The sequence below is a fragment of the Perognathus longimembris genome, chromosome 10 (assembly GCF_023159225.1).
Source record: "Perognathus longimembris pacificus isolate PPM17 chromosome 10, ASM2315922v1, whole genome shotgun sequence".
Classification (NCBI taxonomy): Eukaryota; Metazoa; Chordata; class Mammalia; order Rodentia; family Heteromyidae; genus Perognathus; species Perognathus longimembris.
This window is the reverse complement of record NC_063170.1, coordinates 152,476-274,371: the sequence shown is the minus strand read 5'-3', so window position 1 is coordinate 274,371 and position 121,896 is coordinate 152,476. Positions and strand designations below refer to the sequence as shown.

Genomic DNA, 121,896 nt, shown 5'->3' with positions numbered 1-121,896 from the left:
AAAAAAAAAAAGTCTCACCCTACTTTCCTGCCCTGGTTAGCTGTGAACCACAATCCTCAGATCTTGGCCTTCTGAGTAGCTAGGATTACAGGCATGAGCCACCGGCCAGGACCTACTTTTAAGACTCGGTTTGGCTTATCTCCAGAGAGAAGTATGGTTATGTGTAGTTTTGTGAAGCTTCTAGGTTTAGATTGCTTATTTCTATTAAAGTGAGAGATGTCCTTCGCATCCTAGAGGCAGGCTGAGAGAGGCACCATCGAGGTCACACTGGCAAGACCAACAGTGGGGGCCAGGAACCCTGTACAGAGTGTCATCTCTACACTGCACACCCCGAAATGCCAGAGTCAACAACACACAGCACGCAGCTAGATCCCAGAAGCTCAGCAGCCCTCAGCTGTCGCGAGATCACGTCTGGCGACTCCCAGGGCTTTTTTGACGCCACGGGGAGCGGACCGGAAGTTCCGGAGAACCGCAGCGCGCAGACGCGACACGCCAGCCTCACTCAGAGCGCCCTAAGTGCGCAGGCGCGCCGGCCGGTCTCCTTTGCTCTGTTTCCAGACGGCAAGCCGTAGGGCCTTATGTCGCGCCGGGCCCTCCGGAGACTGAGGGGGGAACAGCGTGGTCAAGAGCCCCTTGGACCCGACGCCCTGCACTTTGTACTTCGCGATGACGATGACGCGGAAGAAGGAGGATCAAAACGGGGACTGGGTGAAGGACGCCCCGCGGGCACGGAAAAGGAAGGCGTTCAAGTCAACAACCGGTTCGAGCTGGTGAGAAGCTGGGCGGCGTGGGGGAGGGGGCCAGCGGGGCGGGGCATGACGTCATGGTACGGTGTGGGCGTCGAGCCGAGTTGGGGCTGCTGCGCGGAGGGCGGGGTCATGACATCATGCGACGGGCGGGGGCGAAGGAACTGCTGCAGCAGGGGGCGGGGCCAGGCTTGCTCGGGGCGCGCCTGGGGCGGGGGCGGGGCTCCGCGGCCTGGGCGTTGGGTTTAGAGTGGGGAGGGGCCGGCCGTGTGGCCCCTTGGCGCGCGCAGGGGGGGCTTGGTATCCCGGGGCGAGTGGTGCCGTCTGAGGCCCGGCGCCGTGGCTGGGGAGGGGGGGAGAGCTAAGGAGCTTAGTGGTGGGTCTGAGCCTCGCTGGAAACTGGGGGTTAAGGTGTGAGCCTATGCCCAGAGGACTGCCAAGGAGGGGCAGGGGCCGTAGAATCTGGGGCGGGGCTGAGGGTGAGCGGGGTGGTGTGGAGAGGCGGGGTCGGACCATGGAGGGGTGAAATTAAATTGGGTTTGGGCAGTGGGTGGGCAGGGCTTCATTTTGGGGAGACGTCTTGATTCCAGGGTTAAGCATCGTATAAGCAAAACACTTTCAGGACCTTTACAAACATTTTATCTCTCAACATTCTCCCCTACCCCCCATCTTAGAACATCTCATCTGCAGTGCCTGTAACAAAATAACACAGTAAATAGGAAACACCTTCAGTCCCATGATGTTTTTCCTTAGCACTAGCCTCCATCTATGTAGTGTATGAACATGAAGCCTGGGGCCGGGAATATGACCTAGTGGTAGAGTGCTCGCCTCCTATACGTGAAGCCCTGGGTTCGATTCCTCAGCACCACATCAACAGAAAACGGCCAGAAGTGGCGCTGTGGCTCAAGTAGCAGAGCAAAAAGAAGCCAGGGACAGTCCTCAGGCCCTGAGTCCAAGCCCCATGACTGGCCAAAAACAAGAAAACACAAGATCCAAGGGCTGGGAATATGGCCTAGTGGCAAGAGTGCTTGACTCGTATACGTGAAGCCCTGGGTTCGATTCCCCGGCACCACATATATAGAAAACGGCCAGAAGTGGCGCTATTAGCGGCTCAAGTGGCAGAGTGCTAGCCTTGAGCAAAAAGAAGCCAGGGACAGTGCTCAGGCCCTGAGTCCAAGCCCCATGACTGGCCAAAAACAAGAAAACACAAGATCCAAGGGCTGGGAATATGGCCTAGTGGCAAGAGTGCTTGACTCGTATACGTGAAGCCCTGGGTTCGATTCCCCGGCACCACATATATAGAAAACGGCCAGAAGTGGCGCTATTAGCGGCTCAAGTGGCAGAGTGCTAGCCTTGAGCAAAAAGAAGCCAGGGACAGTGCTCAGGCACTGAGTCCAAACCCCGGGACTGGCCAAAAAAAAAAAAGCTTTCCAGAAGGGTTTCTCCTGAAAGTTGACTTGAGGATAACCAAGCATAATACTACACATATGCCATTAAGATAATTTTCTTTTTCTTTCTTTTCTTTTTTTTTTGTGTTTTGAACTTGTGCCGATCACAGCCTGTGTTGACATAATTTCTCAACAATCTTCAGTGGCATCACACTTGTCCAGTCTGTCCTGACAGTTATCCCATCTTTTTCTTTATAATCTGGTTTGCTCTGCTCAAGCTTCCTGACCTCCCTTTGCCAAACAAACTCCCTTTGTTCAGATATGAACACAAACCCCACTCCCTTACTTTCCACGAACTTTCTTTAAATGTTACCCTTCTTATTGTCTAATTAAAATTGTGGTCACCCACTGTTCACATTCCTTTTATTCCAGTTTTCCCCGTTCCTAGCAGTTACCACCAAACATACTTTACAAGTTACTTGTTTGTTCTCTTTATTTTTGAATTGTTTATCTCCCATTGCTAGAATATAATCTTCCTGTTACTTACCCATATATCCCCATCACCTAGAGCAGTGTTCTGGCAAGCAGCTGTCAAAGTAACATAGGTTTGTTTGCTGGGTGTTGGTGGTTCATGCCTGTACTACTACTCTGTAGCTACTCTGGAGGTTGAGATCTCAGAATCATGGTTTGAAGCCAGCCTGGACAGGAAAGTGTATGAGACTCTTTTCTTAAAAAAACAAAACAAAACAAAACAAAAAAAACCCCTGAAAGTAGAGCTATGGTTCAAGTGGTAGAGCTGCTAGCCTTGAGCGCAAAAGCTTAGAGACAGCACCAGGCCCTGAGTTCAAGCCCCAGGACTGGCACCAAATAAAAAGTAACATAGGTTTGAATCCTGACTTTCACTCTGTAGGTGAGAGAACTTGGTTGGACATGGTATTTAACTTAAGCTTTGGGGCTGTTATTGTTTATTTCATGAGGTTGTAATGGGGGTAAAATTAATTCATGGATGTAGATGTTAGCACATTCTGGGCACATGGTCAACACCCAGCCAAGTAGATACTGTGTGACCTTGAAACCAAAGGGTTTCACACAAACTCCTCAGACCTTGTTAATCTTTTTTTTTTTTTTTCCCACTCCTGGGGCTTAAACTCAGGGCCTGAGCACTGTCCCTGGCTTCTTTTTTGCTCAGCTCTTCCAGCTTTTCTGTGTATATGGTGCTGAGGAAACCAACCCAGGGCTTTGTGTATGCTAGGCAAGCACTCTACCAGTAAGCCACATTCCCCGCCCCTATTTATTTATTTTGTGGTGGTATTGTGCCAAGTCGCAAGACCACCACCAAGAAGACCACCGAGACACAGACATTTCGAAATGCAATAGCAAGGCAAGACTTTATTCAAGCGGGGCCGCCCGGGCCTTGTCCTACCCACCGACACAGCAGCCCCGAGCTATGATTACACATAGCTATGATTACACGAGCTATGATTACACAGGGCTTATAAAGGCAAAAAACAAAGTTACAACAATCAGGTGTTCAAGCAAACAAGATTAGGACACAGGTACAAATCTGATTGGCTCAGGGTCCAAGGCATTCTAGGGGTGGTCAGAGTTAAGCATTCCCAGCGGTTAGAGTTCTAGACCAACTGGGCCCTAATGGGCTTGTCCTGGGTCTGCTCACAGGGCCTGCTTATCTCAGGTTCACGTGGTAAAGTGGGGTTCACGTGGTAAAGTGGGACCTGACTTCAAAGTCTGGCACTTCATTTCCCCCTTTTTCTTTTTGGTACCTTGGGAGCCAATCATAGCTCCATTCTGCCCATTTCAATGGCTTGCATGTCTAGGGGATGATATAGAGGTAAGGCATGGGCCAGTAGGGCCCAAAGTAGTATCTGAAAATAACTCTGGTCCCTCGGTTTTAAAGGGGGGCTGATGGGTGAGGATCGTCCATCTTCTGTAATTTCTTCAGGCTGACTCAGGGGCGTTGACTTTACCTAGCCAGGAACCTATAACCTTAGTCTACTTTACCAAGGGACTGCAGGATTACTGCAAACTGAAAATTAACTTTCAGCTATACAGACTTACCATTAGCTGTATAGTGTTAAGTATCCAAATGTAAGCAACAAAATAATACATCAACTTCTCAGCTGTGCTCTAAGGGTTGGGTGGCTATACCCGTATACCTGAGTAAGCCCAAAACTACCTAAAATAAGGGGGTCACCTCACTTTGGAGTGAGCTGCCAAAATAACATCAACACTAGCCAGGGTAGCAAGGAAAGAAGGCAAAAAGAAAATTATAACAATATTCAGTCTAACTTTCTTTTCTTGAGGTGAAGGCGAAGCGGCTGAGTTGGGTGCTTAGAGACCTCCCATGTTCCACCACGGTAGTCTTCATCCAGAGCAAAGGGGTCACCTGGCCTGGCGTGGAAGCAATGAACCCAAGTGGCGATGCCGTCTAGGGTCCCTTCCACCGTGGTTCTAAGGATTTGGGGTTATGCCTTCGGACGAACACCCAGTCCTCTGGTCTGAACAAATGGGTAGGGACAGAAGCAGAATCATATAATGCCTTAAGTTGGGGTCACATATTCTTGTGCACGAGCTACTTCAGTATTTCTGTTTGAATTCAGGGCCTCTCACTTCTAGGTAAGCACTGTATCATTTGAGCCCTACTTTTCTCTCCTTGGGCTGGTCATTTCAAGATAGGGTCTTACTTTAAGCTCAGGCTAGTCTGGACTTGGATCCTCCTAGACTTTTCTCCCTGTGCTGGCTTTGAACTGCAATCCTCAGATCTCAGCCTCCTGAGTAGCTAGGATTACAGGTGTGAGCTACAGTGCTTGGCTTAAATTTTTTTAATTAAGGTTTTTACTATCATACATTAATTGCACAAGTAGAATTACTTTGTGACATTTCTGTATATGCAAACAATGTACCCTATCAGTCTCATTCCCTCTGTCTCTCTTCCTTTTTCACCATAAATTACTTTTTTTTTTTTGCCAGTCCTGGGGCTTGGACTCAGGGCCTGAGCACTGTCCCTGGCTTCTTTTTGCTCAAGGCTAGCACTCTGCTACTTGAGCCACAGCGCCACTTCTGGCCGTTTTCTGTATATGTGGTGCTGGGGAATGGAACCCAGGGCTTCATGTATACGAGGCAAGCACTCTTGTCACTAGGCCATATTCCCAGCCCCATAAATTTCTTTTTGAAAAAGAAGAAAAAAGAAATCCTGTAATCCTAGCATGTGGGAGGCTGAAGCAGGAGGCTTAAATTCAAGGTCAGCTTAGGCTACATTGTAACACCTTATCATTGTTGTTGTTAGTTGTGGAGCTTAAACCCAAGGCTAGCACTCTACCTCTTGAGCAACAGCACCACTATCCATTTTCTGGTCTCATTGACTTTCCTGCCCAGGCTGGCTTTGAATCATAATCCTCAGATCTCAACCCCCTGAGTAGCTAGGATTATAGACATAAGCCACAGTCTCTGGCTATAATACCTTACCTTTTTTTTTTTTTTTTTTTGCCAGTCCTGGACCTTTGACTCAGGACCTGAGCACTGCCCCTGGCTTCTTTTTTTTTTTTCTTTTTTTTTTTTCTTTTGCTCGAGGCTATCACTCTACCTCTTGAGCCACAGCGCCACTTCTGGCCATTTTCTATATATGTGGTGCTGGGTAATCAAACCCATGGCTTCAGGTATTTGAGGCAAGCACTCTTGCCACTAGGCCATATTCCCAGCCCACTATAATACCTTATCTTAAGGGGAAAAAAAAGATTAATTTTGTTTAAATTAAAAAATAATAGGGTTGAGAATGTGGCTTAGCAGTAGAGTGCTTGCCTAGAATGCATGAAGCCCTGGGTTTGATTCCTCAGCACCACATAAACAGAAAAATCTGGAAGTGGCACTGTGGCTCAAGAGGTAGAGTGCTAGGTTTTAGCAAAAAGAAGCCAGGGACAGTGCTCAGGCCCTGAGTCCAAGCCCCAGGACTTGGGGCGGGGGGAGTATATTTTGGGCATTCTAATAGAAGTAATGAAGAAGAAAAAAATAAGAAATTCCTTGTTGCCATGTTATATTCTATGTGAAGTGATGGTTGAGTATAAACTGCTAAACCAGAAAAGCTTATTGTAAACCCTAGAGTAACCACTATAACTGAGAAATAGGGCCGGGCATTAATGGCTACTCAGGAGGCTGAGATCTGAGGATCTGGGTTCAGAGCCAGCCCAGGCAGGAAAATCTATGAGACTCTTATCTCCACTAGAAAACGAGAAGTGGTACTATGGCTCAAAGTAGTAGAGTGCTATCCTTGAGCAAAAGAGATCAGGGACAGCTCCCTGGGAGCTCAAGACCCACAACTGACAAAAAAAGAACGAGGCCTAAGTCAGGGGAGTGTGGCTTCGTGGTGCAACTTGTCCCTACCAAGCACAGGCTCTGGGTTCAATCCTTAGCACTGTATATACACAAAACAAACCACCATGCTGGGCACCCCAATGGTTCCTGTCTATAATTCTACCTATTTTAGAAGACTGAGATCTGAGGACCAAGGTTTGAATACAGCCCAGAAGAAAAGTCCAGGAGACTCATTTCCAATTCATCAGCAAAAACCTAAAAGTGGGGGCTGGGAATATGGCCTACTGGTAAAGTGCTCGCCTCATATACATTAAGCCCTGGGTTCAATTCCTCAGCACCACATATATAGAAAAAAGCAGGAAGTGGAGCTGTGGTTCAAGAGGTAGAGTACTAGCCTTGAGCGGGAAGAAGCCAGGGACAGTGCTCAGTCCCCGAGTCCATGCCCCAGGACTGGCAAAAAAAAAAAAAACAACTAAAAGTGTGGCTCAAGTAGTAGAGTACCAGCTTTTATTGAAAAAGGCAAGCAAGTGGTTTGAGTTCAAGCTCCAGCATTAGCACATACACATACAAAAACTACAGGACTGAGGATTGTGTGGATTGTGTGCAAATAGTACACTGGTTATTTTTTTTTGGCCAGTCCTGGGCCTTGGACTCAGGGCCTGAGCACTGTCCCTGGCTTCTTCCCGCTCAAGGCTAGCACTCTACCACTTGAGCCACAGCGCCGCTTCTGGCCGTTTTCTGTATATGTGGTGCTGGGGAATCGAACCTAGGGCCTCGTGTATCCGAGGCAGGCACTCTTGCCACTAGGCTATATCCCCAGCCCTAGTACACTGTTTTATATGTATAAAATCCTCAGGTTTTGGTATCTGTAATAGGTTTCTTAGAACCACTCCTTCCCCTGTAGAAGTGAAGAACCACTGTTTTTAAATTTATTTACTTTGGCTGTACTGGAGTCTGTACTTAGGGCTTTGTTCTTGCTGCATTGGCACTCTGTCACTGGAGCCACACCTCCAGCCCAGCCATTACTAGTATTTTTGAAGATGATATCTTGCAAAGGAACAGAGCTGTGATCCTCCAGGTCTCAGCTAGGAGTAGCCAGGATTACTGGTGTGAGCCATCCATGCTCAGCACCACTGTTACATTTTCTTTTTTTTTTTTTTTTGCCTGTCCTGGGGCTTGAACTCAGGGCCTGAGCACTGTTGCTGGCTTCTTTTTGTTCAAGGTTAGTATTCCTACCTTTTGAGCCACAGTGCCATTCCTGGCTTTTTCTGTTTATGTAGTGCTAAGGAATCGAACCCAGGGCTTCATGCATGCTAGGCAAACACTCTACTGCTAAGCCACATTCCCAGCCCTCTCTGAGCTTCTTTTGACCAAGGCTAGCACTCTACCACTTGAGCCACAGTGCTACTTCTAGCCTTTTCTATTTATGTGGTACTGAGGAATCAAACCCAGGCTTCATGCATGCTAGGCAAGCACTCGTCCACTAAGCCACCTTCCCAGTCCCACTGTTACTTTTATTACCAGAAAATGTTTATAGGTATGTTTATAGGTATACTCTTTCCCTTCAGCTCTTCTGCTGCAGTTCTGCTGTCTGAGCTGAGGCTTAAATTAAGCAGAAAGTCAGAAGAGAGAACTGCACTCCCCAGCTTTGTTTTTGAAAGTTTGTATTTGGCTGATTCTCACTAATTGGAAATAAATGGTAATTTGAGGGCTTTTTGTTGATGTTGTCTTTTAAGACCAATGTCATACACCACACAGATTTCCTGACTGAGCCTAAAGTTGTTTGGCTGGAATTGTGTTGCTACTGCATAGGGTGAGATAGTCCTCCCTCCCACCACCTTGCCCTGACCCCTCTGAGTCCTCCTCTCCTTTTTTTTTTTTTTGGTCAGTCCTGGGCCTTGGACTCAGGGCCTGAGCACCGTCCCTGGCTTCTTCCTGCCCAAGGCTAGCCCTCTGCCACCTGAGCCACAGCGCCCCTTCTAGCTATTTTCCATATATATGTGGTGCTGGGGAATCGAACTGAGAGCTTCATGTGCAGGAGGCAAGCACTCTTGCCACTAGGCTATATTCCCAGCCCCCTCCTCTCCTTTTTTGACTGTCTCAGCATCACCATGTGCACCCTAACTGTACTGACAGCCTATTTTCTTCCTGTCTGTTTTCCAGATAAACATTGAGGATCTTGAGGATGACTCTGGAGTGACTGAGGAGAGGTCTGACTGTGCACTGGCAGGAGACAAAGGGCAGGCTCAGCATGGAAACCCAGAGACAAAGAGCAAGAGCAACGGACACCAGGCCAAGGCTGCAACCCCAGAACAGGTGATAGGGCGTGTGGTAATGAGAAGCTCAGAGTACACTGAAGGGAGGGCTCGAAGGTACCAACCTTGTACTTAGGCTGTCAGTTTCTTGGCAGCTCACTTTTCTTAGTTCACTTATGTTTATTACTGGTTGCTGGAAATTCTCATGAGACCCTTCATGAGATGTCCACTGAAATTCTTAAATCCAGTTGTGTCCTTGTGGGAGGAGTGTTTGTTCCAGCAAGTGAGGCCTGGGGTCTCAGGGAAGAAGTTGTCCAGGAGCAGGTGTGGGGGAGCTCCAAGGCAAGGGTCCCTGTGAGGCCCTGTCTTCAGGGTTGTTGAAGTGTGGGAGGAGTGGTTGGCAAAGTAGAGTGAAAGCTGTAGGAAAGGTATGAACCCTACTGAGCCATCTTGACTGTCAGATCATGGGGAATTCTGAAGCAGGTGCAGAGGGATGGAGCCAAAGAGAGGTTACCACAGTGTGGTTGGGGAGGACCATAGGAGGCATAAAAGTAAGTTGAAGGTTCTTGCTAGCTAAGGAAGGGGGCATGGTGACTGCTTCTCATGATTTAAGATTTTTACTTCCCTTTTGATGGATTGAAATGTCTCCTTTTATTAGTCTAATGCAAGTGGCAAACTCCGAAAGAAGAAAAAGAAGCAGAAAAACAAGAAAAATTGCCCAGGAGGATCCTCGGTATGTATCAGATCTGGTTTAGTTAGTCCACTTAAGCCTTTTCTTTTCTCTTCTTGCTGGATCCCTCAAGCTGGTGCTAGAAAACATTTGTTTTTATTTGATAGTTTGGTTCCTTCTCAGTGGCAATAAAGAAGCAAAGGGTCAGGCAAAGAAAAGGAAATGAGCCAGGTGCCAGTGGCTCATGCTTGTAATCCTAGCTACTCTGGAGGCTGACATCGGAGGATCATAGTTCAAAGCCAGCTGGGGCAGGAAAGTCAATGAGACTCTTACCTCCAATTAATCAGAAAAGGCTGGATGTAGCTGTGGTTCAAGTGGTAGAGTAGTAAGTAGCCTTGAGCAAAAAGGAGCTCAGGGACAGCACCCAAGCCCAGGGTTCGAGCTCCAGGACCGACAAAAAGGGAAAAGTAAAATGTACTTGTTTTGCTACCTTTTTTTTTTTTTTTGGCCTGGGCTTGGACTCAAGGCCTGAGCACTGTCCCTGGCTTCTTTTTGCTCAAGGCTAGTACTCTGCCACTTGAGCCATAGCACCACTTCTGGCCGTTTTCTATATATGTGGTGCTGGGGAATTGAACCCATGGCTTCATGTATATGAGGCATTCTTGCCACTAGGCCACATTCCCAGCCCTGGACTTTTTTTTTTTTAATATGGTATTGAGTTGAACCCAGGGCTTCATGCATGCTAGGCAAGTACTCTACCACTAAGCCACATTCCCAGCCCTGCCTTTTCCTCTTGATGGTTACAGCCTGCTCTTGATTCCATGTTTGAACAGACATTAAAAACTGTGTTTTGCCAGTACCTATAGTTCACACCTTTAATTCTAGCTACTTGCCAGGCTGAGATCTGAGATCAAGATTCAGAGCCAATCTGGACAGAAAAGTCTGTGGGCTGTCGTCTTTTCTCCCTCCCCCTCCCCCTCCCCCTTGTCATCTTTTCTCTCTCCCCCTCCCCCTCCAATCCTGGGGCTTAAACTCTTTTGGCCTGGGCACTGTCTCTGACCTCTATTTTTCCCAAGGCTAGCGCTCTACCACTAGAGCCACAGCGCCACTTCCGGCTTTTTTCTATATATGTGGTACTGAGGAATTGAACCCAGGGCTTCATGTATACAAGGTGAGCACTTTTTCCACCAGCCATATTCCCAGCCCCAAATGTTGCAATTTGGAGCCAGCTGAGACAGATAATTTTTAGAGACTCTTGTATTCTAAGTCTGGACACTGTGCCTAAGCTCCTTTTGCTCAAGGGTGCCTACCACTTTACCACTTCAGCTACGACAGCACTTCTGGCTTTTTCAGTGATTAATTGGAGACACTAGTCTCATAGACTTTCTTGCCTGGCTGGCTTTGAACTGCGATACTCAGATCTCAGCCTTATGAAGTAGCTAGGATTACAGGCATGAGCCACCGGTGCCCAGCTACATTGTGTGGTTTTTGGCCATATGAGTCGTGTGTCAGTTGTATTAAAGGTGGTAGGGCTTTGTAACTGGTGTCCCCCTTCTGCTAAGACTCCAAATTCCTCCTTTTAAGTGGTGGCTTCTCTGTTCTCCTGACTGGATCAAACAAACAAACAAACAACCTTTTAGTTAAGGAATTGCCATTTAACAAAGCTATTATGAATACAATCAGTGTCACCCTTTTCAACATTCTCACCAAAAACAAAAAAGATTAAGCCATGCACTGGTGGCTCACACCTATAATCCTAGCTACTCAGGAGGCTGAGATCTGAGGATTGCTGTTCAAGGCTGTTCAAAAGCTAGCTTGGGCAGGAAAGTCCATGAGACTTCTCTCGAATTAAGCACCAGAAAAAAAAAACAAAAACAGAAGTGGCATTGTGGCTCAAGTGGTAGAGCATTAACCTTGAGTGGAAGAGCTCAGGGACAGTGTCCAGGCCCAGAGTTCAAGCCCCATGACACCCCCCCAAAAATAAAAAGGAGTTAGTAGTTACTTGTGACTTGGCGCTTTCTTTTCTGATTAATAGTTAGAACAGCAAATACTAGTGTGCTTGCTTGAGCTGCTGTTTATCTTAATCAAAATGACTAGATGATAGGACTTAAGAATTTTTTTTTTGCCCGTCCTGGGGCTTGAACTCAGGGCCTAGGCTTCTTTTTGTTCAAGGTTAGCACTCTACCACTTTAGCCATGGCGCCACTTGCAACTTTTTCTGTTTATGTGGTACTGAGGAATTGAACCCAGGGCTTCATGTATGCAAGGCAAGCAAGCACTCTACCACTAAGCCACATTCCCAGCCCTACATGTTATTTTTTAAAAGTGGAAACTTCATCATACAAAAGAAAATAAAAGGTCAAAGGGGTTATTAAGGGTTGGGAATATGACCTACTGGTAGAGTGCTTGCCTTGTATACATGAAGCCCTGGATTCAATTCCTCAGCACCACATATATAGAAAAGGCCAGAAATGGCGCTGTGGCTCAAGTGGTAAAGTGCTAACCTTGAGCAAAAAGAAGCCAGGGACAGTGCTCAGGCCCTGAATTCAAGCTCCAGGACTGGCAAAAAAAAAAAAAAAAGTGGGGGAGGGGTTATTAACAGATTGTTCTGGATTTTTAGGAAAATGGACTGGAAGATATTGATCGCATCTTGGAGAGAATTGAGGACAACAGTGAATTCACCTGCCCTGGCCCCCCTCCTCTGAGCTCTCGAAAGCACGTGCTATATGTGGAGCACAGGTACAGACCTTCCACCCTATGGGATTAAAAGGAAGAAGAAAGTTTATTGTCTCTAAAGGTGTCTTTATTTTAAAAGTTTACTGTCTTCATTTGGTCAGGTGTGAGCTGAGTGCTGGTGGCTCACACCTATAGTCCTAGCAACTGAGGAAGCTGAGAGCTGAGGATCACAGTTCAAAGCCAGCCCAGGCAGGAAAGTCTATGACTATTAACTCTTTTTTTTTTGTAATTTATTTATTAATTAAACAAAAATTTTTTGACAAGGAGTTGTGCAAAAAGGGTACAGTTACATAGTAGGGCAGTGTGTACATTTCTTGTGATGACTATTAACTCTTAACCATCAAAAAGTCAGAAGTAGGCTGTGGCTCAAGTGGTACAGCACTAGCCTTGAGCAGAAACACTCAGCAATAGCACCGAGGCCCTGTGTTCAAAACCTAGGACTGGGGCTGGGAATATGGCCTAGTGGCAAGAGTGCTTGCTTCCTACACATGAAGCTCTTGGTTCAATTCCCCAGCACCACATATATGGAAAACGGCCAGAAGGGGTGCTGTGGCTCGGGTGGCAGAGTGCTAGCCTTGAGTGGGAAGAAGCCAGGGATGGTGCTCAGGCCTTGAGTCCAAGGCCCAGGACTGGCCAAAAAAAAACAAAAAAAAAACCTAGGACTGGCACAAAAAGAATTAAAAAAAAAAGTAAGGTCTGAGGAGTTTGTATGAAACCATAGGTTCTATCTCCAGTACTAGGGGGGAAATAATAAAATTCCTTGAAAAATATGATTGTAAGAATTTATCATTAGGGGAGGGGGGAGGGAAAAACGAGGTAGGAGGAGTTGGGTAAGAAATGTACTTGCCTTACATATGAAACTGTAACCCCTCTGTACTTCACTTTGACAATAAAGAAGAAAAAAAAAGAATTTATCATTAAACTTTTAGGAAATAATCTTCAGAAGAAAAAAGAAAAATATCCATATTTTAGAGATTTTAAGATTTACATTTCTCTGGCCCTGTTTGAATCTGGGGCCTCAGGCTTGCTAGGTGGGTAATCTGCCACTTTAGCCATATGTCCAGCTTTTCATTTTTTTTTTTTTTGCCTTATTTTCCAGATGAGGACTTACACTTTTTTCCTTGGGCCAGCCTGGATCCTAATCCTTCATAGGACCCTTATGCCTCCCTTGTACTGGACAGGTGTGACCAACCACACCTTTTTTGTGTGTGCTGGTCCTGGGACTTGAACTCAGGCATAGTGCCTAGGCCCTGAAAGCTTCTTTTGCTCAAGGCTAGTACTCTGCCACTTCTAGCCACATTCCCACTTCCAGTTTTTGAGTGGTTGATTAATTGGAGATAAGAGTCTGTAGGGGACTTTTCTACCTGATCTGGCTTCCAACCGAAATCCTCAGATCTCAGCCTCCTGAGTAACTAGGAATATAGGCGTGAGCTACCAGCACTAGCTCTGTCTTGTCTTTTATTTATTTTTATCTGTCCTGGGGCTTGAGCTCAGGTCCTGGGTGCTGTTCCTGAGCTGCTCTACCACTTGAGCCACAACTTTACTTCTGGCTTTTAGGGAATTGGTTAGAGATAACAGTGCCCTGCCCCTGTGATTCCCAGATCTCAGCCTTCTGAGTAGTTATGATTACAGGTATGAAACAACAGCACCTGGCCTGTCTCAATTGTTGAAATGGGTGTCTTACTAAGTTGTTGCCCAGTCTAGCCTCAAACTATAATCTTTCTTGATCTCTGCCCTGGGAAACTGGAATTATAAGTGTAAACCATTGTGCCTGGCCCCATAGATTGGTTTTCTATTTTGGTACCAGGACTTAAACTCAGGAAGTTGAGCTCTCTTTTCCCTCACACTGATACTCTTCCACTTTTAGCCTTTTCCTGGCTAATTGGAGATAAAAGAGTCTTTCAGATTTAACTGTTTTGGCTGGCTCTAAACTAGGATCCTCAGATCTCAGCCTCCTAATCTAGGATTTTAGGTGTGAGCCCCCTAGGCACCCAGCTTTAGTTGTTTCTTTGTTTTTATTTATGCCAGTCCTGAGGCTATCTTTGAGCTTTTTTGCTCAAGGCTAATACTCTACTATAGCCACAGCTCTACTTCTGCTTTTTGGTAGTTAAGCCGGATCCTTAGATCTCAGCCTCCTGAGTAGCTAAGATTACAGGCTTGAAGTACCAGTGCTTGGCTTGGTTTTTGTTTCAGTTGCTTTCTTTAGTTAAGATTTTTTATTAGCATACATTAGTTGTGCTAAGAGGGTTTTGTCGTGACATTCATACAATGTTCCTTATTTACCTCATCCCTCTGTCACTGTCCTTTATCCCTCCCTTATGTTTTTGAAATGAAGAAAAGTACTATGTTACCCTTGGGTGGTTATCCATCTCTTGGTCTTGTAGATACTAAATGAAACCTGGTTCTTACTGTATTGGTTATTACTAGCTTTTATGTACCACTACCAAGGCTTGACCTCAGGGCCTTGACTTTTGCTTAGCTTTCTTGCTCATAGATGAGATGACACTCTACCAATGAGCTACACTCCATTCAACATTTTGCTGGTTAATTGGAGATCAGTCTCAAGGTTTTTTTTTCTGCTTAAACTGGCTTCAAATTATGAGTCATGAACCACTGATGGCCTGTTTAATTTTTTTTTTTTTTTTTTTGGCCAGTCCTGGGCCTTGGACTCAAGGCCTGAGCACCATCCCTGGCTTCTTCCTGCTCAAGGCTAGCACTCTGCCACCTGAGCCACAGCGTCCCTTCTGGCCGTTTTCCATATATGTGGTGCTGGGGAATCGAACCAAGAGCTTCATGTGTAGGAGGCAAGCACTCTTGCCACTAGGCCATATTCCCAGCCCAAATTTTTTTAATTTTTTGCTAATCCTGGGGCTTGAACTCAGGGCCTGGGCACTGTCCCTGAGATTCTTTTGCTCAAGGATAACACTCTACCACTTGAGCCACACCACCACTTCCAGTTTTTTCTGAGTAGGTTATTGGAGCTAAGAGTATCATGGACTTTCCTGCCCAGCCTCCTGAGTAGCTAGGATTGCAGGCATGAGCCAGCCCTACCTGGATTATTATTAGTATTTTATTACTATTGAGGAAGTCAGGATCTTACTGTATTGAAACAAAAACAAAGCTCTGGGCATGATATGGCTTCAGTGGTAGAGTACCTGCCTAGCAAGCATTGAGGCCTTGTATTCAAGCATCAGTTCTGCCTTCCCAAAAAGAAACATGTCGCTTAGAGTTTTTCGGGATAGTATATTCTAGTTTCAGGTGTTCAGGCTGCCCTGACATCCTCATAGACACATGCCATGTGAAAGAGACCTGCTTTCAAGTGTCTTCATCCAACATGCTGACTGCTTCATCCGTTTTGTGTCCTTCAGTGTCCATAATAACCAGGTCCCACTACAGGCAGGGCAATGATGTTTTGAAAAGGCTTAGAAGTTGCCTTTCAAGCAAGTTACTAGATTTAGATTCTTACATGGCTTCCCCAAAATTCCAGAATCACTATAGAAAAACACAATTTAATTTTTCTTTCTAAAAATTTCAATTCTCTAGACACTTGAATCCAGACACAGAACTGAAAAGGTATTTTGGTGCTCGAGCAGTCCTGGGGGAACAAAGGTAAGGTCCGTGCTAATCTATGCTTTAAGCTGTTTTATTCCTTTTCAGATTCTAGGGAGAGGGAATATTGAAGGGTTGAAAATCACTGTGGGGAAGTATATAAGGCTAATAGTGTACAAGTGAAGTCCCCAGGTCTGAAATGAGCACAGGAAATAGTCGGTTGATTCCCTCAGTGTGGCTGAGCTCTATCCCTCACTCTGCCTTCTTTAGTATGCACATTCTCATTTCATTTATTTCTTTGGTACTAGGGTTTGAACTCAGGGTCTCACACTTGCTAGGCAGGCATTCTTTCACTTGAACCAAACCTTCTGCCTCATAATTTTTGAAGTCTTTTTAAGTTTTGAGCTTCTAGTCCCTGAAATCTTAGGTTCATTTTTGCTTCTGAGTCAGCTACAAAATCAACACAAGGTTTAGAGGTTCTAATAGGGCTTGTCTGTGTAGATTTAATGTTTTAATTGTTATAAAGGTGATGTACAGAGAATTGAGTAGTTGAGAAATGTGCTGCCAGGATAGCTGCTGTGATGAGCAATGTCCAGAAACCCTCATCCCTACAGAAAGAAAGCACAAAGGTCTACTTTTGAGACTTTCTGTAGGATGCATGTGTTCTGCTCCCTCTCTGTCCGTCAAAATGATGAGAAAGCTTTTTTCTCTCTTTTGGGTAGAGGCCAGGGTTTTAGTGTAGCCCAGGCTGGCCTCAGATTTATAATCTTTCTTCCTTGGCCTTCTGAATGCTGGGATTACAGGTATGCACTAACACTCCTCACTACCTTAGTCCTTTTTAGTAAACTTTTTTTTTTTTTTGCCAGTCCTGGGCCTTGGACTCAGCGCCTGAGCACTGTCCCTGGCTTCTTTTTGCTCAAGGCTAGCACTCTGCCACTTGAGCCACAGCGCCACTTCTGGCTTTTTCTGCATATGTGGTGCTGAGGAATCGAACCCAGGGCTCACGTATACAAGGCAAGCACTCTACCACTAGGCCACATTCCCAGCCCAGTAAACTTTTTTTTTTTAATTGTAAAACTAAATACCTCTTGCTGAAAAATTGAAACAACTTAAAAATGCCTCTCTAAGCCAGGCACTCATGGCTCATGCCTATAATCCTAGCTACTCAGGGGCCTGAGATCTGAGGATTGTGGTTTGAAGCCAACTGGGGTGGAAAAGTTCCCATGAGACTCTTACTTCCAATTAACCACTCAAAAACCGGAAGTGGTACTGTGGCTCAAGTGGTAGAGCACTAGCATTCTGAATCTCTCCTTGCCCAAAACCAGCCATGGATCATTGGCTGCACCTTCCCCTGGCACATGGTAACACTTGTTTTTTGTTTTGGCCAGTCCTGGGCCTTGGACTCAGGGCCTGAGCACCATCCCTGGCTTTTTCCCACTCAAGGCTAGCACTCTGCCACCTGAGCCACAGCGCCCCTTCTGGCCGTTTTCCATATATGTGGTGCTGGGGAATGGAACCGAGAGCTTTCAGGAGGCAAGCACTCTTGCCACTAGGCCATATTCCCAGTCCCCATGGTAACACTTGTATTGATCAGTAACAAGACTGGTTCTGTATATCACATTTCAAATGTTACTGTCTTATAAGGATTCATTTTGGTATAACAATTAAAGTAGGAGAAATGGAAAAGAGAAACAATTCCTGTTCTCCACACAGGAAATGGGACTTAAGGACTCCTCCAGGTGTTACTTTGTATGCCAGAATGTACAGGGTTATTTACTTACTCCAGATACAAAGTTGTGTCTGGCTGATGCCTGCAATTTTCTTGCATCTACACATTTTATAAAATTGCTCAAGGTGTTCTCATTTCCTTTTAACTTGCATATGACTGAATTACCCTCCAAAGAAGCTGTGCAGCTTAGACTCAGTGCTCCATCCAGTCATTTTTATCCTTCATCCACAGTAGAAAAGTACATGTTAAACTCTGTTATAACATATAGACAAGTCTTTCTCTTTTAACCATAAATAGAAGGGCTGGGGATATGGCCTAGTGGCAAGAGTGCTTGCTTTGTATACATGAGGCCCTGGGTTCGATTCCCCAGCACCACATATACAGAAAATGGCCAGAAGTGGCGCTGTGGCTCAAGTGGCAGAGTGCTAGCCTTGAGCAAGAAGAAGCCAGGGACAGTGCTCAGACCCTGAGTCCAAGCCCCAGGACTGGCCAAAAAAAAATACATCATGTTATTGGGCTGGGGATATGGCCTAGTGGCGAGAGAGCTTGCCTCGTATACATGAGGCCCTGGGTTCGATTCCCCAGCACCACATATACAGAAAACAGCCAGAAGTGGCACTGTGGCTCAGGTGGCAGAGTGCTAGCAAAAGGAAGCCAGGGACAGTGCTCAGGCCCTGAGTCCAAGGCCCAGGACTGGCCAAAATAAAAACAAAAAAAACCCACCATAAATAGATAGATAGACAGACAGTTTTTGTTACTGTTTTTATGCTGGCCCTGGACTTGAACTTAGTGCCTGGGCACTGTCTCTGAGCTTTTTTGCTCAAGGCTAGAGCTCTACCACTTGAACCACAGCACCACTTCCGGCCTTTTCTGGTGGTTAACTGGAGATAAGAGTTTCACAGACTTTACTGCCTGGCCTGACTTTGAACTCTGATCCTTAGGTCTCAGCCTCCTGAGTAGCTAGGATTACAGGCATGAGCCACTGGTACCCAGCTAACTTATATTTTTTATGAATATGGTCAAAGATTCTCTCATATGCTATTTGTTCCTACTTGTTCCTACTTCCTTTGTGTTTCTAACAGTTTTTGCTTTTTTTTTTTGGCCAGTCCTAGGGCTTGAACTCAGGGCCTGAGCGCACTGTCCCTGGCTTCTTTTTGCTCAAGGCTAGCACTCTACCCCTTTGAGCCACACCTCCACATCCGATTTTCTGGTGGTTAACTGGAGATATGAGTCTTGCGTGCTTTTGTGCCTGGACTAGCTTTGAACTGCAATCCTCAGATCTTAGAAGCCTAGGCATGAGCCACTAGTGATCAGACTTGTGTTAAGTTTTTTAGTAGTTTCTGACTTTCATGTCTTCTTTAATACATGTACTCTATAAGGTTCCCTTGTTACCTGTATTGCCCAGGGTTCTTCCACTGCCTCAACCCCACTTTGGTCTGCCATTTTATTACATGATCCTGTTTCTGTTGATTATAGTTACTAATAGTGATTCATAATATTTGTTTTTATATTTTATAGTGCTGGAATTCAACTCATAAGGCTAAGCATATGTTCTATCACTCAACTGCTTCCTCTAGTAGCTTCTTATTGTTATTTTTAATTAGGTTTTTTTGTTTTGTTTTGTTTTGTTTTTGGTGGTGCTGGGGTTTGAATACAAGGACTTGTGCTTGCTAAACAAGTGTTTTGTCTTTGACCATGCTTCTAGCCCACATGATTTTTTTTTTGTGCCCATCCTTAGGCTTGAACTCAAAGCCTGCACACTGTCCCTGAGCTTTTTTTGTTACTCAAGGCTGGTGTTCTACCACTTGAACCATAGCTCCACTTTTAGCTCTTTTGGTAGTTTATTAGAGATGAGAGTCTCTGGGCTGGCTTCAAACCCTGGTCCTAAGATCTCAGCTTCCTGGATATGGGATTACAGGCATAAGCCACTGGTGCCTGGCTCTTTTTTTTTTTTTTTTTTTTTTTTTTTGCCACTCCTGGACCTTGAACTCTGGGCCTGAGCACTGTCCCTGGCTTCTGTTTTGCTCAAGGCTAGCACTCTGCCACTTGAGCCACAGCGCCACTTCTGGCTGTTTTCTGTATATGTGGTGCTGGGGAATTGAACCCAGGGCCTCATGTATACGAGGCAAGCACTCTTGCCACTAGGCCATATCTCCAGCCCATGCCTGGCTCTTTTTTATCTTTTTGACAGCCTCACTAGTTTCCTAGGCTGGTTTTAAATTTACAATCGAGATCCTCCCATCTCAGCTTCTGAGTAAGTAGTCTAAGCTATAGAGGTGTACCATGGTGCACAGTCCATTAGCTATTGTTATAGTGTTATATTTTTTTATTATATTTATGTCTCTCTCTCTCTCTCTTTTTTTTTTTTTTTTGGTGCCAGTTCTGGGCTTTGAAATGAGTAGTCTGGGTGTTGTCACTGAGCTTTTTTGCTCCAGGCTAGCTCTATCACTTGAGCCATAGCTCTGCTTCCAAATTTTTGGTGGTTAATTGGAAATGAGTCTTATATACTTTCCTGCCAGGTTGGCTTTGAACCAATGCAATACTCAGATCTCAGCTTCCTGAGTAGCTAGGATTATCAATCAGTATGAGCCACCAGTGCACAGTGGATAATTCTAGCTACTCAGGAGCCTAAGATCTGAAGATTGTGATTTGAAGCCAGCCTGGGCAGATTTTTTTTTTTTTTTTTTTTTTTTTTTTTTTTTTTTTTTGCCAGTCCTGGGGCTTGGACTCAGGGCCTGAGCACTGTCCCTGGCTAGCACTCTGCCACTTGAGCCACAGCGCCACTTCTGGCCATTTTCTGTATATGTGGTGCTGGGGAATCGTATACATGAGGCCCTGGGTTCGAGGCAAGCACTCTTGCCACTAGGCCATATCCCCAGCCCCTGGGCAGAAAATTTTGCAAGACTCAGATCTCCAACTATCCACACCAAAAAAAAAAAAAAAAAAAAAAAAAATGCCGAAAGTGGAGCCGTGGCTCAAGTGGTAAAGCCTTTAATCTTGAGCAAAATAGCTGAGGGACAATGCCCAGGTTCTTAGTTAAAGCCCCAGTACCAAAACACACAAAAAGTAAGTCTAAAGTGGGCATGGAGGTACATACCTTCTTGGGAGACAGGAGAATCGTGAGTTTCAGGCTACCACAGACTACAGTGAGGCCTGAGTTTAAATATTCCCCTGCCCACATGACAGATGAAATCGGCTCATTTCCTCCCCAGATCCCTATGCCATCTCCACTGCCTGTGCATCTGTAAACCCTAGGTGCCCTTCCAGAAACTCATGAGTCTGTGCCATTCCTGTCTCACCCCAGCACCAGAGTACCTCCTTCCCAAGAACTCACTGTAACACTAGACTTGAAACAGCTCTGATCCTCCATTATTCTCCCTTTGTACTCTACCAGTTACCAGGGTCTTGTCCCATTTTATTTTCCCTCAGATTTGGGACATGCTTCTTTTTACAGCTGTTTTCTCCTACAGTTTTTCTTTCTGGGAGAAGAAACATGCTTTCCTTATCCTGTTTCTGAATCTGGCATCTTAACTGACCACCCCCCCCCTTTTTTTTTTTTTTTTTGGTTAGTCCTGGGGCTTGAATTCTGGCCTGGGCACTGTCTCTGAGCTCATTTTACTGAAGTCTATCACTTTACTACTTGAGCCACAACTCTATTTTTGGCTTTTTCTGTGATTAATTGGAAATAAGAGTTTCATGGACTTTTCTGCTTGGGCTGGCTTCATACCTCAAACTTGAGAACTCAGCCTCCTGAGTAGCTAAGACATGAGCTAGACTGGTACCTGGCTTCTTTTTTTCTTCTTCTTCTTCTTTTTTCTGGTACTGGGTTGAATATTGTTAGTCTGGCATCCTACCACTTGAATCACACCTCCAGCCCAACTTTTTGCTAGCTAATTGGAGATAGAGTTAAGTAGACTTACCTGTCCAATGGCTTTGTACTTTTTTTTTTTCCAGATTTCTGCTTCCTGAATAGCTAAGGTTATAGAGGTGACCCACCTGTTAACAACATATTTTAAATTATCTAAAAAGCATAGAGAAAAACTTCCACATGGCCATTACTCCATTCCAGATCTAACCTCCATGCATTATCTGTGTCTGGCAGGTTAGCCCTGACCATTTATAGGGAGTCTAGGCTCTTATAGCAGTGCTCATTGAGAGCACTGGTCCTGGGGTAGAGTCCTGGTACCTTGTCCCCTCCCACTACCCCAAATTCCATAGCCATGGGAATTCTACAGATATTTGGGTTTCCCTTTCCCTGAAGACTGTTCTCCCATCAGGCTCACTTCTGCTCAGAAATGTATCTTTGCCCTCCTACTTACCATGCTGGTCTCAGGCAGTGATCTGCTACCAAGTGTTATTTTCATCCAGTCTTACACTGTGTCTACAGAATACCACCAGGCCTTGTCTCAGACTCCTAACTTTTAGTTTCATCTTTGGTTTCCTTTTTACTATTGTTAGTTTTTTCTAGACTGTTTGAACTTTCTCTCTCTTTTTAAACTTTATGCTAAATGTAATTTATCTGGTAGTGCTGGAGATTGAACCCAGAGACTCATGCTAGGCAAGCACTCTGCTGCTGAGCTATATCCCCAACTAATTTCTTTCTTGTGCTCTCTTTTTCAGTGTTAGATATAAGCACTGTGGCCTTGCACATGCTAGCCATGTTAGGCATGCTCTACTGAGCCATATCCCCATCCTAATCTTGCCCTTATTCTTTCTCCTTCTCTGATTATGTAGTGAGCAATTATGTAGTAGTGATTAATTCTGTCTCCAGTGCTTTGTTCTCACCCTTTGAATATACTGTTTGTCCCCTTCCTACTTCTTCTTCCTATTTGCTCCAACAGTTTCTGTGGGGATGAGGCAGCCAAGCCTGGTCCTCACACTCTACTGAAAGTAGAGCTATACTCATATGCTCTTCTCCCCAGGCCGCGGCAGAGACAGCGTATGTACCCTAAATGTACGTGGCTGACGACTCCTAAGAGCACCTGGCCTCGGTACAGCAAACCAGGTGAGGGTCTGAAGGCATTTGGGCTTCAGCTGGGTGCTGCTGTTGTCAGTCCTCCTAGGCTGGCATCCGTTCACCAATGTTGAGCTGGTGTACAGCTGCCAGATTTCCAAGGGCTTGTGTGCATTGCTTGTTTAGGATGGCAGCCAAGCATCTCCCATGTTGTCTCTGGCATATTCTGTGTTTCCTCATTTCGTTGCAGGATTTTCTTTTTTTGTGTTAGTCTTGGGTCTTGAACTCAGGGCCTGAGCACTGCCCCTGAGCCTTTTTGCTCGAGGCTAGTACCCTACCACTTTGAGCCACAGCACTACTTCCAGTTTTCTGGTGGCTAATTGGAGATAAGAATCTCATGGACTTTCCTGCCTGGGCTGGCTTCAAACTATGATCCTCAAATCTCAGCCTCCTGAGTAGCTAAGATTTCAGGTGTGAGCCACCAGAGCACGGCCATTGTGGGGTTTTCTACCATTGTTCAGTGGATACTATATTATACAAAACTAGTCGAGCTGTTTGTGTATGTACGGCATGTGCATGTGCCAGGGCTGGGGTTTGAACTCAGGGGTTTGAGTTGGGGGTGGGGAGTATGCACATGTGCCAGGGCTGGGGTTTGAACTCAGGGCTTGCTGTTGTCACTTAGCTGTTTTGCTCATGGCTAACGCTCTACCACTTGAGCCATGCCTTCCAGCTTTTTGCTTATTAGCCGGAGATAAGAGTTTCAGATTTGTGTGCATGGGCTGGTTTTGAGCTTTGATTTTCAAATCTCAGCCTCCATAGCTAGGTTTATAGCTATTGTAGAATTCTAGTCACCAGCACCTGGCTTCAAGCTCATTTTTGACAGCAAACTACCAAGCACACATAATTGAAATGTAGCTGTAGTGCGGAGACGTAGGGCTACATAGTGTATAGCAGCCCTAGCTCTAGAGAGCCCTCATGGCTAGACAAGGGCCAGGGCAGGGATACCCACTGCACCTAGGGGTGGTTTATGCATTTGATTAGGTGGGGATGGGGGTTCTGAATACTGACCAGTGCCGCCATACCTCTCCCTCACAGCCCTGCCTTCCCTGCTCTTGTATGGATACTAGGAGATTCTCTATGTACTCTCAGTGAGGACCCACCTAGGAACTTGTGGCCTGTGTTTTAGAGAGCTATCTCAGGTGCCTCATAGGTGTCTTTGTCCTGCCAGGCTCCTTTCCCTCCTAGCAAAAACACATTCATTGACCATGTGTTCTGCAGGACTCAGGCCTTGGGTGGCAACTAAGGAAGCCAAGAACCACTGGCCTGTATCTTGGAGGTCCTGGGATACTGGAGAGATGAGCACTGTAAGCACATACATAGCAGTTCTTTAGAGAAGGTGCTCATGAGTTAAACTCACATGGCCTCTGTGGCATGGCACTGTGTCTTCACTGTATTCTTCTGCTCCTCCTTCATGGCCACTATGGATAATCAGTCCCACCAGCTGTGATCTGAGCACCACTGGTCCCTGGCTGGATCAGGTGGCTGGGTCAGCTATGTGTGCTCTGGTCTCTGCCATTGCTCCAAGCCTGCCATGCTTCTTCTGGACATTTCCCAACAGACCTCATACTCAACACTGGATATGAATTCTATGGGGAAACACATCTACAGAACCAAAACAGACAGAATATCCATTCTTGGTGTAGCCCATTCAGATCCTGGAAGGGGCTCTACCCTCCAGCTCATAGCATACCCCTGATAGCACTTTTGCTTCCTAGGTCTGTCGATGCGGCTGCTGGAATCGAAGAAAGGCCTTTCCTTCTTCGCATTTGAGCACAGTGAGGAGTATCAACAGGCCCAGCACAAGTTCCTGGCAGCTGTGGAGTCCATGGAGCCCAATAACATTGTGGTGCGTGGGTCCTGCAGCTCCGGGCAAGGGAGGGGCCGAACAGCAGCCCTGCATGAGGGCCAAGTCCCCTGGTGAGTTGAGGAGGCAGGCATGGCTGCCCCAAGCAGGAGAGACACCTGTGTGCAGGGCAAGTGTGCTGGGAACTAAGCAGAGTGCAGTCTGAGAGAGGACCTGGATCTTCTTAGCATAGCCTGTGCTGCAACTTCACTGGTGCAGCAGGGGGAGTGCATGGGTTCTGGGCAGCCATTATCTTTATGTGCCCAGGTCCCAGTTGGGTTTATAGTCACTTAGGACAAGAGCGTGCCCTCCACTTCCCTGGGTCACCTCACCCACAGCGAGCACTCTGTCCCACTCCCAAGTGGGAACAGAAGGCTCCTTGTTACCCTTGCTCTTGGTTGAACTATGGAGAGGTGACCAGGCCCAACTCTGTCAGCTCAGTGGTTAAATTTTTAGAAGGGAAGTGTGTCTCTCCTGATGCTCATTCCTCCCAGCATATGCAAGGCCCATACCTTCTGGGATTATTCTCACATGGGCCTGCCTGCAGCCCTTCCTAGGACTCTCCTCCTTTCTGGCAGGTTCTTCTTCAGACAAGCCCCTATCACGTCGACTCCCTCCTGCAGCTCAGTGATGCCTGCCGCTTTCAGGAGGATCAGGAGATGGCCCGAGACCTCACAGGTGAGAAGTCACCTGCACCTGCCGCTGGAGCAGCTCCAGCTCAGAGGCAGACGTTGTTTCATAAGATGATAAAGGGTACCTTTTAAGACAAAGACATCGTTGAGATCTAGTTCCCATCTTGGGAAAGTTGCCTGTGTAAAGCATGCTGTGCACTTTGCAGCTGTCACAGTGGTCTGTTTTAGAGCACTCTCGTGCCCTATGGAAGGAGTCCCACTCTTGGTTGTCCTTCCCCAACCCCTGGGAACACTCATCTGCTCTGTCCTTGTGAGCTTGCCTGGAATGAAGTTTCATGTAAATGGAACCATATAAGTATGTGTGGCTTCTTTCATGTACTGAAATGTATTTGCTATTCATCTTGTAGCATGTACTGCACCTGCACCCTGTTAATGGTTGCATAATATTCCACCTGTGGGTAGTACACATCTGTAGACCATCTTCAGGTGATAGACCTTTGGTCTGTTTTCTGGCTATTGTGAGTAGTGTTGCTGTGAACATAAGTGTGCAGATTTTGTGGGTGTGTATGCTTGTGTTATACACATAAGTAGACAGTGTTAGCAGAACACAGTGCCAGTCATGCTTCATGGTGTGTAAGGTTTTTCTGTCTCAGGCTCACAAGTTCTGTGTTGCAGTAAACTCAGACTGGCATCAAGAATACCCAGGAAGTCCCGTCTGCCCTGTTTCCAGAACTATCTCTATTTTGACTCATCAGAGGAGGGGGCTACAGTCACCACACAGTGGCTGTGACACCTGCTTTGGTGTGTCTGTGGCCCGCAGAGAGAGCACTGTACAGCATGGAATGTGCATTCCATCCTTTGTTCAGTCTTACCAGTGGGACTTGCCGGCTGGACTACCGCAGACCTGAGAACAGGTAAGCACACCTGTTCTGAAGCCTTTCCTGGGAGGATCCTGTTGTGTTGGTGCTGGCCTCCCTTTTTTGGAGGCAAGGTTTCAGGAAGTGCCCATAAGTTCCACAAGTGACAGCTTTGAGTTCAGTAAGGAGCAGGTGGCATGCATCTGTCTTCCAGGTGAACCAGGGCCCTGCGGGTCCAGGATTCCTTTCAAGCCTTGGTGTCATAGCTAACGTGCAGGAGGGCTAGGCTCAGAAACTCAGGGCTGGATTGTCCCTGAATAAAACCTGAGTTAGCAGTGAGTCTGACATGCTACCTGCCTACAGTGATGTCTATAATTATGTTTTCTTATGTATTTGGAGGAAAAGACTCATTCTCTGAGTATAATATTTTAGCATGCTTTGCATGCATGTGTCCTGATTTCTTTTTTTTTTTTTTTGGCCAGTCCTAGGCCGTGAACTCAGGGCCTGAGCACTGTCCCTGGCTTCGTTTTTGCTCAAGGCTAGCACTCTGCCACTTGAGCCACAGCGCCACTTCTGGCCATTTTCTGTATATGTGGTACTGAGGAATCGAACCCAGGGCCTCATGTATACAAGGCAAGCACTCTTGCCACTAGGCCATATTCCCAGCCCATGTGTGTCCTGATTTCTTAAACTCATGTTCAGTGCAGATTCAGTGCATGTTTTTTTGTTTTGTTTTGTTTTGTTTTGTTTTTGCCAGTCCTGGGGCTTGAACTCAGGGCCTGAGCACACTGTCCTTGGCTTCTTTTTGCTCAGGCTAGCGCTCTACCACGTGAGCCACAGCACCACTTCTGTCTTTTTCTATATATGTGGTGCTGAGGAATCAAACCCAGGACTACATGTGTACAAGGCAAGCACTCTTGCCACTAGGCCATATTCCCAGCCCCAGTGCAGATTCAGTTTGATTTGAGTGACTGCCCAAACAGTGCTTTCTTCTTTCTGAGACTTTCCTGACCAACCTCTGGCATTAGCCCACTTACCAGGTCTGGGCAGCTCCAGCAGATTCTCTGCTGACCTCCCTGGTCACACATGTCTCCTTTCTTCTCTCACATCCATTGCCAGCATCTGGTAGTTCTGGTGAGTTCCTGTGCAGGACACTCTGTATTCAGTCATTTGCACTGGGTGCTGCATCTGGATTGTCTTCACTGGATGCTTTGTGTTGCTTTTGTCTTTTCCAGTTAAACTTTCAAGTTCTAAAGTTAACCAGGGTAACTAAAGTTATACATCTCACTGAACCCAACATTAGTACTGTTGACAACCATTGAAATATTAACATAATGTGAAATCATAATTGTAGTAGATTTTAACTCTCTTCCTTTCCATGATACATAGCAAATGAAACCACAAAGGTAGTAATCCTAGTGACTCAAGAGGCTGAGATCTGAGGATTACAGTTCAGCGCTAGCCTGGGCAAAAGAATCTATAAGACAGTGCCTATTGTCTAAGCCCCAGGACTGGTGGCACGTGCACGCTCGCGTGCATGCGCGCACGGACACACACAAGAAAAAACCATAAAGAAGATGAAGTCTTCTAATGAGCTTGATTTTGTTTTTTGCCAGTCCTGGGGCTTGGACTCAGGACTCAGGGCCTGAGCACTGTCCCTGGCTTCTTTTTGCCCAAGGCTAGCACTCTACCACTTAAGCCACAGCACCACTTCTGGCTTTTTCTATATATGTGGTGATGAGGAATCCAACCCAGGGCTTCATGTATACAAGGTGAGCACTTTACCACTAGGCCATATTCCCAGCCCCTGAGCTTGTTTTTTTTTTTTGGCCAGTCCTGGGCCTTGGACTCAGGGCCTGAGCACTGTCCCTGGCTTCTTCCCGCTCAAGGCTAGCACTCTGCCCTCTGCCACTTGAGCCACAGCGCCGCTTCTGGCCGTTTTCTGTATATGTGGTGCTGGGGAATCAAACCTAGGGCCTCGTGTATCCGAGGCAGGCACTCTTGCCACTAGGCTATATCCCCAGTCCCCCTGAGCTTGATTTTAATCAGGCATGGTAGTACCTGTAGTCCCAGCACTCAGGAGCCTGAGGTAATTAAATACAAGATTTCAAGTTGAGCTTGGGCAGCATTAAACCTATCTCAAAAAACAAGAAAGCTTGGTTTTCCCTATGTAATTACATTTGTAATAGAATAAAGAGCATATAGCTTCATCCACACAGGGAATGTTTACAAGGTACTGACTCAGCAGAGGGAAAGAGCATATAGATGTCTCCCAGTTGTGCTATGTAGCTCGGCTGCTGCTCTAACTCACATAGAACCATTTTAAATCTAGGAGCTTCTATTTGGCCCTCTACAAGCAGATGAGCTTTCTGGAGAAACGAGGCTGCCCACGCACTGCTCTGGAATACTGCAAGCTCATTCTGAGGTGAGTATCCACTCAAACCAAGCTGCCACCCATTCACAGCATCCCCAGGTCTGAGGACTAGCCATGGTGATGCCTCTTCTGTCCCCTTTGTTCTTCCCTTGCTATGCTGCCTCTGGAAGCCTTGAGCCAGACGAGGACCCCCTGTGCATGCTGCTGCTTGTTGACCACTTGGCCTTACGGGCCCGGAACTATGAATACTTGATCCGACTTTTCGAGGAGTGGGAGGTAGGTATGATTGTGCATGCTCAAGGGTGTCATTGTCTCTCTTGCCTTTCTTTGCCCATGTACCATGTGTTGAAGGAACATGTTTGCAATGCACTGGTGAGGAAATGAGACCAAGCTAGTGTGGATACCAAGGTACTCCTACCTTTTTGGCTTCCTTGCTAATTTGAACAGAATCAAGTTTCCCTAAAAGGTAGTCTAGTAGCTTTCTGTCAAGACACATGACACCACACACCACTGCACAAGGACATGTGCAGATGGTGCTCATAGTGATGAAAAATTGGGAAGACCTTAGAGCAGGCTGTCACTTGTACATTAATAGGATATAGCCAAGAAGTAGAGGGTACCATCAGGTCAGAAGAAGGAGCCCTGCACACTATCAGGTCCATGTCCTGCAGAGATGTGGGGCAGACACATCCACATGCTTGTAGCTAGTTACGTTTGATTTATTAGATGGTTGACATGTAAACGCAAAGGAAAGGTGGCCTGGTGCCAAACCACCATCCTCATGCTCAGATTCCTCAGGCACAGGCCCTGGTGCAGTGAGAACTGGTGTATGTTTAGTTCCAGATTTGGTCAGTGCTCATTCTGTGAAGTGACAGTTGAGGTGTATTGGGTTGGATGCTATGTGCTAAAATTAGTTTCATCTTTCTTTTTTTTTTTTTGCCGGTCCTGGGCCTTGGACTCAGGGCCTGAGCACTGTCCCTGGCTTCTTTTTGCTCAAGGCTAGCACTCTGCCACTTGAGCCACAGCGCCCACTTCAGCTTTTTCTGAGGAATCGAACCCAGGGATTCAATGCATGCTAGGAGAACACTATCACGAAGCCACATTCCTAGCCCCAAGTTTTCTGTACTTCTTTTTTTTTTTTTTTTTTTGCCGGTCCTGGGGCTTGAACTCAGAGCCTGAGCACTGTCCCTGGCTTCTTTTTGCTCAAGGCTAGCACTCTGCCAACTTGAGCCACCAACTTGAGCGCCATTCCTGGCCTTTTCTATGTATGTGGTGCTGAGGAATCGAACCCAGGGCTTCATGAATACGAGGCAAGCACTCTTGCCACTAGGCCATATTCCCAGCCCCATCTGTACTTCTTTATCCCGAGTTAAAGAGGCACCTTCATGTAACCGTCCTGTGTCTGCTCCCTGTGGGGATATCTGGCAGCATCTTTTTTTTGGTGGAGGATATCTAGGGCTTGAACTCAGGAGCTTAAGTTCTTGCTCAGCTGCTTACTCATAGCTGGTGCTCTACTACTTGAGCTATACCTCCACTTCCAGCTTTCTTTTTTCTGGTTAATTGGAGATAAAGGTATCTTGGATTTGTCTGTCTGGGATAGCTTCAAGCCTCAATCCTCAGATCTGTCTCCTGACAGAAACTTCAAATATTTTGTCTTTATGACCTTGAGGGCTCAAACTTTGTTTCTTCATTAACCTTATAGGCTCATCGGAACCTGTCACAGCTCCCAAATTTTGCCTTCTCAGTTCCATTGGCATATTTTCTCCTGAGTCAGCAAACAGACCTCCCTGAGCCTGAGCTCAGCTCTGCAAGGGAAAAGGCTTCTCTCTTGGTCCAGCAGGCACTCACCATGTTTCCTGGAGGTAGGTGCAACACCCGTAGAGGGGTGTATGACTTCCTGAGGTCCCTGTTCTTCTTGGTCCATCGAGCACTGACCTTATAGTCCCCAGAGGGTAGAGCGGCACCTGCCCATTCACTTCCTCGCGGTCAGATCCAGGTTCTACCCTCCTTTGTACTTACATGGTTATAAATCTGGCCAAGTACAAGGAATAGCAGGGGAGAGGGACAAATGGGGTTTAGTAACAAGTGGGTGAATGACCAGGAAGTCAGTCAGAAGACATAGTATGTTACATAGATGTTGCTGTTAGGGAGAAAAGCAAAGCAAAGAGTGTCTAGGCCCCAACCAGAGGCAGTGTATGGACATCAGCCTAGAGAGCCAGGATGGAGACTTTACTGTGCTACATAGCTGTAGGGTTCCTGCAGACACACCAGACAAGGTCTCAGCAGCTTCCATCTGCTCCCTGACCAAAGGGTCAACTCTATTAACTAAGAGACCACCTCTAATGTCTGGGTTCCAACACAGTTGGCAGCCTCTGTGCTTCAGTAGACAAACTGTGGGAGCATTACAGGACTAGGACCTGGCACTGCTACCTCACAATAATGCAGCACTGTGAGTCTTCAGAAGCCATTGGGGGGTCCTGAGCTCTCCTGGCTGCCACCACTGGCAGATTTCCAGTGTGCAGTCTATTGCTAAGTCAGTGCTCAGAGAGACTATTGCATGCAATGGGAGCTGGACAAGGACCTCAGAGCACACCTGCGGGCTAGCCACTAACCCAAACTTGGACTTCTACAGGAGAGCACAGGTGGCTCCCACCCGCATCTGTCTGCCATGAGGTCTGGTGTTCATATGATTAGAACATCGAGCTACACATTGCAGGGGGTGATGCCTAACTCTGTCTCACTACAGGTGAGAACACTAGGAGGTAGCAGAACAAGCTTCTGCCTCCAGGTTCTTAGGTACCTCAAGGACTGGTATAAAGAAGCCTCAAGAAGTGATGCTGTGGCAAGTAGTAGAGTGCTAGCCTTGAGCAAAAAGAATACAAGGATAGTGCTCAGGCCCTGAGTTCAAGCACCAGAACTGGCAAAAAGAAAAAGAAAAAAAGCAAGAAACCCAGCCTCTAACCTGAGCCCCCAACAGCAGTAACTCAAAGAGTGCTGATCAGAAGCAAAGACCCACTCACTGGCTTTCCAACATCCTTCACCTTAAAAATACCAATTTGTATGGGCTGGGAATGTGGCCTAGTGGTAGAGTGCTTGCCTTGCATGAAGCCCTGGGTTCGATTTCTCAGTACCACATAACCAGAAAAGGCCAGAAGTGGCACTGTGACTCAAGTGGTAGAGTGTTAGTCTTGAGCAAAAGAAGCTTAAGGACAGTGCCCAGGCCCCAGGACTGGCAAAAAAACAAAAACAAAAAACAACAGAGCTGTAGGCAGTACTGCTAGCTCATGCCTGTAATCCTAGCTACTCAGGAGGCTGAGATCTGAGGATGCTGGTTTGAAGTCTGCCTTGGCAGAAAAGTCCATGAGACTCTTATTTCCAGTTAACCACCCCTAAACCAGAACTGGGGCTATGGCTCAAAGTGGTAGAGTACTTGCTTTAGAAAAGCTCAGGGACAGCGCCTAAGCCCTGAGTTTAGGCCCCATGACCGACCAACAAATTCCAAGTTGTGTTTGTGACAAGGACCTTACTATGACTCTTGTCATCTGCCATGGGTGCTGGGAGCAAGTGTAATGAGGGTCACTGAGCTCATGGAGTCCTTGCTTCTCCTGCAGTTCTCATGCCCTTGCTGGAATACTGCAGTGTGCGGCCCGATGCTGCAGTGTCGAATCACCGCTTCTTTGGACCAGATGCTGAGATAAGGTAAATGAACTGGGCATGAGTCCATGCGAGTCCTGTGGGCGCCGTTCTCTCTCATGGCAGCAGAAGGACTTTCAGGTGCTGTCAGCACTGTGGTGTCAGAATTAAACACAAGGTTGTGGCTCCAGGCATCTGTGCCCTCCACGTTGGCAGCCTGGGGGGCAGGAAGCTTCTGGGGGAGCTGGGACTGCTTACCATTTGAGAAAGGCTCTGGAATTCTCACCCACACAAAAGACATCCTCACCTCTCTGAGAGAAAGTGCTGCTGGAGCAAATGAACACAGCCTCTAACCTAAGACATGAGGTTCGCAAAGATGCCTCCTTATGAGAATCGGGGAGCAGGGTGTGAGGCTGGTTATGCCAGTCTCCTAGGACCCTTGGCATGGAACATGGGTGAGCTTGACCTTCACATCAAAAAGAAATGTATTCCTTCAGTCTGTATAGGTACAGATTCCCTTTGTCAAGCTTGTATAAACTAGGAATATGGGAAGAACCTACCATGTGGGAGCCCAGCCCTGTCTCTCCATCAGCAGGCTGCACACTGGCCTTCAGGGCCTGCTCCATGTTGACATAGCATGTAAGACATAGCATCTTACATTCTGTGATTCTCCAGAGTGACTTGTGTTCCTGAAGGCCCAGAGAAGCAGAGCTGTTACTGTGTAGTATACCCCACTGGTCCACAGACTGCTTGGGCTAGTCTGGACAGCCCTCTGCCTACCAGTGGGGTCCTGCTAAGAGGAGGTTTTTGCTTATGGATACTACTCTCCTACAGCCAGCCCCCTGCCTTGAGCCAGCTGGTGAATCTGTACCTTGGGCGGTCCCACTTTCTCTGGAAAGATCCTGCCATCATGAACTGGCTGGAAGAAAATGTTCGAGAGGTTCTGCAGATCGTAGATTCAGGAGACCCTGTTGTGGGGTCCTGTGAGAGCAGGTGAGCTAAGCCAGCCTTTCCAGAGCTTGGCTGGGGCACTGGGCACAGGGAGGGAACCCTTCTGGTGTCAGCACCTCTGCCCTTCCTTGGGTCACAGGTGTGGGGCAGCAGGAACTGTGAGTTGCAAAGGGCAACTCCTGCGAGGTTGGCGGGACAAGCATGTAAACTGCTGCCCATGGGCCCTGGAGGGCACTGGAGTAAGCTGCCATTGCTATCTGCACAGAATGGTGTATGTGTTACAATATATTCTCGTGGTCATATTTTGACCATGAGCTTTTTTCCACATTTGCTGTGACAATTGTCAACCTCACCATCACCTCCAGGGAAACATTCAAGCCATTGGGCACCCACAGGTAACATGCCAGCGTCTCCTTTCTTACATGTAGGGATTCTAGTAGCTTATAACTTGATGTGCTGCTTTTAAGGAACAAGCCCTTGACCGCATGTGCATTTTGTCTAGTCTGCGGCCTCATTAGCACCCTGACTCTGGAGATTGTTGCAGCTAGGCTGGCTGGCACACTGAAGGCCCTGCACTGCTGGCCACACCGCTTCCCTGAGCCACCAAGGACTCCAGGCTGAGTCGTGGGAAGCCTCTGGAAGGGAACAAGGCAGTGCCTGTGCTGTCAGCCCTTGTAGCCAAACACACACTGTCTGCTATAAGGATAGTGTTCTGTGCATTACTTTCCTGGCCCAGATGAGCAGGAGGCATGTCCCAGCATTAGTGATGGCGATGAATACATCCAAGGGCCCACCGTGGAGATGGACATAGTGAACTCTCATGAGACATACATAGCTGCAGCTACCATCAAGGGGCAGTTATATAGGCCACAACTGGGTTTGTCTCCAGCGTCTGCTGTTCGAGACCCTAAAGAGGGCCAAGAGACTGGCCCTGGAAGTGAGGTGGGAGGAGGTTCTTTTTTGTTTGTTTTTTGCCAGTCCTGGGGCTCAAACTCAGCAATGTCCCTGAGCAATGTCCCTGGTTCTTTATGCTCAAGGCTAGCACTCTAGCTTTTAAGCCACACTGCCACTTCTGGCCATTTTCTGTATATGTGGTGCTGGGGAATCCAACCCAGGGCTTCATGCATGCTAGGCAAGCACTCTGCCACTAGGCCATATTCCTAGCCCCTGGGAGGAGGTTCTTGACCAGACTGAGAGAGCCAACTCCTGGGCTGGTTCCAGGATTAATGGGGGCTGCCTGGTTTTCCCCTCCGTGAATACTAGTTGTTTTGTTTTCCCTGGCCTTAGAAGGAAGGTGCTCTTCCAGCGTGCACCCAGAAACATCCACCGCCATGTGATCCTCTCGGAGATCAAAGAAGCTGTTGCTGCCCTACCCCCGGTAAGGGATGGCCCTGCAGAGGGGCCAGTCACGTGGACTCACATACTGGTGTGCTAGGTGGGCCTGGGCTAACACAGGGGGCTCCTCTTCTCCACCATCCTGAGGCCAGATGACAGGGGCCTGTGCCACACCATGGACTTGGTGAGCTGTGTGCCCCTACAGCCCAGCCTGCACCCACTTCCCTGCCCCTAGGTTAGACTTTGCTGCTGTCTAAAAATAGACTTAGAGGAGGTGTAGTGGGAGGAGCAGGAAGCAGCAGATGGACTGACCAGACTGTGGGCGGCTTCAGTGAGGGCTTCCAAGCACTTCCTGGTTTAACTATGACCTGCCTTGTTGTATCTCATTACTGGCACTACCAGCCTGATCCCAGGTCCCAAGCCTCCCCTCCTAGCCAGTAGAGCATGGTGCTTCAAATCATGGGCTAAGGAAGGGCCATCTGGTGTGCCAGCAGATGTGTGTGAGAGGCCCAGCAGCTCTGGTTACTGGCCTGGGGACCCCATTCACCACTGTCACTGCTGACACTAGCATCTGCTTTCTTTCCCCACCCTGCCACGTGGGGCAGGATATCATGAACTGTGACTGTGTTGTCTCTTAGTGGACAGCAGGTTCCTCCATCACCCCCACTCCCACCCCTTGAAGCTTCTTGGTATGGAACACAGGCATTCCTACCAGACATGTGGCTGCCTCCTGCTGGACCCATGCAGTCCAGGTTGGGAGCCACTTGCTGCTGGGAAGGCTGGGGCTCCCAGTATGCTCCAGCATCTCTGTTTTGTGTCCCTTCTGAAGGATGTGACCACGCAGTCTGTGATGGGGTTTGACCCTCTGCCGCCCCTGGACACCATCTACTCCTACGTCAGACCAGAGAGGTACCTGCCCCTGCTTTGCTGTCACGCTTGCGCAGACCTAGGTCAGGGCTTGGAGGTGCTCTTGGGCTTGCTGCCCTGCCAAGCAGGAGATGGAGAACCAAGCACAAACATTCAGAGAACCATCCCAGCATCTGAGCACTTGCCTGTTGGGCTCTATAGCAAGTAGGAGAGATTCTGTGGGAAGCAAAAGAAGAAACCACCTCTGGAGTGATACAAGGGGTGGATGTGGCCAAGGTGTATTCAATGCATGTGTGGGAATATCAGTGAAGCCTCTCTGTGCACAGTTCATAGGCAGTTTTGTGCATGTGTGCATGCATGCGTGCACACAATGGTACTGGGTCTTGAACTCAGGGCATAGCACTTTCAGCTTATTCACTTATGGTTCTACCACTTGATCCATACCTCCAGTCCAGCTTTTCTGCTAGTTAATTAGAAATGAAGTCTCATGGACTTTTCTGCTCAAACTAGCTTTGAATCATGATCCTCAGATCTCATCTTCCTGAGCAGCCAGAATTACAGACCTGAGGTACTAGCCCCCAGCTAAAAACTTAAAAAAAACAACACAAAACTTCAAAATAAACCACCTCTACCCTTGTGGAGTGTACCATGCAATGGGCATCAGGCGAAGAATAGAACCTAGAGGTGAGCACATGATCGAAACTTCAGTGACAGCCTACAGGGTGAGTGGTGTGACAGGAAGGACCGTCCTGGCCAGGAAGCAGGAGTCACCTGACTCCTAGAGGAAGAACATGTGCTTTGGCCAGAGGATGGGGGCTATTAACGTAGCAGCAGTGTTGTCATGTGCAGAAGCCCTGTGCCCAGAACAAAGCATAGCCCCATAGAGTGTTACAGTAAGACCTATATGGCTAGGCCAGCAGAACAAGGAGGAACCACTTCAGAGCCTGATGAGTGCACTGCTCATTTGTATATGGCAGTGTTTGGAATCTAGGCCATGAAAGGCTTCTTTGTCCGCCTCGTGTGGCACCCCCTCCTTCAAAATCGAATGACTGCCTCATTTACCCCTCCCCATTCTGTCCATCTTCAGTGATCCCAGAAAGGCTCTCCCTCTTCAAGAACATGCCTGCTAGACCTTGGTGGGACACACTGAGTACAAACAGTGACCATTGTTACCCACTGAACTCTTCTATAAAATTTGGACTGCAGACCAGGGGTGTGGCTCAAGTGGTAGAGCCCCTGCCTTGCAGAAATGAGGCCCTGAGATCAATCCCCAGTACTACAGAAAGGAAGAGAAAGAAGAGAAAGGAAGTCTTGGACTGCATGTTCATGAGGAAGTCATCCCCATTAAATTCTCTAGGAGATGAAAATAGAATTTGTTATGTCTCTTGGTTCAGACACACCCTGATGGCTGATGTGGCGTGGCCCATGTAGCCCTTTCTTCACTCTGCCCTCCCCATGTGCAGCAGGATCCTCCTGCACCATCCTGGTGTCTCTTGCCTTTCTTTACATACTGCTGAGTGCTCTCCTCAGCCCTCACCTGCTGAGAGAGCATTTGAACCACAGATCTTCCTGAGTGAGGAGCCAAAGCCACAGCCACAGCAGCTTGACTATGGCCACTTCTTCTTTTCCATGTGGTTCCGCAGGCTAGGCTGTGTCAGGGGTCAGCACCCCAGATACCGTTTTCTCTCTCTCCCTCATTGTCCCACCATGACCTGGTCACCATGACCTGTCATAGGGCCTGGTCTGCTGGCTGGGACCCTGGGCCTCAGCTCCAGTCAGCGGCTGCCTGTCCCCAGCAATTGATGGGGGCTATTGTGAGCTGGCCTGGAACTCCACAATGTCTGTTTAATCTTGTTTTCTCACCTTCCTTGACTTTCTCTTTCAGGCTAAATTCTATCAGCCATGGAAACACAATTGCTCTCTTCTTCCGGTCATTATTGCCAAATTATACCACGGAGGTATGTTGATCCTGTCTTGGCCTTTCCTACTGAATAGGTGCAGGCATGTCCATGAGTGAGGCCAGTGTTGTGACATGCAGGGACTGGGTAGGGCTGCGGGGACATCCTGCCCAGAGGCCGCAGTCCTCATGGGCAATAGAGGCTTGCCTCTTCGAAGCTGTGAGTGCTGCGAGGCAACATAGCTGATTGACTCCATGGTCTACGGCTTGGTTTGAACATGTGCATTTTTTTTTTTCCTTGCCAGGGACCTAGGTAGGGCCAAGTCCAGTGCTGGAGTATTGGCTGTCCTAGGCTTTATAGACACTTCCTATTTGGGTACCAGGTCCCAAGTCTTGCCACAGGCAGTCCCTGCTCAGACATGTCTCACTGTGCAGGGGGAAAGGCCAGAGGAAGGAGTTGCTGGAGGTCTGAATCGAAACCAAGGATTGAATAGACTGATGCTGGCCGTTCGTGACATGATGGCCAACTTCCACTTCAATGACCTGGAGGCTGCACGGGAGGACAACCTGGAGGGAGAGGGAGATTGGGACTGAGTCGTCTGCAGATGTTGTGCCCAGTGCTCCATAATTATGTTCCTGATTTCCTTTGTCTGAATTGACTGATTCCCTGAATGTATGGCTGGCCTGCATCTTGTTCTCCTGTAAATATAAATGGACTGCGCTCAGCCGCTGTGGATGAACTCTCCTTCTGGAGCCCTGGAGACTCAGTCAGCTTTCTTTCTCTAGAGCGAGTCCCAGGGACAATGGAGGGCCCACTTCCAGGATTTGAGGCTCGGTAGGTTTCTGTGCAGGGTCTCCCTCCCTCGTATGCTTTGTCTTAAGACACACACAGCTCTCAGGACTGTGCATTTCTTCTAAGCAGCTAGGGTCTGACAAGTTGGAGTCTCCCAGACAGATGTCATAATTTACCGGAAAAAAAAGTGGGGTCAAGGCCATGCTATCTACAGATGCATGCCAACATATTTTCAGTGCTGGGGTGGAACCTAGGGCCTTGAACATGCTAATGAGCACATGCTGTGCCACAGAGCTATATCTGACCCCAAAACTATTATGAAACTTGAGAGGAGTGCCCAGAATTGAAGGGAAGATGAAGAAGCAAATTTGGGGAGAAAAAATGACCTGGGCAAATCAGGGGTACACAGGGAAGAGATCAGGGGACATGTAATGGGAGGGCAAATGGGGGTGTTCTGGCTGTTGAACCCTAGCCCAGGAGTGAGCTTGCTGCTCTGTAGGTCCTTGCTCAGCTGGCCACTCCAGGAGCCACATACACACAGGGCCTCAGAGCACCACCCCACCTCAACCACTGGCCTCAGCTGGACAAGGTGAGACAAGCTGCTTCTGGAAGGATACCAACCAAGGCTATACACAAGTGGGCATCTTGCTCCTTACAGCCCTGACCTTCTTCCCACCAGAGGCAGCAGATGGCAGAAGGTCCCACTTGAGTCCTGGACTCAGTCAACTTCCTCTCTAGGAGCCTCTACTGCTGTCCAGTTGTCTCTGTGAGTAGCTGGCAGCTTCACTGGAACACAGCACCTGACGAGGGCCTGACAGCATTAAAGGTTTATGGTATACCTGCTCCCTCGTGAACTGTCAGCCTCCCTAGAAGGCTGTGTGCTCAAAGGTACCACTGCTGCCCAGTTGTCCTTCGTACTGAGTCATGGTGGGTACATGGAAAGAAACCTGTTTGCCATCTCCAGATGGGGCTTCAGGAAGCAGAGGTTTTTCAACAAGACATGGTGATCTGGCCTTCATGAGAAGTAGGCCTGGCCTCCAAGGGGAGCCTGAGTGACAGGTTCCCGTAGTTGGGAGCAGGAACTCTTAGGAAAAGTGGGCAGAGCCACGACAGCCTCTGCCCAGCGCAACACCACTCATTCCGATGGAGTTTGGCTGAATGAAGGCAGCTTCCAGGTCTGTAGAGGCTCCCATGGCCTGTCTGCACATGGAGTAGGTGTGGTATGGCCTGCAGTCTGCCCCATCTGCTGCAGGAACTGTGTGCACTGCCAGTGAGCCAGAAAAACTCTTAACTACTTGTGTCAGGTAGAAGACAGTGCCACAGATTGCAGCAAAAGTTCTTGGTGCCCTACTCAGTGATATCACTCTGGGCACACTAGGACATTAAAGTTGAAATTTGCAGCTCAGCACTGCTTCCTGTGAGGCACCTGACAGGTGTAACCGTGGGATCCAGGACAGGGAGTCCTCAGGCAGGATACCCTGTTTCTGGTGCCCACCAGTGGGTGCTTGCCAGAGGAAGGATGTGGTGGCCTCTGCCAGAGGCCAGATTCCTATGCCCTTTGAAGTCAGGCTGCAGGGTGGAGTGCGTGGTAGGAATGTCCATCTCAAAGGCCTCATTGTGGAGCTAGAAATAGCAATGTCCCTGGAATGCTATGGAGCCGGAAGCTGAGGCAAAGGGCTGCTCACTACTGATGCCACAGCGGTAGGTGGCCTGCAGCTGCTAGGTACCTGGGAGCTGCGTAGTTAAGGATAGTCATGGCAGCCTCTCCCCCTGTAGAAACCAGTCTGCCCTTCTTAGCCATGCACTGCTACAGTGTGAGACCTGGGACCCTCCCTCCCTTGGCAGTTCTTGGCCAGGAGCACAGTGAGGCCCAGGGCCACAGGAAGCAGCAAAATGGGACAGTGTGGGCCTACCTACCATACCAGCCATTGTGGGGGCATGGAGCACCCTGTGCAAGAACATTCCCCCTCTACAATTACTCCTTGGTGTGCCTGTGCCACCAGAAAGAAATGGGTCTACCAATGAGGAGAGTGGTTGGCCCAAATCTAAAGGTGAAGGTTAACTTCTGGCCTGTGCAGATCCACTACCAAGCGTCACCCACTGTAAGATGGACAGCAGCACTGTCACAGAGTAGCCAGAAGCTTCCCAAATGTCCAACATGATATATTCATATAACAAGTGTGACATAATCTGAAGGTGGCTGGGGGTGAGGGGCTTTTGCCAGTCCTGGGGCTTGAACTCCACATAGGCACTGTCCCTGAGCTGCTTTTTCTGAGTAGTTTGTTTTGTTTTTTTGCCAGTCCCTGGGCTTGGACTCAGGGCCTGAGCACTGTCCCTGGCTTCTTTTTGCTCAAGGCTAGCACTCTGCCACCTGAGCCACAGTGCCACTTCCCGCTTTTTCTATGTATGTGGTGCTGAGGAATCGAACCCAGGGCTTCATGTATTAGAGGTGAGCACTTTACCACTAGGCCACATTCCCAGCCCTTTTCTGAGTTGTTTGTTGGAGAAGAATCTCACAGACTTACCTGCCCTCGCTGGCTTAGAACTGCAATTCTCAGATCTCAGCCTCCTGAGTATCTGTGAACCACCAGCACCCAGCTAGTTCTGGCTTTTTTTTTTTGCTAGTTAAATATAAGTCTCTCTAATTTGTTTTGTTTTACCAGTCCTGGAGCTTGGACTCAGGGCCTGAGCACTGTCCCTGGCTTCTTTTTGCTCAAGGCTAGCACACTACCACTTGAGTCACAGCACCCCTTCTGGGTTTTTCTATATATGTGGTGCTGACGAATCAAACCCAGGGCTTCATGTATACAAGGCGAGCACTTTACCACTAGGCCATATTCCCAGCCCGTCTCCAATTTGTACGAGCTGGCTGTGAACCCTTATCCTCAGATCTTAGCCTCCTGAGCAGCTAGTAGCACCCAGCTAATCTAGGGGGTTCATTTACCTATAGTAATTCCAGCAGCAAGGATGAATATCCATGAGCACAAAGGACAAACTGGCCCGGAAGTGGTGGTTCACATCTCTAATCCTAGGTACGCTGGAGACTGAGATCTGAGGACTGAGGTTCAAAGCCAGCCTGAGCAGGAAAGTCCATGAAACTTTTATCTCCAGTTAGCCACCAGAAAACTAGAAGTGGAGGTCTGACTCAAAATGGTAGGTCACTGCCTTCATCATAAAAGCTCAGGGATAGCACCTAATCCCTGAGTTCAAGACCCACAACCAACAAAAAATAAAGGACAAACTGCAAGATTGCATTTACATAACATTCGAAGATAGACAAAATGTACCATGGTGCCAGGACAGTGGCTCACTGGGGGAACTGGTAAGGCATAGGTCCTAGCTCCGCTTTGGCCAGGTCATCATTGATCTGGGTGCTGCTTTTCTGGCTGTGTTCAGGTTGAGGCATCTTTCCACTTTATATTTGTCACTGTGCACATTTGTATTTTACTTCAGTAAACTGCTGTGTGTGTGTACATGCGCGTGTGTACGTGCACGTGTGCGTGGTATGCATGTGTGTTGGTCCTGGGGCTTGAATTCAGGGCCTGGGTGCCATCCCTGGGCAAGCCCCAGGGCTGGCAAAAAAAAAATTCTCACAGACTTTTCTGCTCTGGCTGGTTTCAAACCATGATCCTCAGATCTCAGCCTCTTGAGTCACAAGAATTACAGATATAAGCCACCAGCACCTGGTCAGTAACTGCTGTTTTTGCTGCATTGTCCAGGCTGTCCTTGAACTCAAGATCCTCCACCCTTAGCTTCCTTAGTACTAAGATTATAATCATGTGCCACCACACCTGACTAATAAGTTTTGTTTCTTAAGTGAAAGCAAAAGGGAAAGATTTGTAAATTGTAAAATGCAGCTGAAAGGGGTGATTGGTATTCATTAGTGGCTGTCGGATGTGGGCACTATATGACCACCACTAGCCAGAGTATGTCAGGCAGCTGGGTAGATAAGAGAGAATGGATTTTAAAACTAAAATCACAAACGCAGATGCTTTCAGCCTGGCTGTGGCTCCCACTGCACTGCTAGTTTGCCTTTGTTCTCTTCACCACTTCACTCTCCTCCGTCTTCACAAAGACGGCTGTCATCACATGCATCATCAGTGAAGACGCATTAGAGGGCCTCAGCACCCCAAAGTGAGCATAGGAGAGGCTACTGCCCCTTCCACCATCCACTGTGAATGGCCTGCCTGCAAGGCACCACGTGGAGATGCTGGCCCAATGAGCCTGGATGTGATTCCTGGCTCCAGGGCCTACATGTTCTCTGCAGCGGAAATGGGGCGCCACAGGGAAAGGCAAGCAGCCGCATCCCAGGGGCCCCATGAGGCTAAGCAAGAGGGGATGTGGCTGACAGGGTCTGATGAATGGCTAGTCAGCTCCCAGGATGAGAGATCCCATCCCCCACCCCATAGCACTACAACTAAGGGGAATTGCTGATCCACTACAGTAAGGCAGAATCCTGGGACAGGGCAGGGGCAGGGGCTGGAGAAGTTCTGTGGGTTCCGTGGGTACCATGAGAACCCTCCAAAGGTCACCCAAGTCCACCTGAGAAGTGGAGTAGGGTGCTCATCACATCTGCCCTGACTGTGGCCATGTCTCATTTCTATTTCTTTGATTTTTTTTTTTTTTTTTTTTTTTTTTTGGCCAGTCCTGGGCCTTGAATTCAGGGCCTGAGCACTGTCCTTGACTTTTTTTTGCTCAAGGCTACCATTCTGCCACTTGAGCCACAGCACCACTTCTGGCCATGTTCTATATATGCAGTGCTGGGGAATGGAACCCTAGGGCTTCATGTATACGAGTCAAGCACTCTTGCCACTAACACCTTCCCTGGTCCAGGCCCCAAATCTACCCTGAATTTTGTTGCTGATCTGTACCTGTCAGCAGGGAATGGATGATGTCTTTTGGAATGGTGATAAGGGTGGGGCTAGGAGTGTGCAAGGCCTAGCCCCAAGGGAGGAGGGGTGAAGGGCAGCTTCCTGAGGGAGGTGTTGGATCTGGAGGAGGCTTAGGAATTTGGTGGAGAGCGACCCAAGACAAATCCTAGGGAAGCCTGGGTACCTGGAGGGCAGGCCAGGCAGGGGCACAGGTGCCTGTTTTTAGGGGCTCTGAATGGAAATGAGATGTGCTATGTACAGGAGCTTAGAGCCATTTGTGGGGCCCTCCAATTGCTGCTCACTGCCCCCCTTGTCCCAGCAGACTAGTAGTAGCTGTGCTCCCACATCCTGAGTGTACGCCCATCATGTGGTCATCCTCAGGGGGAGAGGCCCCATGTATAACTTTTAAAAGGCAAAGAAAAGCTCTATTCTTCCAGGACCTCCGCCCTCCTGGCCCAAGTAGGCAGGAGTCTTGGCAAAATGATCAGAGGCAAGTGACCAAGAGGTTGAGAGGAAGGAAGGAGCTTAGAAATGTACCAACCTGAGGCACCTCCAGGGAAGAGATGGAGAGGGTAGTGCAGGGCCAGGTTTGTTTACACCGGCAACAAGAATCTGTGAGCAGAGTCCATGCTGTAGAACTCGGAGTCCTGACCTGGAAAGTGTCTAGACTGTCTGGGCCATGCCTGGGCTGACCTGTCTGTCCAGAGAAAGGGTGAGTGTGAGTGCAAATCTGGGGCTGCCCAGATGGAACTGGGCAGGTGTGGGAGACTTCGGAGCCTGATGACACCATGAGGTGAGCAGCATCCCTGGAACGTGGCGCCAGCTGGAATCAGAGCCCGCTTCACCCCTCCTATCCCCCTGGTTGGGACTATGCCCATGCAGGAGCCCCAGAGGAGGCTACTGGATCCTCTCAACTCCACTCGCACAGCCACTCCTTACCTCGAGCTATCTGCCAACCAGACTGGACCCTGGTGCCTGCAGGTATCCATCCCAGATGGCCTCTTTCTCAGCCTGGGGCTGGTGAGCTTGGTGGAAAACATGCTGGTGGTGATTTCCATTGCCAAGAACCGAAACCTGCATTCCCCCATGTACTACTTCATCTGCTGCCTGGCCTTGTCTGACCTGCTTGTGAGTGTAAGCATTGTGCTGGAGACCACTGTCATCTTGGTGCTAGAGGCAGGGGCCCTGGCCACCCGGGTGACTGTGGTACAGCAGCTGGACAATGTCATCGACGTGCTCATCTGTGGCTCCATGGTTTCAAGTCTCTGCTTTCTTGGAGCCATCGCTGTGGACCGGTACATCTCCATCTTCTATGCACTGCGCTATCATAGCATTGTGACACTGCCCCGGGCACGGTGGGCCATTGTGGCCATTTGGGTAGCCAGCATCTTTTCCAGCACTCTTTTTGTTGCCTACTACAACCACACAGCTGTCCTACTTTGTCTTGTCACCTTTTTTCTGGCCACGCTGGCACTCATGGCAGTTCTATATGTGCACATGCTCTCACGGGCACACCAGCATGCTCAGGCCATTGCTCAGCTCCACAAAAGACAGCACCTTGTCCACCAAGGTTTCCGACTCAAAGGTGCTGCCACCCTCACCATCCTCTTGGGCATTTTCTTCTTATGCTGGGGCCCCTTCTTCCTGCATCTGACACTCATCGTCTTCTGCCCAAAGCACCCTACCTGCAGCTGTTTCTTCAAGAACCTCAATCTCTTCCTTGCCCTCATCATTTTCAACTCCATTGTTGACCCCCTCATCTATGCCTTCCGAAGTCAGGAGCTCCGCATGACACTCAAGGAGGTGCTGCTGTGCTCCTGGTGAGCTGGGAGGGTGGTTTTGGTCTCATAGCTAGGGTGCTGGGCAGAGGGAGATATTGAGTCCCTTCCTAGTGCTAATTTGCCCAATAATGGAGTAGATGAACTCTAATGACTGCTTGAGACCAGGGAGAGAGGTGGTGTGAATCTCCAGGCAAAGCCCTCACTGTAGCTCTAGTGAATAGAGGGCAGGGGATTAGCGCTCAAGCACCAGGAACAAGATCCCTTCCAGGATAGCTCCACTTTCACCCAATGACTAGGCAACACCTACCACTTTCCTTCCTTCCTTCTTTCTTTTTTCTTTTTTTTAAACTTTTTTTTTTTTTTTTGGCCAGTCCTAGGCCGTGAACTCAGGGCCTGAGCACCGTCCCTGTCTTCTTTTTTGCTCAAGGCTAGCACTCTGCCACTTGAGCCACAGCGCACCTTCTGGCCATTTTCTGTATATGTGGTGCTGAGGAATCGAACCCAGGGCCTCATGTATAGGAGGCAAGCACTCTTGCCACTTGCCATATCCCCAGCCTCCTTCTTTCTTTCCTTCCTTCCTTCCCTTTCTCCCTCTTTCTCTCTCTCTCTCTTTTTTTTTTTTTTGCCAGTCCTGGGCCTTGAACTCAGGGCCTGAGCACTGTCCCTGGCTTCTTTTTGCTCAAGGATAGCACTCTGCCACTTGAGCCACAGCGCCACCTCTGGCCATTTTCTTCTTCTTCTTCTTCTTTTTTTTTTTTTTTTTTTTTTGCCAGTCCTGGGCCTGGGACTCAGGGCCTGAGCACTGAGCACTGTCCCTGGCTTCTTTTTGCTCAAGGCTAGCACTGTGCCACTTGAGCCACAGCGCCACTTCTGGCCATTTTCTATATATGTGGTGCTGGGGAATCGAACCCAGGGCTTCATGTATATGAGTCAAGCACTCTTGCCACTAGGTCATATTTCCAGCCCCTCCCTCTTCATCTCTCCTTCCCTCCCTCCCTCCCTCCCTTCCTCCCTTCCTCCTTCCCTCCCTCCCCCACTCTTTTGCTGGTCATGGGGCTTGAATTTAGGGCTTGGTTGCTGATCATGAGGCTAGCTGAAATGAAAGTAACTTCTTTAGCACTTGAGTCACAGCTCCATTTCCAGCTTTTCTGGTAGTTTATTGGAGATAAGACTCTCACAGATTTACCTGCTGGATTGGCTTTAGAACTATGATCCTCAAATCTCATTCTCCTGAGTAGCTAGGACTACAGGCTTAAGCGCACTGGCACCTGGCATTCTCTGCCTATTTTTTGCTGTCAGCTCTTGGAGCTGTACCCCCATTGGCAGGGACAAGCCGTCTCTGGACTGGCAGAGTGATGAGGGCTCTGGGGGAGCACAGCTCTCTAGTGAGAGCCTCTGGAGATCCAACCATATCTATGGAGCAAAATGGGCTGTTTTATGGGGCTGGGACAGCCTTTTTTTTTTTTTTGCCTTGAGCAAAAGGAAGCCAGGGCCAGTGCTCAGGCCCTGAGTCCAAACTCCAGGACTGGCAGGAAAAAAAAGGGGGGGGGGGCTGTTTCAGGACGGGAACTCCTTTAGCCCCATTCCTGTAGCCCTCCACATGTGGCACACCATGAGTGGGACCATCATCTTCGTTTATTCTGAGCTGCCCTGAATGGGACAAGGTCTGGGATCTGCTCTGCCCAGCACTGCTTCCTGGAAACGAGGTCAGTGCCCTGCCAGCTAGGAAATAGATAAGCCCCCTGGGGGGGGGTGGCTGACTTGAGAGTCAGGGTACTTCAGTTCTGTTTCCCAGTGAAGCGGCACCCTGCCTAGTGTGAGGACTCCTTCCTGAGCTGCTGCTTAGGTTCTTCAAAGACATGGAGCCTCCTAATCAACCTCCTCCCTAAGACAGGCTGAGTGCCCTCACCTCTGAGGCAGAGTTAGGAAATGGCCTCTGGCCAAGCCCAAGTCATGCTGTCAAGCTCTAGACAGATTCCTGACCTCATGCTGGGAGCTGGTTCCCAGCAGGACTAGCCTTTGCCAGGAGACAGGACTGTGAGTCAGCGTTCCGCAGGGCACCAGAGCTCTCTGGGGACAGGGGTGTTGGCTTGCCAATGCTGTCCCTATAGGGTGTTTCCAAGCAGCTTACTTAACACTCAGACAAGGAGGCAGACCCAAATGTCCCCTCTCAAATGGGGACAGCTAGAGGCCAATCACAGAAAGCTACATCATGGACACACTGGGGGAAGGGCCTCTTGAGAACAAAAGACCCACTTCTATATTTTCCAAACCCAACCCAGGAGCTTCTCCTGAGAGGAGAGTTGGTATGCGTGGGCACAACTCACATACTCCTGTGCACAGAGGGACACGGGCACCCTCAGCGTGTTCTCAGCTGTCTGTTTTGGGAAACAGGCTCTTTGTGATCATCCATACTTTGTGATGCTGTCTGAAACCCTTCCTGAAGGATCTCTGTCATTGAAATATCAGAAATACCATTAGAAGGTGTCCTTGTCATGACTATTAAATCTGTGCTGTGCATATGTGGACTGTACTGTAGACGTTGTCTTCTAACACTTAGCTACATTCTACCAGTTCTTCCTCCAAGGAGCTCCACCACATACACCGAGTTTCCTACGTGGCTCCGGCTGGGCTCCGGGCCCCTCTCTATCAGGGTCTGAGGGCGCTGGTGACAACAGGGAACGAGTTAAATAGCGAGGCCTGCCATCCCCCACCCAGTAGGTCCACTCACTGCTGAGGGTCCTCAGGATAGCACTGTGCAGGCCCGGTGACAAAAACACCCGTATCCCAGGTTCATTGGCACCCTCCGCTGCGGGAAACGGTAGGTGACCCTCGGCGCTGGGGGCCCCCCACCCTCCGGGCCCTGCCCAAAGCTTGTTTTCCCCTCAGAGGTTCAGAACCTGCTCCAGCCTCACAGGCCTGGCTCACCCGACGGGTCCCGGAGCGCAGAGGACCTCCTGAAGCGGGGCGGGGACGCGGGGTGGGGGGTGGGGGAGAAAGACCCTCCTCACAAAGACCAGGGTGGGGCCTTCTCTTGGGCGGCGCCCTGAGGCCCGTACGGGAGGGAGGAGGAGCGCGAGAAGCTGCGGACGTCCATTGTCCTCCGAGAGCCCGCCGCGCCCCCGGCCGGCCCCCCCTTCCCCCTCGCCGGCCGGGCGGGGTGGCGCCGGGGCGGCGGGGCCCCCGCCGCATTGTGCGGGCGCGGCGGGCGGAGCGCGCTCGGGTGCCGAGGCTGCAGAGCCCCGCCGCTCTGCCGCATTCGGGGCGCGGCCCGGGGATTGGCCCGCCGCGCGACGTCACCGGGGGCGGGGCCGCGCCTATAAGAGCTCGCGCCCGCGGCCTCCGGGCCTCCGCAGCCCGCCCGGCAGTCCGCTCGTGCCCGCACCGCCCGCCCGACGCAGCCAGTATGAGGGAGATCGTGCACATCCAGGCCGGCCAGTGCGGCAACCAGATCGGGGCCAAGGTGAGGCCACGCCCCGCCGCCCGGCACCCCGGGGCCGCTCCCTAGTCGGCTCGGGGCGGCCGTCCCGGTCCGGGGAGGAGGCGCGGTGCCCGCGGCCGCGCCCCTCGCCGCGCCCTCCGCTCGGAGCCGGAACAAAGGGACCAGCCCCGTCCGGTGCCGGGGACTGGGAAGACTGGGTCCCCGCCCTGCGCTCCCCACCCGGAGCCTGCCTTCTGCTCCTCTGCCCCGGTGGCCGCGCGCCGGAGCGCCTCCGACGCCCGCGCCCTAGCACAGCCCTACCCGCGCTCCCGCGGAGCCCCTCCGGCTGGGGCCCTGCCCGGGTGCGGCCCCCATCGGAGGTTGTAGTTTAGCCTAGAATAAGATCGGCGGGTCGGCGGGAAGCTTTGGGTGGTGTTCTCTCCCAAGGCCGTGATTCCATCCGCCCGAGCCCCCTCCGGAGGACTGGGGTGCTCACCAAGAGGCAGAGAAGCTCTCTTGCCCCCCCCTCGTGCCTCCCCCATCTCGATCCCCGACCCTTAGCTTCCTAGCCCCACCCTCTTCCTTTGTTTGGGGGGGCGTTGGGCCTGGTCCAGGGGTGACCTTGGTCCAGATCCAGACTACCCTGGTTGGGCAGAGCCTCCCTTTCCCCCGGGGACTGGGCCGCGCCCAGAGGCCGGTCATTTAGGTTTGCCTGCAGAGACAAAGCGGGGAATGGGGTCTGCGACCCTGTTGGGCCTCTCACCTCCATTGTTAGCCCGCCTTACAGATGTTGGCGCTGAGACAGAAAAGGGCACTGGTGGCTTGAATCAGGGTGACTGAGGTGGCCTCGTCCCCTCCCAGACGGAGGAGGGATGAGGCAGCTGCCCTGATCCGAGTCTTGGGAGTCTGCCCCCTGCCCAAGGTCACCCAGTGGAACAGCACGGCCTGCCTGCTCACTTACGCAGCCCGGGTTTGGGTGCGACCTGCTGCCCTCGGAAGAAGAGAGGAGGGGGAGATGAGCTTTGTCAGGACCCTGGCCAGGGACACAGCTTCCGGGTGAGGGAGGGGCCGACGGGCCCAGACCGGTCTTGGAAGGCAAGGGGCCGGGCAAAGACTCTCTGGAGGCTCTCACCATGGAAACCAGGCAGGAACAAAAAAGCTAATTACAAAGGACTAGGGTAGCCCTGTGGTTGACGAGTAAATTGCAAGTTTGGCTGTAGGGCGGAGATGTCCATGATGGCAGGGTGGGGCAGTGCCAGGGAGACTCCCTAATCACTGAGGAGACAGCTGTGCCTGCTTTCAGGCCAGTGCCTCGGGGAGGTGGGCCGTAGGGCTGAGATCCTCCGATCCAATCCGGACTCCTGGGGCTGTCAATGACATCTGTCCTGGCCTGAAGGGAGGGGCTAGGCCTGCTGAAACATCTGCTCCTGGGGTGGGGGGTGGGGGGTCCGGAGGCAGTGAGGCCTGCCTGATAACCTTCCTTCTGTGGCCTGGACTGGTGCCGCTGTGACAAACCCGCTCATGTCAGGCAAAAGCTCTGGCTCTCTGGACTGCAGAACAGGCAACTTTGTGTTTGCTGAAAATTTTAATATCTGATCTTTTTTGGCAATGCAACATGTAAATTATCTTAGGGGGAGGGTCTTCCTCTTCCACAGTTCTCTTTGTGGCAATCAGTATAAAGCAGTTTGTGCTTCCATTAAACCTTCCTGCTCTGGAAGGTGCCCAGAGATAAACTGGAAGTCTAGGTCTGGTGTATGGGATTTTCTTGCTCAGCATTTGCCTCAGACAACAGGAAATTTCTCGTCCATCTTTACTGCCCACTGTATAGCTGATTATAGTGTCCTTCCTTTGGTCTGCACTAGGGTGTGTGTGGGGAGGGGTGGGGTGGCATTTTCCCTGCCAATCACCAGCAGCAGCCAATTGGGTAAGCAAGGCTGCTTTTCTGCTATAGGTCCTTGGGTGGTGCCTGAATTAACACAATGGGCCACAGGCTGTATGTAGGGAGGCACCTGGCTAGGGATAGGGTGGGGTGGAGGCTGCAGCTAATCGGGGCATGGGGTGGGGGGTAAGACTGGAGTTAACACTTCTGAGCAACCTTAACAGTTCATTAGCCATTTGTGACAATTTGTGTTAGAATGTAGAAGTCTTGTGCTAGATGCTTTATTTATTCCTTCATCTCAAAGGATGTGGTAAGATGGGCCAAGAAAAGGCCAAGAAAAATGAAGCATCCTAGAGGATGAGTCACTTGCCTGGAATCACAGGCATTGTAGCTATATCAGGATGGGTGAGAATTCACAACCTCCTTCCAAAGGAGCAGATGTGACAGAACTTCCCCTCATGGTTCCCTTTGCTGGACTCCCTAACTCATCCTCCTCTTGGAGAGGGGGGAGGTAATTTAGGAGCCTTCTGGAAAAGAAGTCTTTTGTCTGCCCTGAGCTGGCTGCTGTAGACTCCTCCCCAGGGCCACTGGGCTGGACCTGGGGCGGGGCCTGCTTGGCCTAAGAGCCAATGAGAGAGTGTGTTCCCTTCATGCCTCCAACCCAGCGGGAAGGTGGTGACTAAGGAAGGTTGGGGGAGATAAATACACTTGGGTCTTCCAAATCCTCTGAGGGCTGACATGGACTTCGAAGAGTCAGCACCATGGACAGAGCCACGCCCCTATGGGCCAGAACCTCAGGTCAAAGGAATTCTATGTCAGGCTCTTGGGATACACTAATACTTGCTGGGGTGATGCTATTTAATTTTCAGAATTGTATTCAATCATTTATTAAATATGTTATAGAATAGTTTACTCATAACATTTTAAATTATTATACTTTCATTAGTTTTGATTACAAAAACAATTGTTAAATTGGGCACCAGTGGCTCACGCCTGTCAATCCTAATTACTCAGAAGGCTGCGATCTGACATTTGCAAATCTAGCCCAGGCAAGAAAGTCCATCACACTCTTATCTCTAATATTCTTCCAGTAAATAATTGAATTGTGTGATGGAGATGTAGCTAGAGAACTTGCCTACCATTCATAAGGCCTCAAGTTCAATCCCCAGCACCAAAAGAAAAAAACAAACAAGTCCTATAGAGAGTGGTAGTTTAAAACTGTACTTAGGAGACTAAGACAAATAGGAGGACTGCTTGAACTCAAGTTTAAGGCCAATCTGGGCAACCCAGCAAAATCCTGTCTTTAAAAGAATAAGGGGAAGGTGGGGGGGCTGGGAATATGGCCTAGTGGTAGAGTGCTTGCCTCACATACATGAAGCCCTGGGTTTGATTCCTCAGCCCCACATAAACAGAAAAAAATAGGAGTGGTGCTGTAACTCAAGTGGTAGATTGCTAGCCTTTAGCAAAAAGAAGCCAGGGACAATGCTCAGGCCTTAAGTTCAAGCCCTAGGACTGGCAAAAATAAAATAAAGGCCAGGCACTGGTGACACACACCTTTAATCTTAGCTACACAGGAGGCTGAGATGTGAAGATTGTGGTTCGAAGCTAACTTGGGCAAGAAAGTCTGTGAGGCTCTTTTATTTTGGTTGGTTGTGGGGCCTGAACTCTGGGCCTGTCCCTGGGTGCTGTCCCTGAGAGTTTCAGCTCAACGTCAGAGCTGTATCACTTGAGCCACAGTGCCACTTCGAATTTTCTGGTGGTTAGTTAGAGATAAAAATGAGTCTCATAGGCTTTCCTGCCTGGGCTGGCTTTGAACTCTGATCTTCAGATCTCAGCCTCCTGAGTAGCTAGCAAGTGTGAGCCACTGGTGGCCCTGGCGCCCCGCTATAGTCTGTGAGACTCTTCTCCCCAACTAACTACCAAAAAAGCTGAAGTAGAGCTGTGGTTCAAGTGCTAGAATACTACCCTTGAGCAGAAAAAAAAAAAAAAAAAAGGATCAGGACAGTGCCCAGGCTCTGAGTGAATTCAAGCTCCAGGACCACACACACACACACACACACACACACACAAGAAAAACATCCTTGAAATTCTGAAGATAAGGTGCTATTTAGCCACCTGTTGTCATGACCCTGACCCTTGCCAAGCCCACATAGTTGGGCCTCAGGAGAGCAAGTTGAGGGACAGGAGCCAAAATCAAGTGGTATATATGCCTAGTGAGTGTTGGGAGATGATCTTTCTCGTTCATTTTATTTGTGGCTTTATTTTGTTTTCTTTTTCTGGTACTGCAGTTTAAATTCAGGGTATTGCACTTACTGGACTGTCACTCATTTGAATTTCACCTCCAGTCTGACTTCATGCTTGTTATTTTGGAGGTAGAGTTTCTCAGATCTTTCTGCCTGGACTGGCTTTGAACTGCAGTCCTTTGAATCTTATCCTACTGAGTAGCTAGGATTATAAGCATAAACCAGTGGTACTTATCTATTTTATGACTATACATGTGGCTTTAAAACTGTGTGTGTGTACGTGTATGTACTAGGTTTGAACTCAAGGGCTCGTGTTCTTGTTTTCTTTCCTCTCATGGCTGGTGCTATTTCTAGCCTTTTTTTTTTTTTTTTTGCTAGGCCTGGGACTTGAACTCAGGGCCTGAGCACTGTCCCTGGCTTCTTTTTGCTCAAGGCTAGCACTCTACCTCTTGAGCCACAGCACCATTCCCAGCCTTTTCTGTATATGTGGCGCTGAGAATTGAACCCAGAGATTCATGCATGCTAGGCAAGCACTCTACCAGTAGACTACATTCCCAGCCCTATTTCTAGCTTTTTTTTTTTTTTTTTTTTGGCCAGTCCTGGGCCTTGGACTCAGGGCCTGAGCACTGTCCCTGGCTTCTTCCCGCTCAAGGCTAGCACTCTGCCACTTGAGCCACAGCGCCACTTCTGGCCGTTTTCTGTATATGTGGTGCTGGGGAATCGAACCTAGGGCCTCGTGTATCCGAGGCAGGCACTCTTGCCACTAGGCTATATCCCCAGCCCTAATTCCAGCTTTTTGAAGATAAGAGTCTCTTGACTTTGTCTATTCTGGCTGGCTTCAAACTTCAATCCTCAGATCTCAATGTCCTGAGTAACTAGGGTCACAGGTGAACCACTGGCACCCAATAGCTTTAAAACAGAATGAGTTGCTGGGCACTTGTGGCTCACACCAAAAATCCTAGCAACTCAGGAGGCTAAAATCTGTGTATCACAGTTCGAAGCCAGCCAAGACAGGAAAGTCTATGCTCCCATCACCAAAGTCAGAAGTGGAGCTGTGGCTCAAGTGGTTGAGCATTATTAGCCTTGAGCAAAAAAGCTTAACAGACAGCACCTGGGCCCTGAGTTCAAGGCCCAGTGCTGGCACAAACCAGACCAAAACAACTTGATATGAGTGAATGCTGAATGCTTTCTTGTTTTGTTTGGGCTAGTCATATTTGGGTAACACTGTCAGGTTTGCCTTACAGGTTAGGCTAGTCCTAGAAGGCGGTTCACACACTATAAACAACTCAATAGGGCTGGGAATATGGCCTAGTGGCAAGAGTGCTTGCCTCCTACACATGAAGCTCTCAGTTCGATTCCCCAGCACCACATATATGGGAAACGGCCAGAAGGGGCGCTGTGGCTCAGGTGGCAGAGGGCTAGCCTTGAGCGGGAAGAAGCCAGGGATGGTGTTCAGGCCCTGAGTCCAAGGCCCAGGACTGGCCAAAAAAAAAAAAGAACTCAGTAGACTCCAGGAAACTGCAGTGACACACATACATGTGTGTCCTCCTGTAGTTCCATAGGGCTGCTGATGTTCTTGTCCCTGAAAGGTTTGAGTGCCCTGGGGGTGGGTAGGTTGTGCCCTTGTTTCAGGTACAAGCAAGCAGCAAGACCAGGTCCCAATGCATTTTGTTTTCTCCTAATAGAATTAATATGCATTTAATGAAATGAATAATAAAAACTTAGCAGGAACCAAAATAAAAACACAAAAAGGGGAAATAAATTTGGTCCCACCCTTTCTGCAAGATGACCTGAGAACAGTCCCTCAGGATAGGTTGCCAGCCCAATTATGTTACATAATAATCATTCTGTTCAAAGTTTTTAAGCCTTAAAAATCATTTTTAGCTTTTTTTAATCCAGCATTCACATGATGAAATTCCAACAGTACCAAAGGGTACACAGTGAAAGGAAGACTCTCTTCTAGCCTGCAACAAAGCCCCAGGCAGGGCTTTCTGTGTTTCTGTCAGAGATATCCAAATATAGATGAGCACATGCACAATGTTTTATAACCTACTTTTTCCATTGAGCAATCTTTTTGCCAACTCATGACTAATGTAGAGGCCCTTTGTTTTTTGAGGCCTCTCATACCATTTGACTCTTGGAAGCCATTCCTGTCCCAAGGAGTAAAGAGGAGAATTTGTATACCCACGGGAGCCATGTAGTTTGTCCATGGATGCTTCCTGAGTAGGTCCCAAGAGTCAAAGTGTTTCTAAGAGGCCTGTTGGGGGTGGGGTGGGGGGGGGCGCAGAATGTTTCTGCCGGTCTTCTGTCCACTGAGGAGAGTTTGTGTATATGTATGCATGTTCACCGTCCTGCTTCTCACTGTCCCGTACTGCCCATAGGCTTTATGTATGTTAGCTTGCTGTATTCTCACAAGGGCCTGTTATCAGGCTCATTGTAGATAGGACAGACACCAGAGCACAGAAAACTCTTGTTGCCAGCCTGAGGTCACATAGAATTAAGAAGAGCCTAGCCATCATCATAGCCCCCTCCTGACTCCCTCTCACCATTATTACAGTTTTGGGAGGTCATCAGTGACGAACATGGCATAGATCCCAGTGGCAACTACGTGGGGGACTCGGACCTGCAGCTGGAGCGCATCAGCGTCTACTACAACGAAGCCTCCTGTGAGCACTTGCCCTGGTTCCATTCTGGCCCTGGGGAGAAGGCCCCTCCCTGAGTGGGTAGAGTCCTAGCATCCCTGACCTCTGGTTAACCAAAAGGCCAACTGGCATGACTAGGGATTGGATATCCAAACTCAACACAATAAAGATGACAGATCACAGTGGCAACCACTATAGAGTGAGATAATTGTGCGCTTAATGGCCATGAAGGTTTTGCTTTCCATGGTAGATGGGATAAGAAGGAGATGGGTGGCTGCATTCTGGGTGATGTGGGCAGGAACAGAGCTGGGTTACCTTAGATGGCTCAATTAGAGGCTACTGGGCCTCAAAGAGTGATTTCTTTATAACCAATTGGTGTGGTATTAACCTGCCCACCTAGCCATGTGACTGGAAATCACCTAAGCCTATGATTTTAATCTCAGCCCATTCACATGTGAGGTAGAGAGGGAGGTACTGACTCTATGATCTATATCACTGGATCCCCTCTTCCTTCAGCTCATAAATATGTGCCTCGGGCCATCCTGGTAGACCTGGAGCCTGGAACTATGGATAGTGTGCGGTCTGGGGCCTTTGGACATCTCTTCAGGCCTGACAACTTCATCTTTGGTGAGTTTCCCTTGCTCCAAGCTCCAGTAGGAGAGAAATCTGGGCAGGCAAACCATGTCAGCAGATGGGTGCAAGTATCAGGAAAGGGGAGAAACCAGCTCCTCACTGGGACCTTGCAGGGTAAAATGGACCCTTCTATTTTGTAGTTGGATATTGGAGGCTCAGGGAAATGATTCTGTGTAGGAAACACACCATTCGTTTTAAACATAGGTATAGAACAGTAAGCTTGTGGAATCATTGTAGAGCTGTTGGAACAGAAGTAGGGGCCACCTACTTTTTGCCTGTAGCAAAAAGTTAGAGTGTACTTGTGCCTGTGTCCTGGTGGCTGGCTGGCCACTGAAGTTTACACTGACACTGAAAGAATGCCTCACCTCGCTTCTGCCTCAGGGACTCAGCATACCCAGCTCGAGGGGCTGCTGTTTTCAACTGGTCCCAAGCTACACAAAATTTTGGGTTTCAGTTTAGGCTTCCAAAAGGCCCAAGGAAGAAGTGGTCTGGAGGGTAAGGGCCAACCTACGCATCCAGAACGCTCCTAGGAGGCAGCAAGGCTGTGGCTGGTTCCAGGTTTTCAGTTCCCTATTCTAAAGTCCCTTACACTGAACAACAGTGCAGCAGTCTGCAACAAAGCTCAGGGCCAGCCAGGGACATAAGATGTTTGTTCATCAGGTGTACACTTTACAGAGGTACCAGCTTCCATGGCTGTCTCCTGGAGTATTCAGGGAGGTCCTGGTCTTGACTATAGACCTTTGGATCCCTTCCTGTCACTTCCTTATCCTCTCCCCAACAGGTCAGAGTGGGGCTGGCAACAACTGGGCCAAGGGTCACTACACAGAGGGTGCAGAGCTTGTGGACTCAGTCCTAGATGTTGTGCGGAAGGAGTGTGAGAATTGCGACTGCCTACAGGGCTTCCAGCTGACCCACTCACTGGGTGGGGGCACGGGCTCGGGCATGGGCACGCTGCTCATCAGCAAGGTACGGGAGGAGTACCCTGACCGCATCATGAACACTTTCAGTGTGGTGCCCTCGCCCAAAGTATCAGACACTGTGGTGGAACCCTACAACGCCACGTTGTCCATCCACCAACTGGTGGAGAACACAGATGAGACCTACTGCATCGACAATGAGGCCCTGTATGACATCTGCTTCCGCACTCTGAAACTGGCCACACCCACCTATGGAGACCTCAACCACCTGGTGTCAGCCACCATGAGTGGAGTCACCACCTCCCTCCGCTTTCCTGGCCAGCTCAATGCAGACCTCCGCAAGCTGGCTGTGAACATGGTGCCCTTCCCCCGCCTGCACTTCTTCATGCCTGGCTTTGCCCCACTCACAGCCCGGGGAAGCCAGCAGTACCGTGCCCTGACGGTGCCTGAGCTCACCCAGCAGATGTTTGATGCCAAAAACATGATGGCTGCCTGTGACCCCCGCCATGGCCGCTACCTGACAGTGGCCACTGTCTTCCGTGGGCGCATGTCTATGAAAGAAGTAGATGAGCAGATGCTGGCTATCCAGAGCAAGAACAGCAGCTACTTTGTTGAGTGGATCCCTAACAATGTCAAGGTGGCCGTGTGTGACATCCCTCCTCGCGGGCTCAAGATGTCTTCCACCTTCATTGGCAATAGCACAGCAATCCAGGAGCTGTTCAAGCGCATCTCAGAGCAGTTCACTGCCATGTTCCGGCGCAAGGCCTTCCTGCACTGGTACACCGGTGAGGGCATGGATGAGATGGAGTTCACAGAGGCCGAGAGCAACATGAACGACCTGGTGTCTGAGTACCAGCAGTACCAGGACGCCACTGCTGAGGAGGAGGGCGAGATGTATGAAGATGATGATGAGGAGTCTGAGGCCCAGGGCCCCAAGTAAAGCCACTCGTAGCTGGAGTGTGGAGCCAAGTGTCAGCCAGGGCCAAGACAAGCAGCCCTCTAGCTGCTGACACCGCTCCCCAGCTTTGCTTCCTACCAGCCTGCCATGGCATCATAGGGCCTCCCGGGTTAAGTCCTTCAGCATTTATGGCCATCCCCACCCAACCTGAGTCCATTCAGCTCTGTCCTCCCCACGTAGGCCACTTCCTTTCTGTGTTGCCCATTGTCTCTTGGTTTTATTGTAGCTCCAAGCCTGATGTTTTATAGTTTGTTTTGTTTTTTTTACTGATGTATGTTTATATTTTGGGGGGGATACTTAATAAATCTATTGCTGTCAGATACCCCTTTCTGGTGCTGGACATTTTATTTTATTTTGGAAAAGAGGGGTCCCAAACAGGTCCAAGAAGGGTGAGTAGTGTGGGCAGGGTGATGTGGTGGGAGAAGCCCTCGTCTCTGGAACTGGTTGCTGAAGCAGGTCTGTGTTGGGGACCTGAAAGAGTCTTGCCTAAGGAGGAGGGACGTAAGATGCAGAAGGAACAGCTAAGCCTGAGAGAAGTCACTTCTTCAACTGTATAGTGTATCTCTTATGTCTCAGGAGCCACCCCACCCTGGTCTCCCTTGGGTCTACTCCTGCTCAGAGCTGCTCAACTGCACTTCAGATAGCCTTGTTGAAACTGGCATTAGAGGGGAAGCCTGACATCTGAAATGTCAGGCAGGGAAGGGACCCCCTGGAAAAACACTGAGGTGTTGGAGGCCAAAGCATACCCTTTGGGAAGGGACTGGTCAGAGACAAAAAGATGTGGTGGTACCATGACCTAGTGATATGATGGTTTTGTACGACTCCTTTGTGGGGGTTTTTTTTTTTTTCTTTTTTTTTCTGCATCTGCAAGCAACCCAATGTCATTTATTTATTTATTTATTTATTTATTTATTCATTCCGCCAGTTCTGGGGCTTCAACTCAGGGCCTGAGCACTGTCTCTGGCTTCTTTTTGCTCAGGCTAGCACTCTACCACTTGAGCCACAGCGCCACTTCCAGCTTTTCCTGTATATGTGGTGCTGAGGAATCGAACCTATGGTTTCATGTATCCGAGGCAAGCACTCTACCACTAGGCCCTGACTTAGTGATATGTTGGTTTTTTACCACCCCCTTGTGGTTTCTTTGTGCATCTGCAAGCTATCCAGAGTGGCTTTTGTTGGTTTTTGTTTTTTGTCAGTTTTCTCGGGGACTTGAACTCGGGGTCTGAGCACTGTCCCTGGCTTCTTTTTTCTCAAGGTTAGCACTCTACCACTTGAGCCACAGAAAATTTAACTGCAACTGGCAAAATGAAAGGTACCAATCACATAGCTCCATAGCCCAGAGTTCTTGCATGGGAAAGTGCAGGGTCCAGAGCTGTCCAGGCATTGGTCAGCAGGACTCTATCTCTTATACAGTTCCACCCCCAAGGCTCCACCCATTACTCCCCATTTCCCAGCCTCCTCAGATTACTGCTCAGGAACACTTGCTCCAATGTGAAGCTGTGCACAGAAAAGGAAGAGACCTGGTCAACCATGGGTTGTGTGATTCTTGCTTGGTGAGAAGAAAGCACTGAGAGTTCATAGGTTGAGGGGAGCAGTTTGTGCCAGCCATGTGGTATAGGCCAAGCAGCAGTGGACCCTCTGGCTCTGGCTCTGTTATCAGGGGCCAGTGGGAGCATCCTAGGAATAAGGAAGAGAAGGTGATTGAGGAGTGGTGGGTGCAGAGCTGCCACCAAAAGAGGAACTGTTGGGTAAATAGGGATAAAAAGTGGTGGTCATGGGCTGGGAGTGTGGCTTAGCGGTAGAGTGCTTGCCTAGTATGCATGAAGCCCTGGGTTTGATTCCTCAGTTACACATAAACAGAAAAGGCCAGAAGTGGTGCTGTGGCTCAAGTGGTAGAGTGCTTTCCTTAAGCAAAAAGAAGCCAGGCCCAAGGACTGGCAGAAAAAGTGGTGGTCATAACATCATGACATTTCTAGTTCCCAGTGTCTCATAATTCTTTCGGTGCCTGCTCAAGGTCAATCAAAGCCCACTGCCCTCCAGAGGACTTAATCGAGTTCCCTTCCAGTCCCTCTCTTCACTCAGCCTCACTGTTTTGTTCCATGGCTTTCCATTCTCTTTGAAATAAACACTGTGTTTACCTTTTAATTCTTTAATGGATAGGGGAAACACATGGGGTCATGGCTCAAGTGGTAGTCAGCCATAAGGAAAGAAGCCTAAGGCCCTGATTTTGAACTTGTACCAACACCAACACACACACACACACACACACACACACATACACACACCCCACAAGAAAAAGAGAGGGAGACATATAATACCTCAGGAATCACTCCAGCCACCTCCTTGGTAACGTCATAGCTCCACTGATCCATATTTGCTCACATTTTAGTATCTCTAGATTTCCTTATAACCTTAGGATAGTCTGTCCTGGTTCCTTCCCTCTGATGAATTCTTCTCTATGTAGCAGATTAGAGGCCTGAACTCCAGAGACAGGAGACATTCTCAGTATGAGAGGACCAAGGAGCACAGATAGTGGTAGGACTTTAAGTTCCTAGCCTTTGGAGCCTGGGACCTAGCATTAAGAGGCTTTATAGACTAGTTTTGAAGCTGTCCAATCCTACAAATTAAAGGAGCTTAATCACATCTCCCACCTGGGCACTGGCAGCTCACACTTGTAATCCTAGCAACTCAGGAGGCTGAGATAAAAGGATTAGAGTTGAAAGCAGTAAAGTCCATAAGAATCTTATCTCCAATTAGTTCTCCAAAATCTGGAAGTAGAGCTGTGGCTCAAGTGGTAGAGCACTAACCTTGAGTGGAAAAGTTCAGGGATAGCACCTAGGCCATGGGTTCAAGCCCCAGCTGGCACAAAAAAGAAAAGAAAAACCTAAACAACAAATAGAATCTCCTAGAAGTTCCCCATCTCTCTCATCAATCCCTTGGTCCACACATGCTAGATAAATACTCTGCCACTGAGCCACAACCCCAGCTCTAGAGTTTCCTTCTGAACATAGATGGTATGGGAGCTGAGGATGTGGAAAGTTAAGAGTACTATGAACACAGCACTAATGTGAGCTCTAAATCCAAATGTAATTAAGTGCTTGCAGGGGCAATAACAAAGGGCTCAGCATTGTATGTTTCTAGTGTTTAGTCAGAGCAGAGCATACTCTGAGGGGTGGATTTACCTAATGGAGAAGCAGGGTAAAAAGCTGTTGGGGGCAGAAGGCAGACTTCTTTTTCCCAGGGTCACTCTAACTGGTGTGTTGCAGATGGACTCAGCTGACTCAGGTTGGGGCTGAAGAGGAGGAGGCTGCCATGGTCCCGTGGTATTTGGTCCTGAGCACTGTGGGAAGGGAGTTGTGGGAATTGGTAGGGAGGGGTTACCACTGTGGAGTTGGTAGCAAAGAGAGGCGTAACAGAAAACAGCTCTGGAAGTCCAGGGACTCTGGGAAGGTCTCAATTCATTCTCTTCTGTCATTGCCCAGTCCTGGAGCCATAGGAGCTGGCAAGAGAAGGGTAGGGAGAAAGACCAGGTGGAAGAAAGAATTGTTAGGTTAGGGACCCTGGAGGAGCAAATAAAGCAGCATCTTGAGACTCTTAGCTCAGTAAATCTCTCTCTAGTCTGGACAGATGGAAGAGAAACACAGGGTTTCTAGTCATCCCAAGCAGATCTGGAATCTCAATCCATCCCTTGTTATCTACGTGACTTTTGTGAAGTCAGTGAAGCCACCTCACCTGAAGGAGACTTTGAGGCTTGCATGGGATTAAGTGAGGTAGTGTATGGCAAACACTTGGCAGCCTGAAGTTGTGGGCTCCGTTATCACAGTGAGTCCTCTGGTTAAGTTTAGAGGCAGTCAAATCTGTGGCCTTCTGCAGAGAGGGGAAACTAAATCTCAGAGCTCAGGGGCACCACAGCCTATATGTCGCTCCCTTTATCAGTAAGGGCCCTCAAATCAAGAAATATATCTGAGCTGGGGTAGGATCTATGTGCAGAGCACCCTGTTTTTGTTCACAAACAACAATAAAATAGCAATAATGAAGCCAGAACTTTGGATGAAAGGCCCCAGCTTTGGGCAACCCAAATGTACTAGGGTCAACCTCCAGTTCCTATATGCCAATACATTGTGCAGGGGCTGGGAATGTGGCTCAGTGGTAGAGTGCTTGCCTAGCATGCATGAAGCCCTGGGTTTGATTCCTCAGTACCACATAAATAGAAAAGCTGGAAGTGGCCCTGTGGCTCCAGTGGTAGAGTGCTAGCCTTGAGCAAAAGGAAGCTCGGGGACAGTGCCCAGACCCAGAATTCAAGCCCAGGAGTGGCAAGCAAGCAAACAAAAGCATTCGGCACTAGCGAAGAGTAGAGAAAGATTTATTTATTTATTTTTGGCCAGCCCTGGAGCTTGCCTCAGGGCCTGAGCACTATCCCTGGCTTCTTTTTGCTCAAGGAGAGCACTCTGCCACTTGAGCCATAGCACCACTTCTGGCCGTTTTCTATATATGTGGTGCTGGGGGATTGAACCCAGGGCTTCATGTATACAAGGCAAGCACTCTTGCCACTAGGCCATATTCCCAGCCCCTAGAGAAAGATTTGAACACAGCAGCAATGTCAGGAAGACAAGGGACTCAATGACCCTGAGATTATATTCTAGGTGTTGGCATGAGTTGTGGGTTTAAGTGAAGGGTGAGTTAGGGCAGGAGCCAGCGGTATTTTGTAATTATGTGGCCCAGGTCAACCATGTTTTCTGGTTGACCATTATGCTAGGATGTTCCATTGATGTCTAGTTGTAAGAAGGTATTTGTTGAGGGCAGTTTGGGCTTTTATCACAGACATTTATTCCTTGATTTTTGTCTTTTCTAAAGTCCCAAGATGACCATAAGAGAGAGACTTAGAGGAAAAAAATGGCAGAAAGTGACAAAATGGACTTTGTTAGGCCAGTGTCCAGGGCCCTCCTTCTGTAATAGCAGCCTAGCCAGGCACAGGAGATTCACATGTTTGTGAGTGTATATTTGATAGATACATACATATATAGGTAATAGATTATATAGATAGATAATAGATTGTATAGATGAGATAGACAGATAGATAGATGATAAATGATGTAAGGTTCTCTGGAAAGGAACCCCACCACATGGCTCAGGCAGAGAAGAGTTTATTGGGGAGAGAGCAAACTGCCAGCCCATATAAGATGGAGGCATGGGGAGTCAGAGGGGAAGGGAGAAGAGAAAAAGAGAGAAGAGCAAGAGAGTAAGAGAGAAAAGGAAAGAGAGTGGTACTCGTGTTGAGCCAGATTATTTAGGGAAAGGTGGGAGGTATGGCCGGGTGGATTGGATGTGACCTCAGAGAAGCGGGAGGTAACTGCCTCGAGGTCTACTTGGAGCCCTCCAGGGGGTAGACCTTAGGGATAATAGATTATGTAGAGGAGATAGACGCTAGATGGATGGGTAGGTAGACAGACTATCGATAGAGATATGCATGCCTCTACAGTCAAAGGCTACCTCCAAAGTTCCACCCCTCCACTTCAGTTGCTTCTCGGCTGAACAGAGCGCCATACCCCGCTTCCCCCACTCGGCATCAGTTTCTCTGAAAGGTGGGTGCGTCAACACCGAGTTCACAGGGTTCTTGGGCTGGGCTCTGTCCCTGAGCCTCAGGCTAGCACCCCACCACGTGAGCCCCACTGCCACCTCGAGCCTTCCCGGCGGAGTTCATTGAAGCCAAGCGTCTCGCCGCCTTTCCCGCTTGGGCTGGCTTCAGCTGCGATCCTCAGATCTTGCAGCACATTTGTTGGTGTGTGTCCTCGGGCTGGAACTCAGGGCCCGGTTTCCTCAACGCTGAGTTCTTTCCGGAGTCACTCCTCCATTTCCCGCTTTTTGCGGGTGAATCGTCGATTCGAGTCTCAGAGGCTTTCCTGCCCGCGTCCTCGGGTCTCAGCCCCCAGCCGCAGCGAGCGAGGGCTTCAGGCCTGAGCCACCGGCCCCACGGATGTCGGCGACTTAAAAAAAAAGTGACTTGGTTTAAAGCAGTGCTTTCGCGATCCAGAGCCTCGATCCCAAGGACTGCCCTTTCCGGGAAGGGGCGCGGCCGCGCGGGCGCGGGGCGGGCCCGGTGCTGCGGGCCTCCCGGCCGGAGGCGGCGGCAGCGAGCGCCGGGCGGTTTCCCTGGAGCGATGGCGGCCGGGCGGGTTACCATGTAGCGGCGCTGGCTGGCAGGTGAGCGGCCCCGCGGCTTCCGCGGGCCGGGATGACCGCCGAGCCGGCGGGGCCCGGGCCTCGGGGCGCGCGCGGCCCGGCCCCGGCCTTCCCGACACCCGTGCCTGTTGCGGACACTCGGGGTGCGGAGCCGGCTGCGGGCCCGGCCCGGCCCGGCGCGCCCGGAGCCGGGTCCCGACGTCGGGCCCGCACAGCCCGGCGCCGCGGTGGAGGTACCGGCTGCACCTCCGGGGGGCAGGGTTTAGCTCCGCTCCCAGGCTACTGCCCGGGGGCGCGGACCGGCGGGCCCCGGGCCCGTCTCCTCTGTGAAATGGGTGGGCACTGGGGGCGCGCCCCGCCGGTCTTCTCCCGGTTGAGCTCACTGTTTCCTCGTAGCTCACTGGGTGGCCCTGGTGCTGGGAGGCAGGACCTTGGGCTCCAGCCCTGTGTCTTAGGACTCCGGATACGTTTGGACCCACAAGATGGGTACAGACCATGCCATGTCACTGTGGGCTTTGGTGAGTGCAGCCTACGTTGTTTGGGGAGAGGCAGAAGACTGAGGTTGCTGAGTAGCAATACCTTCCTTATAAGATAAAGCTCCCAAGTTGGTGGAATGGATGCTCCATGATGAGCTGTGGACCTAGGTACTCACCCAGCAGTGCTTCGTCTCGTAGGTGGGATGCTATGGAATATGATGAGAAGCTAGCCCGGTTCCGGCAGGCCCATCTCAACCCCTTCAACAAGCAACTTGGGCCAAGGCAGCATGAACAGGGATCCAATGAGGAGGCTCAGGACACTACTTCTGAAGGTGAGTGATGGGGGGGTAGGAACTGGGGGGACCATTTCGTCCCCACCACCTCCCTGCCGCCCTTCATGTTGATTTCGTTTGAAATTATTTTGGGCTGGGTGTTGGTGACTTATGCCTATGATCCTAACTACTCGGGAGGCTGGATCCAAGGATCACGGTTTAATGCCAGCCTGGGCAGGAAAGTCTGTGAGATTCTTTATCCAGCTAACTACCAAAAACAAACAAAAACTCGCAAGTGGAGCTGTGGCTCAAGTAGTAGAGTGCTAGCCTTGAGGAAAGATGTCCAGGGAAGCTGGTCACTGGTGACTCACACCCGGAATCCTAGCTCCTCAGGCCGCTGAAATTTGAGGATTGAAGTTTGGAGCCAGCCTGGGCAGGAAAGGCTGTGAGACTCTTACCTCCAATAAACCACTCAGAAAAAAAAAGCCAGAAGTGGTGTTGTGGCTCCTGTGGTAGAGCTCTCACCTTCAGCAAAAGAAGCTCAGGGATGGTGCCCAGGCCGAGTTCAGGCCCCAGGACTGGGGAAAAAAAAAAGTTTAGAGCCTAGGCTCTGAGTTTAAGCCCCAAGACCAGTACATGCCAAAATTTTTTTTATCAAGTTCTCTTTCTTTTTTTTTCTTTTTCTTTTTGCCAGTCCTGGTCCTTGGACTCTGGGCCCGAGCACTGTCCCAGAGTCCAGGGCCCCAAGCACTGTCCCTGGCTTCTTTTTGCTCAAGGCTAGCACTCTGCCACTTGAGCCACAGCGCCACTTCTGGCCATTTTCTATATATGTGGTGCTGGGGAATCGAACCCAGGGCTTCATGTATACGAGGCAAGCACTCTTGCCACTAGGCCATATTCCCAGCACTGATTATATACTCTCAAGAGACAGGAATTTGTTTCTGGCCAGTCATTGCTGAGCCCCAGAGAACAAAATTACGAATAAGATCTGGTGGAGGAAAGTTAGAGGGTCGAATGTCATGTGCCTCATTCTTCTGGGAACCATAGTGTATGAGCCCTAGAAACTGCAGACAAAGCTGGTAGGGAGAGCTTGGGCCAGGTGTTTGCCCCGATGGCCTGGAGTGTGCTCAGGGGCTCATGAATTTTATGTGATAGCTTGTCAATTTGTGTATAATGCCTTCTTCTTTAGGAATCAGGATGTTTCTATAACTTTATTTTGGCAGTACTAAGGTTTGAACTCAGCCTTGCGCTTGCTAGGTAAGCACTGTATTACTTGAGCCATACCCCTAGCCCTTTTTGCTTTCATTGTTTTCCTTTCCTTTCCTTCTTCTTCTTCTTCTTCTTCTTCTTCTTCTTCTTCTTCTTCTTCTTCTTCTTCTTCTTCTCCTCCTCCTCCTCCTCCTCCTCCTCCTCCTCCTCCTCCTCCTCCTCCTCCTCCTCCTCCTTCTCCTCCTCCTCCTTCTCCTCCTCCTCCTCCTCCTCTTCCTCTTCCTCCTCCTCCTCCTCCTCCTCCTCCTCCTCTTCGTTCCTAGGGCTTGTACTCAGGGCCTGAGCACTGTTCCTGGCTTCTTTTTTTTTTTTTTGCCAGTCCTAGGGCTTGAACTCAGGGCCCGAGCACTGTCCCTGGCTTCTTTTTGCTCAAGGCTAGCACTCTACCTCTTGAGCCACAGTGCCTCTTCTGGCCTTTTCTGTGTATGTGGTGCTAAGGATTTGAACTCAGGGCTTCATGCATGCAAGGCAAGCGCTCTACCACTAGGCCACATTCCCAGCCCCCCTGAGCCTCTCTGTACTCAAGGCTAGCACTCTACCTCTTGACCCACAGTACCACTTCTGGCTTTTTTTATGTATGTGGTGCAGAGGAATCGAATCCAGGGCTTCGAGCATGGTAGGCAAGCATTCTACCACTAAACTACATTCCCAGCCCTGTTTTTCTACAACAACAGGGCTGGGAAGGTGGCTTAATGGTAGAGTGCTTGCCTAGCATGCATGAAGCCCTGAGTTCTATTCCTCAGTACCACATAAACAGAAAAAGCTGAAAGCGGTGCTGTGGTTCAAGTGGTTGAGTGCTAACCTTGAGCAAAAAGAAGCCAGGGACAGTGCTCAGGCCCTGAGTTCAAGCCCCAGGACTGACAAAAACAAACAAACAAACAAACAAAAACAACCCAACACCATTATTTTTTCTTTTCTTTATTCATTTTTAAGGGATTTCAATTTCATTATTTTTCTAGTGTTGTAAGAGGGTAAAAACAGAAATCAGAGAAGCCACATTTTGGGAGGTTGAATTTTGGAGTCTTGTTACAAAGGCCTGCAGCCTGCAAATACACTTAGCACAGTTAGTAAACAGGCCAGAGAAGAAAGGAAAGAACAAAAACTATACCAACAAACCAATTGAGCTCCAGTGGACAGCTGAATGGGGATGCCATGGTGGCCAGAGAAGAGCCAGGAGACAGGACATGGGATGCAAACAGAGACACGTGGCATGATGTAATGGTATCTGAGCTGTTGCAAGCCTAACTAGGCTCAGGTCAGGGGGCAGGGTCACAGGAAACTCCCAGTCCCAGGTACTGGACTGACAGGTTTAGTAACCTATCAGCCAAGTGTCCACCCCTGCCTCCAGGGATTCAGGCATACCCTTCACCTGCGTAGGAGGGGTGCCTCACCTTCTTCCAGCATAAAAATAAGATGCCAGATCCTACCATTCACCAAGTGGTCAATATGGCACTGGCCAGACCTGATCTCCCTGCTTCACTAGTAGCGTCTCAGGCCACGGTAGACCTCAGTCCTCCTATTTATGTATTCCACATAGCTGGGATAACAGGCATGCACCACCATGCTCACCTTTTGTTGGTTGAGATGGATTCTCATGAACTTTTTTCCTGGGCTAGCCTTGAACCATCATCTAATTATTTTCTGTGTCCCAAGTATACAGGAATATAAGTGTGTCACCCTAGATATAATGCTGTCGTGTTTGCCTCTTTCAACACCACCAAGTGTCTGACATTCCATCTCATCTCTCCTATCTGGCAAAAAGCTGGATTTCTTTCCAAATGCATATCAGACAGATGTGGAGAACCCAGCTTCTACCCCTCCCTCTAGGCCATCCTATGGACTCCTTGTGTTTTCTTTCCAGCTCTAGCCACTCTGGTTACTTTTGTGAGGGTCTAGGCGCAGGAGGGGCAAACACACACACACACATGCACACACACACACACACACACACACACACGCACGCACGTACCTTCTTGCTTTCCCCTGTCCTCCAGAGATCCTTCCTGAGTTGTCCCCTGGGGAGCCTGAGTTCCACTGCTCTGAGCACATGATGGATCTTGGCCTGTCTGAAGACCACTTCTCTCGCCCTGTGGTATGTTTTGGGATCTGGGAGGGGAGTGACTGGGCTCTGAGATACTGAGGTCAGCAGCTTCCTGATTACCACCTGACTACCCTGGTAGCAGGGCTGTGGTTCACAGCACTCTCAAGAGCTAAAGGTGCATTTTCCCATCTCTGTGAAGTTCTGTCATCAACCACAGCTGCCCCACCTCAGGCAAATCTCTGGGTCCTCAAACCTGAGACCTACATAGCCCTGACCCTATTCTTACAGAGAAAGTAGAGTCAGCTTAGATCTAGGTAGGTAATCTGAGATGTTTCTTCTCCCTCTGAGAGACCCTGTCTGCAACTACCAAAAAGCTGGAAATAGAGCTGTTGTGGCTTAAGTGATAGAGTGCTAGCCTTGGGCACAAATGCTTAGGGACAGCGCCCAGGCCCTACATTCAAGCCCCATGACTGGCACACATAAAAAAAAAGAAGTACCAAGTCTTGGGGTGGCTGGGTACACCTACACAATGTTGCTAGTATCTGCTTGGGCCTAACAATTCAACCAAAGGCCAGTCCTTTTTCTTATGACAAGAAATATAGTGTTCGTAGCTCCCCTCCAAGGAATAGCTCTGTAGAAATGAAACTGTGTAGCCAAAAAAATCATTTGTAAAAGAGGGAAGTGTGTATGTGTGTGTGGGGGGGGGGAGGGAGAGAGAGAGGGAGAGAGAGAGAGGAAGAGGAAGGAGATGATGATGAAGAAGAAGAAGAAGAAGAAGAAGAAGAAGAAGAAGAAGAAGAAGAAGAAGAAGAAGAAAGAAGAAGAAGAAGAGGAAGGACTATCAAACTAAGGCCCTGTAGCATGTTAGGCAAGTGCTTTATCACTGAGATACCCTTCCAGCCCTTGAAAGTTGCCTTTTTTGTTTGAATTTATTTTGTTTTGGAGACAGGGTATCACTGTGTATACCAGGCTGGCCTTGAACTGGAAACCTTCCTGTTTCTATTTCCCAAATGCTGTGATTATGTGTTCATTACCATGCCTACCCAGAATTCCTCTTTTGAAAAATGTCCTGAGTTGGGTCTTCAGAGACCTGTGGGTACATCAGTCCAGCTAGGGGCAGATAGTGGTCAGTCTCGCCTTATCCAAAGATGTGGGGGTTGAAGTTTGCTAGATAATACTTGGGCTATGTGCAGTGAGTCCTCATCTGGTGAGGAGGTTGAGATCTGCCCTGAGCCTCACCACCCTTGAATACAACCTTAGTCTCCACAGAGAATCTGCTAGGAGACCATCTGACTACAGCCCTCCCACCTGGGCAGGGTCTTTTCCTTGCCTCTGATGTTCAGCAGCTGCAGCAGGCAATTGAGGAATGCAAGCAGGTGATTCTGGAGCTGCCGGAGCAGTCAGAGAAGCAGAAAGATGCTGTGGTGAGGCTTATCCATCTGCGGCTAAAGCTCCAGGAGCTGAAGGTGCGTACTGGCCTGACCCCATGGAGGTGCCAGGAACCATGGTTGAGACTGTAGGCGGCAGAAGGACTAGGTAGCCTCTGAGTGGGTCTCCTCTGAGCTCTGAGAGACTGAGTTAGAATGGTTCCTAGAAAGACAGAGTGGGCTGGGTGCCATTGGTTCACATCTATCATCCCAGCAACTCAGGAAGTTGAGACCTGAGGATTGAGATTTGAAGCCAGCTCAGGCAGGGATGTCTGTGAGACTCTTACTGCATATGGAAGTAATGGATCCCATAGTCCAAAACCCACAGGAATCATCATGTTGAATTGAGTTTGAGTCTCTGACTTGGCTACCACTGAGTCCCTTGTACTGGGAATTAACTCCTGGGAATTTAGAATGAAACATTCATTAGGAAGTAATTAAGTCTATGATAATAAGCACAACTTAAGCAGTGATTTAAGGGGGATGTGTGTGATTTTCTTCATGCAGATGACAGTGAGTGGTATTGGAGATACTGGGCCATCCTATTTTGTTTTTCTTTCAGTCACTGAGAGGAAAAGTCTAAGATATCCTCACACCGCATCTTGGTCTGCACCAAACCAGTAAAAAGCGGGAAGGGTCAATCCTTGCTTACAGGCCCTTGGATCTAGGCAGCACAAGGCTGACAGGGTTGCTAGGAAAGTAGTGTGATCTTGTTGTCTGCACCTGACTGTCCTCCTAGTGCTATAGGAGGAAAGGGAACATGCATTAGGCTAATACTCACAGTCTCTGCTCCTAGAAGTATCTGGAAGGCATGAATTGAACTTAACCAAAAGGAACAAGCTGTAGCCTAGCTCACCTGTGACTCTTCCTTTTCCCTTCCCCTATAGGATCCCAATGAGGATGAGCCTAACATCCGAGTCCTCCTTGAGCACCGCTTCTACAAGGAGAAGAGCAAGAGTGTCAAGCAAACCTGTGACAAGTGTAGCACCATCATCTGGGGCCTCATCCAGACCTGGTACACCTGCACAGGTGGGCTGAGATGGAAGTTCAGACCTGGTGCGCATGTGCAGGTGGGCTGACATAGAAGCTTGCTCTTCCTGCCTAAGTCCCCCAAGTAAGGTAGAGGTGGTAAAGCTCTGATTCCAGATGTGGGTCATATTCAGGTAAATTCTCATTTGATCAAGCTCTTCTGTATGCTGGAAATTTAAAGAATGGAAAAGCTAACATGGCAGTTCCCTGGCCTCATTAAGCTCTCCAGTATAGTGGCCATGAGCCACGCAGGACTATTCAAGTTTAGATCTAAATGCACAGAATATGGAGCTTCATCTGTGCTATGTACATTGTAAGCACTCCACGGCTGCATGAGTCTGGTTGCTTTCTCAATGGATAGTGCAGAGAGAAATTTTCCTTTGATGGTGCTGTTTTGCATGAGAAATTGACTGGTAAATGACATGGTATTACCTTCATAGTAAGGAAAAGGGAAAAGGAATGACATTTATTGGGTGTTTAAATAGGGACTGAGAAAAAGCCTCATTTGGTGTTTAAGCAAATGCTTGGAGGTCAGGAGACAAGTCAGGGGTAGAGCTGGGAGGCAGATCTGCAAAGGCTCTGTGGTTGATGTGTGCCCTGTTTGAAGAAAGATGGGCTTTAAAATGTCTAGTCTTTGTGTGTGTGTGTGTGTACATGTGTGCATGTGAGTGTGAGCATGTGTTTATATCTGTACTGGTCTTGAACTCAAGGCTATCACTCGACTTTCTTGCTCACAGCTGTCACTCTACTACTTGAACCTTCAGTCCAGCATTACTCTGGTTAATTGGACAGAGTCTCATAGACTCCTCTGCTGGGCAGACTCTCAGCCTCCTGAGTAGCTAATTTTACAGGTGTGAGTCACTGATACCTGGCCAAGGTGTCTAGTCTTCATAGTAGCTAAAGCATTGTGCCTGAAAAAGAATATTGTAGAAGCTAGCTGAGGGTTTTCCTGTTAAGTGCAGCAGGGACGATGGTTGGATACCCAGGCTATCACTGCTGATCTGCACATGCACTGGAGGGGGGAGCAAAGCTGGAGGAAGGAAAAGAAGGGGGAGGAGGAGGAGGAGGAAGAGGAAGAAGAAGAAGGAAGAAGGAGGAGGAGGAGGAAGAATGAGGAAGAGGAAGAAGAAGGAGGAGGAGGAGAAGGAGAAGAAAGAAGGAGGAGGAGGAAGAAAGAAAGAAAGAAAGGAAGGAAGGAAGAAAAGAAAGAAGGAAGGAAAGAAAGAAGGAAGGAAAGAAAAAGAAAGGAAGAGGGCTGGGGATATGGCCTAGTGACGAGAGTGCTTGCCTCGTATACATGAAGCCCTGGGTTCAATTCCCCAGCACCACATATCCAGAAAACGGCCAGAAGTGGAGCTGTGGCTCAAGTGGCAGAGTGCTAGCCTTGAGCAAAAAAAAGAAGCCAGGGACAGTGCTCAGACTCTGAGTCCAAGCCCCAGAACTAGCCAAAAAAGAAAAAGAAAAGAAAAAAAAAAGAAAAAGAAAGCAAGAAAAACCCAATCATCATGATGTGGGTGACAGGTAGCTGAGTGCTAGCTGGAAGTTCAAAAGTGCAGTAGAAGAGGGTAGAGAAGAGGCAAAGTGACTCATGCCCTTTAGTCTTAGCAATAGTTTGGAGTCACTGAAATCTGAGATGAGAAATGAGGGAAGAAGGTTGAGATGGAAGAGAAGAAACTCCATTTGGACAGTTTGAGTTTGAGAGTGAGAATAGCAGGTTGGCTGTGAATGTGTGTGTCTAGAATTGATAGGCAAGGCAAATGTTGAACAGGGTCACAAGGATCTTTGAGGAGCCAAGACCTGAAGAAGTGTCTGGTTTGTCTACTCTGGAGTGGATCTCATGAAAGTCAGTATGGACACCTTTCTGTGACTTCTAAGAGGTATGGTTGCTTCCCATCACAGGGTGTTATTACCGCTGTCACAGCAAGTGCCTGAACCTTGTCTCCAAGCCCTGTGTGAGCTCCAAAGTCAGCCATCAGGCTGAGTATGAGCTGAACATCTGTCCTGAGACAGGACTGGACAGCCAGGATTACCGCTGTGCAGAGTGCCGGGCTCCCATCTCTTTGCGTGAGTGATAAAGAGGGTCCTCTCAAAGCAAGGCAGGAACAGACTGGAAGCTATCAGACAGCTGAGGACTGACCTGAGGGCAGGAAGGCTTCTGTTCCCTAGCTTTAAGTGGCAAGAGTCATTACTGGGATGTCTATTTCCCACTGGAGCAAAAAGAGATTTCGGTTGTTCTATGATGTGCCCAGGTCACTCTAAGGCTGGAGCCTGAGCCCAGCCTTTGTGTGGCCCTTTGTCACACAGTGCCTACACAGATAGGAAGGACTAGGGAGAGGAATCTCAGTAGCCACACTCCTGTTGAGTCACAGCTTCCTTCTTGAGATGGAAATGTTAATAAATGTTAACTCATGGGCTCCCTTCAGGACCATAGCATGGTCCTGTTGTTCTGTTTTACTGGTGACCAAACTAAGAGCACCTTAGGATCTACAGAGGCACTGTGGTTGAGGAGGAGGGGCGGCCAGTTCAGTGGGGTGGGACCCCTGGTCTACCTTGCTCTTCTTTCCTGTCCTTTTGATCTGGGAGGAGGGGGTCTGTTGGCCAGGGAGGAGACTTTAGGCATATGGCCCTGATCTGTATGAACCCACCACAGGGGGTGTGCCAAGTGAGGCGAGGCAGTGTGATTACACTGGCCAGTACTACTGCAACCACTGCCACTGGAACGATCTGGCTGTCATTCCCGCACGAGTTGTGCACAACTGGGATTTTGAGCCACGCAAGGTAGAGGGGTGGGGTGTGGGGTAGGGGTGGCCATGGGGAAGGAGAGCCAGTGAGTATACAGAACATGGATGGGTCCCCTAGGCCCCAGTGGGCAGGTTTCTTGTGCTGCACCCTGCAGGTTTCTCGCTGTAGCATGCGCTACCTGGCACTGATGGTATCCCGGCCAGTGCTCCGGCTACGGGAGATCAACCCCCTGCTATTCAACTATGTGGAAGAACTGGTGGAGATCCGGGTAAGGCTGGACCTGAGTTGAGGGATGAGGCAGTACTGTATCAGATGGACCCTTTCTCTGGCCTGTGGGAGGTGCTGAATCTGGGAGGCATGCCATCTTAGCAGGGCCCTTTGCTGGTCTTGGATTAAAGGAGATAGAACCCTGTTCAGTGGCAATCTGATGCCAGGTATGGAGGCAATTAAGGTTTTTTTTTTTAGTAGCCTTTTTATCTTACTTTATTTTAGTGCTGTTCCTGGGGCTTGAACTTGTAGCCTAGGTGCTGTCTCTGAGCTTTTTTGCTCTCTAACACTTGAACAACTTCTGGCTTTCTGGTGATTAATTGGAGATAAGAGTCTCATGGAATTTCCTCTATGGGGCTGGCTTTGAACCAGGATCCTCAGACCTCAGCCGCCTGAGTAGCTAGGATTACAGGCATGGGCCACCAGCACCCAGCAATATCATCCCTTCCCTTGTGGCCTTGAACTTTCAAACTTCACCTCCTGAGTGCTGGTATTACAAATATGCACTATCAGGACCATTGCAATATTTAATATTTAATTCAATATATCCAAAAGATTATTTCAACATACAATTGATATACAAAATTATTGAAATAGGGCTGGGAATGTGGCTTAGCAGTAGAGTGCTTGTATAGCATGCATGAAGCCTTGGGTTCGATTTCTCAGCACCACATACACAGAAGAAGCCGGAAGTGGAACTGTGGCTCAATAGGTAGAATGCTAGCCTTTAGTAAAAAGAAGCCAGAGACAGTGCTCAGGCGCTGAGTTTCAAGCTCCAGGACAGGCAATTATATGGTCTTCATTCTCTATTTTTGTGTCTTGTCTTTGAGTTTTGTGTCCACTCTATAATTACAGCAATCTCAGCTCAGACTACTTTCCAGTGACTGTTTTTTTTCTCCTTATTGGCTTTGAGCTTAGGACCCTGCACTTGCCAGGCAAGTGCTCTACTACTTGAGCCAGTGGTGGCCAATTTTATCTAGCATGGAGATCTAGATGTTCTAGTCCAGGCAGGAGCTGATGGATTGCAGGGAAGGCAGTAGAATAAGTCCAATTCCATGTTACTGGGGAAGACCAGGTAGAGCAGAGTAAGTTATCAAGATCACAGAGGCTGATGAGGAATGTGAAATCTGAGTAGGAGTTAGGCCCAGTGTGTCAAACGTGTCCTAGTACTGTTCTACAGGCTACTGGCTCTTGGACAGGTCAATTTGCATACTTGGGGAAGCAGGTAAGTAGAGTAGATGGAGAATCCCATAGGTGATGGTAAATGAACCTCAAGATCCAATGTAGCCTAGAAGCTGAGATCTGTACTCGAGTTTCTCTGTAGCACTCAGATCTAAGACCATCCTGGGAAGCTCCAAGATACCTTCCTCAGCCCCTGTTGATCTTGCTAACACCCAGAGGGTAATCTGAGGATACCCTATAAAGCTAGGACAGGAAAGAGATGGCTAAGGTGCAGCTCTCTGACCTGGCTGAGGCCTACTTGTTGCCCTTATCCACAGAAGTTACGCCAGGACATCCTGCTCATGAAGCCGTACTTCATCACTTGCAAGGAGGCCATGGAAGCACGTCTGTTGCTGCAGGTCAGACTGCTGGAGGGAATGGCCCCTGCAGTGATAGGACACCTTAGGCTCAAGACTTCTCAGACAACTTGGTAGCTGTATATATTATACTATCAGCAGTCTCCCAAACTCTGCCCCAGTAATATCAGGTCTTATAATAAGCTACTAGGGGCTGAGAATGTGGCTTAGTGATAGAGTGCTTGCCTAGCATGAAACCCTGGGTTCGATTCTTCAGTACCACGTAAATAGAAAAAGCCGGAAGTGGCGTTGTGGCTCAAGTGGCAGAGCACTAGCCTTGAGCAAAAAAGCTCAGGGATAGTGCCCAGGCCCTGAGTTCAAGCCTCAAGACTGGCAAGAAAACAAAAAAGATATTAGGTATCCTAACCACAAAATCATTCTCTGATTATCTCAGTTTGGGAACTGAGATAAACATTGTCTGCAACTTTTATGTGATTCTTGGTGGAAGTAGACATCCACTTCAGGCCAGTTGAACAAAACACAAGTTTTAATGTGTTCATTATTTATGTGTTTAATATTCATATGCACTGGTCTAGATTCTAGGAAGCAATGAAAAAAAAAAACGACAGGCAGGAATCCTTGCCTTGTAGCCATTCCCATCAGTTTTGAAATGTAGGAAAAATAGCTAGTGTGTCAGGGTGGTGAGCATATGGGTAGGACAAAGTTGAGGAGGGGCAGGGAGTACTGAGGAGGTGTTAAGCAGGGAGATGAGGCCTGGGGTGAGGTGTGGCTGGCAGGAGAAGGGCCTAGTGAGTGGGGAGCAGGGTGGTTGGAGGTGGAATTATATGGGTAAGAAGAGTGTGTTTGGGGGAGCTGGGTTACCCAGGTCAGGAAATGTGGCCCTAGCCCCATTTTCCTGCTTTGGCTCCCCCAGGCTCCCTACTTCTGCTCTTAGGGCTCCCAGGGCTTTGTGTCTTTGGAGGCTTCTAGTTGTTCCTGGCTTGGGCTGTTCACCCCATGGTATCTGCTGGACCTGGCCGAGAGATAAGGCCTGGACAGTGGGAACAGACAGAGGGTTGTGGGAGGGTCTCCTTCTCTGTGCTTGGGGTCACAGCTTCTGGGACTTGGCAGCTCCAGGACCGGCAGCACTTTGTGGAGAACGATGAGATGTACTCCATCCAGGACCTCTTGGATGTGCACATGGGCCGTCTTGGCTGCTCCCTTACTGAGATCCACACACTCTTCGCCAAGCACATCAAGCTGGACTGCGAGGTGGGTCTTCCCACCCACTCTGACCCACAGGAGACCCTGGGCCACTTTCCTGACCCCAGTCTTGGGGGCTGTGATGGGCAGGAGAAGCAGCTTGTCCCAGTATCCCTGGCCAGAGTTGGCACTTACCTGCTTATATCCTCTAACCTCTCCACACTGTTTCTTCTCCCCACCAGCGGTGTCAGGCAAAGGGCTTTGTGTGTGAGCTCTGCAGAGAAGGTGACGTGCTGTTCCCATTTGATAGCCACACGTCTGTGTGCATGGACTGCTCCGCGGTCTTCCACAGGTGGGTGTGACCAGGTCCTTCTCAGAGGAGGTGTTGAGGCTCTGCCCTGCCCGCTGAGTGGCTTTCTTTCCTTGGTCTCAGCTTGAGGAAGCAGGCACTGCCATCCCTGAAAGAGAGGGAGACAGACATTTGGGCCTTTGCTGATCCTGAGCCATAGATTTACACACTGATGTCTATATGTAAAAATTCTATTAGGAATGAATGCTTGTGGGCTGGGGAGGGGTCATCATAGTCCAGACCATTCTGGATTCGTTTCCAAGGCCTGCTTAGACTTGCACAGTGTCTGCACTGCTTCCTTCTGCATTCACAGTGAAGTCACTCTCAGTTAGCATAGGGCAGAGGTTCCCAAACATTCTTGTTTCTGACATCCTTAATATTTCAGTACCTTTTCCAGTGTCCCTAGTCCAAAAGAAATACCTAATACTTTTGCTTATAAGTATGTATGTTTAAATAGTATTATGAGAATTTATATCCTGCAGATTTAATAGTGGCTATTTGAAAAAAATAATACACATAAGCTAGAAGAAAAACATAAACTTTATTCTGCAATAAGCACAGTTTCTTTTCCTTTTTCCTTTTTTCTTTGTACTGGGACTAGGGCTTGAACTCAGACCCTCATCTTCTCCCATAGATTTTTTATTTTTGCCAGTTGTGGGGCTTGAACTCAGGGCCTGAGCACTGTCCCTGAGCTTCTTTTTGCTCAAGGCTAGCACTCTACCACTTGAGCCACAGCACCATTTCTGGCTTCTTCTGCATATGTGGTGCTGAGGAATCAAACCCAGGTTTCATGCATGCTAGGCAAGCACTCTATTCTCAGCCCTTTCCCATAGCTTTTTGCAAGGCTGATGCTTTACCACTTGAGCCACACCATCACTTCTGGCTTTTTGTGGTTAACTGGAGATAAGAATCTCATGGATTTGTCTGACTGGGCTGGCTTTGAACCTTGATCCTCAGATCTCAGCCTCCTGAATAGCTAGGATAATGGGTGCACAATTTCTTACCTATGGTATATGTGCATCTACTGGGCTCTGGAGTTGGATGAGAACCCTCCATCACTATTTCTGTCCACACTGATTTTTTTTTTTTGGCCCTGGCACCGGTTTATCATAGCAAGTGCAGAAATCCCAGCTCCTCAAAGCCAGTTGTCACAAAAAGGGATGTAGTAAAAACACTTGTTGAAACATGAACTCTCTTGAGCTAGTAGTTTTAGTGGTAGACACATGTCAAATACTGCTGAATTTGAACATGTATTCTTTCCACATGTTCAAATGAGCCTATAGAATCCTATGTACATGCTTGATCCCGGTATGCCTTGACACACAGTTTGGGAATTGTAATTGAAGGCTTCACAATGGTGAGAATAGGTGACAGTGGTAAAGAAAGAAACTCGGAGCCTGAATGTGAATACTGGGGGCCTGCATTGTCCAGATAATGCAATAGGAGTGCCCTTGAATAGATACCCATATACTGGACAAGCCTTTACCACACACAGGTCTTGTCATACTTGCATGCCAGCCTTGCATCTGACCTATGGTAATGAACATCCAAGCCCCTTTGCCCCTTTGCACAGGGGTCATAGGAGCTCACCTACTAAGCTTGAAAGGTTCCAGTGATACAATTTTACATGTCTGTCTTTCTGTCCCCAGGGATTGCTACTATGACAATTCAACTACATGCCCTAAGTGTGCCCGGCTCAACCTGAGAAAGCAGTCGCTCTTCCAAGAGTCTGGTCCAGATGTGGATGCTTAGAGTGCTAGGGGAGAACACTGGGCTCTGTGCCTACCCATCTGGCTTCTGCTCTGTTGGCATTGCCAAAGTCAGCTCTGGAGACTCCTCCCTGGTGCACCCCCTGGACCTCTTTACCCAACCAGGCCAGAAGGGTATGAGTGGTGCCCACCAGGACTGCCACTCCCCAGGCGCCAGCTGGGACTTAGTGTGGCTGTACTTCTTGTTACCTAGGTACGCTGTTGTGAGGGGTCATACTGTGGCCCCTGTCCTTCCCCCAATGTAGGACACCTTGGGCAAGGGAGCCCCAGGTGTGACTTCACTCCCTCCTGGTACTGAACACTCCAGGCTTCTAGACCCTAGAAACGCCCCTGCTCATGTTCAGATCACACTAGCAACTGATTAGGCCAAGAACCTCAGTGAGTGGCCAGTGATACCTGAGGATGCTGGCTGCATACACCTAGCCTCATCTGTTGCCATAAACAATTTCGGCTCTCTTCCTTCCCAGTACCTTCTCTCTCTGGGGTCATCTGGTTGTCTGTGGATGGGGCCATTCACTGTGGTATCCCATGGACCTCTTCAACCTCCTGAGGCTCTTAATCCTCCTTAGGCAGTCAGTGGGGTTCCTTGAATAATGTGAAGTGAAGCAGGCTCTGGAACTCCTCCCTGAAGGGCATATCTGCTGCTGCTTCAACCCTTGCCTAGTCCACCTCACTCTGGTGCTTTGAGCTGGGCAGCTAGGGGCTGAGTTCAAGCAAGATGTCCTGTCCTCTAGGTTTATAGCAGAAACAATGTGCCCAGGGGAGGCTCTGGGTTAGGCAAACAAGTTAGTTTCCTACAGTAGGCCTGCATAGCAGTTCTTGGGACCAGATTCACCCCTGGAGCTCTGTTCTGCTGCCACCATGCCTAGGGAGGGCTCTCAGTGACTTGGGGATAACCTTCCAGTGACTTGGTTTCTAGCCCTGAGGTAAAAAGTTGAGCTTATTTGCTTAAGGGTGCCCAGGCAGGAGGCTTAGAGCTTATGTGGGAAGATCTGGGTCTGGAAAGTGGACAAGGTCTACAGTTCTACAGTGGGGGAAGCCATACTCAGCCTCCATGCACCTTATAAATTCTGCAGTTGAGGTTGTAGTGTGTGAGGGGATGTCACAGGATAAGGCTTCTGTTTTTCATCCCTGTGAAGGAAGGGTTGCTTGCATCTGTCCCTTAACTCCTTGTCCTATGTCGTGTGTGGGTATGGGAAGCCACACCTGGGCATTGGGCAGAGGGCACTGAGTGTTGCTGCTTGGATGTCTCTCACCTTTGACTGAGCCTGAGAGGACAACTCAACCAGCAGGACACAGCTTAGCTTGCCACCCTATTTAAGGGGTAGATGAATATAGCACCTCTTCTTTGCCCCTTGTGCCATCAGATGGCTTAGGCAATGCTCTTGCTGCCTTTTGTCAGTTTCCCCATTGGAAATAGGGGAGAGTGGTATTGACCTACCTCAAGGTGAAATAGTAAAAAGTCCTTTAAGAAGTTTGATGGGTCTGGGTGCTAGTGGCTTACGCCTGTAATCCTAGCTACTCAGAAGGCTGAGGTCTGAGGATGGCAGTTTAAAGCCAGTCTGAGCAGGAAAGGCCATGAGATTCTTATCTCCAGAAGTGGCTCTGTGGCTCAAAGTGGCAGAGTGCTAGCCTGGAGCAAAAGAACTTAGAGACTGCACCCAGGCCTAGAGTTCAAGCCCTATGACTGATAAAAAAAAGTTTGGGGTCAACACAGGTCCCTCTCCTTCTTCCTTTTCCTCATTGGGGTTGAAGAGGGTGCTAAGGGACAAATGCTATTTTCCTATTCCCCTAAATCTGTGCATTTATCACCACTGCATCACATTGTGTTATGTGGCTACTGACCTTTCTTAATTCTCTTGTGTAATCATCATCACTGTTCCAGTGATAAGTCACTGTACTGACAGAAAATGTTACTAGGCTGGCATTTGTTGGGCAAAGGGTTGAGTTTCTTTTTATAACCCACTCCAAACCTTCTCCCCAATATCTCTTCTCCTTGAAATGTAAGGGTGGGTAATACAGAATACAGAATCATGTGTAGGTCCTTATATGTATCTACAGCATAGGTAGGAGACCGCAGCTCATTTATATGACTACTATGTTATAGAACACACAAGGTATCTCATAGCATGGTGAATCTGGATCAAAGCAGTTAGATGATATACAAGGCAATTCAATAGGCTTGCGTATGATCTGGTTTGGGGTGAAGTAACACTATTGATTGGTGTCAGATAGACCAAGGCCTGAGCTTGCTCTCACAAGATGTAGAGACGTGGCCTGTCTCTACAGGCCTACTGTCTCCATTTTGACAAGACCTGAGGTTTCAGAATTCCAGGGGCATTTAGCACTGTGCCTCTCTTCTTTCTTCTCACCTCCCTTTTTTTCTTCCCTCTATTTTCCTATTTAAATTTTTTTTTCTGAACTTTAAAAGATTGTACAAGGTGGTTACAACTTAATATGTCCCCTTAAGTGTCCAGTGGTGTTTTGTTTTGTGCTGGTAATGGGGCTTAACCTCAGGGCCTCGTGCTCTTGCTTGGCTTTTTCACTCAAGCCTGGACCTCTACCACTTGAATCACAGCTCCACTTATGCCTTTTTGTTGGTTATTTGGAGATAAGAGTCTCTGGGACTTGTCTGCCTAGGTTGTCTTTGAACTTTGACCCTCAGATCTCAGCCTCTGGAGTAGCTAGGCTTATAGGCAGGAGCCAGCATACTTGGCTCTGGTGCTGCTGCTGCTGCTCTTCCTCCTCTTCCTCATTTCTTCTTCTTCTTCTTCTTCTTCTTCTTCTTCTTCTTCTTCTTCTTCTTCTTCTTCTTCTTCTTCTTCTTCTTCTTCTTCTTCTCTTCTCCTTCTCCTTCTCCTTCTCCTTCTCCTTCTCCTCCTTCTCCTCTTCCTCTTCCTCCTCCTCCTCCTCCTCCTCCTCCTCCTCCTCCTCCTCCTCCTCCTCCTCCTCCTCCTCCTCCTCCTCCTTCTAATTCTTCCTCTTCCTTCTTCCTCCTCCTCCTCCTCCTCCTCCTCCTCCTCCTCCTCCTCCTCCTCCTCCTCCTCCTCCTCCTCCTCCTCCTCTTCCTCTTCCTCCTCTTCCTCCTCTTCTTCCCTGCCAGTCATGAGACTTGAACTCCAGGCCTGGGCACTGTCCCTGAGCTTTTGTGCTCAAGGCTAGTGGTCTACCACTTGAGCCACAGCAACGTGTGTGTGTGTGTGTGTGTGTGTGTGTGTGTGTGTGTGTGTGTGTGTGTAATTGGAGATAATCTCATGGACTTTTCTGCCTGGGCTGGCTTCAAACCTTGATCCTCAGCTCTCAGCTTCCTGAATAGCTGGGATTACAGGTATGAGGCTTCAGTACCCTCTTCTCCAGTGTTTTTTTTTTTTTTTTTGCTAGTCTTGGGGCTTGAGCTCAGCCTGGGCACTGTCCCTGAGCTTTTTTCTCAAGGATAGTGCTCTACATCTTTGAGCCACAGTGCCACTTTTGGTTTTCAGGTGGCTAATTGGAGAAAAAAATCTAGACTTTTCTGCCCAGGCTGGCTTTGAGCCATGATCCTCAGATCTCAGCCTCCTGAGTAGCTAGGATGACAGGTGTGAGCCATCAGCACTTGGCTCTCTCATGCTTTTTGCTCAGAGTCATCCCTCTTTTTCTGTCATCATGTAAACCAATGGGTTTCATTGTTTTCATACCTGTATATAATGTACTTGGATTATATTGGTCCCCTGTTACTGTCTCTTGTCTCCTTACTGATCCCTTTCTCTGCCCAAATAGTCCTTCTACTGTCATATCTTAAAAAAATAATAAATCTAGAATCTGAGATAATTGAATAGAACTTTGTTTTCCCTTACTGATACTGGAGTTTGAACTTAGATCCTCATGTTTGCTTGGCTGGTACTTTACCACTTGAGCTACACTTCCACCTCAGCTTTTTACTGGTTCTTTTGGAGAGTCTTGCAGACTTTTCTGCTCAGGCTGCTTTCTAACTGGCATCCTTTCAGCTTTCGTGTAGCTAAGATGAAAAGTATTAACCACTGTGCTTGGCCTGAATAGAGGCTTCTAGTGAATAGACCTTTCAAGTTGGATGCAAAGTTGAGTGGAGGCTGGGAATGTGGCTTAGTGGTAGAGTGCTTGCCTAGCATGCATGAAGCCCTGAGTTCAATTCTTCAGTACCACATAACAGAAAAAGCCAGAGGTAGTGCTGTGGCTCAAGTGGTAGAGTGCTAGCCTTGAGCAAAAGAAGCTCAAGGACAGTGCCTCAGGCCCTGAGACTGGCAAAAAACAAAAAAAGTTGAATGGGCATGGTGGAGCATGCCTAAAATCCCAGAACTTGGGAAGTAAGGCAGGACAATCACCAGTTGGAAGACAGCTTTGCTACTTAGTGAGATTGTTTTTATGTTGTTGTTTTTTTAAATTACAATCCTGATAGGCTAATATACTGTGAGTCTATGTCTTTCCCTGTATTGGAGCCCACACAGACAATGGGAGGTAAGGCCATCTAAGGCAATTTGTGGAATGGTTTGGGGATACTTGTATATTTGAGCACATTCCTCTAGCTCCAGCTCATGGTTAAGCTGCACTTTGGATACCCTTTTGTTGTTTTTTTTTGTTTTTTTTTTGGCCAGTCCTGAGCCTTGGACTCAGGGCCTGAGCACTGTCCCTGGCTTCTTCCCGCTCAAGGCTAGCACTCTGCCACTTGAGCCACAGCGCCGCTTCTGGCCGTTTTCTGTATATATGTGGTGCTGGGGAATCGAACCTAGGGCCTCATGTATCCGAGGCAGGCACTCTTGCCACTAGGCTATATCCCCAGCCCCTGGATACCCTTTTGTCTAGGAAGACATAATAGTTTCCCCTTTCAGGTTTCAAGTCTTTTTTTTCCTTTTGGCAAATTTGGAGTTATAGAAAAATTGTAAAAACAACCCTATGGGGGCTAGGAATGTGGCTTAGTGGTAGAGTGCTTGCATAGCATGCATTAAGCCCTGGGTTCGATTCCTCAGCACCACATATATAGAAAAAGCCAGAAGTGGTGCTGTGGCTCAAGAGGTAGAGAGCTAGCTTTGAGCAAAGAGAAGCCAGGGACAGTGCTCAGGCCCTGAGTCCCAGGCCTCAGGACTGGCCAAAACAAAACAAAACAAAAAAACACTATGGCTCATCTCCTGGATTCTCTGTATGTTAACATTTTGCTATATTTGCTTTATTCTTTTTTTTTTGGCCAGTCCTGGGGCTTGGACTCAGGGCCTGAGCACTGTCCCTGGCTTCTTTTTGCTCAAGGCTAGCACTCTGCCACTTGAGCCACAGCGCCACTTCTGGCCATTTTCTGTATATGTGGTGCTGGGGAATTGAACCCAGGCCCTCATGTATATGAGGCAAGCACTCTTGCCACTAGGCCATATCCCCAGGCCCTGCTTTATTCTTTCTTTACATACATTCTCCAAAAATTTGATGTTAACTTGCAGACATTGCCCCTTTGCTTACTACTTTATTTTTATTGATTTTGTTCCAGTATTGAGGATTGAACCCTTGCTAGAGAAGCAATCTACTACTTGAACCAAGTCCCCAGTACTTTTGTTTTTATTTTGCATTTCTGAGATAAGGTCTCACTAACTTGCTAAGGCTAGTCTTGAATTCCTGCCTTTGTTTCCTGAGTAGCTGGAATTACAGGCATGACAGGGCCATCCCTTTGTTTCTAAATACTTTATGGGTATTCTTCACCTTAAAGGGTGTGTGTGTGTGTGTGTGTGTGTGTGTGTATCTTGGTCTTGGAGCTTAAACTAAGAGTCTGGGTGCTCTTCTTTAGCTTTTTCACTCAAGCCTGGGACTCCAGCAATTGAGCCACAGCTCCACTTCTGGATTTCTGCTGGTTAATGAGAGATAAGAGTAGCTGGGATTACAGACATGAACCATTAGTACCTGGCAAGATATTTTCTTTCATGGCCACTGTGCAAGTATGAAAGAAAACTACATGTGCAATGACTGACCCAAGTACATGTATTTTCTTTTGTTAGAAATGCCTCTTCAGGGTACAACCACAAAACGTAAGTGCTTGAAAGTGGAGATGTGGCTCAAATTTTAGAACACTGGTCTTAAGCAAAAAAGTTATACAACAGCTTGAGGCCCTGAGTTCAAGTACTAATAACAGTGCATGCGTATGTACACACACACACACACACACACACGAATTAGCAGCTAAAATATGGTTGCAGACTCATATGTTTCTTAGTGTCAACTGTCTCTCCCTAAGTATACCATTTCGCATTTCCATTACCAACTTATCAGAGTTGATTTTTTTTTTGTTTGGTTTTGGTTTTTTGCCAGTCCTGAGGCTTGAACTCAGGGCCTGAGCACTGTCCCTGGCTTCTTTTTGCTCAAGGCTAGCACTCTACCACTTGAGCCACAGCGCCACTTCTGGCTTTTTCTATATATGTGGTGCTGAGGAATGGAACCCAGGGCTTCATGTATACATGGCAAGCACTTTACTGCTAGGTCACATTCCCAGCCCCGTTGATATTTTTTGTGGCAATACTAGGGTTCGAATTCAAGGTCTCATGCTTACCAGGCAGGTATTATATCACTGAGTCATGCCCTCAGCCCATATGAGAGTTCTTGCTACCCCATAGCGTCAGAATGTGGGGTGTGTGTGTATGTGTGTGTTATTCTGGGCCTTGAATACAGGGTTTCTGTTTGCTAGGCAGGTGCTATTCTCATGTGAACTATGTACCTAGCCTTTTTTGCTTCCATTATGTTTTGGATAGGGTCTTGTCTTGCTTTTTGCTAGGGATGGCCTGTACCATGATTTTCATCTTTCTGTTTATACTTCCTTTGTAGGTGGCATGACAGGAATGTACCATACTATGCCTAGCTTTTTATTGTTTGAGCTGGGAGTTTGTGGACTTTTTGCTTAGACTGGCTTCAAACCACCATGTTCCTTATCTCAGCTTCCCGAGTAGCTAGGATTACAGACATGAGCCACCAAACCTACATTGCTACACAAGAAATCCTCTGGCTTCTGCCTCCTAAATGCTGGGATTATAGGCATGTGCTTCCCTGTTTAACTGTAATCATACTTTTTTGTTTCTTTTTTTAATGCCAATCCTGGGGCTTGAATTCAGGGCCTGGACTCTTGTCCCTAAGCAGCTTTTGCTCAAGGCTATCACTCTACTACTTGAGCCACAGCACCACTTCTGGCCTTTCCTGTTTATGTGGTTCTGAGGAATTGAACCCAGGGCTGCATGCATGCTAGGCAAGCACTCTACCAACTTCCAGCTTTTTTGGTAGTTAATTGGAGATAATAGTGTCATAGGCTTTTTTTTCTTTTTTTTGGCCAGTCCTGGGGCTTGGACTCAGGGCCTGAGTCCCTGGCTTCTTTTTGCTCAAGGTTAGCACTCTGTCACTTGAGCCACAGCGCCACTTCTGGCCATTTTCTGGGGAATTGAACCCAGGGCTTCATGTATACAAGGCAAGCGCTCTTGCCACTAGGCCATAAACCCAGCCCCCTCATGGGCTTTTTTTGTAAGGGTGTCTTTGAATTAATATCCTCAGAGTTCAACTTCCTTTGTAGCTAGGATTACAGGTGTGAGGCTCTGGTGCCTATTTTATATAGATGTCATGGGACTGGAACTCAGGACTTGGGTGCTGTTCCTGAGCTTTCGTGCTCAAGGCTACTGTTCTACTGTTCTACCACTTTGACCACAGCTCCACTTCTGGTCTGGTTTTGGAATGGTTAATTGGAGATAAGAGTCTCATGGACTTTTCTGCCTGGCTTGCTTCAAACCACCATCCTCATATCTCAGCCTCCTGAGTAGCTAGGATTATAGGCGTGAGCCACCAACACTGTTTTGTTTTGTTTTTTTAAATTAAGAGTCTTGCTATGTTCTCCAGGTTAGCCTTGAACTCACCATACTTCTGCCTTATCCTCCTGAATAGCTGGAACTACAGGTGTTAGCCAGTATATGGCTTGTACTTTTTAAAATTTACAATATGATGAAAAATGTATAGTTTTTGGCTGGGGATATAGCCTAGTGGCAAGAGTGCCTGCCTCGGATACACGAGGCCCTAGGTTCGATTCCCCAGCACCACATATACAGAAAACGGCCAGAAGCGGCGCTGTGGCTCAAGTGGCAGAGTGCTAGCCTTGAGCGGGAAGAAGCCAGGGACAGTGCTCAGGCCCTGAGTCCAAGGCCCAGGACTGGCCAAAAAAAAAAAAAAAAAAAAATGTATAGTTTTAATTTCACTTATAAGCATGGCCAAACGGTTTCAGGATGCAGTTTCTGAATTATGTCTTATGTTCAATTTTTTATTGAGTAGTACTTTTCCTTCTCAATTTTTCACAAATTAAGGTTATTTGTTAACTTTAAGAATTTTTCACGAATTAAGGATATTAACTATTACCTATGAGATATGCTGCAAATATTTTCTTGCAGCTTCTCAATTGCCTTTTGATCTGATTTATGTTTTATTTGTTTGTGTGTGTGTGTGTGTGTGTGTGTTTTGCCAATCCTGGGGCTTGAACTTGGGGTCTGAGCACTGTCCCTGACTTCTTTTTGCTCAAGGCTAGCACTTTACCACTTGAGCCACCGTGCCACGTCTGGCTTTTTCTATATATGTGGTGCTGAGGAATTGAACCCAGGGCTTTATATATGTGAGGTACGCACTCTACCAGTAGGCTATATTCCCAGCCCTGATTTATGTTTTATTCCCTCATGAGAATGTTGTTTTTATTTTATATGGTCAAATTAATGTTTTCTTTCATCTGGATAGGAAATCTTTTTTTTCTTTTAAAAATGTTTTCCTTGGGCTGGGGATATGGCCTAGTGGCAAGAGTGCCTGCCTCATATACATGAGGCCCTGGATTCGATTCCCCAGCACCACATATACAGAAAATGGCCAGAAGTGGCGCTGTGGCTCAAGCGGCAGAGTGCTAGCCTTGAGCAAAAAGAAGCCAGGGACAGTGCTCAGGCCCTGAGTCCAAGCCCCAGGACTGCCAAAAAAAATGCTTTCCTTGTTTGGTAATATGGCCTCGTTCGTGGTAGAGTGCTTGCCTTGTACACATGTAGTCCTGGGTTCGATTCCTCAGCACCACATATATGGAAAAAGCCAGAAGTGGCACTGTGGCTTCAGAGGTAGAGTACTAACCTTGAGCAAAAAAAGAAGCCAAGGACAGTGCTCAGGCCCTGAGTTCAAGGCCCAGGACTGACCAAAAACAAAAAACAAAAACAAAAACAAAACAAAAATGTTTTCCTATGCCGGTCTCTGGGGCTGATACCTATAATCCTAGCTACCCAGGAGGTTGAGATCTGAGGATCATGGTTCAAAACCAGCTGGGGCAGGAAAGGCCTTGAGACTGTTGTCTCCAATTAACTATCAAAAAACTGGAAGTGGAGGGTGGGTGTGGCTCAAATGGTAGAGTGCCAGCTTTGAGGGAAAAAGCCAAGCAAGAACATGAGGCCCTAAGTACATGCCTCAGAACTGGCACCAAAGAAAAAAAGGTTTTCTGTTTTCTCTCTATTCTTGATCTTTTAAAAGCATGCATTTAATTTAAATAAATTTTGATGGCAGACAGGGATACTCCATTCTTGGTTATAGGCTGAAACAACCTAAGATCATTTCTCCATGAGCCACTTCTCATTGCACAATTCACTGCAGCATTACTGGTTGGTCTTGACATTTCCCGTTTCCATTCATCATTAGGGATGTTATCAATAAGACTGCAAGCTGGTCTCAAAATGAGAAGGCTGCTGGCAATTTTCTTTTTTTTGCCAGTCCTAGGCCTTGGACTCAGGGCCTGAGCACTGTCCCTGGCTTCTCTTTGCTCAAAGCTAGCACTCTGCCACTTGAGCCACAGCGCCACTTCTGGCTGTTTTGTATATATGTAGTGCTGGGGAATCGAACCCAGGGCTTCATGTCTATGAGGCAAGCACTCTTGCCACTAGGCCATATTCCCAGCCCATGCTGGCAATTTTCCTGAAGTCAGTTGGACAATATCTACTCTCCCCATTTTACAGACTATTTTAGCTTACTTATCTCTGTTCTGGCTGCACTAGCTCTTAATTTGAGATCATGGGATTTAAACAACTGGTCCACATCTGCCTCTACAACCTCTTTCAGGGTTACATTCTTGTCAAGGGCCACAATGTCTTTGAAGCTGTTCAACAGTGTATCTGTTTGGGAAAAACTCTGAATACATTGGCCAAATCTTCCTCTACATGCTGTTCATTATTGCTGGTTAGAGCTCCTCTCAAGCTTTTTATAACATTGTTCAGAGCATTCATATGTTATAATCTCTCCAACACTTCCTGACCATAGTGAGCCATCACCATTTGTTTCTTCTGTATTATCTTAAAGTTTCATCTCATGTAGTGGGCTTTGAAGGTTGAGGCTACATCTTAACCTATGGGTTGGATTGAATCAGCTGAACTTTCATGAATATACTAATTGTTGGAAAAGACTGCTCATTTTTTTGGGTGGCATGGCATACTGTCTAGAATGAGCAGTGCTTTTTGTTGGTGAGATTATTCTGGGGACAGTATTTTTCAATGGCAGGAGCAAAAAAAGTATGTTACCCATACATGAAAGATGCCTCTTGTGGCTCAACTTGTTTGCATGCCAAATCACAGGTAAATTGTTTTTTTTAGTACCACTAAGGGCTTCCACTTAAACCCAGCAGCATTTCCACCACAAAGCAGCATGAAATTATCTCTGGATGACTTAAACCATGGCTCATCTTTCTCTTCTGTGGATACAAACATTCCTTTAGGCATTCTCTTTCAATAAAGCTCAGTCTGCATTAAAAAAAAAGTTACTGGGAGGCTATATTCACCTTGCGTGCGTGTACATGTGTGTACCAGGGCTCGTTCTGAGGCTTTAAGGAGTAACTATTTGTGAACTTGCCTTTTGTTCTCTCTTGATTATCCAGAATGGTTGCCATTATAGAGACAGCAAGGCCTAAGGCCTTTGTGATTTGACCCAAACTAGCTTTCCACCCACTTTGTGGTTCTGTTTCATTTATTTTTTATTTTTTGGTGCCAATAATGGGGCTTGTACTCAGGGTAGGGTTGTGTTCCTTATATTTTTCTCCCAAGGCTGGCATTCTGGTTTACCACTTGAGCCACAGATCCACTTCTGGCTTTTTGGTGGGAAACTGGAGATAAGAGTCTCATGGACTTCCTCCCCAGGCTGACTTCTCAGCTTCACCCACTTTGCTTCTAATTTTATGTCGTTCTCTTTTGCACTAGAGAGTCATTAAAAATTTTTCCCAAAACATTTCTGCCTCTGAAATGTAAAGTCACAGTTGTCTCAGCTGTTTTAAGAAGGCAGTGGTATTACGCCTCCTTGAAGAACTAAGGGAAAGGGAAAATGAGGCTTTGAAGAAACGCTTCCCGGAGACGTGGAAGCGTCCCTAGAGGTTTTCCCAGTCCCACTGCCCAGAAACTCGTTCTCCACTCCCAGGCGGGCCTCCTAGGTGTCAAACAGTACCAATTCTCGGTCAGCACAGCAGGCACATCCACACTGGCGTCGTTTTCTGTAGCTCCCGAGGACAACCAGCTAGCCAAACAAAAGCCTAGGGGGGGAACGCAGCGGCAAAACACTTATCAAACTAGTTCCTTTGCTCACGAGATGTCGGAACACGGAGGGACGTGAGTACTGTCTCCTGGGCGGGGCGGGGCGGGGCGGGACTTAGCTCCCAGGGAGGACCCCTTGACATAGGCGTCTTGGGAGACGCCGGTTTAAAATAAATCTACAGGCGCTAGGGATCCCTTCGCATCACTGACAACCTTCTGAACAACGTAAGGCAGGACTACTGTTCAGTACCATAAGCCATCAGGCCATTAAGTGGACACCTAAACAAAGGCTCCAAACCAGGCGGCTCTGCTGCGCACGCGCAAGTCCTGCCGGCCCCAAGAGTGGTTGAGGACTGCATTCTGCGCATGCCCGCACGGAAGGCGCGAGGTTGGGGGTGGGGGATGTCGCACCGCCTGTTGGCGTCTGCTAGCAGTCGGGCGGTGGCTGGACCGCTCGCCGTGTTGTGGCGATGCGGTGGCAGCACGGGAAGCAGTGGGACGGTGGAGACCCGCTTAAGGATTCAAGGCACCGCCTGGCAGGTGAGCGGAAGACGCGGCGGGACGAGGGATGTGCTTGGTGCCGCGGTGACGCCATCCGTCTGCGCTGGCCGGGGTGGAGCGGCCACTTCCGGGTCTCAGCCTTCGGCTCGGCTGAGGCCCAGGCGGCCGAGTGCTGCCTTCTGCAGGGTGCGGTGCGCGCCGCCTCCCGTGCTGCGTGCCGCCCTCCGCTTGGTGTCACCTCCCGCTGGTGCCGTCCTCTGAGCTCCGCTGCAGTTCTCCCACTACCCCTTCTGTCTGCTAGACCTGACTTGTTCCTTGTTCCCATACTCCTGGCCCGACGCGTGTTGTTCGGAACCTAGCTTTCTCCCTAGTTATCTCCCGACCCGGATATTATGGGGTTTTCACTTGAATTTCTCTCCTACTTCGATCCTTGGGGTCCCCAGAGGCCCCAGCGGCAGTAAAGCACGTGGACGTTATGTGTCTGTGGATCGAGGTTGGAAGCTAGCCCTGGCAGACAAATCTGAAAGTCTTATACCCGATTCACCACCCAAAAAGCCGGAAGTGGAGCTGTGGCTCAAGTAGAGTGCCATCCTCGAGTGAATAAAACTCACAACCGGAGGCCTGAATTTAAATCCCAGTATCTGCACAAAATCCAAAGAAAACAAAGTCTGGGTTATTGAATGCTTATTTTTATTTATTTATTTATTTTTGCCAGTCCTGGGGCTTGAACTCAGGGCCTGAGCACCGTCTATCTTCTTTTTGCTCAAGGCTTGCACTCTACCACTTGAGACACAGTGCCATTTCTGGCTTTTTCTATTTATGTGGTGCTGAGTAATCGAACCCAGGGCTTCATGCATGCAAGGCAAGCACTATCAATAAGCCACATTCCCACTCCTTTCTTTTTTAATTTACTAAAATTCTATCAAGCAGAGAACATTTATCCCCCACCCCTCTGTTGGATGCTGTGGCTATACAAATTCTTCATGCATTTCTGCCATGAATTTAGCTCATGTTTGATTAGTTTGATTAGTTTGATCATGTTTGATTTAGTTCTTGTTCCATTTGAACCATATTTAAGTATTCATATATATACATATATGGGTATAATTTATTTTTAGGGTGGTACTGATGTTTGAACTTAGGGCTTTGTGCTCTCACTCAGCTTTTTTTTACTCATGGCTGGAAGTCTACCACTCGAGCTGTGCCTCTTTTTCCAGCTTTTTGTTGTTGTTGTTTTAGATAAGAATCTCTTGGACTTGTTTTCCCAATCTTTTCTGAATAGTGATGCTCAGATCTCAACCTCCTGAGTTGCTGGGATTATAGACATGAGACACCAGTTGCTGCCTTAAGTAGATGTTTAAGTAAATAAAGGCAGCAAGCTTATACCTCAGCCTACTTCCTGTCCCTTTCAGCATGTTTTGGCCACTTTTTTTTTTTTTTGCCAGTCCTGGGGCTTGAACTCAGGGCCCGAGCACTGTCCCTGGCCTGTTTTTGCTCAAGGCTAGCACTCTGCCACTTGAGCCACAGCGCCACTTATGGCTCTTTCTATATATGTGATGCTGAGGAATCAAACCCAGGGCTTCATGCATGCTAGGCAAGCACTCTACTGCTGAGCCACATCCACGGCCCCATGTATTTTCCACTTTAAGGAGATGCCTTATATTGGAGACACTGCTCATCAGCTAATTTCTCTCTCCTGTTTCAGTGTCTTCGGGGGATCCACTTTCAGAACCTGGCTCTACAGGGAAGACTGACTTCATTTTCCCAGTGGTTATGTTCAAAACCACCCAGAGGTATTTATTTCTTCCTTCCTTCTTCCCTTGCTTCTTCCCTCCCTCCTTACTTCTCTTTTTCTATCTTTCTTTTCTTTTATTAAGTAGTAGCACAAAAGGGTTACAATTTCTTAAGTCAGATAATGAGAACAATGTTTCTTGTTTGATGTTACCCTCCTTTGTTCTCCTCTCATCTCCCTATTCTCATTATGTGGTTCATTTTTTTTACATAATGTACATTGATTATAAATTTGCTCACCCTTTCTCTCTTCATTCCTGTGCATTCCCCCCAAAACACATTTCCATTTCCTGGTATTCATTTCAATAAACAATATGTTATTAGTTGCTCAGAGGAATTACACCTTTGGATTCCTTCCTTAAGTATCCTATCCTTTAGTTAGTTTATTTCTGTGTAAATGCATTGAACCTTGTATATGTTATCATGCATAGTTGTATTTTAGATCTAGCTTCCACATGAGAGAAAACGTGCTGTTTGTCTCTCTTAGCCTGGCTTACTTCACTTAACAGTATTTGTTCTATGTCCATTCATTTCCCTGCAAATTACATAGTATCTTGTCTTTCTTTTACTATCACTAGCAGTATGAGATTTAGAGGAACTAGTATCTTCTTATCCTGGGATGCTTTTTTGAGCGTTTTCTTTTCTTGGCACTGTTTTTACTTCTAGCAGCTTCTTCAGGCAAGCTGCTGACTGGCTCCTTGGAGGAGAATTTCCTCTTTTTTGGGGGGACAGAAAGGCTGGCTACCTCTTCCGGTTCATTTGCCACTTCCTCCTTAGGTTCTTTCTTCCTCTTGGGAGGATTTGTGATACCACCAGCTGTCTCTTTAAGAACACTACTAACATACTTCTCCTTGGAAAAGCTTTCTTTATTCCTTTTTGGGAGCTTGGAGAAAGAAACAGAGGGCGCTGCTTCTTCCATCCCATTTTCCTGAGGAGCCTTCTGGAGTTTTTGCTTTTTCTTCTTTTTGGGTTTTTCATGTGTTTCCTCATTCTCTGGAGTACTACTGCTGTTTTCTGGAGATGCATGGCAGAGAGCAGCCACTCACCTCTTCTTTCTTCAAGCACTTCTTCTCCTATTTCTCAAGCTTCCTAGTAATTTCAGCAGCTGCTTCCTCTGCCTGAACCATTGTTTCCTTCATGACATCCAGATTCTTCTGTGGAATCTCTCCAGTCTCAGAGAAGGACAATTGCTCCTCTGCCTGTTCTTGAAGCTTCTCCCCAAATACTTGTGGCTACCTCAGAGAAGCAATCGATTTAGGAGGCAATACTGCATTTGTTTGCGAGGTATTGGGAGATGTGGCCTTTGTTCTTGTCAGTTGCTCAACCAGTGAAGGTAGAGTGGAAAATGAGCCTGTATTTTGGTGTGTTACCCCTTGTCTTCAGGGCTCTGAAAACTCAGTCCCTTTGTTGGGTCCTGGGAATAACAAAGACACCAGGACTAGTCATCACCCCTATAGCAAGGGCCTCTATAGATCAGGGAGTACCTTTGTGGGTGCGGGGTGGGGAGTGGGGAGGCTTGAACTTAGGGCCTGGGCACTGTCCTTGAGCCTCTTTGTGTTCAAGGCTAGCACTCTCCCACTTGAGCTGCAACACCCCTTCTGGTTTTAGAGTGGTTAATTAGAGACAAGAGTCTCATGGGGACTTTTCTGCCCAGGCTGGTTTTGAATTATGATCCTCAGATCTCAGCTTCCTGAGTAGCACCAGTTTGATATCTTAGTGATGCTGGCAAAAAAAATTCAGAAGGAAATTGCTTAATGAATTTATTGTTTCTGGGTTTTTTTTGTTTTGTTTTGTTTTGTTTTTGGTGCTGGTCCTGGGGTTTGAGCTCAAGGCGTGGGCGCTGTCCCTGACTGTTTTTGCTCAAGGCTAATGCTCTATTACTTGTACCTTACCTCCACTTTTAGCTCTTTTGGGTGTTTAATTGGAGATAAGAGTTTCACTGATTTTCCTTCCCGGGCTGGGGTAGAGCATTTTTCATCAGATTTTAGCCTCCTCAGCTAGGATTACAAGCATGAGCCTTTGGCACCTGACTTTGTAGAGGTGATTTTTGAGAACCAGTCAAGTTTCATAGTTGAAACAGGCCATAGGCCTGTGCTTGATTCCCTGTGTTAGTGCTCTCAGAAGCCCCTTGAGAGCCCCATGTCTTCACAGAAAAGATATTTTCTGCCTTTATTCCATTGTTAGGACCTGGCCTGCATGTTAATTTTGTCAAGTAAAAATAGGTACTGGGGGCTGGGAATATGGCTTAGTGGCAAGAGTGCTTGCCTCCTACACATGAAGCCCTGGGTTCGATTGCCCAGCACCACATATATAGAAAACGGCCAGAAGTGGTGCTGTGGCTTAACTGGCAGAGTGCTAGCCTTGATCAAAAAGAAGCCAGAGACAGTGCTCAGGCCCTGAGTTCAAGGCCCAGGACTGGCCACCAAAAAAAAAAAAAAAAGGTACTGGGGGGCTGGGAATATGGTCTAGTGACAAGAATGCTTGCCTCCTATACATGAAGCCCTGGGTTTGATTCCCCAGCACCACATATATAGAAAACTTCTATATAGAGAAGTGGCGCTGTGGCTCAAGTGGCAGAGTGCTAGCCTTGAGCAAAAAGAAGCCAGGGACAGTGCTCAGGACCTGAGTCCAAGGCCCAGGACTAGCAAAATAAATAAATAAAAAAGGTACAGGAAGGAACTGAATTCTGGTGGCTCATGCGTGTAATTCTAGCTACTTAGGAAGCTGACATCTGAAGATTGTCTGATGACAGCCTGTACAGGAAAGTCCATGAAGCTCTTATGCAATTAACCTGCAAAAAGCCAGCGGTGGAGGATCTCTGACCCAAGTGTTAAAATGCTTGCCTTGATCAAACAAGCTTAGGGATAGTGCTCAGTCCCTGAGTTTAAGTCCCAAGATTGGCACGCACACATGTATGTGTACACACAGACACACACAGACAGACACACACACATATACACACACGAGACAGGAAAAAGCTGTCTTCTCTTTTTCTTTATTTTCTCATTTGCTTCTGCTTTTGTTTTTGTGGATATGCTTTTTTCTCTTAAAGTACTAGAATTTCTTTCTTTTTTTTTTTTTCCTTAAGGGTTTGGGAAGTTTTTTAAGAGGAATGGAAGAAAAACAGAGCCAGAAAATTCAACAACTCCAAAGAAAGGTAAAAGGGCCAATTTGATAAACCACCAAGTTATATATTTGAGTATTTTGAAAGCATTCTGTGTTCCTTGGGAAGTGACAAGTTAGGTACACCTGTGTCTGTGAGGTTGCTCTTCTATTTATTAGGGTGTGCTGCTTCTTGTCCCCAAGTCATGCTTTTCCTTGTCTTTATCTTCATTTTTCAGTACCTTCTTTGCTTGTTTGAATCTAAGCCTCAGTGAATCATCTTTTAAGTTGCATAATAGTTTAGTTATGTGCACTGGGCTTTGAAATTGGTAAAGTCAGTATTTAGTAAATGTGTTTCTCCCCTAGAAAGTCTCCAACCTAGGTGTCTGTAAATATAAAATAGGAAGAAATACATGAAAGCATACTGGGAGATGCCTTCCTACAGATTAAAAAATTTTGTAAAATTTGTGCAGATTTTTTTTTTTTTTGTCAGTCATGGGGCTTGAACTCAGGGCCTGGTATGATCCTCATATCTCAGCCCTCTGAGTAGTAGCTAGAATGACAGGCATAAGCCACCGGCACCTGCCCTTGTGCATATTTTTAATTTAGTAATTCCTGTTGCTGTTCCTGGATAAATGTGGCTGTTTAAGCTTACATGGCATTGTTTTGAGGCAGTTGGAGCAACACAGTATGTGGAAGGGGCAATGTTCTGACTTGTTTTATCCTGACTTGTATCAGTATTGTAAGTAGGGGCTCTTGTGGGCTTGCTTATAGCTGGGATACTACCACTTAGCCATACCTCCAGTCCAGCCTTTTTGCTGGTGAATTGGAAATAGTCTTTTTTGTTGTTGTTGTTAGTTGTTGTTGTTAGTCCTAGGCCTTGGACTCGGGCCTGAGCACTGTCCTGGCTTCTTTTTGCTCAAGGCTAGCACTCTGCCACTTGAGCCACAGCACCATTTCTGGCTGTTTTCTATATATGTGGTGCTGGGGAATCGAACCCAGGGCTTCATGTATACTAGGCAAGCATTCTTGCCACTAGGCCATTTTCCCAGCCCCTGGAAATAGAATCTTATGGACTTTTCTGGCTGGGGTGGCTTTAAACTGCAATACTCAACCTCCTGTGTAGCTAAGACTATAGCTATGAGCCAACAGGCTTTCTAATATAATCCACAGGTTCCAGTTAGATATCTGGATAGGTTTTATTTATTATTTGTGTTAGGAGAATTAAACTCTGCCTTAGAGCAGGTGGACATATATGGCTCACTTGAGATGCCACCCTGCCTCTTTTTTTCCCCTTTATTACAGCTATGGTATTATTATTATTAGCTAGTCATGTGCCTTGAACTCAGGGCCTGGGCACACCATGAGCTTCTTTTGCTCAAGGCTGCCACTCTACCACTATAGCCATAGTACCACTTCTGCCTTTTTCTGTTTATGTGGTACTGAGGAATCGAACCCCGAACTTTGTGCATGCTAGACAAGCACTACCATTGAGCCATATTCCCAGCCCAGCTATGGTATTCTTAGCCAAAAAAAAAAAAGAAAACAATTAATATTAAAGCTTAAAGACTTTCTTTTCTCTTAGAAACTGGTGAATTAAAGAATGCTGGACCTGGAACAGATGGGAGCAAGAGAGGAAGGAAGCAGGATGATTTTACATGGTGGAAACGGATGCAGAAGGTTTGTGTGTATTTAAAGATCACACTCAGATAACCTGTCATTTCTCCAAAATAGGCAGTTGCTGTACAACTGAGGCTCTGTTTCATTTACATTTTAATCTGTTCCTATTGCTTATAACAAAAAACATAAATAAAAATCTGTGCCATTATGGAGTGAGACCCATCGTGAGATCCCATTGTACAATTAATAAATACTAATAAAATAAAACAGCATAAGCTAGGCACCAGTGGCTGACTCACGCCTGTAATCTTAGCTATTCAAGATGCTGAGATCTGAGGAGCCAGTCTGGGCAGACAAATCTGAGAGGCAGTTATCTGTATTAACTAGCAAAAAAAGTGGGGCTAGCTAGAAGTAGGAACTGGAAGCATGGCTCAAGTATTAAGCACCAGCCATGAGCAAAAAAGCTGAGTGAAAACATGAGGCCCTAAGTTCAAGCCCTAATACTGGAAAACATGCACACACACACACAAAAATAGTATAGATGTTTGCTTGGAAAATGGACAGTTGAGGTGCTGGCAGGCATAGTGTCTGAGAAGGACTTGGTTTCTGCTTTTCATGTCATGGAGCTTCCTTCAGAGAGGCCAGTATTATGTCTTCACATGGAGGAAATACAGACTATTCTGTCATGGAGATGGAGCCCTCATGACAATCAAGGTGCCCAAGGATACCCTTCCTTATTTGTATGTGTTTGCTGGTACTGGGGCTTGAACACAGGACCTTGAGCTCTTGCTTTTTTGTTCAAGGCTGGTGCTCTTCCCCTGCTTCCAAGCTTTTGGTGCATAAATAGAGAAGATAAAGAGTCTCATTTTCTTCCTGGGCTGGCTTCAAGCCACAGTCCACATCTCAGCCTCCTGAGTAGCTCCTAGCTACAGGCATGAGCCACCAGCACCTGGCTACAAGGGTGACTCTTAATGCCATTACTGTAGTAAAGTCTCTATATGAGTTTTGGAGGGATAGATAACATTTAAGCTCTGCAGTCTCTGCTTATTTAGGGCCAAGCTAGTGAATTAGTTCAAAGATACCAATTAATTAATTTGTTAAAATGCATGGAGATTTCTGTCTGAATTGTCAAAGACCCAGATAAGAGAAGCTTTACTGACAACTTGAGGGGCAGACTTTTCACGAGTTTTCTACTTCTCCTGGAGTGTATACTGAGGGTGTAGGTTTAGTGTATGCTGGTGCATCATGTAAATGTTTTTGTCTCCTGAAATGAATTGTTTGGCTTCACCATACTTTTGGCTCTTCATTGTTGTTCGGGAAAGGATGGCTTAGAGACTTCTCTGATAGCATCTGAAAAGAGATGTAGTCTTTTTTTTTTTTTTTTTTTTTAATAATCTTTTTTGTGTTGGTACCAGAGCTTGACCACAAGGCCTGGGTGCTATTCTTGAGGTTTTTTGCTCAAGGCTGACATTTTGCCACTTGAGCCACAGCTCCACTTCCAGCTTTTTTGGTAGTTAATTGGAGATAAGTCTCATAGGCGGGAGGGAAGGTGGGAGAAAAATGAAGGAAGGGGTAATAAGTATCACAAGAAATGTATTCACTACCTTATGAATGTAACTATAACCTCTCTGTACATCACTTTGACAATATAATTAAATTTAAGAAAAACACAAATGGTTTTGTTTGGCAATAAATAATATCTATCAGGGGGAAAAAAAAGTCTGATGAACTTTCCTGCCAGGGCTGGCTTCTAACCATGATCCTCAGATCTCAGCTTCTTGAATAGCTAGGGTTACAAGTATGAGCCACCACTACCTGGCATAAGTATTTTCATTTAACTTCTAGGTTTGGGAGTGTGACTCAGTTAAAAAGTGCTCATCTAGCATATTAAAGGCACTGGGTTTAGTCTCCAAATTGAAGGGAAAAAGAAAGAAAAGAAATCACATAGTTTAACTAGCTAAAGCATTACCTTTTCTTCTACAGGGAGAATTACCCTGGGATGACAAAGATTTCCGAAATCTGGCCCTTTTGGGGGCAGGCATTGCTGCGGGACTTTTCTATTTCTACTTTCAAGATCATGGAAAAGAAATCACCTGGAAACACTTTGTACAATATTACCTGTCCAGAGGTCTGGTGAGGGGACTTACAAACTATCAGGAAAGAGGGCTTTGTGTTGCTTTGCCTTTGAAGGAGGCTGAAAATGCCTCAAAGAGGCTATGAGACCTTGGCTGAGAGTCCATTGTGCAGTGGAATGTCCTGAGCAGACCGTCTTAGGGTATGGCCCATGCAGTTTGCTCTTCCAGGAGTTAACCCAGCAGAACAGTGCTGGTTGGAAGCTGCCTTCATGTCATGGCCTGACTTTCCTTTTTCTCTTTCCTTTCCTGTTCTTGCTTTCTTCTCTTCTTTTTCTTTATTGCTTCCTTCTCCTTTTTTCCCCTCTTTTTGTGGTAATCCCACATCCCCCCATTGAAGTTTGAACTCAGGGCTTTGTGCTTGTTTGCTCACAGCAGGTACTCTACCACGTGATACTTGCTAGGAAATTGGAGGGAATCTTTTAGGTTTTTAAGCCAGTTTAAAATGGTGCTACTAGATGTACCAAGTTTTAGAAACTTTTCTTACATTGGTTCTTATTTATTATAATGGACATAAATTCATATCCCGGGCCAAAATGTCCAAGATAGTAAGAGAACAAAAGTTGGACTGGGCTGCAAAGGGTATGCAGGTAAGCCTGTGGCTGCACTGCTCATGGTTTACTTGAGTGTCTTGCTTATTTCCTTAGTTGTTCAGATTGCTTCTCTCTTTTTCCTAGGTGGATCGACTGGAAGTTGTGAACAAGCAATTTGTGCGTGTTATTCCTGCTCCTGGGACAACCTCTGAGGTGAGGAGTGGGTTTAAGGTCAGGTATTCCAGAGATAGTTTTGTTTAGATTTTTGTTTTAAATTCAGATACAGGTTTTTTAAAAACGTAAAATGTGGTTTCCTTTCCTGGTATCAAACAATCTCTTTTAAATGTGATGGTTTATCTTATTGATCTGTATTAATACTACTATATGATAGAGTAGGAGTCCTTGTAAGACTAAAACTATCATCGCCATTAGGCTGGGAATGTGGCTGAGTGGTCGAGTGCTTGCCTAGCATGCCTAGCATGCCTGAAGCCCTAGGTTCTATTCCTCAGTACTACATAAACAGAAAAAGCTAGAAGTGGCACTGTGGCTCAAGAGGTAGAGTGTTGGCCTTGAACAAAAAGAAGCCAGGGACAGTGCTCAGGCCCTGAGTTCAAGCCCCAGGACTGGCAAAAAAAAAAAAAAAAAAAACCAAAACAACAACAAAAGACTGTCAATAATCACCTATAACATATGAGAACTACTTGGCAAGTTTTAAAGGTAAGAACATTAAATAAAGACAGAAGAACAAGGGCAGTTGCAGCTTTTTATATTATGTCTAGAACTGAGAACATACAATTTCGTAAGGCCAGAACCAAAGGAGCCTCTGCTATTTGCTTAGTTAGAGTTGGAGCTATCTCAGGATAGGATTTGTCCATGTGTTGAATATCAGGGCTGGGTAAAGAGGCTTAACTGAAAGCGGAGTCAGTTAACAAGAATTCAGGCTGTGAACTGGTGTGTGTTTGAGGGTTATTCTCCATGGGAGACAGTGGTATTGCCTAAACTTGCTTTGGTCTCTGCAGAAGTTTGTATGGTTTAACATTGGCAGTGTTGACACCTTTGAGCGTAACCTGGAGTCTGCTCAGTGGGAGCTGGGGATTGAGCCCACCAACCAGGCCACAGTCGTCTACACTACTGAGAATGATGGGTAAGTGTCAGGAATTGAGTGGATGATGCAAGACTCTAGAACCTCTGATTCTGAACATAAAACAAGAATGTGAAATCTGTTTTTTTTTTCCTTGTGCCATGCTTCTGGCTCTTGTGTGTATGTGTGTATAGGTTGTAGGGCTTGAACTCTGGGCCTAGGCACTGGCCCTGAGCTCTTCAGCTCAAGCTAGCATTCTACTACTTGAGCCATAGAGCCACTTCCAGTTTTGTGGTGGTTAATTGGAGATAAGAATGTCACGGACCTTCCTACCTGGGCTGGAAGTGCAGATGTCTTTTTGATATCTTGGGACCTGTTGTTCAGGATAGATGCCTAGGAGTGGTATGGCTGGGTCATAGGGTAGGTCTATGTTGAGCTTTTGAGAAACCTCCATACTGTTCTCCAAAGTGGTTGTACTAATTTGCACTCCTACCAACAATGGAGAAGGGTTCCTCTTTCCCCGCACCCCCTCCAGCTTTTGTTGTTGCCTGAGTTCAGAGTATAGGCCATTCTAACTTGAGTGAGGTGATATCTCAGGGTTGTTTTTATTTGCATTTCCTTTACTGCCAGGGATGTTGAACATTTCCTCATATGTTTCTTTGCCATTTTTATTTCTTCTCTTGTGAAGTCTCTCTTTAGCTCCTTTGCCCATTTCCTAATTGGTTTACTGGGCTTGGAAGGGCTTAGTTTTTTGAGTTCTCTGTAGATGACAGATATTAGGCCTTTGTTGCTGTGCTGGTAAAGATCCTTTCCCATATGGTTGGCTGTCTTTCTGTTTTTGTGGCTATGTCCTTAGCTGTGCAGAAACTTTTTAATTTGTAGTAGTCCCATTTGTCGAGTCTCTCCCCTATCTGTTGTGCCCCTGGGACTCTATTCAGGAAGTTTCTTCCTGTGCCTAAAAGTTCTAGCGTCTTTCCTACTCTATCCTTCAGTAGTTTCAAGGATTCAGGCCTTATATTGAGGTCCTTGATCCATTTTGAGTTGATCTTGGTGCATGGTGATAGGCTTGGGTCTACTTTGAGTTTTCTGCATATGGCTGCCCAATTCGCCCAGCACCAGTAGTTGAAGAGGCTCTGTTTATTCCATTGTATGTCTTTAGCTCCTTTGTCGAATATCAGCTGACTGTAAAGAGTGCGGTTTTATTTCTGTGGTCTTCAATTCTATTCCACTGGTCTTCAGGTCTGTTTTTATACCAATACTAGGCTGTTTTTGTTATGATGGCTCTATAGTAGAGCTTGAAGTCTGGTATTGTGATACCTCCTGCACTGCTTTTTTTGCCTAGAATTGCTTTGGCTATTCTAGGTCTTTTGCTGTTCCATATGAATTTATGGGTTGCTTTCTCTATTTCAGTGAAGAATGTAGCTGGGATTTTGATGGGGATTGCATTGAATTTGTATAACAATTTGGGCAATATGGCCATTTTCACTATATTGATTCTGCCTACCCATGAGCATAGGAGGTCTTTTCATCTCCTTGTGTCTTCTTTGATTTCCTTTATTAGATTTTTATAGTTCTCATTAAATAGGTCCGTCATGTCTTTGGTTAGGTTGATCCCTAGGTACTTTATTCTTTTTTTGGCTACTGTAAAAGGAATTATTTCCATAATTTCCTTTTCTGTTTGTCTATTGCTGGTGTACAGAAAAGCTGCTGACTTTTGTGGATTGATTTTGTATCCTGCTACTTTGCCAAAATGGTTTATTAGGTGTAGGAGTTTGGGGACTGAGTTTTTTGGGTCCTTCAGATATAAGATCATGTCATCTGTGAATAGGGATAGTTTGATTTCTTCCTTTCTGATGTGGATCCCTTTGATGTCCTCCTCTTGTCTTATTGCTATGGCTAGTGATTCCAGCATTATATTGAAAAGAAGTGGGGAGAGTGGGCATCCTTGTCTTGTTTTGGAAGCATTTTAGAAAGGCCTAAGAATTACTGGGCTAGCTCTTTTTGGATGCATTCCACTCCCACCTCCTGCAGACCTATTGAATCAAAATGCCAAAAAATGGGGCCCAGGCACCTTACTCAGTCTCGCCTTGTACTCTTCATACTTAATACTTGGTGAGGTCGCACTTTCTGTGTATTCACATCAATTCTCTGGATTTTCACTCCACAGTATGCTCCTGATAAGATTATGGATTATGGATCTGAGAGGAAATATCAGATTAACTACTCCACCTATATCCCAGGCCTCAGACAGCACAGAAGTCAGCTTGGTTAAGCTTGGGGACTGCTCTTGTGTTTACTGTACGAGATACCTTTGCTCTGCCCTCTGGATCCTGAATTGGGAGGATACAGGCTGAGTATTAGCCAGGATAGGTGTAAAGGATGGGGGTCCTCCTGACTTTTTTTTTTCGGTTTCTAGACAAATATTTAAAAGTGGGTTGGAAATTGTATTGGGATGAGAGAAAGTATCTTAGTCCATTTTCTAGTATAACAGAACACCATAGACTGGATAATTTATAAAGAAAGGATTTTATTTCTCACAGTTCTATAGCCTGGGAGCTCCAAGATTGAAGTGCCACATCTGGTGAGGACCTTCTTGTTACCTCATAACATGATGTAAGGTGACACATAGTTGGGGAGAGGAGAGAGAGAGAAAGTAGGACTGAACTCCTCCCCTTTTTGTGAATGACTCCCTGAGAACTAAGATGACCTTAATCTGTTCATGTGGGTTGAACATTGCCTAATCACCTCTAAAAGCCCTATCTGTTCGTACTATTACAGTGGCAGTTAATTCAGTATGAGTTTTTGGGGTGAATCTTTAGACCATAGCAGTTCTGTGGTTTGAATTTGCAGAGTTCTAGTTGTAGGCCCTAGAGTACTTACAGCCTCCTACCTCAGGAGCCTTGAATGGGTTTTGTTTTTGTTTTTTTCTTGTTGAATTTCCAAGAATACTAGTTGTATATGGGGAATTGAATGTTTGTTCTAGGGACTTGAAGTGATTAGAGTCACCTGGATAAGTGGGACAACTTCAGCTCCACAAATACCATGGGAACTCTCCCTTTTGCTGATGTTTCCATAAGGCTGAGAATCAAATCCATTTCCATTTGTGTGGGAAAAGATAAAACAGGATGAGATTCAGCTGAAATAGAACATGTGCTGTGAAGAGAGGGATGCTGCTCTCCTCAGTGTGAGGAGGCTCTGCTAGGGCTGGGACAGATAGCTGGACTGAGCAAACTGACACATTTTGGAAAGGAAGTGCCCCCTTTTGTGTAGAGAGCTTTCTGAAGCAGTTTTCTTTTCCTCTCTGACAGTGGGACTTCTGACCTCTCTTCATAATGAACCTGATGACTGGTTTTCTTGTATGTTACAGGTCTTTCCTGCGAAGCCTGGTACCCACTCTACTCCTGGTTGGTATCCTCCTGTATGCTGTGAGGAGGGGCCCGATGGGGGCCGGGCGTAGTGGTCGAGGAGGAGGCCTCTTCAGCGTTGGTGAGACAACAGCCAAGATCTTAAAGAACAACATCGATGTGCGATTTGCAGATGTAGCTGGCTGTGAAGAGGCCAAATTAGAAATTATGGAGTTTGTGAATTTCTTAAAGAATCCCAAGCAGTATCAGGACTTAGGAGCCAAAATTCCAAAGGTACTGATTTCAGAAAATACAAATTCTTGACAAATTTATTTTTTTGATCCTGACTGTTTTGATTTATTTTGATGCCCATACTAGGGTCTGAACTCAGGGTCTCTGGCTTTCACTCAGCTTTTTTACTCACTGCTTGCACTGTACCACTTAAGCTTTTCACTGGCTAATTGGACAGTTCCAGCTTTTTGCTCATTAATTGGACGTACAAATCTCACAGATTTGTCTGTCTTGGCTGGCTGTGAATTTTGATCCTCGGATGAAGCTTCCTGAGTAGTTGGGATTATAGCCATTAGCCACTGGTACTAGTTTTTAATAACTTATTTAACCACAGTAGAATATGGAATTCGCATCTGTAGCGAAAAGTAAGATCCATCTTATTTGTTGAACTTGAGACTCCAAGTATTAAAATCATTTAATGTAATTTAATTTTTTGCCAGTCCTGGGCCTTGGACTAAGGGCCTGAACACTGTCCCTGGCTTCTTCTTTTTTTTTTTTTTTTGCCAGTCCTGGGCCTTGGACTCAGGGCCTGAGCACTATCCCTGGCTTCTTTTTGTTCAAGGCTAGCACTCTACCACTTGAGGTACAGTGCCACTTACGGCTTTTTCTATATATGTGATGCTGACAGAATCAAACCCAGGGCTTCATGTGTGTGAGGCAAGCACTCTACCACTAGGCCATATTCCTGGCCTCAAAATCCTTTAAAATTTTAATATAACATTGTAGACATAGGAAAAATGCATACTCCCCTGAAGTGTGTTTATTTTTAATTTAGAACACCAATGTACATTGCTTTATTGTTCTTTATTTAGAGGTTGGCCAGTTGCTTTGAGTTTGATTCCAGTGATGAGTCATTTGTTCAATGTCCTATACAAGCTACATACCATCTACAAGTTTATGGGCCCTAATCTTTGTATGTTATTATGACTTTCTTTCTAAAACTCATACTTTTCTCTCAGATTTAACTTCACAGTGTGTGTGTATATATGTATATACACTTTTTTTTGCCAGTCCTGGGGCTTGAGCCTCAGGGCCTGGGTACTGTCCCTGAGCTGCTCTACCACATGTGCCACAGCACTACTTCCGGCTTTTTCTGTGTATGTGTTACTGAGGAATCGAATCCAGGGCTTCATGCATGCTAGGCAAGCATTCTGCCACTAACCCACATTCCCAGCCCTCACAGTATTTTTTTTTTTTTTTTTTTTTTGGCCAGTCCTGGGGCTTGGACTCTGGGCCTGAGCACTGTCCCTGGCTTCTTTTTGCTCAAGGCTAGCACTCTGCCACTTGAGCCATAGCGCCACTTCTGGCCGTTTTCTGTATATGTACAGGTGCTGGGGAATCGAACCCAGGGCCTTATGTATATGAGGCAGGCACTCTTGCCACTAGGCCATATCCCCAGCCCCCTCACAGTATTTTGAAAGACAGATTGTCCTTATTTATTTTTAAAGGGCCTACAGCAGGGCTTCTTGTTGTTGCTTGACTTTGTTGCTCAAAGTTGGTGCTCTTACCACTTGAGGCATCTCTACTTTTGGCTTTTTTGCTGGTTAATTGGAGATGAAATCTTGCAGACTTTTCTCCCTGGAATGGCTTCAAACCTTGATCTTCCAGGTCTCAGCCTTCTGAGTAGCTAGGATTACAAGTGTGAGCCCTGGTGCCTGACTTATCTTTGTTTTTTTGTTATCCAGAATTTTCCATTTAGAACCTTTCCCCCTGTTCCCTTGTATTGGGGTTTGGGGTTGAACTGAGGGCCTTTCTTACTCAACTTTCCTACTCGACTGGCACTTTACCACTGAAATCATGTCTCCAGCCTATTTTTTTTTGTTGTTGTTGTTTGTTTTGTTTTGGAGCCAAAGTCCCACTCACTTCTGTCTGGGCCAGCTTCAAACTGTACTCCTTCAAATCTCATTCTGAGTTGTTGGCATTACAGTTAGGGGCCACCAGCACCTGGCTCAACTGTTTTTAATTGTTTACTAGTTTATATTGTGCCAAATTACACAATTAAAATAAGAACTCACACAAACAGACGTGGGATCAAATCTAACTGAATAGGAATGTCCAGCCAGCCAGATAATGCATTATGGGGTGGTGTGGATGTAAAATGTAGTTATGGTTGAGACTAGATGCTGAGTGTACAGAGGACCAGATTGCTTTTTTGCAAGTCTGACTGAAGCCTCTGGGTTCTTTCCCTATAAAGATTTGCAATCAGGTGCCAGTGGCTCATGCCTGTAATCCTCGCTACTCAAAGGGCTGAGATCTGGGGCTGGGGATATAGCCTAGTGGCAAGAGTGCCTGCCTCGGATACACGAGGCCCTAGGTTCGATTCCCCAGCACCACATATACAGAAAACGGCCAGAAGCGGCGCTGTGGCTCAAGTGGCAGAGTGCTAGCCTTGAGCGGGAAGAAGCCAGGGACAGTGCTCAGGCCCTGAGTCCAAGGCCCAGGACTGGCCAAAAAAAAAAAAAAAACAAAAACAAAGGGCTGAGATCTGAGGATCCCAGTTCAAAGCCAGCTAGGGCAGGAAAGTCCATGAGACTCATATCTCCAATTAACCACCAGAAGACAGGAAGTGATGTTGTGGCTCAAATGGTAGTGTGCTAGCCTTGAGCTAAATAGCTCAGGGATAGTGCCCAGGCCCAGAGTTCAAGCCCCACGACTGGCCAAAAAAAAAAAAAAAAATGCAGACCATTCAAAGTCATAGACACTTCAAGTCATCTCTGGACTGTAGGCAGTACTAATAGTTGCTAATTGAGATGGTACTTAGACAAAACCGAAACCACTGCAGTAGTTTTGTGCTCCTCTCTCCTCTCTGCAAGTCAGACATATACTTACTGGACAGTTTTTCTTTGTTTGTCAATTGTGGGGCTTGAGCTCAGGGCCTGGGCAGTGTCCCTGAGCTTTTTTGGTCAAAGCTAGTACTCTACCACTTTGAGCCACAGTGCTGCTTCTGGTTTCTTAGTGGTGAATTAGAGATAAGAGTCTCACAGACTTTCCTGCCTAGGCTAAATCCTCAGGTCTCAGGCTTCTGAGTAGCTAGGATTACAGATGTGAGCCACTGGCATTCATCTCACCAGACAGTATTTTCTGAACAGCAAAAAGACGGTAACTACTATGAGCCTGAGGGTTATCTCCCAGAGAGCTGAATATGTCATATTTTAGTTTGGTGAGTATTAAGGCCAGAAAGCCTGTGGATGTGTGACATGTACATAACTATTGCCATTTTCCCTATAGTGGAGCTTTGCCAGGAGCAACCCAGTTCTGCACACCTGTTGACAGACAGATGGTAGGATGTTTCTCACTATTTTCACAGTGTCAGATAGTAATTTACTTTGGATGATAAAGGCTGTTTTCTGTAAAGAAAGTGGAAAGAACAGTCTGGTACCAAGAAAGGAGTCTCACCTTCAAGTATTAGTTTCCCTCCCTTAGCCAATTTGGCTCCCCTATGAGGGAGGCTCTGTCAGCCTGTCTAGTGTGTTCTGGGCTGCATCATAGCCTCCAAGACTTGGGGGGAAAAGTTCCTAGGTTGGCTAAGTATGTAGCTTAGTAGTAGAGTGCTTGCCTAGCATGCATGAAACCCTAGGTGCAATTTGATTACTCACTACCACATACACAGAAAAAGCCAGAAGTGTTGTTATGGCTCAAGTGGTAGATTGCTAGCCTTGAGCAAAAAAAGAAGCTCAGGGACAGTGCTCAGACCCTGAATCCAAGCCCCAGGACTGGTGCAAAAAGAAGTTCCACATTATAAGACTGATAAGTTTTCCGTGTGTATGTGCCAGTCCTGTGACTTGAATTCAGGACCTGCACACTGTCTGTCCTTTGCACTGTCTCTGAGCTTTTTTGCTAGCATCCTACCACTTGAGCCACATTTGCACATCTGACTTTTTGCTGGTTAATTGGAGATTCTCATGGACTTGCCTGTCTTAGCTTTCTTTGAAACGTGACCCTCATATCACAGCCTCCTGAGTAGCTTTAATTACAGGGGTGAGTTACCAATGCTGAGCTTTAATGGGATTTGTATTAGTTTATCCTAGAAGTCACCTGTGGAAGCGAACATTTCTAGTCATAGCTAAGTGGAAACCAAGACTTATCTTCCATGTGCCTTATGTCCACTTTAAGTGTCAAGTGTGCTTTTTCTGTTGCAGGGAGCCATGCTTACTGGTCCACCTGGTACTGGCAAAACTCTTCTTGCGAAAGCAACTGCAGGAGAAGCCAATGTGCCCTTCATCACTGTGAATGGGTCAGAGTTCCTGGAAATGTTCGTTGGAGTTGGGCCAGCAAGGGTAGGTGGATGGCTGGCTAGCCATAAAATGTGCCAGCACACTTCTTGACTAGGACCGGTCAGCTTGTGTAGTTATAGCTTTTGTGTGGGATCCTGATAAGTCCTCCATCTGAGAGTTGCTACTTTACCAAAGGGAGGGCAAATTGTTACTGCTGACTGTTGATTAGCATGTAAGTTACAAAATAGACTTTGTGGATTCCTCTTCCAGGTTCGTAACATGTTTGCAATGGCTCGAAAAAATGCACCTTGCATCTTATTCATTGATGAGATAGATGCTATTGGAAGGAAGCGAGGCCGAGGGCAGCTGGGAGGCCAGAGTGAACAGGAGAACACACTGAACCAGATGCTTGTGGAGATGGATGGTAAGTGGACACTGCAGTAGCTCTTTGCTGCTGGTCCTGTCCATAGGTGTTTAGCTTCACAAGGATTGCCTTGGTACAAAGTCATGTGATTCCCCACTAGCTTTTGTTTCTTCCAGCAAGATTCCCAGTTGTTCCTTTCTTAAGGAAGGCTGCTCTTAGGCAAACATGGACAGTGTTCAATCTGTAATTATGAAACAGCAGGTGAGACAGGTGCATTCACCTGCCTTCTAGCAGGAAGTTACCTGGAATGAGAACATCCTTGCCTTGAGGAGGGAGGATAGGTCAGTGGTGCACAGAGGATGGAGTGAACAGTTTTGCTCCTTAAGGAGCATAGTCTTTGTCCTGCTACCTCTGAGTAATTCTAGACAGTGTGCCTTCATAGGATGTGTCTAGGTGTTTGTACTAGGGTTTTAAAAAAAAAATTTATTGTCAAGGTGATGTACAGGAGGGTTACAGTTACATACATAAGGTAATGAGTACATTTCTTGTCAAACTTGTTACCTCCTCCCTCATTTTTCTCCCACCTTCCCTCCTTCCCAGTCCCCCCCCATCCCCAGTTGTAGTTAGTTTCCAGCATATTGTCTTGTAAATATCACTGTTGCATTGGTTCACCCTTTATCCTTTGTCACACCATTTTGATGTTACCCTTCCCTAATTCAGGTAAACGTATATACAATACCCAGGGTACCAAAATTAAATACAGTGACAGCAGGGGCTAAACCAAAAAACTATGGAACACTTCAGGAATTTGCATGTCATCATTGTGTAGGGGCCATGCTAATCTTCTCTCTATTGTTTCAACTTTAGTATATGTGCTGTCAAAGTGAGCACTATACTAGGATTTTGTTTTTGTTTTTTGTTTTTTGCCAGTCCTGGGGCTTGAAATCAGGGCTTGAGCACTGTCCCTGGTTTCCTTTTACTGAAGGCTAGCACTTTAGCACTTAAGCCACAGCGCCACTTCTGGCTTTTTCTGTCTATGTGTGCTGAGAAATCAAACCCACAGCTTCATTCATGCTAGACAAGCATTCTTATCCCTAAGTCACAGGTCCCAGCCCCTATACTAGTTTTTGAATTTGGAAAAGCTACCACTGATCCTTTGGCAGATTTTATTATCTCTCTGGTTTCAGGGTTGTACTGATAGCCCTTATACTTTCCCAGGTTTTAATTTTGTGAGAAGTTATAGGATTAGCTTGCAGTTGTACTTAGTTGTGGTCCACCATGGTGAAAGAACATGCAGTAAAACTAGCCAAAGGGGACACTTGAGACCTGGTATAGCTTTCAAAATTATCCATTCCCAGTTATGAGCTGTGACAGTATATGTTAGGGTAGTAGTGATCAGAAGGACCATGACAAACCCATTTTCCCTGTGTTTTCACTGGGAGCTGATCATTGAATGCACCCTATGTTTGGTGCAGATCGTATTCCAGAGTCCCATGAGAAAGAAAGGCAGATGTTCTGCATGAGCTATGTTATTTGCACAGGCAGTTTGTTTAGAGGGAGTCACTGTGGGCAAAGTGGATTACAGCTCCCCAAATGTCAGGTAAGAGCAGTCACTCAGAAGTAGGTTTTCTGAGCTTGGACCTGCTGTAATAGATACTTCTGTGCCTGCTCAAGTCATCCTCAGAAGTGGGCCTTCTGGGGACATCTCAGAACTACTGTCAGAGATACTTTCATACCTGTTCAAGTCATCCTCAGAAGTGGGCCTTTCTGGGGACATCTTGAATCTGTTGTCAGAGACACTTCTGTACCTGTTTAAGTCATTTTCTGACTCCTCTGTGTCTTTAGTACCCTACAATAAACATAATGAAGTTATTACTGAGTTCTCTTCTGGAGAGTAAACAGTGGTGAGAAAAAGGATGAGAGCACCTAGCCACTGTCTTTGTGCCTTTCCAGTAGATGAGTGTCCCTGTTTTCTGCATAGTTCCTTGCCTATCCCATCTGGCTGTTTTCCCTGGATCCTTCAGGCTCACAAGACCTTGGTTGATTGGAACCATTGAATACTGCAGGAGCAGAAGAAGTCCCATGTAGTGTAAGGCTAGCAGGCAACATTTTTGTATCAGGATGAAGGCTGTGTCCTGGGAATCATCTGTTACCCTGGTCCCAGGCTGTGAAGTTCCGCATCAGAAGGTGATCTTCTGTTGAAGCAGAAGGGAAAAGTGAGAGCTGTGAGCCAAAGATCAGGTCTCTTTTGGCTGAACCTTCCTGGGTCAGAGTATCTGGGCAGAGTTTCATGCCTGCTTCATGATCTTTGAAGTAAGGTCAGCATAAGGGAGGCAGAACTGGTCCATGCCCTGCCCTGGCATGTGTAGGGAGATATTGGTACCTGCCTGGTCTTTCTTCTGGTTTAGCTGCTTTGTTTTATTTTCAGGGTTTAATTCTGCCACCAATGTGGTGGTGCTGGCTGGCACCAACCGCCCTGACATTCTTGACCCAGCTTTGACACGGCCTGGCCGGTTTGATCGCCAGATATACATTGGTGAGTGCATTTTGCTTAGATACTCATGTTCGGGCCCCAATCTCTGGGATTAAAAGTTTGGAAAGAACATTGGCTATGTGTTTCTGGGAGATTTTGATGGACTTCTGAAGTAATGAATACAACATTGTGAAAATAATGGAGATGCCCAAACTATCCATGTTGCTACTGGGCTCTACACTTGAGTCCTGTCACAATGTTGCTGCAGTGCATACCTGTGGGTATGAAGAAGCAGATTTGTTTCCTTCGAGTTTTATTTTCACACAGTATTACAGACACTTGATGGTTTAGGAGACCAGAATTTGTTCCTTCTTCTCCTAGGTAGTCAGCCATCTTTCCCTGATATTTTCCTATCAGAACAACTTGTTCCTGTGTGACCAACCCGTGCTGTTCAGAGCAGTGCTGTTTTGCTTGCTCTTGGTTCTCATGGCCCTAAGAGTGGACTTAATATTGGTTAAGTCATTAGGAAGTGTTTCAGTATGCTGTAGAACCCAGCTCATGTGCACTTGGGTTGGGTTGCCATTGAGCCCTGACTCTGGTCATGTAATGGTGAGGTAGTGATACCAGGGATCTCTGCTTGCTATCCTTGTAGTTTTCTGAAGTGGTGGGGAAGGAGGATTACACCCTATTTCAAAGGCCTAGAGAGCACAGATCTTGTGTGTCACCTTTTCTTTATTAGGTCCCCCTGACATCAAAGGTAGGTCCTCCATCTTCAAGGTCCACCTACGTCCACTCAAGCTGGATGAGACCCTCAGTAAGGATGTCCTAGCGAGGAAGCTGGCAGCTCTTACTCCAGGCTTCACTGGTAAGTTGCTATGCTCCTTACCCTAACAGGAGCTGAAGATACTCAGCTGTCTGTAATTGGTATGAGATTGCTGTGCCTACCCATTTGTTCCTGGTAAATGCCTACCTACTGTGTAGAACTTTGAGCTTCCTGAGATGTTTCAGAGGCCTCAGAGACCTTAGCCTAAAGTCTGTTTTGTTGTTGTTGTTGTTGTTGTTGTTTCCTCTGTCTCTCTCTCTCTCTCTGTCTCTTATTGGTACTGGAGTTTGATCTCATGGTCTTGCACTTGCTCAGCTGGCATTCTACTACTTGAGCCATACCTCTGATCCCTAAAGTCTATTTGTACCCATTTGATTTTCTGTTTTAATTCTGTTCAGACTTAGTCTTTACTGCAGAGACCAAAATGACATCTGAGGAATGGATAAGTTGAAATCATCTGTGATCAGGGCTTGAGCAGTTCTTTCGCTTTTTTCTTTTTCTACTGAGAGCCCACTCTCCAATGCCTAGCATGTTTATTTGCTTACCAGAGTGGTCTGAACCCCCTGAGCAGGCGGGACCTTTTCAAGTGACTTCCTGGTCTACTTATCCCTCCTGAACAGCCCTTCATAAGTTACTGGTGCCTAGTTACTGTTCATAGGAACCCTGACCCATAATGAACTGCTTCTGCTACTTTTGGGTCATTTTGCTATGCAGCCTTATTGTACTGACTCCCTGCAGTTTCCTGCCCAGCCCTGGGCTGGTTGTGATCACACAGGCATATATACCTTTGTTTGTGGCATAGTGGTGAGTGAGGGTTAGGGTTAGGTTATGCTAGCATGTGAAGAATCTCAGTCTCCTGTTCAAAATGTTCTTCCTGTCCTATGTTCTCTCTCCTTGCAGAGTTTAGGAGTCTGTTTACATGCAAGTTTAAGAAACTAGCCCAGTCTCAGTAGAGCTATTAGGAGGATTTGCAGATTCAGTCCGGCCATGGCAGAAAATCTCCCCAGCAATGATGGGATGCCTAATATAGGCATAATGCAGACCAGGCATGCACTTGGCTTGAAATGAGATCTTAACTCAAAAATAAACTGGCAAAAAACGGGGCTGAGGTATGGCGCAGGGTAGAGTACCTGTTTAGCAAGCATGAGGCCCTGAGTTCAAAACCCAGTAATGCACATATCCAAGAAGAATAATGTAGATGGGGAAAATTTGATTAAAGTTCATTGTGTGCATGTATGTACAAACCCTTTGTACAATCAATTTATGCTAATTAGAATTTTAAACAAAACTGAAGGAGAGGTCTTAAATAGGGCTTGGTGGTAGAGTGCTTGGCATGAGGTCCTGCGCTCTAACATTGAAAAAATAAAAAAAGGAAGCCTCTTGCCAGTGGCTCACATCTCTAATCCTAGCTACTCAGGAGGCAGAGAGATCTGAGGATCACAGCTTAAAGTTAGCCAAGGCAGAAAAGTCCCTGTGAGATTCTTATCTCCAACTTTTGAGTGCAAAAACCAGAAGTGATACTGTGGCTCAAGTGGTAGAATGCTAGCCTTGAGCACAAAGAGGCTCAGAGAGCACCCAGGCCTTGTTCAAGCCCCACAACCGACAAAAAAGAAAAAATTAAAACACTAAAAATTTTAAAAGACTGTGGGAATTTATTACTAGTAGAATTGCCTTGCAAGAAATGCTGAACATAAGAAAAAGAGAAGGCCAGGGGCTGGGGATATAGCCTAGTGGCAAGAGTGCTTGCCTTATATACATGAGCCCTGGGTTCAATTCCCCAGCACCACATATACAGAAAATGGCCAGAAGTGGCGCTGTGGCCCAAGTGGCAGAGTGCTAGCCTTGAGCAAAAAGAAGCCAGGGACAGTGCTCAGGCCCTGAGTCCGAGCCCCAGGACTGGCCAAAAAAAGAGAAGGCCAGGCGCTGGTGACTCACACCTGTAATCCTAGCTACTCAAGAGGCTGAGATCTGAGGCTTGCGGTTCAAAGTCAGCCCAAGCAGGAAAATCTGTGAGACTCTTATCTCCAATTAAGCACCAAAAAGAGCAAGAAATAGAGCTGTGACTCAGTGGTAGAGGGCTAGTCTTGAGCACAAAAAAGCTCAGGGACTCTAGGACTGACAAAAAAAAAAAAAAAAGCTGAATCTGCTGGGCACTGATGCTTGTTCCTGTAATCCTAACTACTTAAGAAACAGATCTGAAGATAGTAGTTGGAAGCCAGCCCAGGCAGGGAAAGTCCATGAGACAAGGTTACTATACCACCCTGTACTTAATCACTCCTCTCCTCTCTCCTTTTCCCTCTCCTCTTCTCCCCTCCCTTCTCTCCTTTCTCCTCTCCTTCCTTTCCTTTGTTGATTGTGGGGCTTGAATTCAGAGCCTGGGAGCTGTCCCTGAGCTTTTCTGCTCAAAGCTAGCACTCTACCACTTTGAGCCACAGTTTCATTTCCAGGTTTCTGTGGCTAATGGGAGATAAGAGTCTCATAGCCTTTCCTGCCTGGGCTGGCTCCAAACCTCAATCCCCTCCGAATTCTGCCTCCTGAATAGCTAGTAGGATCTGTGAGCCACCAGTGCCCGGCACCACCCTGTACTTTCAAGAGAAATAAAAACATATGTTCATATTTCTGCATGCATGTTCATAGCATCTTTTATTTTTTAGTTTTTGTGCTAGTCTCAAACTCAGGGCTTTTCTTGCTAGATTCTGGCAATAGTTGAAATTTCTTGAAAAAATCAGTATTCTTTAATGCTGTGTGAATTATTACTCGGTAAAGTTGTGTAACCAGAAAGTTTGGCTAAAACTAATGGTGACTAATGAGGTAGTTCCTGAAGTTTAAATTAAATTCTGCTGGAGATTCCTCTTTCACAAACTGGGAGAACTGTTTAGGAGTACTAATTTGACTGCTTCTCTTTTCCTGGGTCAGGTGCTGATATTTCTAATGTGTGCAATGAGGCAGCCCTGATTGCTGCCCGCCACCTGAGCTCTTCTGTCCAGGAGCAGCATTTTGAGCAAGCCATTGAAAGGGTCATTGGAGGTAAGCTTGTAGCCCATGAAGAGGAAAAGGCATGTCTGATGGCCCAGACTCACTTTAGCTATGGAAACATGATCAGTGTTCTAGACCAAAATTTGGGACAGTGCTCAGGCCCTGAGTCCAATGCCCAGGACTGGCAAAAAAAAAAAAAAAAAAAAAAAAAATTGGGAGTAGGGCACTCCCAACAATTTTTGCTGTTTTCTAAGAGTTACATGCAGGCCATTCAAGGGCCTTAGGAAACAGGAGAGTTAGGGTTGGGTGTGTAAAGAAAGAAATTCTCCCAAAAGGAAGGGAGGGAAGGAAGGGAACTGGAGTGGATGATATTTGTTGGAAAAAGACTGGGAGTGCAGGAACAATCTCACAGCTCCTACGTATTCTGAGCTTTCTTAGGGTAGAACTCTTAAAAGAATGGACATGATTGAAGTTTTCTTTTGTTTTGGTGGTACTGGGGTTTGAGCTTATGCTCACTAGGTAATCATTTTCTCACTTGAGCCACACCTCTAGCTCATTTTGCATTCAGTTTTCATATAAAGCCACCCCCCTTCCCCGGGGCGGGGGGCTGGCCATGTACCACAATCCTTCCTACTAACTCCTGCATACTGGGATGATTGGTGCCTGCCACCATGCCTGACTCACTTTGTTGAGATGGAATCTCACTAACTTTTTGACGGGGCTTATTTCAAACCTTGATCCTCTCAGTCTCGGTCTCAGTCTTTCAAATGTATATATATTTAGGGCATTGCACAAAAGGGTTATTTCCTTTTTATTTTATTTAATTAATTAAAAAAAATTTTTTTTGGACCAGTCCTGGGCCTTGGACTCAGGGCCTGAGCACTCTCCCTGGCTTCTTTTTGCTCAAGGCTAGCCCTCTGCCACTTGAGCCACAGCGCCACTTCTGGCCATTTTCTGTATATGTGGTGCTGGGGAATTGAACCCAGGCCCTCATGTATACAAGGCAAGCACTCTCGCCACTAGGCCATATCCCCAGCCCCGAAAAGGGTTATTTCATAAGTCAGGTAATGAGTACAATTCTTTTGGGACATTGTCACCCCTTATTTCACTTTTCCCTTCCCATCCCTGCCCACAAGTTTCATAGTTCATTTTGTTTTGTTTTGTGCCAGTCCTGGGGCTTGAAATCGGGGCCTGGGTACTGTCCCTGAGGATTTTTGCTCAAGACTAGTACTCTACCACTTGAGCCACAGCTGTTTTCAGCCTTGGCTAGCTTCAAACAACAATCCTCAGATCTCAGCCTCCAAAGTAGCTAGGATTACAGGCATGCATTACCAGTGCCCAACTTGCTTGATCTTTAGTCAGCAGCCTCTTTTAGCTTAGCTCACCATAAGAGTCTCAGCTGGCCCAGATAGGAGGGACCTGTAGTTAGTGGTGGGTTAGGGTCCCCTGCCACATCAGGAAATATTAGATGTTGTATTGAATGGTTTAAGCTTCTCCTGCTGCTATTACCGGAGATGAAGTTTAGGCTGGTGGTAGGCAACCGCTGTCATAATCCAGCCTTACCTCAGTTCCTAATTTAGGCAGATGAGAGGTAATCCTTGAGCTTAGTCTTTGCGTTTTTTGAAGTGTAACATCTGGGGAAATAGATGCATTGGTAACTCAGTTGCCCAGAGCAACAGTCACTAGAGCTTCTTGAGAGCCAGCCTGGGGCTCTACTGAGCTGAATATCCACTCAGTGGGAGGTTGACACAGTTTCGGCACATGCTGCTTGCTCTTGTTCTATACCATCTGTAATTTGTGGTTAGGACATTGGGAGTTGTTCCTCTTTGGTCATGTTTTGGTATTGCCTCCCTCCCTCCCTCCCTCCCTCCCTCCCTCCCTCCCTCCCTCCCTCCCTCCCTCCCTCATTCTCGCTCATTCTTTCTTGTTTGTTGGTACTGGAGCTTGAACTGTGGGCCTGGGTGCTGCCCCTGAACTCTTCAGCTCAAGATTAATGCTCTACCACTTTGAGCCACAGTGCCATTTCCAGGTTTCTGGTGCTTAATTGGAGATAAGAGTCTCATGGACTTTACTACCCAAGCTGGCTTTAAACCTTGATCCTCAGATTTCAGTCCTCTTGAGTAGCTAGGATTACAGGCATGAGCCACCAGGGGTGCCCAGCTGAGTGTTATTTGTTATGCCACAGAAAGTGATAGGTTCCTACAACTTACACATAGATGCTGGGGCTGGGGATTTAGCTCAGCGGAAGAGCGCCTGCCTAGTGAGCACAAGGCCCCGAGTTCAGTCCTCAGCTCCGGGGGGGAAAAAACAAACTACATAGATGTTTCGTTGGCTTAAAGTGTCCTTCTGAAGCAGGCTATGTGAGAGCTGTGGTGGATCATGGGCAGAGTGGATGAATGGGAAATCCTTTAGAGCTAGGAGATGGATTTCACTGTAGAACACAGATCATCATGGAGTTGATGGGTCTCAAGCCTTTCTTCCCTCTGATATACCATAAGTGATGGGCCCTATCCTGGGCCTTGGGAATTAAGTGTGACAGTAGATACAAGCTGTCAGTCTGTGAAGGGATAGCATTTGACACTCTTCCTCTACCTCTTACTATCCTGGAAATGTGGTTTATAGGTCTTGAGAAGAAGACCCAGGTCCTACAGCCAGGTGAAAAGACAACTGTGGCCTACCATGAGGCTGGCCATGCAGTGGTGGGCTGGTTCTTGGAGCATGCAGATCCCTTGCTGAAGGTCAGTATTGCACACTGATTGTATCTCTATTGGCCTTGCCAACTTCCAGGCTTGTCCAGGTGTCATACCACATGGGCACAGTATATTTATGGGCATGGTCCTTTACTTTTTAAGAAATATGTTGATCTGGAATTTGTCAAAGATTCCTTTAAGAGCAAGGGGTATTAGCTTCAGGCAGGGCCTTTCTTCACTTCTAAGCTTTTGATCTGACTTTGAAGTCAGCTCTTCTAGAGCTTCCATGGGTGGCCAGGGCCTGGGCACCGTAGGTCTGGGTACACAGGCTGATGATGATGTCAGCTTATGTCTTGCAGGTGTCCATCATCCCAAGGGGCAAGGGGCTTGGCTATGCCCAGTACCTTCCCCAGGAGCAGTACCTCTACACGAGGGAGCAGCTCTTGGACCGCATGTGCATGATGCTGGGGGGTAGGGTGGCTGAGCAGCTCTTCTTTGGACGGATCACCACAGGGGCTCAGGATGACTTGAGGAAGGTCACTCAAAGTGCCTATGCTCAGGTAAGGTGCAGTTGTCCCGGTGCATGGACTCTGACAGTCATATCCTCTATGGCTCACCTTGGCTTCTCATGTACTTCAGATTGTGCAGTTTGGAATGAGTGAGAAGCTGGGCCAGGTGTCCTTTGATTTCCCCAGACAAGGTGAGGCTCTGGTGGAGAAGCCTTACAGTGAGGCAACTGCCCAGCTTATCGATGAGGAGGTTCGGCACCTTGTCAGCTCTGCTTATGATCGGACCCTGGAACTGCTAACCCGGTGCCGGGAACAAGTGGAGAAGGTAAGTGGTGCAGCCAGAGAGATAAGTCATAGGTCAGGCCGTACTTATCCTTGTGGCCCTGCTGAGGTTTGAGACTGGCCTATGGCAGGGCCATAAAGCACAGCTCTGTGCTGGGCTTTACTGCGAGCAGGCCCCTCATAGTAGTCTAACCGGTAGCCATTTTTTTCAGGTGGGCAGGAGGCTCCTGGAGAAAGAAGTTCTGGAGAAGGCCGACATGGTGGAGTTACTGGGCCCTCGGCCCTTTGCAGAGAAGTCCACTTATGAGGAGTTTGTGGAGGGCACTGGGAGTCTTGAGGAAGACACATCTCTTCCTGAAGGCCTGAAGGACTGGAATCAGGAGCGAGAAGAGGGTAGTACTGAGCAGCACTTGCAGGAGAGCCCAGTATAGCCTGTGTAAGGCAGCCTCAGTTTGCCACTGGCTTGGGGCTCAGGCGACTTCTAGTACCTTAAGCCTTTCACTTCAGCTGCTAGAATAACTGGACAACAAATAAAGCAGGTGACAACTGCCAGCAGCTGTTTTCATGTAGGCCAGAGGGCTATCCTGAGTTCCTGGACCCTGTTTGTTGTTAAAGTTAGTTGCTGAAAGGAGGAGCCTAAGCTGAACATAGATACCTGCAAAGTTTTGTGAAGAATTAAGAGCTGGGCATTGGTGGCTCATGCCTGTAGTTGTAGCTTCTCAGGAGACTGATACCTCGAGGATCGTGATTTGAATCCATCTGGGGCAGAAAAGTCCACGAGATTGTCTTCAATTAACTAGCAGAAAGTTGAGCTGGAGGTTTGGCTTAAGTGGTGGTAGAGTGCCAGCCATGAGCAAAAAAGCCAAGTGTGAGCACAAAGCCCTGAGTTCAAGCCTCAGTATTGAAAATAGTAATAATAAAGTTGCAAAAAATCTGGAAACTGTTAGTTGTCACAGGTAGACTAGGATTTTTTGTTGTTATTACTATTTTTTGCAGTACTAGGGTTTGAACTTGAGGTTTTCATTCTTGTTAGGCTGGTGCTCTACCACTTAACCTATGCATGCAGTCCTGCATTTTGCTGGTTATTTTGGAGGCAGAGTCTAGTAAACTTTGAACTTTTCTACCCAGGTTGGCCTCTCACCAAGGTTCTTTAGATCTGTCTCCTAAGTAGATAGGATTATAGGCATGAGTTACTAGCACCTGGCTTAGACTTAGGTTCTTAATGTCGCCTTTTGATGAGAAGCTGACCGGAAGGAAGTCTGTCACCACCCTTTGGCTAAGCGTAGACTCTAGGGCATCCCTGGGGGCCACCTTTAGGCCCTGTGGTATACCACTTGAGTGTGAGGAAGATTTGATTGCCTCACTAGAACGTGGCACCTGTTCTTAGAGTTAATTCCATTCCCCCATAAACCACTTTGCCCCCAAACCCCTTCAGTTAAAATTACACAGAGAGGGTGTGACCTAAGCTCCAAGGCCTCCTTTTACTTTGAGGAGGCGGTCCACAGGGTCTCTATGGGCACTGAAGTCTCAGAGTTGCCTGTTTATTAGCTTCCTCTTGAATAAAGGATGTCTGGCTCTTTTGGTTTTGAGTACCAAGTTTCTTTGGTTCATTAGGCTGAAAGGCACCTTGTTCTTGTGGGTCCTGGGGTGTGGTAAGGATTTGGGACTGAGAGGCTTGGGTATGTGGAGTCACAGTTGTAAATTGATAACAAGTCAGTCATCAGTTGTATTAGCTATCTAGGGAGATAACCTCTTTGCACACCTAACTATTCCACAAGGCTTCCTGGGTGACCAGCAGGGAGGGTGGAACTTACTTGCTGCCCTATGTTCCTGTTTGTCCTAGGTTCCCTTTGTGGGTTTTTCCTTAGTTTGTCTTTGTGGCTGGCCCAAGACCAGACACTGGGACTTTGCATTACATTTTCCAAGTGATTGTGTTTGCCTCGGAGCCTCAAATATTGAATTTCTAATGGGGACAGCATTTTCAACTTTTGCCGTTTATAAACTATACCTTATTAAAAATTTAAATCTCTAGGGCTCAATCTATATTGTGGCTTCTTCCAAACCAGATGAGTTGATCTACTTGGGGTCTGTTGGGGTCCTGTCCTGTCCCGGGTCCCTTAGCTGGAGTTGGGGGGGTTGCTCCCTCGTGTAACATCTGTGGCAGGGTTTCCAGGACCAATGTTCTCATGGGGCTGTGATGTTGCTGCCGTGGCTCAGCTGTGAGGCTGGCCTCCTCATTAGCTGACCAATGGTTCCCACCAATTCCTCAGGAGGACCTGTGTGTTTGTCTCTTGTAAAACTGGGATGCCTGCTGATCTATCACCTCCCAACAGTCCACAGTCACCCAGGGCTTTTGAGATGATCCAGAGATCATTGTGGGTCCTGGACCTCAGATTAGCACACCTGACACACCTGGCTGCTCCTGTCAGTAGGTCAGTGTCCTGTCCTTTTTTCCCCCCACTTTCTTCTCCTTGTTTGAGCCAGTTGTCTCCTATGTTTATGTACAATCCTTCACAAGTTACTGGTTAATAAATTAGAATTGTCTTGTTCTATTACTGCCTCATCAACAATCACTTTTCCCGTCCCTCCTGTGTGACTGAGTTAGTAGATGTCACTCCTCTCCCTATATCACCCTGTCCCTGTGAAGTGCCAGACTTTGAAGTCAGGCCCCACTTTACCACGTGAACCCCACTTTGCCACATGAACCTGAGATAAGCAGGCCCTGTGAGCAGACCCAGGACAAGCCCATTAGGGCCCAGTCGGTCTAGAACTCTAACCGCTGGGAATGCTTAACTCTGACCACCCCTAGAATGCCTCGAACCCTGAGCCAATCAGATTTGTACCTGTGTCCTAATCTTGCTTGCTTGAACACCTGATTGTTGTAACTTCGTTTTTTGCCTTTATAAGCCCTGTGTAATCATAGCTCGGGGCTCCCTCCTAACCTCCGCTGTGTCGGTGGGTAGGACGAGGCCTGAGTTGCAGCTCGCTTGAATAAAGCCTTGCCTTGCTTTTGCATTTTGGAATGTCTGAGTCTCGGTGGCCTTCTTGGTGGTCATCTCGCGAGTTGGCACTACACCTGGAGTAAGCCAGTCCTGTGGTGCTCTTCTACTCACCTTGGAAATCTCTTGCTGTACCAGCTAGTGAAGGAGCCTGCAGGAGGTGGGAATAGCCATGCTTCACAACTAATGCTGGCAGCCCAGAATCATCTGGTTGGTATTGTCAACCTGCTTGCATACCTTCTCTGAGGGGAAGGAAGGAGGAATGGTGTGTTCAGAAGCCAAGACTGCTGAGACTGCTACCCCTGCTATAGGGGCTGTTACAGGCTCCCAGGCAGGCAGAAAGCAAGTCACACTTGGCTGCTCTACATTTACCTAATTTCACAGGTTAATTTAAGCAGATAGGCTTTGGACCTCCCTGTGGCTTCTGAGCTGTGGAGCTCTGTTGGGAAGAACTTGCTCCCTGAAGTTGCACCACCTTTGTGGACTGGTGTGAGCAAGAATTTGATTCCTTAGCAACTTGAAATCTAGGGTACTCGTCTTTGAAATGTATCACAGAATAGGACAGACTAGAGCACAGCACAGCAGAGCTCTCACGGCGCCCTGGTGTCGGAAAGAAGAACCATGCTCAGACCTTCAGTTGGTGGTGAAGCTTTAATCCCGCTCTATAAATGGCTGTTATGGTAGCTATAGCAGGAGGCTGGACTGGGGTCTTGGGGATGGGAGAAACCTTGCTAGCAAGAGTATGGCCATGGGGCTCACAGCTGCTGTGATTAGATTGAAGGAGACAGCTGCTCTTTCTTGGAAACTGAGATGGGTTTTGTTTTAGGAGACTTGGTCAGGCAGGAACTGGACTTCTCTTCAGAAAAGAGCCTCCTGGCTGGCCACTGCACACAGCAAAAGCCCAATGTAAGCCTGGGGCATCTCTGTAGGAGAGTCCAGTGAAAGTGAAGATCAAGAGCCTGTCTTCCTTTTTCTGAAAGGCTTTAGTGGAGAAAAGGGTAGAGAAGATTGGCTGGGAACAAAGAGCAAGCTTAAACTTTTATTTCAAAACCACTTTCTGATTCATGGTCATATCAGCAGTGCCCTTTAGCACATAAAAAGCAGTATTGGAAAAGGCCTAGGTGGGTGTTCTAACATCTCACCACAGATTG

General features: G+C 47.4%; 5 protein-coding genes, 1 long non-coding RNA gene and 2 other non-coding genes across 13 annotated transcripts in view; 4 read left to right on the top strand and 4 right to left on the bottom strand.

Moving 5' to 3' along the window:
• The first annotated feature begins 490 nt into the window (after positions 1–490).
• On the top strand, positions 491–37,526 carry Tcf25 (transcription factor 25). 2 transcript variants are annotated; one of them, XM_048354899.1, is made up of 18 exons: positions 491–770; positions 8,624–8,776; positions 9,374–9,448; positions 12,005–12,123; positions 15,664–15,729; positions 22,321–22,403; positions 24,128–24,258; positions 24,834–24,933; positions 25,708–25,801; positions 28,077–28,169; positions 28,289–28,394; positions 29,821–29,980; positions 31,730–31,817; positions 32,586–32,744; positions 33,990–34,080; positions 34,867–34,946; positions 36,790–36,862; positions 37,237–37,526. In XM_048354899.1, the coding sequence occupies exons 1-18, from the start codon at positions 579–581 to the stop codon at positions 37,393–37,395; spliced, it is 2,022 nt and encodes a 673-aa protein (XP_048210856.1). In that variant the 5' UTR covers positions 491–578; the 3' UTR covers positions 37,396–37,526. The 2 variants fall into 2 exon arrangements, with proteins under 2 accessions (XP_048210856.1, XP_048210857.1); XM_048354900.1 differs by having other exon boundaries at positions 37,107–37,249.
• Positions 37,527–43,335: 5,809 nt separating this feature from the next.
• Positions 43,336–57,261, top strand: LOC125358361 (tubulin beta-3 chain). Its single transcript, XM_048355450.1, has 6 exons — positions 43,336–44,285; positions 47,038–47,067; positions 47,355–47,709; positions 54,347–54,455; positions 54,948–55,058; positions 55,846–57,261. The coding sequence occupies exons 1-6, from the start codon at positions 43,336–43,338 to the stop codon at positions 56,919–56,921; spliced, it is 2,631 nt and encodes an 876-aa protein (XP_048211407.1). The 3' UTR covers positions 56,922–57,261.
• A 5,787-nt stretch (positions 57,262–63,048) lies between these two features.
• Def8 (differentially expressed in FDCP 8 homolog) lies at positions 63,049–79,081 on the top strand. 3 transcript variants are annotated; one of them, XM_048354896.1, is made up of 13 exons: positions 63,052–63,140; positions 63,516–63,582; positions 63,794–63,927; positions 67,131–67,228; positions 68,494–68,643; positions 69,492–69,633; positions 71,533–71,697; positions 72,284–72,411; positions 72,530–72,643; positions 74,145–74,222; positions 75,291–75,431; positions 75,605–75,714; positions 77,361–79,081. In XM_048354896.1, exons 3-13 carry the CDS (start codon positions 63,804–63,806, stop codon positions 77,461–77,463), a joined length of 1,353 nt encoding a protein of 450 aa, XP_048210853.1. In that variant the 5' UTR covers positions 63,052–63,140; positions 63,516–63,582; positions 63,794–63,803; the 3' UTR covers positions 77,464–79,081. The 3 variants fall into 3 exon arrangements, with proteins under 3 accessions (XP_048210852.1, XP_048210853.1, XP_048210851.1); XM_048354894.1 differs by having other exon boundaries at positions 63,053–63,140; positions 74,142–74,222; XM_048354895.1 differs by lacking the exon at positions 63,516–63,582 and having other exon boundaries at positions 63,049–63,140; positions 74,142–74,222.
• A 2,794-nt stretch (positions 79,082–81,875) lies between these two features.
• LOC125358057 lies at positions 81,876–82,509 on the bottom strand. The gene is made up of 2 exons (XR_007212259.1): positions 82,284–82,509; positions 81,876–82,052 (listed from the first exon to the last, which is right to left on the bottom strand). It is a non-coding gene; the product is annotated as an uncharacterized LOC125358057 (long non-coding RNA).
• A 6,874-nt stretch (positions 82,510–89,383) lies between these two features.
• Positions 89,384–118,544, top strand: LOC125358054 (AFG3-like protein 1). 2 transcript variants are annotated; one of them, XM_048354892.1, is made up of 17 exons: positions 89,384–89,560; positions 91,227–91,314; positions 94,401–94,469; positions 96,000–96,094; positions 98,018–98,167; positions 98,844–98,912; positions 99,719–99,843; positions 103,148–103,418; positions 107,555–107,692; positions 107,900–108,053; positions 110,422–110,529; positions 111,206–111,331; positions 114,206–114,316; positions 116,888–117,003; positions 117,315–117,515; positions 117,595–117,789; positions 117,959–118,544. In XM_048354892.1, the coding sequence occupies exons 1-17, from the start codon at positions 89,387–89,389 to the stop codon at positions 118,175–118,177; spliced, it is 2,409 nt and encodes an 802-aa protein (XP_048210849.1). In that variant the 5' UTR covers positions 89,384–89,386; the 3' UTR covers positions 118,178–118,544. The 2 variants fall into 2 exon arrangements, with proteins under 2 accessions (XP_048210849.1, XP_048210850.1); XM_048354893.1 differs by lacking the exons at positions 89,384–89,560; positions 91,227–91,314; positions 94,401–94,469; positions 96,000–96,094; positions 98,018–98,167 and adding an exon at positions 98,621–98,756.
• LOC125358899 lies at positions 92,744–92,803 on the bottom strand. The gene has a single exon (XR_007212426.1). It is a non-coding gene; the product is annotated as a small nucleolar RNA SNORD86 (small nucleolar RNA).
• LOC125358926 lies at positions 108,778–108,884 on the bottom strand. Its single transcript, XR_007212445.1, has one exon. It is a non-coding gene; the product is annotated as a U6 spliceosomal RNA (small nuclear RNA).
• Positions 118,545–120,838: 2,294 nt separating the features above from the next.
• Dbndd1 (dysbindin domain containing 1) overlaps positions 120,839–121,896 on the bottom strand; it is an 11,832-nt gene continuing 10,774 nt past the window's right edge. For both annotated transcript variants that reach the window (XM_048354897.1, XM_048354898.1), the window contains exon 4: positions 120,839–121,896. This exon is cut by the window's right edge and continues 1,042 nt beyond it. The gene's annotated coding sequence lies outside the window, so the exon portion shown is untranslated.

Coding starts and splice junctions, on each gene's coding strand:
- Tcf25 (XM_048354899.1), top strand. CDS start 579: ATGTCGCGCCGGGCCCTCCGGAGACTGAGGGGGGAACAGCGTGGTCAA. Junction 28,170..28,288: donor TACTGCAAGCTCATTCTGAG/GTGAGTATCCAC, acceptor TGCCTCTGGAAG/CCTTGAGCCAGACGAGGACC. Junction 34,947..36,789: donor TCCTACGTCAGACCAGAGAG/GTACCTGCCCCT, acceptor TTTCTCTTTCAG/GCTAAATTCTATCAGCCATG.
- LOC125358361 (XM_048355450.1), top strand. CDS start 43,336: ATGCCCATGCAGGAGCCCCAGAGGAGGCTACTGGATCCTCTCAACTCC. Junction 44,286..47,037: donor GAGGTGCTGCTGTGCTCCTG/GTGAGCTGGGAG, acceptor CCCGTATCCCAG/GTTCATTGGCACCCTCCGCT. Junction 47,710..54,346: donor GCAACCAGATCGGGGCCAAG/GTGAGGCCACGC, acceptor CCATTATTACAG/TTTTGGGAGGTCATCAGTGA.
- Def8 (XM_048354895.1), top strand. CDS start 63,804: ATGGAATATGATGAGAAGCTAGCCCGGTTCCGGCAGGCCCATCTCAAC. Junction 69,634..71,532: donor GACCTGGTACACCTGCACAG/GTGGGCTGAGAT, acceptor TTCCCATCACAG/GGTGTTATTACCGCTGTCAC. Junction 72,412..72,529: donor GGGATTTTGAGCCACGCAAG/GTAGAGGGGTGG, acceptor TGCACCCTGCAG/GTTTCTCGCTGTAGCATGCG.
- LOC125358054 (XM_048354892.1), top strand. CDS start 89,387: ATGCCCGCACGGAAGGCGCGAGGTTGGGGGTGGGGGATGTCGCACCGC. Junction 94,470..95,999: donor TTCAACAACTCCAAAGAAAG/GTAAAAGGGCCA, acceptor CTTTTCTCTTAG/AAACTGGTGAATTAAAGAAT. Junction 114,317..116,887: donor CATTGAAAGGGTCATTGGAG/GTAAGCTTGTAG, acceptor TGTGGTTTATAG/GTCTTGAGAAGAAGACCCAG.